At 39.0% G+C, this 144,179-nt stretch overlaps 1 protein-coding gene across 1 annotated transcript; it reads right to left on the minus strand.

Moving 5' to 3' along the window:
* Positions 1-4,074: 4,074 nt before the first annotated feature.
* Positions 4,075-96,445, minus strand: LOC113993463 (prolyl endopeptidase). Its single transcript, XM_027731660.2, has 15 exons — positions 96,309-96,445; positions 94,937-95,011; positions 86,734-86,867; positions 83,821-83,951; positions 80,748-80,957; positions 79,420-79,541; positions 69,620-69,725; positions 50,936-51,127; positions 45,624-45,821; positions 42,546-42,649; positions 22,247-22,383; positions 16,909-17,003; positions 13,724-13,855; positions 9,064-9,220; positions 4,075-7,221 (listed from the first exon to the last, which is right to left on the minus strand). Exons 1-15 carry the CDS (start codon positions 96,351-96,353, stop codon positions 6,927-6,929), a joined length of 2,133 nt encoding a protein of 710 aa, XP_027587461.1. The 5' UTR covers positions 96,354-96,445; the 3' UTR covers positions 4,075-6,926.
* Between the last annotated feature and the right edge of the window lie 47,734 nt (positions 96,446-144,179).

The raw sequence follows: 144,179 nt of genomic DNA on the forward strand, positions 1-144,179 counted from the left end.
ACGTATCGCTATCAGTAGATACAAAGAATACAGCATTTAGGGGCCACAAGGACATCTGGCAGAACTTTCAAGATAAGGAAAAAACTAATAAAACTAACTCAACAACTGTGCTGAAATCAGGTCTGACTGAGTAAAAGATAATTCCGGCAGGGGCAGATGGCAACCACTGACTCATGGCCACTGACTCAAAAGAAGAGAGAGACTGAGCATGCAGACTAATCAGCATCAGAAGCAAGAGAATCGTTTAACCAATAGAAGATAGAATACTAATTAATATGAGAACTATGTAACTTGTAGCCAATAAGCATTAATTCCTTTGTTTGCTAAAATGTATCAACAGTGAAAAGATTTGATAGTTGGCAGTGGGCTTTGTGGACTTGCTACCGAGCACCCTTTTCTGTGCATAATTACAAACAGGGCCCCCCTCCCTACCACTGAGAAGCCTAGGGTGAAGAAGGGCCACTGGGATGCCGCTGGAGCCACGGGTGATGACTATCTCTCTCTCTCTCTCCCCCCGCTTCCATCTGCAATTTTCTACTTATTTCTATCTCCCTACATCACATTTATTGTTAAATAAAATCCGTATTGTTGACTTCGATATATGGTCTCGTGAGCCCCTCGATTCGGGCAGAGCCATCTCTCACTAATAAGATCTTAACAGGGAACAAGCACCAAAAACAATGAAAGCAGTCCAAAATCTAATGAAATGGTCACAACAACTGTAGAATTCATTAGATGGAAGCGATTTTGTAACTTTGATACCCCTCCCCCTCAATCGACTTCCTCTGGCAAGAGCAACTGCCCTGGGAGGCTCCAGCAGGCAGGAAGAATGGGCAGCAGGCCCACAGCAGCAAACTGTTTAATGACTGGGTTGTTGTGCAAGTGACTGTCATCTGTGAGAGGAGGATGTTTTCCAATTTGTCCTTGGCAGCTAAAGCTTTGCTGGAGGATAACCACATTGCAAATATGAGGAATTTCAAGAATTTCTGCTTTTGCTTTTACGCATTTTGAGTAACGGGCGCTCTTGTGAAGATCAGATTTGGATCTGCATTTCCTTGAAGCTCAAGGAGGGCTAAGCATCTCTAATCAGGAAAAGTAATCTCTTTAATTTAAAAATACAGCTGGAGGTTTGTTTACATAGAGTCAAAAATAGAGGTTTCCCAAGCTCTTCAATTTATAGGCAGTGATTATAAATGGTCATTTTTACTGTAATGCAAAGTTTTCCTAGTCTACCTGGTGAAACACAAAATGAAACACAAAATTCAAGAGCTGAAGCTTGGGTCCTTGTGAATGGTCTTAGGTCTCAGCTTTATGCCATTCATGATGAAAACGCAGTTCTCATACTAAGAAGCTTTCAACTAAACCAAGAAGCAGTTTCAGCAGAATGTTAATTATCAACACTAAATATATGAACTAGGAATTAACAGTATTTAACAGCTTGGCCCAGCTACTGAAAGAGATACCTGCACATACCTACATTAAAAAGCTTGTTCTACTACAGCAGAGCTTCCTCTGAAATACAGCACTACCAAAACCAGCATATTCTGTTGAGCAGTGACACTGTTTCATTTGAAACAATCAGAAGACAATAAGTTTGAAACAATCAGAAGACAATGGTTTATCTGCTCCTGTTACTGCTCCAAAGGATTCTAAATAGTGAAATGCCTGAGCCCTTTATTCAGTTTCTTTCTCAGGAAGGAAACAATAGTCCATGTTACAGCACTCCATCACTTGCTGTCACAATGACATGCTGTTGTTGCACACCAGAAATGGCCTGAAAGCATAAAGCAGCACAGAGAACAGTTTTTCACCAGCTAAGCATTCTCACCCAAACTTCTAAAAATTTGCAATAACTGATGTATAACTAACTAATGAATAAATTCCTCTGTTATTTAGTATGTTCATGGTTGTTCAATGACTGCTAGGTGGCAAAGCAAACATTAATTTTTTTTCTCTTGTTCTTGTCTTCTGACACTCTTGAAGTCCCACAGGAGAAGAGAATATATTATTGATGGCATCATGGAAATGCAATGAATCTTCATGTTTATCTGTTCTTCTGCTGAGGAGACATCAGAGGTTAAGCACAGCTCTTAGCAGGGAAAGAAAAGCAGCATGAAAATTATGGTGCTAAGAACTAAATGGAATTGCCACCTATGAGTTCAGGTGACCCGCTGAATTAAGGCATTTCATGCAGCTCAACCTACAGCTGGTCTGTAGCTTCACTGTGTGCAATCTTACATTGTAATACAATCTTGTTTCCTAAACCCAGGAAATTCCACTCCCCTCCATGTCTGGGAGAATGCTTATTTTGGAGCCCACACAGCGAACATTCACATAGTCTCCTGAAGTACTGAAAGGAGTCAATACAAATGCTACAAACTCAAGACCTTTCTATTGCTTTTATTCTGATTATTTCCCTAGTATTTTGACAGTGAGGGTAAGATGAAAATTATAGATAATATTTTGGACCTAATAATGCCCTGTGTAGATTATAGACAAATATCTAATTTACTGCTTAGTTAGTCCTATCAGATACCTGTGTAATATGTGTGTTGTTTACAACCGCATGCGTTTCCATACTTTAGGAGCTTCAAGAATGAGATCTCCTTCCTTTTTTGCACATAGAAGGCATGAGAGGCATTGAAAGTAGTGCATACACACAAATTGTAGTCTTCTGAACAGCACATGGCAGGCTAGTAATGTCACAATGGCAGGGACATCATTGATACATTGACTCCAGCTGTGGAAGCTGGAAATGTTTAGGGATATCACCACATATGACTCTTGCTATTCAGACTTTCAGCATTAAGCTTACCCTGCATTGGTTTAAGGGCATGAGCACCAAGTTTGTTCCTTGTCCCTGCTACTCTTGCTAGAAAGCCAGAGGGATGTCTACAGAACAGAGATTCTCACTGACATGTTACTGCTTAGCTTTGGTTTTAAATGTTGAATTTTCAGTTGCTGTTACAGAAAATTAGGAGAAACAGCCAAATTACAGTCCTCCTAGTACAGAATTTCAGTTCATTTCTGTGGATGACAGTAGCTAGTCTAGCTTCCACTAAGGGACCCCACCACAAGGATTTCTCTGCCATGAATAAACTGAATACACAAGCTGATTCAGAAATGCCTAGTCAGAAATGTTATCTTGAGGACACACTGTAGTTATCTTCAGGGACATGAGAACTGGAAGGCTACCTCACCTCCCCCTCCTGCCAGGGCAAGGCCAAAAAAACGCCCGAGGAATGCTTTTTCTTTTCCTGGCATGCAGTATAGAAAGGTAGAAGTAATTAAAAGAACATATGGAGAAATGTACAAAGTTGCCAAACCTGGCTGTTTAAACAGCATGGCCTATCCAAATCCTGAAAGGTCTGCACAGGGAGACAATTGCACAAAAGCTGTCTACTGAAGATTTTCAAAATAGAAGAGCTTGGCAGAAATTGGGTGCTTGCTATTAGCTTGACTTCCAAGTCCCTCCCTTGGCCCTTCCCCCTAAATCCTACTCAGCTTGGAAAACCCCTTTCACGGGAGAGGCTGTCAGGAAGAGTCTATAAGCAGACCTTTAGGCAATCCTGAGGGGCAACCTCAGGCTAAAAATAAATAAATGACCTGACAACACAGATGTCTGAAAGCTGCTGCTTGCCATAGCAAATCCAAAACTACTGCTGCTCATGTTACTGCCTTCCTACAAACAGATGGTAAAGTAGAGCCAAGTCAAGAAAATCCTGGTGAAAGAGGAGAAACCCTAGGTGTCAGGAACAGGTGCCTCCAAACTCTGTCTTGAGCGTCCTTTATACTTACATACCCACAGATCAGCTGCCCTTCTTCCACCGCTAGACAAAAAACGCAGCACCCAGCTGAAGTCTGTATATATATTTTTTTTTGCAGCTACCAAAATGTAAATTAACTCTGTTGCAAAGGAATTCAAATATCTCTCTCCGTGAAGAAGACTCAGGTTTTAAAAATACTTCTGACCTTTTTCACATAAATCAACTCAGATGCAAATATATACTCACGGGAGCAAAGACAACTAAGATATCTTTACATCAGTTCTGAAGAGTATCAGAAGGAGCAATATGTAAAAAGTTCATTTATTTCCACTTAAAAACAGACTTTACTTCATGTAGCATGAGCCTCTTACAGGATTTTTTTCTTGATCTTGGTGCAAAACATTAGTATCTATTTTCTAAGAAACATGATTTTGAAAAAGCAGATGTAAGGAGGTTACTTTGCCCAGCTAGTGAATTTTGCTTCAGGTACTGGAAATAAAAGCCACAAAATACAGAGCATCTTCATAAGATAGCATTTCCACTACAGAGAAAAGAACTTAACCTTGAAACTAGACTAACAGAAATTTCATTAAGTTTTATACAGCAGGAACAGTTTGGCTCCAGGTCTATTTAATCCAAGCCCTGAAGGTTTAAATCCCACTATATTACAAGAGCATTACTAGCTCAGACTTAATTACAGATTCCAGTTGGAGCATGACCCTTTCTGCCCCAAAAGCAGCAACTTAGCTAATAAGACAGCTCTGCAACATCACTCTTTTGGCACCTTAATCTTGAACTTGGCACACCTGATTAATATAAAATAAATGCCAACATTAATACCCTGTTACGGAAATGCCTTCCCGGTACTGATACCAGCATTCTACAAGGGATACTCTTGAACACCTATTTTGTGAGTGGTTCTCCAGAAAGCCAGCTCCACCTTCAATATTACTGATTGTCACTCAACGAGAAATTTTGGTTCCAAACTCCCCAGATTATGTGTCATCTGTCCTGACACTGAGTCATTCAGTGCAGAAGGCTTCAGAAGGAAAAGGAGTTATTTTAAACTTGTGCCAGAAGTTTTGTGTTTGAACAACTGGAGAACAAGGAAAAGCATTTTTAGGAACAAAGACACGGACAGATGACTGAGGTGGCTGTGCCCAAACCACCCACCGACACAGTTGTGTGTCTATTTCTTGAACGTCAATTCTTGAATGACCATTTTTTCCACACACCCTATCCTGCAAAGCTCTGTGTCAGACGTGAAGTTCTGCCCTCTTGATGATAACTATAAATTTAATAGAAGGCCACATGCCACAACTGTCAGGTGTTACAAGTGGACATGGCACTGCTTCATGGGCTGTTCTTGCCACGTGGTTAAGCTGTTGAAAATTTTCAGACGACCACAGAGAGCAGTTCACATACCTCTGGGAAAAGGAGGGTGCTGAACCTGAACCCTGTTTTCAGAGCCTGGAGGGGAAAAAGCCACCCCTCCCCCAACTCCCTATTCTGATTATTTTAATGCAATGCTGTGATCAGAATACATCAGTCCACAGAGAATCTTGTAAACAACTGTAACCCCAACGGATCACAAATAAACCCCAGATCACATACAGGTTTTAGTGTGGTATTTCACAGGAAAGCAGAAAGCCTCTATTATTTTCCTCCTAAAATCAAATTACGTATAATAAGGGCCTGAAGGGGGTGATCCTTCCTGGATTGCAGAGGGAATCAAAAGAAGTCCAGATCATGAGGGAAACACAGAGTGAATCTGATATAAATTTATTTTTAGTTTTGATGATGTTTAGAGCACCCCCTCCTCTTTTAAATACCACTCCCTCCTCCTTTTGCACTGAGACACTGTTTGCTTAGAGATGAAACTCCTGAGAGATGAGCCTGGAGTTAAAATACAGGCCTTAGACCCTAAGTGTGAATACAACGACAATCATGATTCTGGAAGAAAATATCGGTTCATCCAAAACTGAGAAGCAGTGATGTCTTCTGGAAGGGCAACAATAATAATAATAATAATAATAATCGGTAGAATACTTTTTTCTCTGCAACATCAAACTCTAATTGCTGCAGTGCATCAGAGTTTAGACAGTTAGTAGGCAAATACTCACATCTACTTTATAGCTCTACAGCCTGGATGGGAATAATGGCAGTTCAAATACTGTATCTGTGTCAAATCATTAGGGAGTCTGACTACAAGCTCTTCTCGTTTTGCAGGTAAAACTTGGCTATATATATATGTTCAGATTTTGGTTTGTTAGAGAACCTTCTGACAGAGGCATCGGGAAAAAGTGAACTTGAAAAATCCAGACAAAGTTGTGGGTTTGAGGTGTTTTTTTTTGGTTATGTTTTGTGTTTGTTTTTGTTTATTTGTTTAAATCAGTGTTTGGTCTACTCTTCAGAAACAATTAAAGAGATAACTTTTGATGGGTTGTTGAAGAGTATCTATATAGCTTGACTGAGATTACAATGAGAATCTAAGAATTCTTCAAGTTTTCCAGCCTCTATAATGGCCTCTTCTGCCATTTATTCCCACACAGAAGAGAAAACTGGTGACATTTTGATGTCTCTTTGGAAAGAAAGAACAATTTAGCAACATCGTTATTATAGATTGTAACATGTCTATGAACAGCATGTAACAGAAGGTTTTTAATAATATTTTACTTAACCAGATTACTGTCTCTTCAGTACTTCACGGTTATCACTGAACATCTTCAATTTACATTCTAAAATAAATTACTGTGTAAATAAAGTATGCTCACAGTTCTTGTATGTGGACAGTACTTACATTTAATTACAAATGATCTGGATACGTTTATAGGTGTGAAATACATTAAAATTGTTTACAGAAAATAAGCTCAACTAGCACTAACTTTGGAATCTAATTTTCACAACAGTACCAAGATTAGCTCAGTAATTTATTTGAACATGCTTTTCAAAATGTATTTTGGAATGCAGTAAAAAAGAAATTCAAAGAAATGCCAAAAAAAGGGAAGCACAGAAGATCAAAACTCCATAGCAGGTCAGATCAATAAAATATTAAACTGCACTTCTTAAATGTAAGTACTACACCAAGTAGTAGTGTGGCTGTTCTTAAATGGTGTTAAAGCCCTTGTTTTCTAAAGGAGACAGTAATATGCATTTTGCCTATTCAATCCAATCAAGATTTAGACATCGTGCTATAAAAGCAAACATATCTGACACTTCTTCTATAACTTTAGCAGTTGGCTTTCCTGCTCCATGCCCAGCCTTGGTGTCAACATGGATGAGAAGTGGATTGGTTTGTTTACGGCTTCGGCCCACAATATATTGCAGAGTAGCGATAAACTTCAGTGAATGCAGAGGGACCACACGATCATCATGATCCGCTGTGAGCAGCAGCATAGAGGGGTACTGGATGCCATCTTCTTCTGGTAGCTTGACATTGTGGAGTGGAGAGTACCTGAGAAAAGCACACAAATGTTTACATATTTTTTTCCTTAAGACCCAACAAGAAGGATCTCTGGCTCTCAAATGTGAAGCAAGTGTGTTTCTTTAATTTCAGAAGACATGTGTGTACATCTCACAGAAATGTCCAAAATATCAGGAAGGATAAGAGGGAAACTGCAGCTGAAGCTATCAAGTCCATAGCAGGATCCATCCTGCTGGAAACAGGGAAGTTGAGACTTTTCCCCAGCATACATATCCCCAGCAGTCTATGTCTGCATGTGGATGGCTTCATCCCATGCAAATCTGGAAACAGCCTCTGATGGTAAGCCACAAGTGCTGTACAGTTACTAAATTTGCTCTCTCCCTCCAATATTTAGGCCACCTTTGAACATGCACATATGCTGAGGAAATGCCATGCAGGAAATGGAAAGAACTGTAAGTTTTTCTGCTTTCAATAGGTGACTTTGATTCCTAGTTTTTGAGCAATGAATAATCTAACTTTCAAAATCTGCCTTCTTTTCAGGAGAATTTGCATCTCTCAGTCACTGTAACATACCATAAAAGGTGTCTCTACATATGTCAACACAAAGTGGTCTCTAACATTAGAAATTAAACGTAATAATAAGTTACAAAAAATTCCATCTAACCATTTCATTCTTTATTTAGACAAAGTTACACCTAAGAAGAATGTTACATTTCTTAAATCATGAGTAGGATACTGTTTTCCCCCCTATTTCATAACTGGAAATACAGAAGGAAATTTTGCTTTATTTTTGAATGAACTTTGCCCTTGGAGGAGTACCCATTAAGTAAGTTCAAATTATTTTTAAGAATACATGACAATATTTGAGCGTCTAACCTAACAGATTCTTTGTTTCCTCACTTTCATCTAAGGAACAACGTAAGTATATGTAAAGGCACCATCTAAGCAACATTACATATATATCTTAACTGACAAGAAATTGCCAGCACTTGAAAAGGAGACAAAGGTATATTTCAGGTATTGCCATATGAGATGTTTCTAAAATTGTGCATTTAGATTTTGTGAGCAAGTATGTGAGTAAATAGGTATGGAGTGTTCATGCGGCACATGTTCTTTTTAATATCTAAACATCTATTTTATATCTTTATATTTAGATATATTTAATATATAAATATCTATTTAATATCTAAAGACCAGTCAAATTGTTTAGTATGTATGAAGCATTTTTCTGGAATGTCAATCTTCATTATTGAAGAGACACAAATGCAGTAACTGAAGATGAGGTTCCACAAAAAATATTTTAAAATGATGGCACTTACTCTAACACACCATGTTAGCCATAGCCAATATGTAGATAATTTCTGTTCCCGCACAGCTGCCTGTCCCATATATTTTTAATTTTTCTTAAAATAATCTTTCTAGACCTCTCAGCAAGGAGTTAAGAAATTAATTAATATCCTGCTATGGTCTACCGTCATTCAATTCCTACAAATACATCCCATCCATATTGTATAACACAATTCACAGTGGTGACTCTCTCTCTCTTATCATAAAAAGTACAATTTATGTCCTGGTTCACTTGAGAATATTCTGTTGTAATAGCCTAAAGGAGTCATTATCCAGAAAGAAAACCTTATGAGTTGCTAAAAGCTGCTAGGAGAACAAGGTCTTTGAAAATATGACCAGTTGACTCAACAGGACTTCAAAGATAGTCTTTAATTCAAAACCAACTTGTAAGGAAATACAGAACTCCCCAAATTCAGTGGAGGACAGGATGATATAATTACTCGAATAGATATTGATCATGACAACCTGAAACTCTTGAGCAGACTATGCTTTTTAACAACCACAGGAGTATTTAAAGGCACTTACTTGCACAGCCATTCAAACTGCTCTTTACAGTCGGAGCAACCGTAGTCACTGGTCCAAGCATGGCCAATGGTGTACTTGTGGAACTTGAGCATGTCCATCACTCCCACTTGGGCAATAACACAACCAAATAGGTCAGGGCGCTGATTGGCACAGGCAGCTTCAACAGAAAAACAATTGTATTAGTATTCATATCTTAAAGAATTAAGGTCAGCAGTGAAAGGTCCACTGCCAAGTTTGTGAAAAGACCAACTTCCAAAAAGCTTTCATAAACTCAAAGTTTATTAAAAAAAAAGAAAGTAAAACTGTTAAAATAATGTGAAAAAAATAAGATTACCATATAATACCTGGAGCCAAAAAACCTTAAATATAAAACATCTCATATAAACCAAATCACACTGGGAGAAGAATGCCAGTGAATATGAATTCAAATAGGACTTTCAAGCAAAACTGGAAGCGAATACACGAATGGATAAAAAATGTAACTTCCAAAGATGCTATGTTCAAAAGAGCTTAAGAGCTATTTCTCTGTTCTTCAGGCACCAAACATGCTGTTCTTTGAAAACTGCCTTTCAAACTAGCAAACTGGGTTTGAAGAAGTGAAATTTGAAAATATGTGAGATTTTCAGCTATGGAACTGAAGGTTCCTAAACCATTCCCTGTCTAAGCTTTTAATATTAGCATCAAGAAACAAAAGGATCAAAAGTCCTCCATTTACTGAAGAAAGTTTTCTTCCATAATTATTATTATAAACCCTTATGGAAAGAGTTTTGATAAAAGCAGACTGCTACAAAATCAGAGGAATAACCTCAACTTAACTTGTATTTTCTTCTTTTTTGATTTCCATCTTCTTACAAATGGAAGGGACAAGTTCTTTAAGAATAACGCTTGCCTCCGATATTTTAAAAATAACTGCAGTAGGCCCTTCTAGCTCAGTGTTCAGTTTATAAGAGTGGCAACTGGCAGATGCTCTGGGAGAAGGCATTAAACAAGTACTGGAAGATCTCTCCTGTAAATTATCAGCTTATAAACTAGTTGTTTAAGCTTTCTCTCAGTTGGAGTTCTCTTTATCCACCCTGTTAAACAGTCATCAAAATACTCATCCTCTGTAAGCACATCTATTTCCTTTCTTAATGTTTATTCATCTAGTGTTCATCATATCCTGTAGCAGTAAGTTCTTCAATTCCAATTTCTGTTGCTTGATTTAAACCTGTTTTTTCACGATTTTACAAATTCCCTTGCTTTTTTTGAATTTTAAGAAATAAGAGCACTGAAATTTGCACATAACTACTACAATGGATCACAGAATCCGTTTTGCAATTTAGAATTATTCACTGTGCATCCACATGTAGGTATACTCTTTCCCAAATTCTTGTATCTCCTAATTTTTGTCCATTCTGAAAATGGATTGTTTATTCCCATTCTTTGCCTCCTGCAAACCAGGATATTGCTATCCCATGACCTTGCTTCCAGCTCAGCAAGAACTTTCCTTCATAGCCTTATGTGAGGGCCCTTGTCAAAAGCATTTCAAAATCCAAGAATAATTCTTCACCTAGATCACTGTTACAAGCACCATATGCAGCCTGGCTCCTTCGAAATAGCTCAAATAGATTTGAAAGATGCAACTTCAGCCTGCAAAATTCTTCCTTTTATGTCAGCTATTATTTATTGGTTCCAACTAGTTTGCCCGTTAGAGAAGTCAGATTTACTCATCTGCAGCTTGCGGATCACCATGAACCATTTTAAAACTTGGCATTACACTTGCCCCCTTCTGTTCCTCAGATATTTAGGCTTAGTAGCATGCAATTTCATACTGGAGTTCACTTAGGATCTTGCATGTGCACCATCTGGTCCTGGCAACATGCTACTTTTCATTGGATTGATTAATTCCAAAACCTCTTCTGTTGATGCTCCAGCTGGAGTCAGCTCCCCAGAATATTCCTCATGAAAACACACTTGTGCAGGGAACCCCCCACACTCCTCAGGAGGGAACATCAATACAAGCAGACCATTTAGTTGTTTTGCTTTGCCATTATACTTCTTTAATGCTCCTTTTACACCTCCTTAAACCTGCAAGTCCCACAGATTCTCTAGCCAGTTTCCTGCCTCTGATGTGCATAGAAAGATTTCACTGCTAATTTTACATTAGAGGCAATTTGCTCATCAGTCTCCTTTGGTCTGTCAGTCCCTGCCAAGAGTTTATACTTTACCCTATTTTCTTTATTTGAACATGAATTCTGTTTTCTGAAAGATGCGATTTTACTTCTGGTCATCTCTGATATGTAACCATGCTAACTCTTCCTGGTTTGTTCCCAAGACATTTTTGTAAGGTATATATAGTGCCTTAAACAGATGCTATGTAAAAGAGCTTGATGTTTTTAACTGAAGCTTTTGATCAGATCCCTCCCCCTCATGTTATTTCCTTTTATGAACATAAATTATATTCTGGTAGGAAAAAAAGCCAAAACAACTATCACAACATTTCATTTTAATACTCTTTATTTTAGAGTGTCTCTTGAAGCACTGTCTGTTGCTCAGGATTTTGTAAGAAATGGCTGCTTCCTACTTCCTTAAGTAGTTACTTCAGTAAGAAATCACTTATGGAGATATTCACTCATTCCCACTGCATCCCTCTAATTAGCCACAATACTTAATTATATGCATTAATAAAGTGTAATCCAGATAAACAATTTAGTCATTAATTTTACCCCTCTACATATATGTTGAGCTTTAAAATTCAGTATGAAAGTAAGCTTTCAAAACATCAGAACTGGTTTTGACTAAGCAAACATGAGGGATCAAACATGGCATTTGCATAAAGGAGGTTTTCAGCTTACAGCTGTGCTGCTTTGCTCAGCTTGGGGATCACATTGCAGGACAAAAAAGTCTTGTTTTGCGATTGAATGAGGCAAGAGCTCAGGGCTCTGTAGTCCTTAGAGTCACCTCCTGTTAGTCTGACTGAAAGGAAACAGTATTTTGGAAGAGTGACAATACTCTTCCTTGTCAGCTTTTTCTTCTATAAATAAGAACTGAGAAAGTCTGGCAGTGGGTCCTTGCACCTAAAGGATGAGTTATGATCTCTAGTGTTGCATGAACAACTATTGCAAAATTTATTCTTGCTTTGGTGAAAAAGCACTTACAAGAATTTTCTAAATTGACCTAATTGCACCCAGTAAAAAAAAAATCCCTATCTGGCTCATCAAGAGCATGGAAATCCAGCTGGAAAGCTGGATTGTAAGTGCCAAGGAAGGTTTCTAACAAGATTTTTCAGAGCAGGGAGGTCTAGATTCCTAATACCTGTCTCCTGCCAGAATAATGTACGCCCTGCAGATGTGACTTGCTTCTCCTTATCAAAACAAGGAGCCCAGTTGACTTGTTCGGTCATAAAAACAGGGTATTTTATTACTAAAGCTAGGTAGGATGAATCTCATCCTAACTGAAACTGAAGTCCATATAACCACATATATATATAACAGTATTTTCGGAAGGTATGTAATATGTTGAAAGTTTAACTGCATTTCCAAATATATATCTACGCTCACATAAAACTGACTTGTGCAATGCATGCACTCTCAAATGGAGTGTAAACCCTTTAATCCTTTATCATATTCATCCATTTCTATTTTCAATGCACAAATACCTCCTGCCACCTGTTATTGAGAAGAATAAGCAGAAAGCAAAAATACAACTTTAGATGTACTTGTTACTTTATCTTTAAAACAACTGCTTTTTAAAAATAATAATAACGCAGGAATAGCCAAGATGGCTTAGACAAAAGACCTATATAATGTCAAATTCTGTTTTCTTATGCTGGATGCTAATACACTGAAAAATAGAATAAAATCAATAGGGCCAGTATTCAGAAGCAGATAAACAGAAAGGAGTACAAAAAGAAGAGCAAGTAAAGAGTGGGTCTAGTAAATCTGCTCATTTTCTATATATCTATGCATTCTATATATCTATGGTTTATGCATTTGTAGTGTCTTTTTTCCCCTTCTCACATAAGTAACTCAAGCTACTGTCACATGCCTTTCATGCTGTTTAAAAAAAAGGCAGATAAACCCCAATTTCTCATCAGAGACATTCATGATTTTATTTGTGGTCATATTTTAACTACACAATGAAAGCTGAGTCAACTTGTAATACTCTTCTGTACAAAGGCTTTATTTGCAGAACTGCTATGTTCTCACTCGTTCTCTAAGAACAAGAATGCATGACTACAGAAGGAGTGAATGAGAAACTCAAGATGGAGGATTGCAGGACATGGGCTCCTGGCTTACATTACAGACCACATACAGTTTCCCCAATATGCTACATAATGGAATTCTGGTTCAATAGTTACTTTGTAGTGATTGGCCTTGAGAAAGAAAAATAAAAAAATGCAAATGTTTCTTAAACCATTTTTACTTACTGTGTGATTCTACCACAAGATTAGCTCTTACCACACAAGACTCTAAGTATGGCTTTCATCCTTTGCTAGAGACTGCAGAATCCCAATGTTCCATGCAAACAGCAAATTAAGTACAATTGTATACATTTAACAGCTGTATATATTAATGCATTGACATTCTGGCAACTTTGGACAAGCAGATTTCATAAATTTTTGTCTGGTTACTTTAATAAACCCAGAAGCAAACCCGGGAAATATGCGAGCAGTTCTTACCAACTAAGAGGCCCCCATTTGAGCCTCCGTTAATAGTCAATTTCTTTGGGGATGTGTAGCCTTCCTTGATGAGGTATTTGGCAGCACACTGGAAGTCATCAAAGCAATTTTGTTTGTTGGCCAAGATACCACCTAGCACAGAAACAAAACAAATCAGCTGATGCCATAAAATCCATTTGATACCATCTCTTCAGAAAAACACGTGTGTAAAAATACCTGGGAACAATTCCAGTTTCATGAACATTTTAATAATTGATGGAGCTCAGAAAGACAGCAAAAATAAAAGATTCTTTCAACACAGAGAGGGTATAAGATGGTTCTGTCAATAACCCTGATGCTTTAAGAAATTCTGAATAATATATACCTATACTGGGGAGTGAGAGCCAGGTAATGTTCCTAATCACTAAAATGAAAGCTAAAAGCTTTGCATAGCAAAATATATACAAAATGACCACAGACAATCCACTTGAGGCTTGATCGAATGGGACTTTGACATCATTAAACTCAGTTACAGTTTCTTAAGGCAATAAAGCTTCAGCTTATAAAATAAGCTATATAAAAATAAGCACTTCTAATTTCCTGGACATATAATATGTGGCTGGTAATCTATTTTTTTTCCTATTAGTTTTTTTCAAATCAGATGATATATAGCTATGGTGAAAAAGGAACTTCAGAGTTGCATTCTTGGTTTGAAATTTTATTAATTAATTTTCAATATGGAAATGCTTAAGATACCGCCATCCTGTCGAACAGAATTCCAAATGTCCTCAGATGTATGAGGGAATAAATCATGACTGAAAATACAGGTCCAGATGACATCACTGATGAGACTTCCAGTTCAGAAAATAAAAAATTTTGCAGGGTGGGATAGGGAAAGAAAAGCATAGTTTTCCCTACAATTTTCAATCATTTTAGTAGAAGAATATCAATCTTGAGAACTCAAAGTTGCCCAAATCTCATAATCTTCCTACTTGTTTGGCGACAGACTAAAACTAGCTCTTTTTCAAAGGTTACCCTACCTTAAGACCATGGTAATCTCAGACAATTAAATGCTAGTAAGAAATGGGAACTAGGAAGAAAATCCTTGTATTTGTGTAGCAAAGGCTGTGACCCAGCCAGGTAAAAGGGACTCAAAGGATACAGAAATCTAACTCCAGTTCCTTTTACTTTGTTTAAAGGGTGGATGTTTATTCTAAGCGGATTGCCTAAGGTTCCCACTATGGTCTAGGAACCTCCAGGACAATTAATTTTACCCTAAAATAAGTGAGATGAGCTACATTTCTTTAACTGGAGGTGTCTCTTTAACTCCACTGCCCATCCAGTGATCCTGGACACCCAGTTTACAATGGTTGCTTTATTTCTGTGTTGCAGAAGTTTGGCAAGATAACTCTGACATTTAGTCATACAGATCTTGTAGAACTGGAATCATTACACTTTTATTTTTTTGTATTTTTTTTTTTAACAAATACACATCATTATCACATTAACAACATCATTGCAGAGAGATATACTGGGACAACAGAAAAGTCTTCAAATATGTGGCAATAAAGGAGAAATAAATCTTACTCGTTGCTCAGAATCCTGGGCTGGTCTAAGGTCAGAATCCTATCTATATAATTAAACCTAAGTAAAAAGACTTTCGTAATTGGTTCTGGAAGCAACAAAGAAGAGATACATATCTTTTTTGCAACTGCAATAAAAGACTCGGGTCAAAATCAAGCAGGAAATAGGTGGACCAAAGAAGCATTATCATATTAAGATAAATTTTATTAAAATCTATTACAAATCAATCAGCAAATTAAAATTAATGAAGGATACTTCATCTTTAGCAATAATATCCTGTATCTGCAAGCACATACAGCTTCTATTTATGAAGCTATTACATAATTAACTCAATTGTGAGGAAATGACCCAGACAAATAGTTACCACAGACGAAACAGTAAAATCAAGATGCAATGATCTGGAAATACCATTTTGTTTGATAAAAAGTTATTATGGATTACTGCCATGGCAAATTGCTACATCATAAACACCACTGTTTTGGTACATTTGCCTTGCTGACAACATCTCCAGCAACTTATCTTCCAGATTCTTGGATATGAGTAAAGCATCACTATTAAATAATGATGGGTATGTTACAGAAATAAGTAGGACTTTTCCAAGCTTTTTTCTCTGGTGAAGGGATGCAGACAATTGTCAGCAATAAGGCAAGTGGACAAAGACAATCAAAGGACTAAGACAAAGACTGGATGGGAAAAACATGGACAGAAATAAAGCAAAAATATTAAGAAAAGGGGCAAGGAGATTTATAGAGCTTTGCAGTGAGTGACTTGGTTTCCCTGTAGCACAAAAGTCAGCTTAAAAAAACCTGAAGGATCCCCTATGAGCGTGCAGGGGATCACATGTCACTGTACTTCCAGAGCTGACTGTTTTCATATGAACTTCACTCACAGAATCATAGAATCATTTAGATTGGAAAAGATCTTCAAGCTCAACTGTTAACCCAGCACTGCCATGTCCCTAATGACACACCTACATGTCTTTTAAATGTCTCCTGGGATGGTGACTCAACCACTTCCCTGGGTAGCCGGTTCCAGTGCTTGACAGCCCTTTTGGTGAAGAAGTTTTTCCTATCACATTCATGAAATATAAAAAAAAGGTCTATTCATAAATTATGCAAAAACAGTCTGGAAGAGTTACATTCTGAACTCAAGCATTCACACCTTCTGTAAGGTTCTGCAAATGATTTTTTTTTTGGTATGATACCAAGAGAGTCCAAATAGTCAGTGTTGTTGTCTTGGGGATTTAGAATTGTAGGGCCATGCGCACTTGCAAATTGTGACAGAGGTTTCTGAAATCCAGACAGGTCTTCTGCAATACAGAAAATTTTCTGAAAGTCTAGGGAACTTGATCTTGCTTAAAAAAAAATATTTTCTTGGAAAATAATGTCTTTGTGCAAAGTTATTTTTAAGAAGTTGCAAAAATTAAAAGAATCTACGAAAACTATCAGATTAATGCTGGACAATGTACAGATCTAACATGTAAGTAAGGAAAAAAAATTACTTTTTTACAGAATAAGTAAAATGAAAAAGGAGATCTGAACATGAAAGAAGGAATGAAGAGAAAATGTTGCAATTTTCACTGCTAAGCCTGCAGTTTTGTTTCCCTGCTTTGACTGACTTACCTTTGTGCCAGGTCTCTCCATATTCACCACCTCCCCTAATGTTTGCCACTGCTAGAACACCTCCTAGGTGTCGCACAAATATAAGTCTTGACACACTGAAAAAGCAAATTGACAGAGGATTATTTTTAATTTCCAATTTTTATACACCTACCACTTCTGTAAAAATACTTTGAGGGAAAGATCTCTCCCAAAATCAATTATGAAATTGTGAATGAAGTCCCCCCTTGATAGTAAACCTGAGTAATCTGTAGAGGCAGTAGCCTAACTTAGCAGAAGCTGCAGAAGACCAATCGCACATATGCCAAGGAGATAGGTAAAATATTAAAATTTAACAAGTCTTTTTTTTTTCCCCCTCTGGTAGGTTTAAATTGCTTATTTAGTTGAAATCTTTACTCATGCAAGAAACCACTGTTTGCAGAAATTAATTTTGTTCAACCACAAGAAAAAAGATTGGGTCTTGTTACCTTTAAGTCCTACTACTGCTTATCAGAAATGGCTTGAAAGATGGTAGTCCTACAGTGTGTCTCATGTGGACGTAGTATCAAAACAGGTAAAATCTTCCTACCTCCCAAAGCAATTACCTATGTAGTAGCACATGTTCTTAAAAGTATATACCAAGGATTAAGGAAAAAAAAAGAAAAGCAGAAGGATAACTGATAAGAGATTTCTGTATTTTCATAATCCATCAAAGGAAAAACTTTCTACCTAGGCTGGTTATCTGGCCACCAGATTGCTCAGAATGCATGAATTATCTCTGCTTCTGCAAAATCAATACTTAAGTCTGTCACTGTGAATTGCATTTTCCTTAGATTGCTGTGACATGCTGATGAGATGCAAGATTGATATTCTATAATTGTGCAAACATCAGAGGGAATTATTCTGTCAAACTCCAGGATGCCTAATTTCAACAGGTTGCTGCACAGCTAATGTGGAGTAGCCTGACAGCAGGTTTCCTCATTAGATTGTAGTTTCTTAATTTTTGGTATGTTAGAGTCATGAAACCTCTCAGAATATTCTGCACTTTTTTTCTCTGTCTCTGTCTCAAACTTTGGGCCTCTTGGTCCAAAGTTATTTGATTCTCAATAATTAAAGGTAGCAAGTATAAGAAAGTATTACAGGTAAGGCAAGAGCTTGCTACCCAAATTTATTGCCTGAAAATATTTTAAAAATAAAAAATTCTGGAACAGAGTCTGTCTTCTTCCATCTGCTGAAATAAACTGTGCCCACTGAGGGATCACCATATTTAACAAGTGAAGTACCCATGAGCAATGCAAAACCAAAGTGTATCCTATCCTGCCTGTGGACTCCTCTAACAGAGATAGTACTTTGATGATGATGATTTTTGGAGGGGTCTAAGTAACTTGGGATCTCATAGGATATGAAGTACTCTTGTTATAGGTAGCTAGTCCCCATTTCCACAAGCAAACAATTTTCCTGATGCACAGACCCTCAACAGGATAAAGTTCAGAGTTTGGTAACAGCCATTATACTGCCCAAATCATAAGCAAGGTTTAGTCTATGTGTGCTCACTCTCAGTAATACTACTGGGATTTAGGCACTTCAGAACACATTACCCCGTATACCTCAACATAAACAACTAGTCATGTCACTGCCAGTGGTGATTAATTAATACCCACCCCTGTATGGTCAGTAGTAAGTTGAGTCAGGACCCTTACTTGACCAATTCTTTGAGGCAAATGTGTCTCAAGCTTAAAACAAGCTTTCCTAAAGGGACTTTAAAGTTCAAGGAACCAGGTTTTATAAGTAGAGAATCAGAATTTATTAACTTTTTTAAAAAGTGAAAATTCCAAGTGATCAGCCAGCACAAAACTCAACTTTCACACACAGCCCTGCTACTGCCTTTTATGTCCTTCCAGGTGTATTCTTGCTTCCAGATTTGATTTCCAGTCAACCTGGTGTCTGAGTCACAGCAAACTGCCCAGTCACCCTGGATGGCAACGAAATGTCTCATTCTGCAGAGGGAAGTCTGGCTTCCTGCTCTTCCCAACAGTCTCTGTAGCTTTTTGCTCATTATCCCTGTTTTTCCTTCCCTCCTGGGAGCAGGGTAAATGAAAGGGCAAAAGGGTCAGGAAGGAGACAGTAGAGAGAGCAGAAAATCTGCTGTCAAGTATTACAGCTGACAGAGAAATGCAGGCTAGTGCACTGGTGGTGGGAAAAAAGTCCTGAGTCACTGGACTTCGTTGCTTTCTTGGCTTTTGTGCAGCAGAAGGGAGCAGTAATAGAGTAACCGAAAAGAGTAATCTTCCACTCCGCACCCAGGGCTGCTGTGTTGCTTGACCTTTCTCTGGGCTTACAGTCTCTCCCTGCACCACCTCTTTGCTTAAAAGGCTGGGTACAAACTGCCAGTGAAATGCAATTTCACAGTCTGCTGCACAACCAGCTATATTTCAGGATGCATTAGAAATTGCTTCTCCTGTACCCACACAGGCACATATGGAACAGTGAAGAGAAACATGTTGGTTCCTATAGGGTAATTAGCCAAATCTGAGGCATTAGTGGTAGGTTTGTGATGGCATTTTCCCAGCGGCTCTCTGGGTATTGGTTCCATCAGCCTTCACTTGCACTCGCTATGCCAGCTGTATAATTAATGATAATGCTCTGGCAAACACCGTCTTGAAATGTAGCTCTCCAGTCCATAGAAGCATATGAAAGATGCATGTTTGCATTCAGAAATAAATCCCTACTGTAACTGACTTCATGACTTCAGGTTATCGTTCTTGTAGTTATTTCTGGACCCTGTAACCTGTTGGTTTGTTTCTACTGCTTTCAGTGAAAAAAAATTTATTTTAATTTTTGGTGTTGGAGAAAAAAGAAAGAGGAACGCTAGTTTCTGATTTAAGCAGAAATAAGATCCCCAAGTCAGGGAGTTGGGTCATGTTAATGGGAGTGAAATACCAATGAGAAAACATTGTACCGTCTGGAAGAAATACAGGACAGAACTGAACCACTGGAAAGGAGAAAATTAAATGCTTTGTGAAAAGTTATAAGAGCCTTAAGCTTAAATAAAAAAAACCTCAGAAATATTTATCCAGTAGTTTTTTGTTTTGTTTTGTTTTTGTTTTTTTTTTTGTTTGTTTTGTTTTAAAGGTAATCTGGCTACTACTTGGTTGCATTTCCATAGCTATGTTTCAGCTCAGCATCAGGTGAATGATGTGGCAAGCCTCAGCCTTGACCATCCTGTGGTTGCTTTCTAGCACTCCTGCCTGTGGTCATCTAAAAAAAAAAAAAAAGATCAAATCATGGTGTTGGGCTGTGTTTGGAACAGCACTTGGACTGGGGAAGTCCTTGTGGAGTATTGCAGTATATAGTAACAAGGACGTAGTAAAACATTACTGGAATTTACCAGGTAAAGGGTGAACTGGATATTCTGCTTTCCTGGCAAAAATTCCCTCTTACAATTACCTTTCCTTGATCTTGCTTGCCTACTTTCGGAACATAGTTCCTCGCCAAGTACTCAATTCTCAAATTATTAACCATAAAGATGCATTTGAAGGCTTCTGCTATCCTTATTTTTCTTTTAGAAAGAGAAAGCTGAGAAAGGATATGTTGAGAATACAGGGATAGAATTAGGAGGGAGGTATGGGCAACCATGTTTCATTTATATTGTCAGTGGGATAATGTATTTTGAATTGGAGGTCACTGGTAGTTCTCTGTGCACTTAATTTTAAGGGATTGTTACAAATTCATATTCTTATTTTATGAGCTGTATAAAAAAGGTTTCATAGGGTTCAGGAAAACATAGGTCACTGCTCACACCTCCCATCTTCATCTCTTCTGACTGTCAGCTGCATCCTCTTGCTGCTGTTTGCTGGACTCCTACGAGAATCAATTTTTAACTTGCCAAAATGGCAGAAAACCACCCACTCCATTTTGCTGGGATAGTTTTATGTCATTCTTGCAATATAAATCAGCTTAGCAAAGGTTCCAGCAAGCACCAGGGCCAATGGATGGGAAGTGGAAGTAGGCACTGTGAAATACCTTCTCCTTTTGCTAACAGCTCGCTCGTGTCAGCTCTGCAGAATGTGAAATTTTACCTTAAATCAACAGATACATGATATTTATTTTACATTCTTTAAAAAAGAAAACCTGGTAAGTTCTATCACAGTTTTCAGCATCTACAATAAACTGTAATAAATCTGTGTTTGAACCTGACTAAAAAGGAATTTAAAAACTATTTGGATTATATAATTGTGTCTCTCAAAAACCATAGGAAATTAAAAATGTAGCTTTATGAGGCAGATAAAAAGCTTATAAATAATCACAGAACAAAAGATGGGAGGTCCATTGTTTGAAAAAGTATTTGCTAGAAAGGACGAGAAACTGTAAATGCTATTCAGAAATACAATCGCTGCGACCTGGAAAAGTGAGCACTGCAAAGGATTTCTTGAAATGTGCTGCTTCTAAAGCAAGACTAGTAGTACCTTAGCTTAATAGGATTGTTTCATAGTAGATTATTTTTCTGTTGGTGAGCTCTCTTCTGCTATCTGAAAAACTGCTCTCTGTTCAATCCTTTCCCTTTCTGTTTTCCTCTGCCTCACCTAGGAGCCTGTCTTAGGTATTCAGAAAATCGCTGCCTCTCAGCAAGTCTATTCAAATTCCCTTGCTGAAGAAATAAGCCTTTTCTCTAAAAAGATCATCTATTCAATAAAGCTTATGGCTTTTGAGGGCTACAAATCCTGTTTTGCACACAGCATTTTCGATTTACAGTGTGTTGCTTTGCATTTGCAGAGATCACATCATTTACTTCTCAAGACAGAATCATCTTTCGTCTTTCCCAATCCTTTGGGATACAGTAGGATTTTGCTTCTGATGTAATCTCCTCTAAAGTATTATATGAAAATGCTGTGAAATTTTAATTATTTACATTAATTTAGACAAACATTTGATCTTCTATAATATGTAGACATAGGTAATTAACTTGGAAAAAAGAAAACTTCCAATGACATTAGTTCAGCAAAGGGTTCAAATATTTGCTTAATATATGTCCATATGCTTTTCTGTCGAGCTCAGTGACAGAGCAGGAAGAAGCCGAGGTATAATCCTAAGGGCAGGGTGCCTGTTGTAAACCTTAGAAGAGCAGAGCACTTCTCTACTCTGACATAAATTTCTTTTGTGAGCCTGGGCAAAACCCTTGAATTCAGAACTAACAAAGCAGACAAATGGCGCCTGGGCACTGATGTGCAGTCCTTATGGCCCTCACCTTGCGTCTCAAGGACCTGAAATGCATCCTGTCAGATCCATCATCCACCCTGCTCTCAGTCTGTGACAGCTGTTAATACCAGATACTTCAGAAGAAGGTATGAAATACCCCACTTACCTGTAGCTTGGTGTAATTGATATGTTGAAGCCTCCATATCCATACAAAAAGGCAGGATGAGAACCATCTAATTTAATTCCTTTCTTGTGAATAATAAACATAGGGATCTTAGTACCATCTTTGCTAGGGTAGAAAACCTAAGACGAGAGAAAAAGAAATCCGTAATGATCTTAAGTGCCGTAACTCTCCACAACTGCTGCTGACAAGAATCAGAGGTGATCCCTTCTAAGGTGTCCTAGGGGTGAAACTTTCCAGGCAATCTGTGCCAATGGCCCAGGTCAGGTTCAGTAATGGCCATCACCTAATTGGTTGCTTAACAGCTCTGGAAAATGTATCAAAATGAGACAGTACAAAGGGTATGACAGTATCATGTTTATGTACCTTATACATTAATTATACATACAAGAGGGTTAAAGATAATGTTACAAAAAGAATACAATTCCCTGCAAGGGAAGATTGGCATTGTGAAAACACAAGGGCTGCATGGTCCATCATAGTGAAAGCAGCAAAGACTTGAGCTGGCACAGAGAACAAACAGAACTAAAATCAGATTTCCAATCTAAATTTATAATTTCTAAAATTTCTCCTCTTTAAAAATTCAAACTTCAGACACTAGAGAACAGCAGACAGAGAAGAAACTCATGCATTGCACTGTTTCAGACATGAGAGAGCTGTTAGTACAAATAAATAGGTAAAACTCTCTGAAGATCTGGTCTTCTGCTTCTGAAATCACCGAAAATTCCTTCATATCAGTTGATGCAGCAGTCTTTGCTTGTAAAACCATAAATTTCACCACAAGTTTAAGGCCACAGATTTTAAAAAGTCAGAGTATTTTGGTTTTCTTATTAATACATTAGCATTAATATATTAACATTAACATTTCTCAGTGGAGACACTTCACACACTGAATTCAAGTGCAAAGATAAAAAACTTTGAATAGCTGAAGACACTGTTTTTTCAGCCTTGTGAAAACAGCAAAAAGCTGACTACTCAACTCTTGCACATGCAGCATGAATTCACCAAAGCAAGTCTGTATCCAGCAAAAGTGGACTCAGCACTGCCCAGTCTTTCAAGGTTGTCTGAACGACCAGTTCACCTCATCACGGTGGTAACATAAGTCATATGACAGAAACTTTTGTAGCACTTGGTGCATTCCAGACACTACCAGGCAACTAGAACCAGGAGCCCCAGTGTTGCAGAATCTCCAATCCACCCAGCAAGACTTCTGAACTGCCCACTGGCTTTCAGGAAACCAAAACACCAAGTATCCACATAGCACGTGCTTTCAGATGTCTTTCTATTACTGCCACAGCACTGTGTGAAGTTAAAAGCTGAACTCCACATACACAAACATAGATTGTAGTTGCTTAACACAGTTCTCACATCTCGTTGTTTCGATGTATGTATCTGCCTGCATACTCTAATTTAGAATCCAGCCTGTCATATTTTACCAGTCAAGCAAAACACGTGGGTGTGAATGGAGTTTGTGGCATGTCCTAAAGTTCTGGTTGATTAGTTTTCATTGCTTTGTTTTAGCAACATTAGTTGCAGCTTCAACTCTAATTAGAACAAAAACGTAGTAAATGAAAAATGACACATTCTTATAATTTTGTTGTGTGTTTATAATTTCTGTGCTTTTAAAGGAAATAGTCCTAGCATGCTTTATAAAGCACACAATCAACAGGATCTATTTTTACAACACACGAACCTCAACAGTAATATGAACCCGCACAACACATTTATTCTGAGCATTGCCTGTAATGTGAAACATGTAAATCCACACGGCACGTTGAAAACAAAATAATCACATTTAATTTTAATCATTGCTAATGAAATGCGAGAAATCTCAAACAAAACCACATCTACCTCTGAAGGCTTCACTAAAACCTGTAGACATATTACAGATAAAAATTCAGTATTTCAGTATCCAGCAGATGGGAAAAAAAAATCAAAACGAAAGCCTAAGGGCATTTTTACACAGATTAAATCACTGTTTCCAACTACTGCCATAACTGTATCTTTGCTGACAAAGTGCTTGCAGAACAGTAGAATACAAAGAATTTTCACTTTAAGTAATTCGTTGAACACTATAAACAAATAAAGTAAACGAGAAACAGGAGAACCACTGAGGCTGGTAATGAGGAGTTCCAGAGACTCTTCCCTAAAATGCCATCCATCAACTCCAGTTGTTGCTGGCAACTCACATGAAGTGAGCACCTGGCCTTCCTACATTTCCGGAAACTTACTGCCATTGGCCAGTCCTTTCCTGATGATTAAAGGATGCCACTAATTTTACTTCTTCTTTCTGAAAAAGGGCCTTTTTTTTTTTTTTAAATAGCTCTCTAAAAACTGACTTCAGTAGGGATTTTATTGTCATCAGTTTAGATAAAATAACATAGCATTAAATGAAAACTCAAAAAAAATAAAAGATGTATGTCAAGATGACATTTGCAATTTAAGAGTTTTCACTCCTATCTTTGTTAAAATAATGATTACCTCTCCCACCAAGATGAACACACAAAAGTGGGATGGAAATCAATTCAGTGAGACACTAAGATAAGTGAAGGTATTTAAGCTTCTCCAAATAGACTATTTTCAGCAACTGATTCAATCTCATCTCTAAATTAGGTGTTATTTTTGAAGCAAGTCCAATGGTTTATTCATATAACTGATAAATGGATGTGCTTCTATCTCAAAGATTAAGGTAAACCAAATGGATGTGCTTCTATCTCAAAGATTAAGGTAAACCACAAAGGGCAAGCCCTAAAAAGAAGAATTTCCCAAGATGGTGTTTCAGCCTAATTTTAGAAGCCCTCAGCTTTTACAGTGGTAAATGATCATGAAAGGGTACTCCTGTTTTCTGTTTTATCACAGATAGGAGTGATCCACTTGTGCCAGTCACATTATATTACTTCTTGCTCATATATTTTCAAATAAGGACTCATGTCACTATAGTCAGCATATATAAGAGGAAAAGTTAGCAAAGTGATTTTGGAGGGAAAAGGATGGAGAAAAACACTTCAGAAACATTATTATGAATGCTGGAACTCACCATTCAAGGGGGGAGATGCCAAAAATAAGTATCTTCAGCCTTTAGGAATGCACCAGCAATGCTGTGTGGTTGACAGGGCACTCCTGCTGCATTCAACCCTTGGTGCTATTCTAGGAGCTGGAGCAGTACAACAGCCCCGAAATAGTTGCAGCTCACTTTGTCTCACTCTGAAGTCCCTATCTGTCACATGCCAGAGGGGTCTCAGTGCCAGAAAGAATCACTTTCGATTAAGATGTTGGAACCTGAGGCATAAATTTACAGCCTCTAGTGTACTTATTGTGACTCAGGCAGAAAGCAACACTGTTTGCACAGTTAGTCATTACTACAAACTACATGAAGATTAAGCTATATAAGCTAATCAAAAACGAATCTCAGTCGTTCTTCCTTCATGCATACATATATATTTATAGAGTGGTGTGTTATTTTGTTTTTTAAACTTAGCATTTGAAAGCAATTTACATTCCATTTTCATGGACTAAAAAAGTCAATGGAAGTTTACCTCTAAGAGACTTTACAGAGTAAATTTTACATGTAAATACAGTTAATGGCTGTGTGATTGGGCTTGTAAATTTACTTAGGAGTTAAACAGGATTAAAAGGTTCTACACATTCATTCCTGGAAAGGTCTTCATCCTCTTAATTATTATTTGTCTTAAATGTGCAGTATTTATGTTAGGTGAATCTTTACTTAAGGAAGATAGGAACAATCAGCTGGCATTGTAGACAGAGACCTAAATTCAGAAAGACTACGTTTATCCACCTCTGCCTCTGCAGTGACAAGAAGCATCCTCTCCATCTCAGGTCACAAGGAGGCAAAACTAAGTATTTTAAAAAAGCTAAGAGAATTTCGAAGTAAGAGGTTGAAGACAAAGTTTTTCTTTCATTTGTCTATAGAGATAATACAGACATTTATACTTAAACACAGAACTAAAAATAATTTTGGCAATCATCCATTATGCATTTCTTTTGTGAGTAAATATGAAACCAGTATCTATGAATATTAAATGAAATGATGCAATCATCACAACAGATAAATAAACCTAATCTGCCTGAATACTCATATTGTGTCCGATAATTAAAAATACCGAAGACTACTGACATTGAATAGAAACTTCCATTTTTAAAAAACTCAGCCACTTGTGAGTATTTAGCTTCACTTTTTCTCGCTTTCAGAAATATTTTCTCTGTTTATATAATGGCCAGATTAAAGGATGTAATTATAGTTGTTTGGTGAAGAAAACTGAATGTACACGTGAAATCATCTTGCTTTTACAAAACCTAAAATCCTTCTATGCAAAAACCAACTCCAAAATTGCACACATTTAAAATTAACCTTTTAAGGTGAGATTCAACACAGGTTTTGAAATACTGCTGTAAAACACAAATTCAAGATAATATTATCCATATGGGTCTAATGCATATATTTTTAAACTGTGAATAATATCTGAATGTTTAGAAACATTTTATCATTTTTCTGACTTGCTCATTAATGGCAGAGAATTAAAATCCAGTTAAAAAGTGTTAGTTTGGTTTTTCAGAAAGGATTATTTCCTGTAGATAAAACATGAAATTTACACATGAAAAGAAACTTTGATTTCTGGGACTCGAAAACATCCCCTAAGCCACAGTTGGCTAATTATTCTTAGAAAGCCAGTAGTGATTCTAATAATGTCTCTCCCAAACCCTCTTTCAAGATTAGATATTACATATCAGAAATAGCAATTCTTTCCATGTCTTTGTGTGCTTGATCAAAACCAGGTAAGAGTTACACTTTTCATTAGATTGACATTCATTGTGTAAAATGCCAAAGAATTATACAAAGAACAACTAAAAAGGCATATAAATCAAGCCTGAATACTCCTTATTAAAAATGCTTGTTCGATAATTTAGGTTTAATAACGCCACAACAATGCCTTTAAAATTAGTTTTGTTCCAAAGTTCCCTATATACTTTTCCTGAGAGAACTTCTTTTCATGTGAAACAAACACAGGATTTAGCAGTCTTGGTGAAATGTAGCAATTGTTTTCTGCTTCTAGATAAGTGTGGCTGCCCCCACACTGCCGTGGCCACCACAAGGTCAGAGACAGTGCTGGGGAAGCAAAACACCCTGTTCAGTCTCAGCAGCCACAGGCACGGCTGTGCTGAGCAGCCGACTATAGGGAATGCCTACTTCAGTTTTTACTCCTTGGAACTGCATTTCAAGCATCCAGTTTCACACAAAGCATTTCCTTCATTAAGTGAGAGATGAAGACTTCTCATCACACTTTGGTTTTTGTATTCCTATATATAGCAAGAATCAGAAGTCAGGAGAAATAATAGAGAACTATTACCACTACAGAGCAAATCCACAGGATCTGTGGCTTCCCTTCTTCAGAGGGGAATCTTCATCAGTCTTAAAGCCTATTCAATTAGCTTCAAAGCAATTCTGTGTGGGTTGCAAAGCTTGCTTAACATAGAGCTGGACATGGGCCAAGGTAACTCAGCACAGTAAAAATTCATGCAGGTAAAACTCAGAAATAAGAACACCCCCTACAGATGTTTGCAAAGGCACTATGAAAATAATCAAGGAACCTTTTAGAAGAAATTGTTTCACCACCTACCCACTAGCACAAAAAGCAGACTCATGCTGACAGAGGTGAAGTGCCAGGAGATGGTTAGAAGAAATGCCTTGCTAATAAGTTCAGCTGCTGAGATGCAATTGATTGCAGGGAGGTATCTAACAGGATGGGGGGAGGATGTAGGGGAAGACGAGAAAAATACAAGTGAAAAATCAGAAATCCTGTAAGATTGGCATAGCAGATACTTCTTTTAAACCCCACTTTTCTAGATTAGTTAAAAGGCAACATTCCCCTTCACATAAAGTCTTAGTGGTAAATGGGATCCAATGAGACCCCCCCACATTCACTTGAAAGACTTCTTGCCTCTTTTCTAAATGTTTATCCTTTCAGTGGGATCTCCAAGCTTCCTGAAATAGAATAATTAGCATCTGCCACACAATTATTCCTTGGCTTTCATCAATTTGCCTTGAAGATGACTTGGTGTACAGTGTAGATGCAGGCATATACCAGATAAATAATATTTACCTTTTCATTAAAATGTACGTTGTAGTCATGTTGAACAGAAAAACATCCCAGGAGCCTTTGTAAGTTACAGTCTATTTTCTGAATTACCTCTGTGCTTATGTATTCAAGAAATCTAGTACTATGAAGTAGTATAGCATGAGATAAACAAAGGGATGTCTTGATGGAAGTAGCACACCTTTTTGAATAAAAACATAAATAACAGCTGCCGGCTAGTCCAATTTCTGCCATTAAATCAAGCTTTACTTCATTGAGTAAACTGCCCTGACAGGAGACAGACAACTCACTGTAACAGTATGTAGGCATTAGAAAGTAAACACTACTTATATTTTTACCATGCTGGAAATCAGTTCAAGTTGTAATGAGAAACACTGTAAGAATAAAAATGTAGAGGCAACTTACATAAGGTAGAGCAAGGGAGAGAACTTACCTTCTCCAAACTACTGCACAATAACTATTCTTATTTATTACGCTGTGGTAGGGGCACACATGTAATCCAATGTGCTGAGAAAGACACATTCACTCAAACAGTAATTAGCTAATTCAGCTTTTGTGTTTCTGACCCCATCTTGCTCAAAACTTGCTTGGTTATCTCCACACGGCCCCACTTCTGAGTGTTTACAAGCTTCGAAAAGATGACACAACCACTGTTGGATTTTTCTCCCTAACACAGAGGCATCTACAGAGTTCAGGGTGCTCAAATATCAGGTGTAAACCTGTATTCAAAAATTCCTGCACAGAAAAAACTCAGTTTTGACACTGGTGATGTCAAGTACCCAGCTTCTGTGAAAAGCCCCAAGAAGACCAATGTATTCCCCTTATATTGCCAAGAAGTTTTGTTTGTGACTTTCAACAGCCAGGCAATTTCAGAGGGCTCTACTCTCTCTTCCTTAGAGAATCATGTTTATAGATGTCAAGTTGGTTACCCAAAATCAGAGGTGCTATAAATCACTAAACATCTACAAAAATTCTGCATGTGGCTAGTATAATAACAGAAAAAATAGTTGATACTCTTCGTTCCTGCTTTTTGGTTTGAGAGGAAACAGAGATCATCTGCACTGGGCAGTGCATGTTTCAAAATCAGTTCCAAATCACTTATCCTGTGCATATTTTTTCTGAAGTACTTACTGACATAAACAGGTCAATACAAGTATTGTGAAGCACTTCCATGTGTGTTTTCTTGCTCAATTTATAGCTACATAAATTTACTTTCTAAAGCTTAAGCCTGAATTTAAAGTTACCCATTTGTGCCCCTACATGATTAAAAAAACACCAAAATGGTAGCAAAGGGAAAAAAGCCCTTGAGAATGGTCAAGGTAAAACTAAAGCCATAGAAAATATCTGTGGTGCTATCTTCGAAAAAATAATTCTAAGGATCAGATGCTATCGATTTCAACAGTTCTGTCTTGGTGACCACTTCCTTGCCTTGGAGACAGTATTATTGTTTCCAGATTTGCAGTACTCATTTGTACAATGAAGGAAAAATCACTCAGTGAGTAGCAAGAAGCAGAAGAGAATTATGCGGATGTGTTTTCATTCACTGTTGTAACAATACTTCGGGAAAAAAATTAAACCAAATCCAGTATAAAGCAAGCCAGCAAAAAGTTCAATTGCTGGTGTAATTTTCAGACATGCCAAAACAAAAACTTTGAAGATAATTCATAACAGAAACACCAAGGAATGTGCTGATGCACCCTTGTAATACTGTTAGAACAGGGCAGAGATAAACAAGTAACAAAAAAGGAATGCTTTTTGTTTTTTTTTTAAGCTAAGGACAGTTTGCAGCAATCTTTTCTTTCTTGGGCAAAATGTGAACAAGACAGCAAAATTCAACAAACTCGTTTCATACATAAGGAAATCCACAACTAATAATCAACTACTAATAAGATCAAGTATCTAATGAAGTCAAATCAACTCGAGTGAGTGCTAACAGTTCAAAAACCACCAGTAAGCAGAAAGAAAATGTCACGGATGTTATTGTTAATAAAAGATTTCCTGATTGCAGGCATTCTACAATTACGCTTTGAAGCTTTTCTGCATCTTGTCTATTTTTAGCTGTTAGCAGGGATAACTGTGCACTATTACTTTCAAAAATAATTGACAAATTGGCTGAAAAGCAAGCAGTTCAGGGAGTTGTCAAGGAGAATTTATGTATCAATTTTTCCCTGTCTGTGAGAATGGAAGCCAGAATTAAGGAAATCATCTATTTCTTTATATCATTCATCTACACAGTTGAAAAATTAGTTACTGTGAATAGCAATGATAGTTCTTAGAGGCTTCCCTTGTCCCATAAATCTCCTGGGAGATGTCTCAAGGACAGAGCAGAAATTATTAATCTAAGGAAAGATAATATTCTATCAGTACTTCTGAGCAGTGTTGATAAAATTAAATCAACAGCTAAATGAAGATGCAAACAAGATTACCCTTAATAAAACTGCACACTGATGAATTTGTGCTGCATCATAAGCAGAAAAAAGCCAAGAGAAAAAAGCTCACATAATTAGTGATTGAACTGCTTCTCAGTAGAAAGTGAAGTGCTATCTTCCTTTCTTTTCCTTTGAAAAAATGTTCTTTCAGAATGCTCCAAGATTTTGTGATTTCTAAGTTTTTACTACTTCAGTTTTATACTGAGGATGAACAGAGAGGTCTCCTGAACAATCCCACTCACATATGTTCCATTTACACAAGTCTACAACTGCATCTCTGGATACTTATCAAAGCACTTTGCATTTAACTAGTCCTCTCTCTTCAGCAGTGAATGCCAATTAAGAAAAACAACCCACAAAATCTGTTGACACAACTATTAACAAAGAATATTTTTTAGCTCTTCCTTACCTGTTATTAGTGCAATTTTTTTGTTTGGTACAAACAGTGACTACGTCCTTGAAAGTGGCCAGCAACACCAATGTATTATTAAGAGGTGTGATTGTGCCATAGAAAACTGGTAGGAGAGGTTCTCCAAAACCTCCTCATTACTACTTATTAAAATTATTTTCTCAGTACAAACTGAACTGCTCATAACTATTATATGTTCATCTTGATTAATATGTATCCTTTTCTATGGTAATCATGTTCACACTGAATGCAAGAGTCATAACTTAAGGTTATAAGATATGCTACAATTTGCTTCCCTTTTTCCCTCTCAACAGCAGAGTCTGCTCCCAGGACTGGCCACACAGACTCATTTACTTTGCAGAGGCTCTCATCTTACATACGTCTATGTAAAATCTCACCAACATTTGAAATGGCTGTTTTCCACTCTCAAGTCTATTCATCTGTTTTTCACCATGATGATGAATGTTAATTAACAACAACAGAAATCCTAATCCACCAAGTAGTTTTGACCCTGGGTGAAGACAGTAAGTATAATTTTATTGGGCTGCAGTGATTACGAGTATAATTATAACTCAGAATATCTCTGAGATATACATATCTCAGAAGTTTATCTGCATTTTTAATTAGCTTTAAATATTAGCAATTCTAATTTGTTTTTATCTCCTTTATATAGTTAATGCATAACAATCTTTATTAATCTTCCAAACATAATATATCTCTCTGTTCTGCTTCAAGCCGTGGTTGAAGAGCCTTGTGACGGTCTTCATTTCTATGCCATCCAGCACACTGTTGAATGTGGTCTGCAACTAAGACTCCAAAGAGTTGCAATAAAGCAAGTAAATAAAGGAGAAACAACCTTCTAATTTGTTCTCTGCAGGCTGCTCTACTACCTTAAACCTCTTGGTAACAGTTGTATGCAAAGCATAATAAATAACTGCATAAAATAGTTATCAACTTGTGTGTGTTTGGAGGCTTGGAGCTCTGAAACACAAACCTCCCAGCTCTGCCAGAGCCATGTCTATTCTGAAAGCACTCCAGTCCCCTGGTAGCCTACAGGGACACCATTCAGAACAAGAGATGCATTCACTGTAAAGTATTTAAATGGAGTATGGAGCTGCGGTGAAGCTTAATTGCTAACAGGAAACATTGAGACACTGCAGAAAAGAGGGAGTGCTTTTTTGAAAGAGTAACAAACAGAAGACAAAACTACCTGAAAAGGTAAAACTCAATCCAGCAAGGCCAGAAATGTAACATACTGTACTCTGACAGGTGCAATCACATACACGATAGCAAACAACTGACTAAAAAGTAATTTAGAAAAGTATTTTGGAATTGCAGTGCACGCCAAACTGAACTTGAACAAACAGTGAATTGTTAGAGAAAAGGCAAACTCTACATGGAGACATATAAAGCAGTCTCAGCCACAAGACATGAAATAACCCCTTCTGCTGCATTCAACATTGCAAAGCCTCCGACAGAATGTCGTGTTTAGTTGAAACCATGGCACACCATATGTGTGTATGAGCATCTAAACAGACTCCAGGGAGGAGAAAGAAGTGTGACAGAGGCCCAGGAAGTAGAATCCACTAGAAAAACCCAACAGAGTGCAGATTTTTCTTTTGTTTGGTTTGGTATTAGTCTAAAGGAAAATAAAATTGAGGGACACATGGTGACAGTCTCTAAATATGCAGAAGCTTGCTGTAACTAGAAGAGAACTACTTGTCTTCCATGTCAGCGAGGGACACAAAGCAGTGCATTTCAGCTGCAACAAGGGAGTTTAGGTGAGACCTTGTGGCATATACCCTGCTCCCTCCAAAAGCTTTTTAACAGTAAATTCAGTGAGAACCTGGGACAGATTGCCTAGGGAGTCTGAAGGCTTTTAAGAATAAGGCAGACAAAGAACCAGTCATGAATGGTACAGGCAGAAGTGGCCTGTCACAATGCCCAGGACAGATCAGCATGCTCCAATTGAGCTTTGAGATTGTTTTTATACAGGTTTTATATGATATCAAGAAGAGAAGCTTCAAAACCAGAAGTGGAGAAGACAGACTCTGAAAGAGAACAAATGCCTCCATTCTCACTGCCTTTTGCCTTTCACAAAACCACGACTATTCGAGGAACACGAAGGCCATCCAGGGAGTTCACATATGTAATAAAAACTACAGGAGCAGCTGGTGAGAACAGAGATACATTCAAAAATTCAGCACTTGAATTATGAATCTGTATTAGTTAAATTTCAGAAAATGGTTTAAATATTTATATATTAAACATTTACATGTTAAAATGAAAGAAAATATTTTTAAAACTTGCCCATATATATTACAGAATGGGTAAATACTTATTAACAGAGTGCACAATATTTTATTCTCAAGTAATATAAGCTTCACTAAGAAATAAATGACTATAATTACTATTATTCTGGAAATCTGTTTGAATTTAAAAACCATTCTCTGGCAGAGACAGATACATACCTGTGTAATTAACTCTTACTAAATGTAAATTCCCTTCTTCAGAAACCCAATGACTATTAAACAGACTTACATGACACTGCTAGCACAGTACTGAAAAATATAACCAGAAAAGTGGTTATCTTGGTGACCCAGTAAAGGAATTCAATGCGTCTCCCTGCTAGATCAGTGGCTGAAATGCTGGCCCACAGTAGTGATGACTGACAACTGCAATCATCTAATGACCTCTTGCCAGCTGTGTGAATAAAACCAACAATTTTTGTCCCAGAGCAATCTGTCCTCAATGAAGCATTATCAGCACAATTTAACAACCCCCCAGCCAGGCTCCATGAAGCAAAGTTACGGGTAGGCAGATGGATAGAAAAATTCCCACACTGAAAAGGAGCACTCTCATTCTGAACAATGCTGGCATGCCAAAATTTGACATTTAGTCTCAAAAAAGTGATCAAGAAAAGAAAAGGAGCAGCTACCACTTCTTACTTTCAGCAGAGGACTATGCAGGCAGTCCTTAGTCTGCCAAAATTTCCCATTTTTATGACTACTTAGTCTGAGTAAGAATTAAACAGCCACAAAGAAGCTTCAGAGCAGTTTTTCTGTAGAAGCATTCTGTATGTTTGATCCTCCACCAGTGATGGTATTGGCCATTCAATCTGCACTACACAAGACACACAAACACCATAGCGATCAAAAGACAGTGTTTTGTCAGCATTTATTACTATTAGAGATATCAAGATGGTGGCTTTTTATTGATGCTGAAGTTGTATGAACTGTCATTTGTGTAAGATTTTAATAACTGTCTTGATTAAGTTTTCAAACCACACCTGAAGACTCAACTCTGAGGATTAGCAAACCAGTGCTATCAGAACAGCAAAGAATATCCCCTGTGCAACACCTCATCAGTGTGCAGCCACGGACAAATTTCATTCTGAATGAAGTTAATAATACTCACTACCTTTGAGAAATAACATTGATAAGCCTATACAAATGGGAGAAGAAAAGTTGAAAGTAGATTCCTACTGAGAAACAATAAATAGAATTTTTATTTATCTTGTGAGTAAGAAAGTTAATTAAAACAGTAATGTGTTCATGCTTAATTATTGGAGGTGCATTCAATCACAGGAGTGAATATGAAAGCTGGAGGAAAAATAGAAGGGAAGAAAATCTTCACTGACTTATTCAGAAAAAGGACAAAACCTAAGCATTTTCACTACAACAACATTATCATTTTAGTATCTCTATATTGGCAAAGAATCTACCTACTGAGATTCCTGAAGGCTCAATAACACATGCTCATTTCAGGTGTCTAAGTGAACAAGTTTTTAAATAATTTTCCTGATGGCGAAAATATATTTTGCAATTTATTGTAAAAATCAAAACTATTTATTTATAATTAATAATGCAATTATTTAAGACACGGGAGGCAATTCTTTTAGCTCTACTACAACTGCTTAAGCTCTTGTTTGAAACTCCTGTGTTTAAAAAGGGATTCTCTACACTGTGTTCAATAGTTACACATCTGTTTTAGGTCATGCTATTTTGCCTTGTGTTTTAAGCAATTCTGACAAGGAAATGGAGCATGGAATGCAGCTTGGGTTAAGTAAATCAAGTAACATCTCTATTCACTAGAAAAGTGAAAAACAAAACACTGCAAGTTCAAACAAGAGTTCTACTGAGCAAGGTACAGGAATAATATTTCATAATGAGTTTTAGTTAAACTACTAAGCAATTGCTTCTCTCAAAGGTTTAAAACGAATGCTTTTACAAAGTCTAGAGCATGAAGGTTCTACAGAATCTTACATTTTAAGAAGCTCTCCCATTCCTTGCACACTTAGCAGAAAAAATAAACAATGTACTATTACAAGTTTGGAACTAGTGAATCAAAAAGTCTATATGATGATCCAAATGAACACAGAGAATATTATTTTAGTGTTTTAGCATTACTCTCCACATTGTGTGGACTAGCATTGTGTTAATTCTTCCTAAAAGCAGTTTTGTACTCCTCCATCCCAAACCACATTTCCATTGTGCATACTGCTAAACAAAAGCTCCCAACTTCCTAAACCATGCATCAATCCCCTGTGGTATATAAGAAGGGGACAAAGCAAATCCAGACATTTAGACCTTAAACCAGGATTTGAACTGGACTGGTGAAGAAAGCAATGCAAAGTCTATCCCTTCACCCTCTTACTTGAAATAGAGAGATCTTGTTCCTATTCCAGATACTTAAGGAATATCTGAACTGCATTCAATGGAGTTGCTCAAATATGAGTATAGAATCAACTTAAGTGGGTATAGAGACAACTGCTACTCTGCTGCTCCAGCATATGGATTTCAAAGTTCAAGGACATGTAAGGTCATCATAAGAAATCTTTTACTTGATACTCTTCCTAAACATAAACTCCTTGATTCTGACAATTTCGACCCTTAAAAGGAGTGTACTGTGGCTGCAAATCCATAACATATTTAATATACAATCTCTTGGCTTTCAAGAACTATGGGGCCTTAAAACTAGAGCACTACATTTTCAGTTAGTGTTTCTTCACTCACCTCCAATTAGAAGAGGTAATGGCAGATTAAAGTGGTGTTTGTAACAACCATATGCCAAGGGTGTAAGATGCTAAATTCACATAGGCAAACTGCCAATGCTGTCACAGTTGTCAATATCATTTTGTTGATGTCCTCCAGAGCCAGACTGGTGCCTTGGTGCCAAAACCACAGTCACTGCCAAAACACTAGGTGAGATCAGAGCTGAAGACTTCATCCCTCTTCTTGGGAGCTCTGAAAGAAGTGGCTCAAAGTTTATTTTCTCCCTGCAAGAGGGCAGGTGTCTACCACACTGTGGTGAGCACTAAAACTGTGGTGTTTGTCACATTCCTTCCTCCCCCCAATATTTCTTCATTTTCTTCCTTACTGCAACATAAAATCCCAAAGAAAATAAAAGGAATAAACCAGAAACAAATAACAATATGCAACTTGTTTTCCTCAAGTATTGATTCTACCCTCCCATCCCATGAGACCAGGGAAGGATTCAAACCTTAAATACTGTTAGAAGAAAGAAAGTCTAACTCTTCAAAAATCAATCCCTTTTTGCTTGTGATGGACTCTTAGGAGAGGGATGAAAATGATGCCAAAATAACTTACTCTTCTGAAGAAAAGGGGAGAATTATTTGTCTCTGCTGAGAATCCATGTAAAAAGTACATGCCTTTATTCTCTGGTATGAGAGTGCTTTCTCTCAACAGAGAGATTCAAAGCTACTGAATGTTTCTCCAACTTCCAGTGACTATCCATATAGATAGTCACACTCAGAGTTATGGTCAACAGCTTGATGTCCAAGTGGAGAGCAGTGATGAGTGGAGTTTCTCAGGTGTTGGCATTTGGGCCGGCGCTGCATAACATCTTTGTCAGCAACACAGTCAGTGGGATTGAGTGCACTCTCAGCAAGTTTGCCTATGACACCAAGCTGTGTGGTGCAGTTGAAGCGCTGGAGGGAAGGGATGCCGCTCAGTGGGACCATGACAGGAAGTTCAACATGGCCAAGTGCAAGGTCCTGCACATAGGTCAGGAAAACGCCAAGCACAAATATGGGCTGGGTGGAGAATGAACTGAGAGCAGCCCTGAGGAGAAAGACTTGAGGGTCTTGGTTGACAAGAAGGTCAACATGACCCAGCAATATGCACTCGCAGCTCAGAAAGCCAATTGTGTCCTGGGCTGCATCAAAAGAAGCATGGCCAGCAGGTCACCACTGGTGACGCCCCACCTGGAGTGCTGCACTCAGCTCTGGGGCTCCCACCATATGCAGGACACAGACCTCTTGCAGTGGGTCCAGAGGAGAGACATGAAGATGATCAGAGGGCTGGAGTTCCTCTTCTATGAAGACAGGCAAAGAGAGCTGGGATTGTTCAGCCTGGAGAAGAGAAGGCTCTGGGGTGACCTAATTGTGGCCTTCCAGTAGCTAAAGAGGGTCTGTAAGAGAGCTGCAGAGGTACCTTTTACAAGGGCATGTTGTAATAGAACAAGGTGAAATGGCTTTAAACTGAAAGAGGGCAGGTTTAAATTAGATATTAGGAAGAAATTCTTTACTGTGAGGGTGGTGAGGCACTGCAACAGGTTGCCCCAGAGAAGCTGTGGATGTGCCATCCCTGGAACTGTTCAAGGCCAGGCTGGATGGGGCTTTAAGTAACTTGGTCTAGTGGAAGATGTCTCTGCCCATGGCAGCAGGGTTGCAACTAGGTGATCTTTGAAAGTCCCTTCCAACTCAAACCATTCTTTAATTCTATGAGATATTTGTGCATAAGGGAAAGAAATGACATTAAGACCATCTCTATAACCATACCAAAAAAATGAGAGCTGATTATATCATCAGCTCTTGCATTGCTTAGCAGGTTGAGCTTACTACAGTTTTCAGAGGACACTGCTTTCCTCTGCTTCTCTCTGTTATTTTTTATACTAATGAGGGAATCTAATGCTCATGGAATGACACCACTGGCAATGGTAAGATCCAGGAATAGCATGGGCAGGTGCTGTACACAAGTTTCTCCCACAGCTCTGCCAATCAACCCCAAGCCTGACTCATCTTCTCTCAGTATTGTATTTTCCTGAAGCAGATAATAATCACTGTGCCAAACTGTATAGTGTAAAGTTCCGCTTGGAATGAGAATGACTGTAGACAAATTTTCCCTATCAATGCCTCATAACTTGAAATCAGTGCTGTAAGGGCTTGAAGATGGGAGTGAAAGACTGAAAAAGAAAACAAACTCAGGAAAATTACTTCACCTAGAAAACTTCCTGCAAAAGAAATCGGAAGAAATTCATCCCAGCCCCAAGATGAGAAATATCCTTTTAAAGACTTGTCCTTCTTTCATTTCTGCAACAATATCTAAATGGTAGCTGCTTTTAAATCAAACTAAGTCGTAAAAGCAAGTTGCATTATTAAATTCCACCTTTCTTCTGCAAGAGCTAATCCAAAGTGTATCTGTCAATAGCAACATCTATTTTTGGTTCATCTCAAACTATTTTAAGGACAGTACTAGAAGGTATTCAAAGAATGGCAAAAGGAGCCAAACAACAATTTTGTTGTTGCAATTTTAACACTTATAAGCCTACATATCAGCCTAGAAGTAGGTGAGCTGTGAGCCAGACCAGAAGACTCTTTATCCATGATTAAGTGTCACTGTGAGGCGCTAATACGGAGAGGCATATAAGAACTTAGTTGGCAACTTTGTAAGGATAAAATAAAGGCTTTTTATTTAAAACAACAGTTGAGTTATTAATGCAGTAAACACCTTAGAGCAAGTGCTGTTTTTAAGTCTTTGCAAAAAGTATTTCTTCCTTCTGTAAACCCACCCCAGGCTATTTCCTGAAAAAGTCTGTCATTGTGATAGATGGAAGTAAGCAGGGAAGCAAAAACAAATTTCAAGAAGTGCTTGGCAGCAGAAAAGTTATTAATGCAACTTAATGTATCATTCAACAAGACTAGCCAGGATAAATTTTTGATGTGTGGCAAGCATTTTAATCAGTTTGACTTTTTCATGAAGGTCTCAGAGTCTTTCAAGGTAAGGGCATATGTACAAGCTACAGCACAGTAAGTTAGACTATGTACTTGCAGGGAGTCATATAGAGCCAACAACTTACAGGCATGCTCTTACCCTGGTGTGTCAAGTATATTGAAACAGCTCTCCCTTCAGTGTAAGGTAAGGTGGGTAATTTGTTCTTCCTTTGGGCTGTCAAAGTGTAAGATCTTAAACTTAGGTACAACACTGCAGCTGCTCTACCACAAATTTTCTTAGTGTAGTAATCTTTATCACCGGTCCACCCCTGCACTGCACAACATCTGTGTAATAAATCTTTGAAAGAGCAAAAGACAGGCATTGTGGCATTTTCCAATTGCCATTAATTCAGGTTTCATATACATGACACCTTACATTTCAGTTCAAATCTTGACTCAGTTATATTCAAAGACTGCTAAAGAACAACAACTCATTAAAGTTCCGAGTATGTTACATAGCATAGTATTAGTAGGTATTTCTTCAGGTATATGAGAATAAAGGAAGAACCTTGGCAGGAGACATGCCTTTCGTTAAGGACACGGATCAGGACAGATTCAGCAACATTTTTCTTTACTACTTAGTAATTCTGACAGAAATTAAAACTATTCAATAAATTCTGCAGCACTGTTCATTCTCCTATAGTCATCAGTTTTTGCCTACTCTCAGTATACTTCTTGCATTCTTAATTTTGAGGTTTTGTCACAATTCCCTGCAATGTTGCCCAGGTTTTGGAATGGTCGTGCAAAGGTTTCATCTAGGTTGATAGCCATTTATACACTGCTTTGATAAGCTTCCATCTCCCCTTCCCTCCTCCAAGCAGAAGTACCATCAAGGCTCTAAGTGGGACTCCACAAATGGAAATGAGGACTGGAGTCTGGCTGAAGTGTGTAGCACTGACAGGCTGAGTTACCAGAACAGTGACCATGCAGTCTCAGTCCTGGCTCTTACAAATAGTCTTTTTCACAGTTCAGCTGAGATTTTTCCATGTATTTGAATGAAAGCTATCAGAAACTAACTTCCAAGATGTTGCCATATCGAGATAATTTGTTGGTAAAAGGCAAAACTGGATGATTGGTGAGCCAAGAGTACTCCTTAGAAGCACTGATCCCAGTGTAACTACACAGGTCACATTTCCCTAGAGCTGGAACTGAGCAGAAGTAAGTAAGGAGAAAACCAGAATCAGTGATACTGACTTCCACGCTATTACAGCCTAGCATTGAAGCTCTGCCAGTGCTTTGCAAACTGAAGGTTTACAAGGCCATAGCAACAGCATGCTTCCTCCTTGAATTATTTGTACTACTGCTCTACTTTACCTTAATTTAGCATGTAATTGATTTAAATATAAAATGAGATTTTGTTTTTCCGGACATTTATTTTATAAAATTATATTTACTAGAAAAATACATTATTTCTAATTCACAGCAACATCTTCTATACCCTTTCTAATTACATGGGTATTTGTGTTCCATTATTATACTTCTGGGTTTGATGGCAGTATTATAATTGCAGCAAGTTCTTTCCTAAAGAGAATGCAGTTTTCTTTCTTTTATTCAGCTTACTATGCCCTGAAGTTATCCTGCAAAGTCCATTAATGAATTTAAGTGAAGCAGTAAAAACACATTTTCTGTAAGAACACTTCCAGCAAACTGTCCTCTACCACACTGTTATTTCTGTCTGGAGATGCAGAGACAAACAGATGGGGTTGTTTACAACCACCTCATGCACACACACTACTGCCTTTATGTTTTTCGAGAACCTGCCCTGTGCATGTGCCAGAGGTAAAATTAAAAATAAGATATTAAGAAAAATATCTAATCTCCTTTCAAAGACTCCAAGTCATGCTGTCACACTGTTGCTCATCTTCTACATAATTTCACTTTTTTCCAGGCTAAGTTTATAAATTCCACTTTTGGCATTAGATCCTGTTATACCTTTGTCTATAGAAGAAAAAGCTTCTATTCTACTCTTACTCTTCAGATGAAAAATCCTACATAGAAAATAATGAATCCACCTTCCAATATTTTTTCTATAAATTGTAGATATTAAATATGCTAAGCATCACAATATAATGACTGTTTTTCTAGATCCCTCATTATTTTGGTTAAGTCACCATCCCTGGAGGCTTTGAAAAGACATGCAGATGTGGCACTTAGGGGCACGATTTAGTGATGGAGTTGGCAATATTAGGTTTACGGTTGGACTCCGTGATCTTAAAAGGTCATCAAGTCCAGCCTTTGACTGATCATCACCTTGTCAATTAGACCATAGCACTAACTGCCACATCCAGTCGTTTCTTGCACACTTCCAGGAATGCTGAACTCTATCACCTCCCTGGGCAGCCTGTTCCAATGCTTGACAATCCTTTCCATGAAGAAATTCTTCCTGAATAACACTAAAAATTCTTAGACCTTTATAATAACTGCTTCATGGAGTTTTATATTAGAAATTATAATTACATATATGTATGTATTTTAAACTCCTTTCATCTTTTGCTCCTTCTTCTAGTCCTCCCAGCACTGTAAACAAAGGGTCTAATCCTGTTCTTAGGATAACCAAAGTGAGTTGCTCCACGTCTAACTGCACTGATGCATTAATGAACACAATGCTATGGCACTCCTTGGTAAGGTGAACAGAATGGAAAATTCTTACATAACATGAATGAATATGATTTTTGTTCACATCACTAGATATTTTCCTACTTTCTGTCCTAGTAAGACCTTTCATAGTTCTGTGGCAGATTTTATATTTGATACAAGTTAAAAATGAATCAATGTATTTCCTTCTTTCTTCTCAGTTTCTTCCTGAGGTCTTAATAGCGATCCACAGCATGAACTTGTGGCAAAAAATATCACTATTTTTATACAAGAGTGGTGAAGACTGAAGTGTTTTATCTATTGTTGTCACTTCCCACGATGGGCCACAGAATACTGTGGAAGTGCTGGGAAGACAACAGGATATTCCAAGTTTCCTCTATTTTTTCCACTACTTTTTAAATCTTGTCCTATCACCTGCCTATGGGAGCCATATCAAGTTGTCCTGATGGAAGAGCTACATAAACATGAAAAGAATACCGTAACACGCAAAAAAAAATTAAAGAACATATTGCCTCCTAATATAAGATGATGGGAGTACTGACTCTGCCCTGGTTACTTGCAGTGGCATCTTTCAGTTTCTCTATCAAGACTTGGTGGGATTCCTTCAGCATGCACATAGACCTGAATTCAGGAGCTAATCAAAGCCCTCTCACTCACAGCCAAGCACAAATTTAAACTCTTGCATAAGTGATTAGAGCAAGACAGCAGGGTTCATGTTTATTACCTGAACTGTCTGATAAACCGAAGGATCAAATCCTTTCACTGTCACCTCTCGGAAAACTTTTGGCTCCAGTTCCTCTTTGGTCAGATCACAGTGATATATAATACCTAAAATACAAAATACAGTGCAAGTTTATCAATTTAGTATATATCCACCATTAAAAGGATGCCAGTTTACACACTGTGATGCAGTAATGAATGAATGGTAAAGGTAACTTGGCAGGGTGAAAAACAGTAGCTTCTGACATTTTTTCATTTATTATATAATTTAACACATTTCAGTACATGCCATACAGTGCGACTATCATGTCTACACACGGGCTAACATACTACAAAACCCTAATATTCATGGCTACACTAGAGATACATATGATCCATAAACAAACTTGATTGTTAATTATTCTATGTTTTTCTCCTTTACAGCAAGCTGGTCCCTGCAAAATCAGAAACATATATTAGGGAAAATAACACTAAAAGTTAAGGCAACAAGTATTCTACTAGGATCCTCAAGGTAATAAAACTAACCAATGTGGACAGGACTTGACTGAAATAATGCCATATTGTATTGTGTACATTTCAGATACTTTCAGGAAACCAGATGTAATTAATACAGAGGTTACAGTTATAAAAATTTATACTGAAACATGAAATGATGAGGAAACATATCTAATACAAGGGAATTGCCTCATTAAATCGCTTTTATAGACTGTGGAAGATCAGGAAGTTACAGATTGGCAAAGAATACAGATATAAATCAACATTTCTAATAACTGATAAAGGCTTTTTCCATAATGGTGAATTAATAGGGGACTAAAAGTAGGACTACCCTAATCTGCTGGGATTTTTTTTTTTCTTCATTTATCACAAAATGACTAGCAAACCTAATCAGGGTGACAGATGCAAACAAGTATTAAAGCAGTGTTTCCCTTAAAGATTAGGATCCAGAAAATGATGTGAAAGAGCAATGTAAAGCACTGGAGGCAGTAACAGGCAGAGCAGCCAACTGACATAAATGCAGCTGCCCAAGCTGGATAATGTACTGGCAAATATTACACACAGAGCAGGTAGAATAGCTGCATCTTAGTAAACCACATGATGAAGTATAAGCACAGTCACAGACTGCATTTCAGGAGCCAATCAGCCTAATGTTACAGTAACATGCAATTCAGCCCCTGGTACTGAATCTTTTCTTCTATTTTTAGTGTCACAGCAGTTATATCAAGAAACATTGTAATATTGGGGCCTGCATTCTTTTTCGGTGTTCTAAATAAATAAAAATACCAGAGTGGTCACCTAAATGTCTGATTGGAGTGGACAGCAGGGATAACCATATTTTTCAGGGAATAACGAAAATTATTTTTATGGTATCAACATCTACGGTTTTAGAACTGCTTTATTCATTATTTCATATATATGTTTACTATTACTTTTGCCGTAAGTATTAAACACAAGTATGTTAATTTGTTTCTCATTAGAAAAAAAAAAATAGTACAAGTGCAAATTGTATTGATTTCTAACAGTAAAGTAGAAAGATCTAGGTTAATCAAGGATCAGCCCCATACCCTTTGTCAGACTATTCCAATGATTGGGTGAATGGAGGTTGCATGCAAATTAAAAAATATCTATACACCTTCCTAAAAATTACCTCTCTGCTCTGCTTTCCTCACCCGTTCCTTATTCCCATACAGTCTGCCTCCATTTCTTACCTTCCATTTTAATTCTAGGTTCCAGGTCACTCTGCCCCAGTTAACAGAGCTATGCCATGGCGAATTCTTTGTAGATGCTAAGCAAATGAATCAAAAGGAGAAAAAAATTCTGCCTAAGCAACCAGCAGGCAGTGAGAGCAGCCATTGCTGACTGGTTGGCAAGCCATGGGCTCAAACAGATCTCCGGGCTCTTCCCCTATGCGTTTAGCAGCCACAGAGACTCTATTGACTCAGCTGAAATGAACAGTGGAGGCTTGTAAGACTGGCCCACAAGGCAGGACATGAGCAAGTGAACTATCTGCACCATCAAGCTGGATGAAGACAGAAGTAAATGCAAGAGTGTCAAAAGCTACTATCCAGCTGCAATGATCTGAATGTTGTTTTAAAAGACGAACTGAAAACATAAGGTATCTTATTCCTGGTTATGTAAACAGTAAGATAACAGGAAATTAATCACACTTCTTATCTGCTAAGAAAGATAATTTTGATAATTTCACATGATCCTTTCTAGCAAAACCAGCAAACCTATCAAAACTGCAATATGGCCATTTTGAAATGTAATGTTGCTGTGCTCTAACTGAAACAGAGCAAAAATATATGTCAGATACTATAAGAACATTTTTGATCATCTTATGATTCCCAACCTTGGAAGAAGATAAAGATCCTGAAGCCTATCTCCCCCTCCATATTTGAATCCTGTCTTTTATTAGCTATTGAAGAAGAGGAATTACATAGAGTGAACAGCAAACACATTTTCTTGTCATACTAGCTAGACTATAGCGTAGAAACTCCCTTCCTAAGCAGAATTCTAGAATATTTATTGGTGTGCCACATATGCATTACATAATGCTTTGGACATCTCCGGCTTTGCAGGACTGTAGAAGAAAGATTTCTACAGCAATCCAACAACAGCAAGTGCTGTAAGGACACATAGTAAGGTTGCTCTAATGAGCTATGCATAAATGAATCACTAAACTTTCAGAGGAAGAATTTCTGTGACTTTTATTAATGTTCTTTAAAATTTTGATAAAAATCACATTAAATACATTAACAATAGTCTTCAACAGCATTTGTCAACTTATATTTTGCTGTATGAAGCAAGAGTTGTGAGAATGCTACAATTTCATCTCCACTACAAGTCTGTCTTGACTAATTTCTTAACGCAGGCCTCTAAAATACTAGTAGGCATATTATTTAGGCTTGATGGATGAAGGACTGGTACGTTTTGAAACGCACAACCACTGCTTACTACATGGGGAAGGGTGAAGCAGTTTTATCTGCATCTTAAACATACCAAATAACAACTAAACAACAGAAAAAGAGACAAATGTTGTTCACAGGAAAAAGAACAACAATATGAAAGAAAAAAGTCTTACCTGGAGACAAAAAGGAAGTAAACTGATAGAATATTTCAGTGTCCTTCTTTCGGCCACTATATCCCACAATACTGCCAACCTCTAGGGGGAAAGTCTTGAGATGTGCACCAGTGGCGAGGTCATGAAGTTGCAGGATATTCTTCACGTCGTGCAGATAGCACAAAACTAGGAAATTGGACCTCACACAATCAACCCATTCTGCACAATTAAAAAATGTAAGAAAGCAAACAATCAGAACTCTGAAATCTTTGTAAGTCACCTGCCTTCTGAGACAAAAAAGTGAACCCAAAATCAAGTCTGACATTCTCTAGAAATGTACTAACCATGCCACTTTAAGCTAATTTATGCAGACATAGGAATAAAGAATTGTCTAATCAATATGCTTATGCATTTGGGATGTTTATAGATCAATACTGCTCTTAAATATCACATATTTCAATGCAAAACCCAAGCAAAACATTTATCTTTTCCAACAATACTTACAGAAATTCATGAAAATCAAAACAATCATTATGATTTATACTCAAACTAAACTAATGAAAAAAGACGTGATCCTATATTGCATTGAAGTATAGAACCTAAAGGTTACTATTTGTCTTGGTTTTACTGCTTAAGTAATCAGGAGGCTATTCTTGTAAGTAAGCTCTACTGGGTGTAAGAAAAGGGCTACTCTGGAGTGATATTCTCAACAGGCCATTGAAAATACCCCACATGCTTATTCAAGGAGCTAATGTTGCTAAACATCATTCTTGAGACTGTAAAATAGGAGGAGGAGGATGCAGCACAGTGAACACAATCCACCAAAAGGACCCAGAAACAAATAACTCTGCAGAGGTTCATTGCCTTTATGCCTCTCCTGGCAGTCCTGGGCCCCTGCAGACCTGCCCACTTTGTCTGTGCAGCTGTGCAGGAATGAGAGCTTCTGCTTCACAGAAGACAGCAGAACTGTCACATTCTGAGTTTGTTCCTCAGAACAGTTACTAGAGATACATGAACTTTTTCTTCAAGGCATGCTAATTTTTTTAATTACAATAAAAAATCTGGGCTGGTAATTTCTAAAAAAAATCTCTGTAGTCCTACTGACCATCTCACTTCAATCTCCATCTTTGTATCCTTCAGAGCTCCAGCTCACCCAGAATATATCATGTAACATAGTCACTCCTGTCTCCTGTGCCGCTGGCTTTACTCTTTAGTGACAAATCTGTTTACTCATGCAAGCAAGAAAAAGACTGAAACCTCTCAATCTCACTCAGTATTTCTGTCATACAAGAAACTACTTTGCAACAAAAGTATTTCAACTTCTCCTTAACTCACAAATCAAATACAAACAAGAAAAAAGACAAACAAGGTTAAAAGTTAAGAAAAAGCATCCTGAAGAAGGTAATGAGGGCATTTTTTTTTGTTTGTAGGACTAGGTAAGGAGGTAATTCTTATTCTCTTTCAACTATGTATGTGCAACTTCTTCCCTGACAAGTCAGACTGGAACTCTAAATCATGGGCAAGGTACCAGCACTGGACAATGTCTTTTCTTATCTGCTGGAAGCAAAAAATGAGGACATGGAACCAAATGAGAAAACTCCCAAGCGTGTAAGCCTATGAGTACTCTGAAAAACACCATAGGGTTAACTGAGCACACAAGCTTCCTGATGGCTGAGCGTGAAAGATTACTAACATCCATGCATTCTTGTCATTCAGGATCAACGATCTCATGGTGCTCATTCTGACTTTCCCTCCTGTCTTCACTACAGTGCCAAAAGATAAACTTCAGTTGCAGTAACTCCCCTCCCTATCTCTTAACCATTTATGAATTAGCTAGCAGGTATGAAGGTTAAAGGTATGAAGAAAAATACCATTTTTCACTTGGGAGTGCACATTCTAGCTGAGGGAAGGGAAGCATTTTACATGCACTGAGTTTAGGTGTGCAGATGTGTAGGTACAGTGAGGTACAGGGAGCAATTGCTAGCTTTGCCTCTGCTTGTTAAATGGTGAATTGAGATTCAAGGAACTGCTCAAGATCACACTCACATCTATGACACGTTCATGAACTTGTTTTATTTCTCAGCTCTTCTTACTCAGGAGATCTATGCTGCTTTTCTTTACATTGTCACAAGTAAAGGGCTGGATACTAACTGCTACTCTCAAGTTGCCCTGCTCTACCAGTATTGGGCATTTTGCAGGGGCAGGGAGATGGGGGCTGTCACAGTTCTCAAAATTAATCCTTTAACCTTCTAAAACCAGCAGGTTTATCCTACGTCTTAGGTTGCAGTGTCTATAATGATCAGTCTGCATTTACAGTTTCAAAGCTGCCTTTCAACCAATTCAGCACACCTACTTGTAGCTATGTGGTCACTTAAAGCATAAGTTCAGTGCTAGATGAATGTCTCTTATGGTTTTATTTTAGACTCCCTGAAAATGAGAAATAACTCTTTATAAACAAACTCCAAAGGGGAGGAAATGAGTCTCATCACACTACAATATGTTCCGAGATGCCCTCTTCAATTTCATTTTAAAATAGCTGTCATTCTTTCTTCCCCTCAGCTTACAGAGTAGAGATCTAAATTTACCTCAACTCTGTGTGAAATTCATGCTGACAGTTGTAAAATGAGGTGTGTGTACAACCCCTTTGCAGTAATGTGCTTGGTTTTTTCCCAGTATTTCCCAAATTATCTCATTTATAAACAGTTCTTGAAAAAAAAAGGTCAAAGATAACAAAAAGTCTATCTTAATATGTTGAAGAAACTAAATGACATTCACACCACCTTGTAGGCATGTGTATTTCTTGGTTAAATTATATTAGCTATAGAATCTTCCTAAGAATGCATTATGATACTTTGTAGAACATTTCTTTATGCCATTGATGGACACTGGCAGGGATTCATAATTCTTAATCCTGAATTTATTATTTGTAGATAAACCTATTTCTATATGTGCAAGTGCAGCTTTTATGAAATTTAATTTAAGTTAACACATAGAAATGAAGCAGGTTACGGCTTCCAGGTAGATCACAACAGAGCAGGAAACTTAAACCAAGGATCAATATATCCAAGTAAAACATATTTGTGAGCTATGGTATCACTAACTATAATGTTTATAAAGAAATACTGATACAGCTAAACTACATCTTGTTAAGGAGTCACTCCCACACATACGTACAACTGGATAAGTAGCAATACTCATTTACCCTTTGAATCACTGCTGTCCTAGCTTTTGCAGAAGGTGTTCATCACATTGTCATCTCTGGATCACGCAAAATCAAATTCCCTTGACTACAAGGTTTTCAAGACAATGAATTATTAACTGTCTTTGCTATAATTATGTCTTCCTTAACAAATCTTAGAATGATTTGAAAAGGATGACATGGAGACTGGCTTGCTTACTGGCTTCATCAAGTGAAGGAGTGTTTTTTTTTTATTTATTCAGGACTACAGCTTCCTGAAGGTGAGAAAACTCCCATACCTTGGTGCTAAGGATACAGTAATTCTTTGTCCGCCACAAAGAAGCAACCGAACAATTCAAACTTACTTTCCTGTAAGATCTACTACAAATCTACTAAGATCTACTTAAAACTCATCTGCTTATGGAGACACTTTCATTTGTTAGTTAATCCAATTCCTTTATATACCACTCCAAAAAGCTAGAGAGAGAAGTGGACGTTTGACTACCTCCTCTGGCTTCACATTCAAATACAGTAGAAGACTAATGACACACAACAGACTTCTGAAAGTCACTCTGATGGTTTTATATGATAGATTATGTTTGCTTTCAAGTGTTTAAGAGCTGAATGCCTGTTGGTTTGTTTTAGTGAGGAAAGACAGATGTTACTGTAAATATGCATATCAAATCATATACACAAAGAGAATTCTACTCATTCTACAAAGCAACTCTTCACTAGAAAAGTAGCAAACATGAAGGAGTTTGTACAAAAAATTATTAATAAAAAAGGAGTGTATTTTTGAATAACTAATATTGGTCAGATAAATCGAATTGTACCTTGTACTGTATGGAGAACAAACTACATAAATGTACACTAAGCATCTGTCAAAAAACAGCTCAGAAGATGTTTTTCTGCATTATCTGAAACTAATTCTAGCTTTCATAGAACTTTCTGCAAAATGATGGCATTAAAAAAATACACCTTTTTTAATTGTATCAAAACCAAAGATTTATGCTTCGAACTTGCTTTTACACTTAAGAGACCTCCATGCCCTTCAACTTTCCTGAGGCTTTTTTTTGAAGTATTGTTTACTCCTTTTATTCCAGGAACAACAAAAAATCCTGTCTCAAATTCTGATCAATTCTGTTCAAAGTGTGCTACACTACTGCCAGATTTACTCTTTTCCTTCTTTCTGCTTACAAAGTCCCTCTTGTTGTAATCCCTGACTGTCTAGTAAACATTTATTACACTGACATAAAGCAGGAAAATACTTTCCCCTCATTTCCTACAAACACAGAATTAAACCAAGGACAGATGAAAACAACTTCACTATGGCCACACAGGATGTAAGAGAGAGAGAAGGAGAGAGAGATTGATTCTGGCAGCCAGAAGGGCCAACTGTGTCTTGGGGGGCATCAGGCAAAGCATCACCAGCCGGTTGAGGGAGGGGATTGTCCCGCTGTGCTCTGCACTGCTGCAGCCTCACCTTTAATACTGTGTGCAATTTTGGGCACCACGATATAAAAAAGATATTAAGCTGTTAGAGAGTGCCCAAAGGCGGGCAATGAAGATGATGAAGGGCCTTGAGGGGAAGCTGTATGAGGAGTGGCTGAGATCACTTGGTCTGTTCAGCCTAGAGAAGAGGAGACTGAGGGGAGACCTCATTGCAGTTACAACTTCCTCGTGAGGGGAAGAGGAGGAGCAGGCACTGATCTCTTCTCTGTGGTGACCAGTGACAGGACCCAAGGGAATGGCCTGAAGTTGTGTCAGGGGATTAGGCTGGATATTAGAAAAAGGTTCTTCTCCCAGAGAGTGGCTGGGTACTTGAACAGGCTCCCCAGGGAAGTGGTTACCAAGCCTGACAGAGTTCAAGAAGCATTTGGATAATACTCTTGGGGTCATGGTGTGACTCTTGGGAATGCTCCTGTGCAGGGCTAAGGATTGGACTCAATGATCCCTGTGGGTCCCTTCCAACTCATCATATTCTGTGATTCTAAATGTCTTGTATCTCAGGAAACCTTTTAATTGCAAATCCTATAAAAAGTTTAAACATAGGAAAAAATTAAGAAGGTCTGTAAAAGATCATTCAATAGACTAATTACTGAATTAATTTGAAAAAAGCAGAATAGGAATTCTTTAACTTGACTTGAACTCTTACCTAGAACATCTTTTTCATGTTCAGGGACGAGAACTTTCCATTTGGATTCCTCTGGATCACTGAAGTCAATGTTGATTAACTGGTAATTTGGAGAATGGCGGTTTGTCTTGAAAGTGAACACTGTTCCTTCATTGGTGACATACTCATACTCAGCCTCAAAGTTGTCTATCAGTTTCACCCAGTGAAGAATTCCTGAAAGATAAAACATAGAATATAAATTCTTCATCTCCTGAAACAAAACGTTTTAACACCGGAGGGCAAGGCCTTCCTGACAATTGTTGTAGGCTCTTTCTTGAACAACAGCAGTGACCAAAAGCAGTATAGCAATGGAAAGGCCAAAATGTCTACTAAGTATTAAGAACTTCCCAAGAATTCTCCAGATTGATAGGCTGCAGTGGAAAAATGCCAGTTCATGGACATGTTAACATAACTGGTTTTGAGGAATTTCTAGGGAAATACATGCAGAATACTGACAGGATTATGGCTAGTGTTTTACCAGCTTTCCTAAGGGGCTGTTGGAAAGCTCAGATGTTTGCTACAGAAGTGCTTCTACCACACTGACTGCCGTGAAGCCAACGCCTTTGAGCACATCGGGTTCTTGTCAATGGAGCTCACAAGTACCCACTTCTACAGACTTCTTAGAATGAAGAGTCACAGCTGAGTCAAAAGGCTGCACTAAGCTTTCAAGCTCCATTTTATTTCAAATAGCTTTTCTAAAATTATTATATAATTATAAAGAAATGTTGCTGGGTTGTTTTTTCTTTCTGGAAAAAAACCAACTTTGAATGGAAAATTTTCCATTCTTCTTAAAAGCCCAGAACTTCCCACAGAATAGAAATTATGCTATTTGAATGAGTACAATAAACTTCAACATAAGGAATTTCCCTTTCAACTCAAGAAACAACATTCCTGAAATGTTGTTCGGCAGAAGCTTGTCACCACCTATAAGGACAAGTGTTAACATCTGGGTTGTTCAAGAATGAAACTGCATTCTCCTTATCAACCTTCTAGAATATCACACTCAGGAACAGAAGTGGAGTTCTCTCAAACATGAATTTCCTCAGTTTCAGACTGTGATACAGAGTGAATAGTATTGACTCAACCGGTAGTTGGGATTTTAAGACTTCACTACTTTTTATTCACACTTTATTGTTTTGTAATAGGTCAAAAGGCTAGCAGAAAGGAAAAGCAGCAGGACTGGATAAGATATGCAATATACTTGTTATATCCACAACACAGCCTATCATCCAAACTTTCTATTATAAGTATCAAAAATTAGCTGTGCTGAAAAATCAAAACCCTTACTGATATATGATATCTTAAATTGATCAACTCCTGTTGATATGTACTTATATCTTAAAATAACATTTGGTGCACTCTCTGCCTCTTTCCCAAAACTAAAGGTTGGGTCTTAGCTTTTAAGTATAAACAAATAAACTGTTTATAAATCTGTTTGTAAAACTCTATAACGCAATGTTTGCATCAATAAAAAGCATTTCAGCTTATTTTATAATATTAAAAGCTGAGCAGAATAATGGAAGTAGATCACAGCTGAGCTGTAACTACTGGAAGTTTAAAAAAAGGAAAGAATAATTGAGGAAGCAGTGAGATGACTAAGGTCATTTTAAACTCATTAGATGTAATAACAGAGTATAATTAGGCCCGGTACATTCATAAAGTTCTTAATTGCCATTTTGGTTTAAGAAAAACTTCCCTGTCCCTTCATGCAAAGTGATAGATTAGCCAATTAAATTCTACTTTGTATACTGCTGTAATATAAACTTAGTATCCTGTCTCTGAATGAATACATTGCCTGTTAAACCTTGATTTTTGCTGTGAGGTCCAAAGTTTTGATTTGATCTTGAAGAAAAATCCTGCTAAGTCACTCCAGTTCCTGTGAGTTCTACAGAGAAAACCTGCTTTGATGCCTAGTAAAACAAAGAAAATCCAACCTACAGTGAACTCTAATAAACACCAGTGAAACTGTTTTAAGATCCCAAGTCGCACGCACAAACATTTTAGTAAATAAAAACACTAACTGCAGTGTAACACCATAACAATATTGGAACATTTGTATTTTAGTATCTAACAGAATGAAACCGTCCTACTAAAGAACAAGACTTCATAAAAAGGAATCACCAGACTGTTGAAAAAATGCACTTTTTTAATGCTAAATGTTCACAATAATTGTAGCCTCCCTAAGTGCAACAGGACTTGGATTCCATGAAGAAAAAGGACAATAATGTGATATTAGGGATTTACATTGCTGCCTTGCAAGTCATTCATCCACTCTCAAATGAACAGCTAGTAAAAAAGCAAGAGGGTCGATGTTCTACAGGGGTACACTTAGTTGTTATCATACAAAAATAAAAGCATTCATCTTATTAAAGTGGATGTGATATAGTCCTTAGAAGACAAATATTGCAGATGAATTACCTCTAAACCACTCTCACTGAAGTGGTTAAATAAGCCAGTACCTAATCTAAGATCAGAGGCAGTAAAGAGGCAACTACAGGGAGCTGAAAGAGACAATTACATCAGGTACAATACTGTACAGAGTATGTGCTGTAGTTTTCCAGTGAGAGGAAGAAACCCTTTGCAATGACACAGATATCAGACGTAAGAGGATGCTTCTTTATGGCCAGTTCCAGGTGACCTAGTTGCGGCTGTGACTGAAAGGGATATTCTAGCATTGCCTCAGATTCTCTTGCTTAGCTCTCTCTTTTGGGCTAGGAATAACAACCTGGTGACAAACACAGCCAGTTCACTGGTCACTAATATGGCTGAAAACTGATGGGGACACACACATCATTTATCCCCAGGTTATTCCAGTGGCAGCATAAGGAAGGGGCAGGCCCATGCAGCTCACTACTATGGCCCTGCCCCCCTGTCAAGCACTCTCAGTAACAAAAAGAACAGTATATCTATAACTTATGACTTCAAGAAGTACTCAAAAAAAAAGGTGAAGGATGGGCACTCAGTTAATTCTTTGTTAAAAGAAAGGAGGGGAGGGAGGAATTGAAGAACTAGATCTTGATAAGACATTTACAGGTTTAACCAGTAGCCCATGAGAACATGAATCTTTGAGGAGAGTCACTGAGAAGTGGCATTTGTAGTCCAGGCTGTTCTTAACACCTGAACCACTGAAGTTTAATCCACATAAGGTTACAATGAGACAGATTTATTATATATAAGAAAAGCATGACAGTTTACTGTATGCTGCCCCTATAACCTAATCCCTTCCCCTGCCAGCCCTTACATTAAAACACATTGCTGAAAACATACAGATATACAGATGGTTTTGCCTCTATACCTTATACCAGCCAGTTATCCATCATCAAATAATTGCAGTAGAAGAGGAACTGCAGGTAGAAGACCTATAATCTTTATTCAGTGGACAATAACAGAAAATCATAATCTTACAGAGCTAGCCCTTCTGCAAAGGACAAAAGAAACATTCAGTGAACAGAATTTTTTTTTTAAAAAATTTGGGTCCACAGAAGATCAAAAGGGAAATTGTATCAGTAAGCATCACAGAATAAGCCCTCAATCTTGTACTGGTCTCTGAACACAGTAAAAGATTCACCGGTTTGCTGAGAGCTCTGCGTGATGAAGCAGGTCTGTAAGTGAATGATGACAGCTACAGGAGAAGAAGAAGCTAATGTGAACAAACTGATAACAGCATGAATGATCACAGAGTCTGTTACCAACGGTCTTTAGACAGAAAGGATAAAGCAGCTGAGAGTCACTGATCATCAGTTCACAAAATGTTCTCAATACTTCCTTCCATATTTCATGTTTCATGGAAAGGCCAAACAATCAATTCATGGCAAATAACCTCTTGACTGTGCTTGCTGGAGAGACAGGGCTTAGTAATCAAGTAGGGCTATCTGATGTTGTGAAAAAGTTTTGAAAAGGCAAACATTGGCATTTGGCTTTTTTCATATACTCTAGCAGTCAAAATTATCAGGTGAAGATATAAATGTTCATCTCCATAAATTTATATTCCATTCTGACTTGTCATTTTTATTTTTTGCAAGACAGTTTTTCTGGAAATCAGTCCGTGCTGAGAATGCTCAGAAAATGAATGAAGAGGTTTGGCTCATAACAATAGGAAGGCTTTCTAACTAAAAAAGTCATACCACATTTCATTGCGGTACCTGCATTAAGCAGATAAACTTCTACTCAAGGAAAGATCCTGATTTTTCAACTCTTAGATTTTCATAGAATCATAAAGTGATTTGGGTTGGAAGGGATCTTAAAGGTTGTCTAGTTCCAATGTTCCTACCATGGACAGGGACACCTACCAGATCAAGTTGGCTCAAAGCCCCATCCAACCTGGACTTGAACACCTCCAGGGATGGGGCATCCACAAGCTCTCTAGGCAACCTATTATAGTGTTTCACCACCCTTACAGTAAGGAATTTCTACCTAATATCTAATTTAAACCTCTTCTCTTTCAGTTTAAGGCCATTCCCCCTTGTCCCATCACACGTGCTCCTGTAAAAAGTCCCTCTCCATCTCTCTTGCAGGCCCCCTTTAGGTACTGGAAGGTTGCAACTAGGTCACCCTGGGTCCAGACTGAACAGCCCCAGTTCTACTCCAGTTGTGCAAGTCATCCCTGCTAGTGGATTATTATTTTTTCTCAGTCTCAGGAAAGTGGATTAAAGCCACTCTTTTTCTCTAATTTCTACTTTTTATGTTTCTCACTAAAGAAACAGCTCTTAAACACCAAATTTTATTTTCTTAAAGAATCCTCTGCATCCTTTAGAGATTCCATTTTCCAATATTAACTAATCTACATAGCCTATAGTATACTTAAAAAGGCTTAAAATTTATAATTATAATACACATGTGAGTATATATATAAACACGTTAAGTTTGCTATAGCAGAGAGATATCTTTTGCACTTGAGCTGTCAATTACTAACTGAAAAATTCTTTCAGTTGCTAGAGGTCTATTCCATCTCTGCAAACCTTAATCATAGGATACATAAAACCTTCCATCACAGGGGAAAAAATCCCCAGCACAAATCTCATGGCGTAATTTAAATTTTGTCTAGTAGTAACATCTCCTTTTAGTATTCTCCCATTTGCATTTTCTCTTTTCCTGACCTAGATTTATCCTATACAGCTTAACAGGCAATGTTCAACTGCTGCATGTCACCGGGCCACAATTCACTCTCACTGTATTTCTCATCACATAGAGAGCTGCATATTTTCATTGCCGAATACTGGTTCACGAAAGCAAGTTAGATCTATCAGACTTATTTAAGATATGTACACTCAAAGGCTTCCAAATTTCACGTATTCTCTACAAGAGGTGATTTTGAAAACTGGGCATTTACTTTGGAGTTTGTCACAGTACTAATCCAAACTAGTTTTTACGTTCGATAGAAGACAGATAATCTCATGGTACACAGCATGCTTCAAATTGAAAGAGACTGTTTCAGGGCCCTCATGGTACATTCATAACATATTCTGGGAACTGAATGGCAAAGCAAAGCCCTTCACTCCAACATCTACTTCCACATCAGAATCTAACTTCTTTTTAAATCATGCAATACTCAGCTTGCTCTCAAGCTTTTGGTCTGAGCCAGGCAACTGTGTGAAAGAACTCAGGGTTTTTTTTCCCCTCTTTCTTCTTCAGAGCCACAAATGTTTAATTAAGTGTCTCACTCTGGTCTCCAAAGGGCAAGAGAGATTTTCAAACAATTTGGACTCTCTTTGAAAGCCAGATCTCTTTATCTCTTGGGACCTGACTTCACTTACGAAGGTCTGAAGGGAGGAAGACTGGAGAGGAGATATTAAGATGTCTCTGAAAGGAACGCAAGTTCATTGGGTTTGTATTGAAAGGGCTCTCAGTACCACTCAAGTTGCAGATAATGGATGACAGCTACTCAATGAGCATGCAAAGTTAATGTATTTGCCATCTAAAAATAAATAAATGGAAACAGGCATTATTTATTCCTTTGAGTTAAATAAGTTCAGACATGTCAACCAAAGATTAATCCAGAAAAAACAAATCAAGCACTTTTATGGGCAGACATTTCTCGATCAGTTTCAAGGCTTCTACTTTACCTCCATTGGGATAATCACTCAAAAGACAGGACAAGAGAATATGCTTTGTTTTGAGAGAGTTATAGCTTATGTCCTCAGGTAGAAGAACATAGCAACAAAAGAACAGGCATCAAAGGTAATCTCTCTCTCACACCACACTTCTCTAATATACACAAACAAAAGCACAAATACCTGATCTAAAAAATAACTTCATTATGAATACTATTTATAAATGTAATGTCCAGTTAGACAGTGGCAGCATGAAGATCTCCTTGCTCAAATTAATAGCAAGCTATTTAATTTCATAGAATCATAGAATAGTTTGGGTTGAAAGGACCTTTGAAGGTCACCCAGTCTGACTTCCTTGCAATGAGCAGGGACATCTTCAACTAGATGAAAAGCCCCATGCAACCTGAACTTGAATGTTTCCAGGGATAGGGCATCTATTACCTCTCTGGGCAACCTTAGTGTTTTATCACACTCATTGTAAAAAACTTCTTCCTTATATCTAATCTAAACCTACTCTTTTTTAGTTTAAAACCATTACCGCTGGCAACTGGCTCTGCTAAAAAGTTTGTCCCCATCTTTCTTATAGGCTTCCTTTAAGTACTGAGAGTCAGCAGTCTCCCTGAAGCCTACTCTTCTCCAGGCATGTCTAGTTCTGGGCTCCTCAGTACAAGAGACACAAGGAGCTACTGGAGAGGGTCCAGCAGAGGGCCACAAAGATGATGAGGGGTCTGAAGCCAATTCCTTAACCAATGAACAGTCCACTCATGAAATCCATATCTGTCCAATTTAGAGAGAAGGATGTTGTAGGGGACCATGTCAAAGGCCTTACAGAAATTCAGACAGATGACATATGCAGCTCTTTTTTTGTTGCTAATTTTATTTATTTTTATTACTAATAATTTGGTTCCAATTAAAAAAAATACACTGAAAGCAAAACTCTTTGGAATTGCCATTTAAAGGAAATGAAACATTTTTCTTAAAGTAAACACTATTGTTGAGGCTTCCACATATGTTTCAAGACAACTGATTTTTTTCTCCCCATTTGTTAGGGACTAGGATATAATGGCCTTGTTTTGATGTTGACTTTTGAAACGTTTTTTTTTTAAAGTTACTTCAATCACAAAAAGTCTTTCAAAAAAGGGAAGAGTTTTCTCCCACCACATTCCACTTTATAGCTGATGTCTACTGTCTCCTCAGTATCTCTTGTTTATTTTCATTACAAAGGTTTTGATCCATTTTTTCAGGCTACCCAGCACATAGTGACTCAGCCCTTTGATGTAACTGTATATAGCACTGTTCGTTGCTTATTTATTTATTTTTAAGAGAGCCTGATAAATTGCAAGGCTAAACTCAAGACACAAAAGGCCAAAGAATCCTATTTTCAACAGGAACTGGACAAACATTACCTTTTCTTTTCCACCTGCCCTCAAGTCACGTACATGCTTTCTTCAGTGAGGGGGAAAAAAAGAACAACCTTCTAAACAAAGAAGCAAAATAAAAATTCTTGAGGCTGACAGTCCTGCTCTCAAATTCCTTCTTGCAACCTCTCTCTACCAGTCTAGTACAAAGCAGTTGCAACTGACAATGACTAAGCAACCAGCAAGCTGTGAACTTCTGTGTTTGCTCAATTTTTATCTCATCTTTCCAAGGCAGTGGTTCTCATCTATTTTACACTAGCTTCTATGTGTCCTCCTACTACCTCACACTGTTCCCATCACACACAAACTACCAATCTCCAAGCAGCCCAGCACCCAAGCATAAAAGCCCCTACCACTGTCCTCTCTCCACAAAGCCCTTGTACCTCCTGCTTAGACGAACCTGCCTTTAGTCTCCCTTCCAGGTCAACAACTCAGGCTGTGCTTTCCAATTAGCCAACCCTTTCAACTTTTTGCATTCCAGAGTCACAGCAGCCTTTCACAGTTTCTATGTTTCCAGAGGTTATAACAAGAGCTACCTCTTTTGCTCCTCGCACTGCCTTATATCCCTTCTTTTCCCCCTCTATTCTCATGCTTCAGCTCCCCCCAAGAGAGTAAAGTGGGGCTCTGCGTCAGTGACTCATAAAACAGTTCTGTGGGGCTCACAAGAGGATCCCGATTTCTTTATTAGGCTTCATAGTGGCTACCATAACACAAAATAAAGAAAAAGGTCAATATTAAGGACAACTTCAGCAAGACCAACAGGCTATGTTATGCTGGTTTAAGTTCATAGCCAAGGGTGATTAAACAGCTTTCATTTGTCTCTTGTTCCACACCAACAGATTGGTGCTAAATTCTTTCTTCGCTGCACCAAACCACATATTCAAAAGAATAAACAGTAAAGCCTGACAATCTAATAGAAAAGAAACAAACTCATTTCTCAAGAAAAGGGAAGAACAAAATTATTATCAGGCACAGAAACAGGAAGAGACATGCTACAGAAAAAAACCACTGGTTTTGTTTTTTTTTGAAGTCATTGTTTGGTTGGGGGGTTTTGTGGGATTTTTTTGGCAAGGTGCACAACAAGGTTGCTTTTATATAATCGCTTGATTACTGTGTATCCAGCTGCTTGGCTACTATGAGACATTTTCAGATATCCCAAAAACAGTTAAGCAAAGTGATTAATGAGAGAATTTTCTTGTTTGACTGGTTCAACATACAAGCAAACCTGAGTGCTGTCTGTGTTCTAGAAGGCAAGTTTGGTAAAATAGTTACTAAAAATCGTGCCTTATAATGCTCAGCTACTGGGTAAATATGTGTGTTTTTTTAAAGAAATACTTAGTATTTGATCACTTTTAAATGTTTGTTAGAAGAGTCAAGGGTTGAAAAGCCTACCAGCAGTTTGGCAAGATAAGTAGGGAAATCTGGAGCCCTGAATGAGGGATAACCTTCTGTACACGAACCTACAGTGCTGTCCTTCCTGACCCAACACACAGCTGTTGCACTCCTGCTACTGAAATTTCATAAAGCGAAATTAAACTGTGTGAGTTGGTTCAGTGGCTGACAAAGAGTGGTCAAATCCCAACAAGAATCCCATAATTTTAATTTTGCCTGATCTTTCTAAAGCTCACCCCACAAGCAACCAAAGCAGTAAGCATGAAGGGAAGAGCTCCCATATCCACAGCTACCTGAAGCAGAGTACAGCAAGGGAGTTACCCCAAGAGCAGCCCTCTTGTTTTCTCCCAGTGATGCCTCCTCACTATTGCCTTGCCACAACACTGTGAATTATGACCACAGATATCCAGTCTTGAGAAATGGAATATTTGTAAAGCACCAATATCAGATAATAAAAGCTTTTTTTAAAAAGTGGGTTTAGTTAAGTTAGCTGTAAACACAAAACTCCTATCGGTAAATCTAGTCATTTCTAACACAAAGAGTTTTGTCTTAAAAACTACACCACAAACTGGCTTTACCTGGTGGGATTCACGAGAGGCCTGGGGTAGTAGAAAAGCAGGGGAAAATTATCCCCCAAACCTCTTACCTTTTCAGACTAATTTAAAATTCCCATTTAAAAAAAAAAAGCTATTATGTATTTGTCATAGGTTACTTATCATGGTGATTTTCTATTCTAAAAAGGACCATTTTTGGCACAAATAGCTCACAATGGCTCACTTGAAAACCTAGCAAACAACCTGAACATTTGAAGAGGAAAATGACTCAGTCTGTATACAGCAGAAACATTGTGAAAGGGGGAAGGGAAGCACTCTGGGAAGCAGAAAAGATGTTCAGATGCTCCCTGTGCTATTCATGGAAAGAAACAGAAACAGTAGTGTAGATTACCTTCTGAGGAATACAATTTGACAAGAATTATTACAGAAGATTGCATTGCAAGTTCAATTAATCTATAGCTCTTGACAAAAATATCATGAGTAATCATATACAGTAAAGGGGGAAGTCCTATCCGACACACTTAATTTTTCAAATGTAGAAATAATCCGACACACTTAATTTTTCAAATGTAGAAATAAAAAAGTTGAACTCTTTTAAGTTTCCTAAACATTTAGAAATAGTCTACTCTCATTTATTAGATGTGATTTCCATTCAGAGACAAAGTAATTTCCTGCTAAACACAGGGCAAGTTAACTACCATTAGTCCATAGCCTGAGAAATACATCAAGAATCAATAAATGCACAGAACACAACTGCCCTCTGTACAGCAGATCTAGTCAAATGTCATGCTTGCATAGAGTCTTTAATGATATCATTATCACCTCACTTATTTAAAGGGAGTATGCAAAAAGAAGCAACAACTCATGCTGTGAGAGAAGTTAATGAAATGCATTTACTCATCATTACTAAAGCAACAATGAAATGGCAAATTGGGTAAACCATGTTTCATAACAAGATAACTTGTGGGAAAGTTAAGTCAGAGGTTTCCTCCACATCAAAGCAATTTACTTTGGATTGGTTGGCACCTAGAATATTCTCCTGAAATGCACAGAAGTGACTGAGGTACCAGTAGATGATTTTCACAAAGAACAGATTTTCTGCAAATACTTAGGTAATATCCAAGCTAAGAAGCTCATCTTAGGGCAAAGTATGGAGTGAATACAGTGTCTCATCCCAAGAGACAACATCCATAGTCAAAGCAAAGACACAGTATGTGTTCTCCATGCGATGCCATTACAGGAAAAACACCAACTCGTATATTTTGTGATACCTCAGAAAGGTAGTTACCTATTAAACATGGAGTATCTACATCCCATGTAGTTTGAACTTTGCCCCTCACCCCTCAACACTGCCTATTTCCCCATTTCAACAGCTCCATAGGTAGGTTTTCCTGCATCCTTTTCTGTGGTCCCTATCTCTTTGAATTTTATAGAATGGAAATGTAGCTCAGGACTGCATGAACCATGGAGTAGCAGAGAATCTGAAAGATAAATATTGAAATATTTCAGTGTTGCAATGTCCAGATCATGTCACAGATCTATCCAATATGGGACAAACCAGGAAAATATACTTTATGTTCCTTATTTGTAAGGCCCATTATTCTTTCTTCACTAGCAAGACTGAAGATGTCTCCTGTCTTCTTGCAGGAGAAAGCAACACATTCTGTGAAAAAATGAAAATTATTTAGAACAACAAAAATAACTAATGGTAACTCAATTAAAACCTACGCCAGGGACCTCAAAACAACAAGACATTTTGATTTAGCACCACTGCCTAACTCTCAGTCAGAAAACAAGACCAATGTGGTAAAGAAAAGCTTAAAGGAACTGCAAAAAACCCCAACAACATCTGGGATGAGAAACAGAGGAAGAACTACAATATTATTCTGTCGCTTTGGAAAGAAAGGTATTACTCTGACTACTTATAGATTGTTAGCAAAATCATTCTGTTCCATTTCTTGCTCATTCTTGTGGAACAATCTGGATCTTCCTTTTCAGCCTCTCAGATCGAAAATTTACTGCAAATTTACTTTTTTATTTGTACTGTCTAGACAGCCAGTAAAAATGGGACAGGCATGTAACTGAACATAAACACTGGAAAAGTTCACAATTTAAGAAGGTAAAAAAAGGTTTTACAGCTTAATTTTTTCAACTGGATCTGCTTATTCTATTGGATTAATCTTTTCAAAGCAGCCAGAAATTGTTGAGTTTAATTTGAAATTTAAAAAGGAAATAATTTTCTTGCTATAAAATCATGCCATATATAAATAAGAGTAAAAAGCAAAGACTACACGTTCCTTTCACCTGCTGGGGAGAGAAATCTCTGAGCTCCCGTAAGCCTGTTATGGGCTATATTGTGTTGCTTAATGATTCCCACAGTAGCTGACTCATCCCTGAATTCACAGCCATCTTCTGAGTTCTACAAGGCAGATATTTGTTAAGTGTTTTCCATTTCCACGCATGAAATATATTGTTTCATTTTGCACTCCTGTTTCTTCTCTCTCTTTTCCCAAGATGGATCCCCCCTTTTCACCCCACTTCTCCATTCCAGCCTGCAAAATAGTTCAATCAGATACTGTGCTCTTTGACGGAAAACAATTTTTTTCCGTCTTTCAGACAAACAAAATAAAACTTTACTCTGAGCAAGCGGGTCTTTTAATATATAGGTAAAAATGTTCCAAAAAATTGTACCATGTCATTAATCTACAGTAAGTTAGAAACAAAGCCCAAAATGAGCTAGTCAACCTCAATTCTTACGACCCCTAAGTACAGCATATTTACTCTATTGGCATTTATCTTTCTAAACTGACTTTACAAAACAAGTCATTTCAGAACTATGAGAAATTTGTTGACACCAGACTTGAAATATTTCATAACAGTATAACCCACTTCCATATGGCCATCTGTGTGCTGAAGTTCACTAGTTCAGCTAAATCAAAAAAGCCCCCAAAGATGAATATAATGAAAAACTGTATCAACAATCTCTATACATGACAGAGAAAACTTAAGAGTTGTATGAGATCATATGAAATCTGCCACCTCCCCACCTCTGTATAACCAGTGCAATATTGCCAGATTGCACGAATTGCCAGAGAGAAGGAGAGATGGAGACCACCTTTTCAGTTTACTTTTACCTTAAGACAACTTCATTATTACAGTCATTACCATCATAGCAATTACTATCATTCTCATTCTGCGACCACTGCTTCCTAAAGGAACATAACTTTCACGCAGGCAAATTGCAACTGTGTTGCTTCCTTTCCTCACTTACATCCATCATCTCAGCTCTTGAATAGTTGGAAACAGATCATGACCGGGAGTCTTTAATCAAGGCCAGGTAATTCATGTCTCACTGCACAAGAAATTAACACAAACCAGGCTGCCATGTGAAATCAACCTGGTTTTACATATATATATATATATATATGTATATATAGGTGAGACACAGGCTCCAACTTCTGCACTGTTTAATGACTACCACATCCCCCCTCACATTTTTAGTCTCTGCCAATTAACAGACAACATGCAATCACAGTTTGGGGGACAGTATTTGCCAAAATCATTCCCAACAGGCAACTTGGATATAGTTACAATATCTTGGAGAAAGAGAGCTTTGACACATGGAGGTGAGGTGTCACTGTATGGATATAGTCTCTAAGTTACATAGGCAGTGTATGCCATCCCTACAATGAAGCAGTGGGAAGCCTGAATCATAGAATCGACTGGGTTGGAAAAGACCTCTGAGATTATCAAGTCCAACCCTTGATCCAACACTGCTGTGGTTCCTAGACCGTGGCACTAAGTGCTACATCCAGTCTCATCTTAAAAACCTCCAGGGACGGTGAATCCATCACCTCCCTGGGCAGCCCGTTCCAATATCTGATTACTCTCTCTGTAAAAAAATTTTCTCCTAATATTCAACCTAAACCTCCCCTGGCACAGCTTAAGACCATGCTCTCTTGTCCTATCCTGGTTGCCTGGGAGAAGAGACCAATGTCCATCTGGCTATAACCTCCTTTCAGGTAGCTGCAGAGAGTGATGAGGTCTCCCCTGAGCTTGCTCCAGGCTAAACAACCCCAGCTCCCTCAGCCTCTCCTCATAGGACCTGTGCTCGAGTCCCTTCACCAGCCTTGTTGCTCTTCTCTGGACCTGCTCCAGCACCTCAACATCTTTCCTGAACTGAGGGGCCCAGAACTGGACACAGTACTCCAGGTGTGGCCTCACCAATGCCAAGTACAGGGGAAGAATCACTTCCCTGGTCCTGCTGGCCACACTGTTCCTGATCCAGGCCAGGATGCCATTGGCCTTCTTGGCCACCTGGGCACACTGCTGGCTCATGTTCAGCTTCCTGTCAGCCCAGACTCCCAGGTCTCTTTCTGCCTGGCTGCTCTCCAGCCACTCTGTCCCCAGCCTGTAGCGCTGCAGGGGGTTGTTGTGGCCAAAGTGCAGGACCCAGCACTTGGTCTTGTAGAACCTCATCCTGCTGGAATCAGACCATCTCTCCAGCTTTTCCAGGTCCCTCTGAAGAGCCCTCCTGCTTTCCAGCAGATCAACACGCCCCCCAACTTGGTGTCATCTGTAAATTTGCTAATGGTACACTCAATCCCCTCATCCAGATCATCAGTAAAGATATTAAACAGAACTGGGCCCAACGCTGATCCCTGGGGGACACCACTAGTGACCGGCTGCCAACTGGATGCAGCACCGTTCACCACCACTCTCTGAGCCCGGCTCTCCAACCAGTTCCTAACCCAGCACAGGGTGCCCCTCTCCAAGTTGTGGGCTGCCAGCTTTTTCAGGAGAGTGCCATGGGAGATAGTGTCAAAGGCTTTGCTGAAGTCCAGATAGACCACATCCACAGCCTTCCCTTCCTCCACCAGGCGGGTCACCTGATCACAAAAGAAGATCAGGTTGGTCAGACAGGACCTGCCCCTCCTAAACCATGCTGGCTGAACACATGCTTAAAACTGCCATCATCTGAAAGGCTTGGGAATTCCAGCACAAGGACAGTATTGAGAACATCACAAATACACCTATGGCTACATTGCTCCATCCAAACTTCTGTTTGCAAATTCTGTGCCAGGTCTCTGTTTCAGCAATAGCAATACAGAGTAGAGACTATGTTGACAGGGACCTTCACAGAGGGGAGCCAAGTATCTCAGACTTATCTTCTCCTTTCAGAAAATACAATATAAAAGGTCCAAATTATAAACTGATGTAAGATGGGAGTTGACTTTTTGCTGCCTTCAGTTCATTTTTTAACCTATAAGGACAGCAATAATTAATTATGTTGCTTGTTCATAAGACTTTATCAAGATAATCAGTTCATTAATTGCATTTTTAAGTGTTCTCAGGATAAGTGGAACCTACTGGCCCTAGAAACTCGATTTTTGTCAGATTTGGAGATCACTACTGATTAAGAGGCACACTATGAAAATATTCCACACCATTCTTTGAAGAGGCCAAATATATTTTCCTCTGTTCTCTTACAGTTCCCTAGTGTCGTGGGTTTCAGTTTTTATTTTCATTCTCCACAAAACAAGAATGAAGACACTGCAATTAGAAAAGATCAAATAATTTAGACAAATTATTCCCAATTACTTTTCTTAAGTCACGAAATATGGATATATTTCCAGCAAAAATACAAGTTTATCTTGGAAATAAACTATTGATCTATATCCATAAGGAATTGTATTTCGATAGACATTCCTGCAGTTTTCCTGCAGATGACCACCTGGCATTTTGGCAGTCAGCACTAATGCTGCCACACTGAACTTCTTGAGTTCTTCACAGTCATTTGTTTGCAAAGTGGCCAAATAAGAAGCTTTTATCATTGCAACCATCATCTCTAAGAAACAGTAACAGAACTGCAGTTAATTCCACAAGGCCTCAGTGTATTAGAAGGAAAACAAATTCACTTTTGAGTGGATCGTTTTGTTGACTATGAGAACATGGTCTTTTTAACAAAAATTCTTTAAATGATGAAGATATTTGATTTCCTCCTGTCAAAGGAAAACAAATCACAACTAGCAATCAAAAATCAAGAAAGGTGTCCCTGAGGTAGTTAACATAACACTTTGAAACAGGTTTTTTAGTTAATAAGTCACAGATGAGAATCCGTTCTTTGCATTTTTGTGCAAGTCTAAGTAACCGAAGATTTCTTCACTCCTGGTTTTATATGTAGCATTTCAAACTACACAGTGATATGTTTACCTTGGGACACAAAATATTTTAAAAAAGATAAATCCATGATTACATGATTGAAACATTATTTTATAAACCATATATGCTACAGAGGAGCACTGAAAACAATCTGTTGAAGCATGTCATTCTATAATTAGGGTTTTGCCACAAACTTCATAAGAATTTGAATCTCACCCATTAGCTTTTGCTTAGCAGTTGCTTTTACTTCCTTACAAAGAAACATGTGGTATAACTAATGGATTCTATGTAAAATATAACTGTTACCTTTCGAAAAGGCCTCATTGCTTTTTGTGTTTGATTGTCTCTGTATAAGTCTAAAGAGGTTTGAGACCTAAAAGATCTATAGCATAAAGAGAAAATTTTCTAAAGAACTAGAGTATTCTTGGACAACCTGGATTAAAAGAGCAAGTAGGGGAAAAAAAAAAGTGCTTGAAAATCTAATTATTTATCAAGTACCTCCAAGGAGACTGGAAAAGCACTAGGTATCCTACTTTTTTCTTCCTTTGTATTTTTTTTTTCAAAACTAAGATGTGGTATTCTGAACACTAGAATGGCTTCTTGAACAAATATATAATTGTAAACAATTCAAGTAAAAAGTCATAGATTAAACATTCAATAGTTCTGAAGGCAAGAACCATCTTAGATGTCACCAAAGGTATGAGACCTACTCATAAATAAAGTCTGTTCCAAAAGACAGAAGGATCATGTAACATGTTTTAAAAGTAGAGATACTTTTCAAAGTCATTTGATTCTCCTAAAATTTCATAACGAGGTATAGTTTGATACTTACGCAGATCCTTGTACTAACACTGCATTCCAAAGATAGAGTAGCAAGAGCCAGTATTTTTGTATCTCATGGTTTTGTTAAGAATATGCTTCTGTTATACATAATTCTCTAAGCATCACTTAACCCATCTGAACATATCTTGATATATTACTGAGCAGCCTGTACCACCAGCAGTTAAATGCAAGTCTTAAGAAACAGATTTGCCATTTAACTCCACTGCTCCAGAGCTGCTCATTTACTTGTCTAGAACAGCTTAACTGAAATTTGGCATTAATTTCTCCTAACTTCACAAGCAACCTGTTCTACACTTGCTGTCTCAGAAAATTAAAAGTTGAACTGAAATTACACCTCTTGTGGGCTAGATTGATAGATCCAAAAATTTAAGCTTACATATATTACTGCTTGCTCAACTTATTGCCTTTGGTCACCAAAAGCTGAAGGTTCAGCATATTTACAGTTCCACAGAAGATCAACTTTAGGAAGTATCCCAGACATTTACTTTTAAGCCTGTGCTCACTAACATGGAGGTAAAAAGACATGGGTAAAGAAGAGTCTTTGTACTGAAAGTGCACTTGGTAACTTAGTGAGACAGATCTGGAGAGTTCCTAACTTTATAGAATAGGGAATTTGTGCAAGGAAATGGTTACAGCTAGATCTTTCCTTTTATAGGCAAAAAAGGGAGAATTTTGAAGGATTGCATAACTCCTACCCAACAACAAACAAGTAGCAAGGCAAATCAAAGACTGGTTCAGAGAAAACACTTTTTTAAAGAAGCATTTTCAAGCCTGGAAAAGGTTAAACTGTAGGTTTACCTTATACCAGGTAGTACTGGTATGCTTCGTTATCTCATCCATGGTCATTTCAAGGCTTGATGATAGTATTCTCTTCAAAGTTGTCCTGTGTCTCTATAAATGGGAGGGTGAATATGGGAGGAGAGCTATGCTTTTCATGTATTTGGTCTCCAGCTAGAGAGTGTCAACTTGAATGACAATGCAATTTATCATTTACAAAAATGCTTCACTATACTAAAGAGTTTATCTACACAATTTTATGTTTGAAATATAATTGCATAGAAAGCACGTAATGACTTTGATTAGGCCTGCAACTTCCTGCATTCAAGAGGGCATTAAACAACTACAGCTGTTCAAGACAAGTTTAGAAATAATTAAGAAATATCCTTTATAAAATGAGTGTGTGACATGCCTCAAAAAATTACTCCCAGAAAGGAGTATAAAACTGTTAACTATCATCAATAACACCAAACTCACCAAAATGCAAAACATTGTACTAAGACTTGTTGATGAACTAAGGGAAGAACACAACCACCATTTAGCGCAATAAAGGCAGGGTGAAACAGAACTATACACTCCATATTACAAAGCTGCTATCAGTCCTAATCACACTCCTAAGCCTAGAATATTCTGTTAATAAACAAAAAAGAAGTTTCTTGAGATCCAGTATTTAACAAAAACAAAGTTGCAAAGAATCGAAAAAAGCTGAGTTGTGTTGTACGCAAAGCACATATCGAAGATGACATTTCAATAATCCAATACTCTGGAAATACAAAACCACCAATCAATAAAACAGCTAACTATGCCAACCATCAACAACAGCCATGTGGAGCAAAGTGCCATACTTTCATCCCATACCATTGAGGCTAAAAAGCCAAATACAATAAAGCCAAACACTAATCCAACTAGAAAGCAAGGAAGGAACAGTCCATGAAAGTGTATTCGAAGTATGAGCAGATACTTCTACTGTAATAACACTGTTGCTACAAAACAAAATCAGAAGATTTTTGTTCATTTCCTAGTACTATATGAAGAAAAAAATGTTATCTATAAAGCAGCTATGTTTTTTTGAAAAAAGGCTATTAGTGCTCGAAGGGAGACATGAATTATTTTAAATTATTAAATTAAATTAAATTATTTTAAAATACAGAAAAGAAATTAAACATGGAAAAGTACTAGTGGGGTAGAATGAAATGACACCTACACTGGGTAAGGCTGCCTATATTACATCGATTTTTCATTGAGACCTTTTAAACAAACCACAGAACTATGAACAGAGTTTTCCATCTACTGATATATAACAGAAAATGGAATGCTAGCAGAAGGAAGCAGTGCTTATTTTTTCTCATAATCTCTGCATTAAGGAGGTCAAGCAATACGCATATTGAAATACATATATTTAAACAAAGTAATTCAAGTCATACATTACCTTAAAATGAAGCAAAACTTAGAAAGCAAGAAAACACATACCGGATATACCCTGAGATTCTCTTTGTAGATCACAGTACCACAGTCTGTTCACTGGATCACAGCCTTCTCTAATAGACAGCAAGACATATCGACCATCATCCGACACCTATAAGAAGTTACAGAAAAATCAAAGACAATTCATCCTCTGGAGAAAAAAAAAGTCTAACTTGAGAAGTTACTACCTAAACCCCGAGGAAAAAATGAATTGTTTCTACAGTTAGTTGAGTTAACAGACACGTATGGAATATGAGAACTCACCAAGAACCCACATTTATCACTTACATCAATAAATAAAGTAAGTACAGTCTGCTAACCTTTCAGGAGATCAAAACCAAACAGCATTATCTGTTTATTTTCACCATGAATTAAAACAAAGAAAGTTTATTATTATTAAATGTATTCCAGCTAAACAGGTGTCTAAATAAGCCACAGCAGATATCTCCTCCACTGTGGACCTCCATAGGCTGCAGGGGCACAGCCTGCTTCACCATGGTCTTCAGCACAGTCTGCAGGGCAATCTCTACTCCAGCACCTGGAGCACCTCCTCGCCCTTGCTTTGCCTACTGTGGCAAACTAAATGACACTCAGAATTTTGAATTTTGACCTTTTCATTATGTTTACACAAACAAAAATCTAGCGTTGCTGTTAAATGAGCATTAAGTTATAAATTTGCTGAAGCTTCTGGTTCATTTTTGCACATGCATAACACACGATAAAATTTTCAAAATGAATCCTTCTTGCTACTTGGGCTTTACTTTGTTTCCTGGCAAAGCTTTTGAAAGTGCAAGCCCAACAAGGAAAGGCAGAAAGTAACAAGAAATCATCAACTTAAAAGTTTCCCTCTCCTGATTGAGCTGTTTTGAGCATATTCCATAAGTACCATAGATGTTTAATGAACTGAGCTGACACAGGCCATGTCCTGTCCATGTCCTTACATGGAAATTTAAACCCCTAATCAAAAATATGAATCTGTTTTTTTTTTTTCCACTTGGCCCTAAACACATCTTCAAAGGATTCTTATTCATACATTGTCACTACTTAGACATATTTTGGTTAACATTTGTAACATTAGTTGTGCAAAATATCTGTAGAATGAGTTAAGGAAAATAAATTTCTGAAGAATTAGCTTCTAACGATACTGCTATTCAAACAAATCCACAGTTCTGAAGACACAAGAAGGGGACCTAGTAGAATAGAGGCAAAAAGTCAGTGTATGAAAGCTGACAAAAAAGCCCCAACAACCAAAGACTCCTCAAAACAAAAACAAAACCAAAACCCCAAATGAGTATTTCCAAGTTGTATTTTTTACAGGCATTTTGTTAACAACTAATTATATGACTAAAAAATGTCTACAGAGCTGAAATCTCACAACACAAATAGAAAAGAACACCTATGATTCCTACTGGACCAAAAAAAAAGCCCCATTATATGAAACAGCAAAGATAGTTTTAATAGGGCAATCTGCAAAATTGAGACACTGTTTCCTCCTTCCTAGAAGGGAGTCTATCCAGAAAAAGAAGCCAAGATTAGGTGATCTTTCTTGAAAGAAGCATCATAAGTGTTTTATTAGAGAAACAATAACTGAAGGTGTCAGTTGTAATTAAGAAAATTACTGCAATACACTGCTTAAACATCCATCCATACCTGTAAAAGCACCAAGTTTCCTCCTCCTCCTCCCAAACTCAAAAAACATATCTAGTAATTTAAGTGGTATATAGAAATATAAATTTCAGTTAAACTTCAGAGTATGACACACAAAATTCTTTCAGTCACAGTCAGAACCTGTGTAAATCTGTTCTTTGATACTGTGAATTACACAGTTAAGAGAAGACCGATTGCTTTCCCCAAGAAAGAACACTGACTTGCAAATTTCTGATGTTGTTACAAAGGCAATTCAGAACCTCTGATGACAGCAAATCTGAGTACATCTAATGAGTTTTTCCTTCATTATTCCCAGCTGGACTGGTTAAGAGTTGATAGCAGTTTATGTTTAATTTGAAGTAGGAACTCCCAATGCATCTTGCTGGTGGGATACCAATTATGTCTGTCTAAAGCTATTCTTACATCAGTACGTTCTATAACCCAAAGGAATTTGACAGAAACAGGACAAGATACAGTTGACTGCAGCACGCTAAAATGTTTAGCATTATACCGCAGATTTAGACATTCACGTTGCAAAGTTACAGTTTGGTGAGCAAATCTTGGCAGCAGTATCAGCTTAGGAGGTCTCCACCTCCAGCTCTTTCTACTGCTATACTTGCTTGTATCCATGCAAGTTCATTCCCCATGTCATGTCAGTACAAGTATCTGCCATTTGTGAAGTAAACCAGTCTGGGGAACTGATCCAGCTGAAAAAATAGCATGTTAAACAAAAAAAAAATAAAAAAAGAAATTCAAAATAAACAAAACAAAGAATCCAGGAGGGGAAGGAGGAAATAAAAGACTAAACACAATAAAAAAAGAAAAATAATAAAAGAAGTCCCTCTGCCATATTACTACCTTGGTCCATTCATTGTGCAGTTGCACGAATGGCCAAGCTAACACACGGCACCAAGCAGCTGGAAACATGAATAATAAATAGGGACAGAGATTGCTTAAGGCAGCTCAGATTGCAGCACTGACGAATGTGGAATCACAGCCTGAATGCCACTGACTCTATACTGTAAACAGACAGTATCCTGGGTTTCAGGATGGCAAAAGGAAATAGGATTTACCAACTATCATTTGGGTTATTCTTATACTGCTACATCATCTTCATGAGCTGAACTGCAATCCTTGTTCTTGGCTCACAAATTTATGAACTGAAATTTCACACTAGCAACTCAGTCAAATCTTAGAATGCATTCATGGTTCAGCATAAGGGAGACAGCTGTAATGTCAGACCTGGTTTCCTCCATCTAAACTGAAAAGGAAACACATTTCAATAATTTCTGAAGGAGCTCTGGAATGCCACTCAGTGCACATTTCTCTCATTAAAATAATTACTATCATTTCGAACAACACCCACTGGTAAAAGTAAGGAAGTTATAAAGCAATTGCAACTCTCAAAACAACATTTAGGATCTGTCAAAGCAGGACAGAAAAGATCCTGTAGCCTTTCAATTAGAGCTTTGAAAAACCTTCAGCATAACAAAGATTTTATCAGCATAACACAGCATAACACATAATCCCTAACTCGGCACTAGTAAAGGAAGGATTATTTCAAAGAGCTGACAATGGTACATAGCTTTTAGTTTCACTACTGCCATTCAGTCACTTGGCAATTTTGAATTTGTTATATCTATTATTTCTTAAACATTTGTTATGACCATCATTACACCATACCAACATGCACAGCAGTATCATTAAGATAGCTGTGCTCCCAAGTACTATTTTATTTAATCTTTCAAGCATCAAACTCTTTAAAGCAAAACCTTTATAGAGGAGTTTTAGTTTCTAGTGGAATATTTTCTGTGAATTGTTTTTTTTCCCTTAGCAATTTTGTTTCAATGCTACCTGTTTTTCTTCAGTTTGATGAAAAGTAAGCACAGTTTAGGTAAGCATTAAGAGATGAAGTGATTTACCTGCAATTTCAATAAATCAATGATTATTAAAATAAGAAAAATTATTTAAAGCCCAATTAGTAAAAGGAATCTTGTAATCACTTAAATATTTTCTTTCATTACAAAATCCAATTGATTCATCATACAAGCCATATAAGGAACGCCAAAGCTTTATTAGGATCCACAGCAAAAGCAAAGTTAAATATTTTGTCTAGTAGCAGCACATTTCAGACCAAAAATTCATACATAATTAAACAAACAACAACAACAAAAAGAATGAACAGGAGAAGGCAGGTGGTTTTCAGACTTCCTGGCTTTATGTATTACCCCTCAACTAAAATGTCAATAGGACAGACATCAGAGTGCTCTACTTCCAAGTAATGTGCATGCCAGCAATCCCAGTGACTATTAACGCAAGTTCTTTAAACACTACCTGGAAAATCACCACTGCCAGATTTAGGACAAGGAAGAGTTCTTTATATTTAGTTCACAAATAGGGGCCCTTTGAGTACATAGTATCATACTAAGGCATTCCTTTTTAAGATGATAAATTACAAGTTTTACTGCCTTTCCCCTTTTTATTTTCAAGGTGGGAAAAAACTCTAATTACTGCATAATTTGTTTCTGCATAACAATGTACTAAAAATTAAAAAAGTAAAATTCAGTTATTAGATAATATGCCTGTATATAGGAAAAGATAAACTCTCTTCTTTAACTGCAGACATTAACACCATGATAATCTACAGCCTGATCTTTATCCGTGGTTATTTGACAAACTACTGTTCTTCATGCACTAGTGCCCTTTGCATTGCTATCTAACGCATTTCCAATGAAATACATCAAATCAATCTCATAGAAAAAAATAAACATTGAAGTTCACAAAAATCACAAACGGAATCAAAACTTTCAAACAGAGCCAAAAGGTCAAATTACTAACTGGACTCCATGTATCCAGCCACGGAAGATGAAAGCATCCAGAGAAAGAAAGATGGGTGGCAAGAGAGATGTAACTGTGCAATGCATGGCTTTAATAACTAGGAACTAAAAACTCATTGCATCAATAAGCTGCATTTTAACATTGCCACAATTTTCACTATATGTTATGGATGTAACAGCTTAAAAACACAGTGACCGACTAGATTTTTTTTTTTAATCTACATTTAGGGATGTACCTAGTCACCACAATAAAACAGTCATAACATCAGTTACTTCCTTAACTTTACATATATACTGCACTTTTGCATAACACTGACCCTGAATATGACTCAACTAAGAAGATTTCACATACAAGAAAAATTTCACTTGATGCAGAAATTACCTATCTGTTGTTATTTAAGGAAAAAACCAAAAAGCACACGGTTTCTACAAGAAAAAAGAAAAAATTTCTGTACCATTTGCTGAAACATTGATCAGTAAAGAGCAATTATGCTGTCTGAACAGCCTCAAGTGTTCTAATATCACAGATGTGCACATGTTCCCATGCCACAAAGATCTGCCTGCATGATCACAAAGAACCCCCACTGTAATCTCCCAGCCTTTCAAACTCCACTTTTATTATCTAAATTTTTTCATTAGATAAAATGATTGTGAAGGGTTGGAGTTTTTTTGGTTGTTTTTTTTTTTTTTTTTTTTCTTGGGGAGGGAAGAGGTGTAGTTTGTTTTTTTTTTAATGAAAGGAACATAAAGCTATGTTTTGATATTATCTTTGCAGTGGTTCCAGTAAGTCACTGAAGTTTGCTCATACCTCCTGTCACATTTTATGTTCTAGCAGTTTTTTGAGACTTTGAGGACTGGGGCAAGAACTCCCTTTCAAATAGCGACCTCTTGGGACCATCTGAACAATCCAAGCCACCCAAAGCTGGTACTCTCAGGCTGCAAAGGCTTTGTTTTGTTTTCTATTTGCAGAGTACTGGCTTAATCGACTAGATTTCAGAAGCCATCATGATGGGTGATCACAGGATTGCATAATTTCAGGATCAGGTCCAACAGAAACTACTTACTACATTCTGAGAGCAGACCCAACATACCTTATGCAGGACACGGATACGGTCATATGTAAATGACAGTCTGATATGTTTTATCCACCCACTTCCCTGGTTAGAAAACTTGCCCTGGGTATTAATTTAAATTCCTTATTCCAGCTGGATTTTTCTTCTGGGATTTTAGATATCATGTGCTGGTATAAAGAGCCTTTTTATTCTGACCATATTCTTCTGAGCCTCTGCTAAGTTTGAGGCTGAAGGAGCCCTACCAGAGCCACAGAAGTGGGATTTTGACCCTAGATCATTGGGCTGACAACTGTTTCAATTCCAACAGGACACCAGGCAGCCCTGTTCAGAAGAGGACCCCAGCAATATGTACATGCATATTTACATCCATTCTCTTTCTTAAGTCTAGCCAGAATAAAATCAGTAATCTTCTGATGTCAGAAACATCACACACAACTTTTACCATGGCCTTCAGCTTATAGTAAAATAAATAAATAATAAAACTACTACCTGGCTGTTTCTTGATAGTAAAATTCTCGAGACCTATTGCCAGGGCTGCAGGAAGATAGTCATAGTAGGCTTCTATTCCAGATCCTTGCTTAACAAAGATAGTGTAAGGCTTTAGAAAAATTCCCACAGCCCTGTTTTAACCATCAGTATGTCTCACCTGAGCAAGCTGACAATGTTTTCAGCCCTTCCCCTCCATGCTACTCACTCTTCCCCTGAGCATGCTGCACGTCAATGTTCCTGCAGTGAAAACACACCACCGCCAGCACACTTTCTCCTAGCACAGCTTACCCCTCTGTGCTCTGAATTTCATTTGCAAGATCACCTCCCTAGTTAAGAGCCACTGATGTTAAGTGACAACTCTAAATATAAAATAAAAAATTAAAAAAAAAAAGCCAATTCAGAGGCAGTGCTTGTTAAACAACAACATGAAAAATTGTACTTGTTTTACTGCTGGCAGAATTGGGCTAGGAGAGTTCCCCTCGCCCCCTCCTTTCTCTCCTGTTTACTTTCCTGCCAGTACCATAGGGACTTTTAACACTACCAGCCATGAAAGACTCTTATATAACTTATTGTTTAACTTTGAGAATAACAGCCTGTCTGCGAAAGAGAGATATGCTCAGTCAGTCTGGAGAAGAAGCAAGAACATGCCACTTAAACAGAGAAACATGGGATGTTCCTTTTTCCAGAGTAGCTAAGACATTGCAAAGGTTTTAAAAATCTTCATAGCAGACTGCCCTCTACTGGGATGTTTATTCAATTAAACTCCATCCCTGCTCTTCCCAACTCCCCCATCATCCTAGAATCTGTACCAGAAATGCACATGCTTTCTCTAAACTAAAAAAAGGTTTCATAGGCTCTTTTTCAAAACTTATGACTAAAAATAAACAGATAAACATGCAATCCCTTCAAGTGAAGAACTGGAAATATATATATATTTCTCCGCCAATACCATTTTCAGCACCACAGATTTTGTTTAAATCAAGCATACTTTGGGCTGGTGCTGAACGCGTAATGAGGAAAAAAACTCCAAAGATATTTTCTTGCATATTGTCTTGTACATATATTAAGTTGACAGAATTTTATACAAGCCTCTTTTGTCCTCATCAGCGACCTAGTTTCTTTTCTCCATTAAGAATACACACCACTCTGACTTCCTACAGTACCTGAGATTACTCATTTTTTCTGAAGTATTGTGGTAACATTATTACTGCTGCAGTCTCTGAAGGATCTCCTTCTCAGTGCTTTTCACTTGCAAGCTTGGAATTTCTATTTCTCTTTCTTGGTCCAGTGGTTACGAGACCTGCAAATTCTGCTCTGAGTTTGAAAGTTTCAACTCTACCCCCACCATAGAGAAAGGTTTGGTAGTTGAGATTAGAACTCCTACACCATAATCCAACTGTTTTCATTGAAGCTTGTGTAAAACATAAAAAAGAAGCCAATTTATAGAGGGCTCTACCTATTTGGACCAGTAAGGCTGCTAAAATTAAAACATTTATTTATTTATCTGATAGGAATGCATGAAAGCATTCATTTCACAGCATGTTGAGCTGTGTATTTTAAAATCTATGGCAGCATATCGGCACCAAGGAAGCACCAAAAAGCGATATAATTTGATTTTTACTAACAATATTTTAACTTTTCCCCCATTACTTTGTGGTCTTCCATGTTCTCAAACACTTTAAAAAATTCACCAGAAAACTTGTTGGAATGGCCTGAAAAGAAGATTTTTTGACCTACTGCACAAGGATGAAACCACATTTTGCAACTACACTGTTTAATTTGGTTTTGGGTTTTTTTATTGCAGAATATTTTTTCTCCTGGCCATTAAAATCCATTTTTTCATTAGTATCACTATAACAGAGCCATATTTTACAGCTGGAGCTCACAGCACAACCTCAGAATATCAGCTGTTTCAAAGTATTCTCACTTAGATAAGTTCATGATTATTTTCTGAGGTGGATCTCTGTTTTACCACTCCTTAAAATAGCATTTATGGAACATCTCTGGACATTTATGCCTCCTAGAGGTCAAGAAAACAGTCATAAGCAGCCATACCATTCTATGATATAAACTTATTAAACAAGAACCCACAGGAGGGAGGTGTTTTCTCTATTCACCACCCTCCCCACCTTCCCAAGAGTTATGGGGCTGTTTCAACTCCAGTGGTTTCAGAACTCATAGCTGCACCATATTCTTTCATCTTCCCCTTCTACAGCAAGAGCCTAATGAATCAGACTGCAACAGTCCTCCCCCATGGAAAATGAATTTGCCTTCACAACAACATGTGGAGTTTAGCTCATGATACTGGAAAGAAATAATAATAATAATGAACATCACTCATGTGAATCAGTGGATACATCACTACAAGACATCTGTCACCAACAGAAAGTCCATTTATTTATGGAACTAGGGGAAAATAAGGATAATGATTTCTAAATTCCATTTTATTGCCAGTTAAACTCAACAGAACTGACTAGTTTTTGAAAATTGAAAAAAAAAAAAAAAAATCCAAAGCCCTGTTTGCAAGTTTACACTGATATTCAGGTCAGTTGTTAAATGTACGTTTCATGAATACATCAGATTGTGTAAAAAAGGTTCTTGTTATTCACAGAACCTACAGATAAATCTGATTTGTATAGAGAAAGCTCAGTGTCATCACTTTGCTGGGAAGCCCTTCATGTTCTCACTCACTGTCTTATTTTAAATCTCACTGTTCAAATTCTCTGAAAGGATCTGTTTTCTTGCAGCCCACAGAAAAGACCCCCACCAACATTTTCATGGGTTAATGTGTTGAAAAGTGACACAGACTGGTGATCAAATTTTTTAAGAGGGACACTCTCAGGGAAAAGTAGTCTAGGACCCAAATCAGAGTAAAAACACTTCATATTTATCAAAAGCATCAGACCAAAAAAGACCCTATACAGAAACAAAATGTATTGATTAAACATAATAGCTAGGAGAATGCAAGGTATTACAATGGGTATTCATCCACTGGAAAAACATCAGTTCCTTGATAAACAGAATGACCAACACTCCATTCCAACAGCACTTAGTACACTGAATTGAGCACTGTTAAACCTAATATGAAGAATGAACCACATATTAATTACAAAACCTTTGCACTATATAGTAGTAGTTCAACAAAATAAGCTTAAGAAATCAATTCCAGCAGCAGTCACTGGTTCCATTTCCAACAACACAGTCTGTACTCTGTGTTGATAAAACTTTTTGCAGGGAAATCTAGAATTCTCCAGTTGTGCACACAGTATTAACAGATTTTGACCTGTATGTCTCCATTCTTTAATTAAGCAGAATAGACATATTTATTTTTCAGGAAAGACACGACAAAAATAAACAAAATAAATATATGGCAGGGAATATCCAGATATGCTGATTATTGGAACAAGCTTTTTGCTAAACATCGGGCTAAACATCAACGAAGAAGAACCAAGAACAGTGACAAGAACAGTGATCTCTCAAAAGATCCTTCTCTGTCTTGGAATGTGTATCAGGCAGAATGACCTCAATGAAGAAAAAGCATATGAGATTGTGTCATTACAGGCTGGAGGATTGATTTAAAGCAAACTAGGCAGTCTTATTTTTGGGAATTCTTAATCAACGACTCTTAGTTCAACTGTCACCTCTACAACACTAATAAAACATGTTCTTTTAATAAAATGTTTTCCATTTAACACCTACTATCAGTTAGAATCTGAAACACAGAACATGACAATGACAAGCTGCAGGATGTTTACCATACCTCAGCTCCACCCATCCATTTTGGTTCATCAGGAAATTCAGCACATAGGATATCTTCTGACTGGTTAGTTCCTAATACGTGATAATACAACTTTTGGTGCAAATTAGTAGAGGTCTCAGTGCCTAGTGAAATGCAGATATTTAAACCAATTAGTTCTCAAAGAAATCCAACAATAACCATATGCAACCCTTAGAAACATCTGTATCCCTTTGCATATGAAAGAGAAATTCAGCAGAGAGAACTAGGAATGGTTCCAAACTATAGCCATTCCCCTCCAAACAAACACCCTCCTCCAAAACAAAATAAAACTTCACACTGCAAACCTCTTCAAACAGTTACCCTTTCCTTTTATTGCTGATAATATGTTCTTCACATTTAATATTTATCATTTCAAGCTTTGTTTTCTAGAAATACAAGCAAGCAAAGCAAGGAAAAACAACCCCTCTAATGATGTTTTCACTCCCATTTTACCCTGAGCAACTAAGGGGAGATTTACTGCTAATTAACATTTCTAAAAACCTTCATATTTCCATTTGTTGAAAATATAAAAGTGGTGTATTTTAAAGCACTGAGGAGTTACAACTTTTTTGTAATTTTCTTCTTGCAATGTTTTCCAACACTCCAGCTTCTGAACTACAAATATGAGGTAAAAAAACCCCAACAAAAAAAAGGTGGGTATCTACCTTGCAAGTTTGGCAAAATGATAGGCTTCAAGAGCAAATACAGAGGCAAAATTCAGGTTCTCTCCAGTTTAACAAAGAGCACAGCTCCAGAAAACTTTTCAGTAGTTCTGCCTTACAGTAAGAGCTGCTAAATTCCTTTCCTGCTGACGCTTCTCAGCACTTTATTCCACTTTGTGTGCTGCTCCTCGACTTTTGCTAGCATAAACATTTTGTGTTGTTGTACTGTGAACCACAGATGAATTAATCTGGTCGAATAACAAAAGCCTTATGCGTCAGATTGCCATTCATCAGGTCAGCATCCCAAACCAGCTCATCTATGCCCACACAAATACATAAGGGGAAAGATCTAAGTAAGCTGTCACCAGACATCTAATTCTACCCAATAGAACCCTGTATGAAAGCTAAGTAAATCATTCCAGAAAAAAAAAAGGAATATCAAACTTTTAAAAGAAAAACAGGAGCAGACAAGAAGATACTCACAGTAACTGAGCAAAGGCTTTGGCCATACAAGGCATAGTTTGATCTCTAACTGTATAAACTAGTACAGCTAATTATTTCAGTATAAACTGAAACATTTGTTCCACCAATGTAGTGCAAAGGTCATTTTGCTTCCACATAGCATGCAATTAGCACACTCATACTTACCATCACTTTTCCCATCTTGTTTTGGATAGCAGTTGTAGAATATGCCTCTTCCATCATGGGTCCATACCATGCAACTGAATTTAACTCTCTCCAGTGTATCTGGAAGATCCTCAGGACCTTCTACTTTCATAAACTTGATAGTAACCCAATCAGAGCCACTAGAACTCAGGCCATATGCGAAGTATTCACCGTCTTCACTGAATGCATAACCTAGGAAATTGGAAAGAAACAAGATGAAGTGAAAAGCAGCACAAGGAAACAGTATTTTCAAAAAAGTGCTTGTTACTTTGCCACACATCTTTTTATCATCTACTACATGCTAGACAAATCCCAATGGAAAACAGATGAAATTGGGATACTAGTTAAAAGAACTGTGTTCACCAAACACTGAGAGAAGACGGTTTATTTTCTAAAAGACAGTGCAAGCAACTACATCTGCTATGACTTGGGATTCACAGCACTTTTATCAATTTGTTCACAGATCCAAGTTTAGGCAAGGATATTCAGTAAGTATTCATGTTCAGTAGCATAACTTATGCTCAACATCTGAATTATGATTTGAGTCATATTTCTTCTCCTTTCCTGAGTCTGGGGGGAAGAGTTGGAAAATGAAAATGGACACAAGTAGAGAACTTAAAAGTGGTATTTTCAGAGAGAAACAGTACCAAAGGAGCCCACAGAAACTGCGATGCAAGCAACGTATCCTCAAATAATGTAAATACCACTTAAAAATGGAGTCCCTGAAAACTAGATGCTGCAAAACCATGAAAACTGAAGTAACTGGAAAGCTCTGCCACTAGTACGCAAATGTATTAATCACCAGTATTCTCAGATAAGACCTCTGATATTTCCTCACTTTATCCAAACTGTGAGGAAAGCACTATTCTGAAAAAAATTCAGAAGAGCTTCTGTCATAGTTGATAAGGATGGAATTCACTACTTGCAAACCAATTCAAGTCAAGAGACTGAATTATCATAGGCCTGTATGGACCTGAAAGTATTCACCAAAAAATGACCAAAAAAAAGTCATATTTCAAAGACATCATAGGTTTGAGAGGTACTACTGTGCACTCACTATTCTCCCTATAAGAACATAGGAGTGGCCACTGATTCAGAGTAAAATTCCACTTAGCTGTCCTCAAGAGTAACCACAATGTGATGCCTACATGAAAAAGAACAATCTTATAATCATAGAATGGTTTGGGTTGGAAGGGACCTTCAAGATAATCTAGTTTCTAGTCCCATGCTGTAGACAGGGGCACCTTCCACAAGAAAAAGGTTACTCAAAGCCCTGTAGAGTTTGGTCTTGAACACTCCCAGGGATGGGGCATCCACAACTTTTCTGGGCAATCTGTTGCAATGCCTCACCACCCTCACAGTAAAGAACTTCTTTCTAATATCCAATCTAAACCTACTCTCAGTTTAAAGTCATTTTCTTCTGTTTGCTTTGGACTCAACTCCCATTGCCCATTTGATATCCCCTCATTCTTGTAACAGAAAAACCAACTAATCAACTCCTATTTCCTCTGTCCGTGCTCCATGCCACAAATGATTCTGTAGACTTCTATTATATCCTTGCTAAATTGTCCCTTTTCCAAGCTGATTGATCCAGGCACACTCAGTTTTTTCTGACCTTTGCTCCATACCCTTGATCGTTCCTACTGCTCTCCTCCAAATAGTATTTCAGAGCCCATTTTGAGCTGAGGAGACTGGAACAATATTTAGTATCCCACGCTACGGTATAAACTCCTGGGTTGCTCATGAAATGATGTCTTCTGTTCTGTACTCTATTTCATAGAATCATAGCATCATTAAGGTTGGAAAAGACTTCCAAGATCACCAAGTTGTACTGAACACCATCTTGTCAACTAAAGCATAGCACTAAGTGCCACATCCAGTCGTTCCTTGAACACTTCCAGGGATTAATTTCTCCCTGACAAATAAATTGGTATTTGATGTGCTTGTTTGGCTTCTACCGAGAAGCAGGCTGACATTTTCATGGAACTATGTCTTACAGTCTAAGCATTGGCGATCACGTGATCATAGCAGCTCGAGAGTTCATTCTATCCATTCCTCTACAAATGAGATTAGGACTGTTTGCCCCCTGTGCATCACTTAATTATCTGCACACAGACCTCTACCTGACAATTTATTGCCCGCTCACTATTATTAAGGTTTTCCTGTAGCTCTTCAGCCATTCCTCAGCCTTTACCTGGAATAACTTTGTATTGTCACCAAACTCTGCAACCTCAAGGCTCACTCCTTTTTCTAATATGTACTGAACACTGCAAGTCCTAGCATAGTCCTTAACAGAACTTTACTGATGATTTCCACTTTGACAGCCCATCAGTAATTCCTTTCCCTGCCCTTAAATCAATCATTTATCCACACCATGAGTTTTCCCTCTGGTTACACGGCTGTTGGTTTTCTAAACGCATTTGGAAGAAGACTTTGCCATAAGACTTTTAAAAACGTATGAACCCAATTCCTTACATCTATAGTTCAAGGCAGGACTGCTCACTAAAAAAAGCCACATTGATTCTTTTCAACTAGGTCACACTTAGAGACGCATTCACTATTTCCGTCTTCTGTTTTTATTAACTGGCCTTGAACAGACTTATAGGACTTCTAGATACAAGAATCTTGCTTTTACATTAAGCCACTAGCAAGTGGGAAAGGGGACAGCTAACAAAAATTACATCCCTAGTGAAAACAAGAAATTTTGTGATTCTCATAAAACTTAATGCCACATTCCTTCACAGTCTCTTATTTTTTTAACTTGGTGGCTTGTGTTAAAGATGTAAAATACAATTTTAAGACAACTTGTCAATAAAAATACATAAAGTTTTTGTCCTTTCTATGGACAGCCTCAAGACCTGTTCATATTTCAGTGGAAGGTTGCTACAGAGTTGCAAAAAAAAGCACAATGAAACTGAACCAAGCTAATTGTTGATACAGTGTAGACTTAGAAGTGTTCTTCTGAAACACTATATAAATCCCCATATGGTTACTGTGATTATTTTGATTAAATTTCCAATGTCTGCTGAAGACTGAGAATTGTGGTCTCACTAACCTCGTAAAGCCACAGTGCCATCATCAGAAAGCTTATTTGGATCAAGAAAAACTTTGGCATCAGCATCCAAGGAGTCCTGTACATATAAAACTCGCTGGTTCTGCAGTCCTGTATTGTAAAAGTGAAAATACCTAAAAGAACACAAGAGGGGAAAATGAGCAGGAAAACTCTTGATTTTCAGTTAGGCAAGCACAAAAAAACTTGTATGAGATTGTCATGAAGAAAATAAAAGCAGAAAAATATATAAGGGAAACACAAGCTCCGCAGCAGAGTAGGAATCATGGCTAGAGACCGTAGGATGCATCCAAACCATTTTTTAAAAATAAAAAGCTGCATTTGCCACAATGCATTTCAAAGAATGCCTAGTATACTATAAACTTGAAATAACTGTCTGTGTTAAACATCTCTGGCAGCAACAGCATTTCCCTGTTACAAGAACTGGCACATGTTCCCATTCCTTAAGTTCTCAACTTTGTCATTCATATAGCTGCTTTCAATCCATATTGGGTGGTAGACTTATGTTCAAATGAAACAGAACCAAAACTATTTAATCTGTATTTACCAATGTCCCTAAAACAGTGTTTGAAAGAGTCGTAGGAACTACAGAATTGTCTTTAGCGAGCGATACTCTTCACATCACAAAACACTACAGACCTCAAAGAAATTAATACCCATATTCTACACAAGACAGAGGTATTACACTTTTCTTCCTTCTCAGAACTTTACTACACAAACCTGTGACTTAGTAAACCAAATAGCAGCCTCACCTGGGGGAACAGGGGAATTTATGGGGCAATATTCAAATCTAAAAATAAGTTCAACTATCCCCTAAGACCAACCAGTACTTGGATACAAGCATGGGAACCTGGTAAAGCCAAGAAGGGGAAACTGTATTCACAAAGGCCTGGCTAACAGTCTGAGCTAGTAATATGCTCAAGTAGTAACAGTAATGTTCCGCAAGTGCAAAACTGAAAGATTCAAAAAAATAGAAGGAAAAGAAAAGGAATTTTCAGTTTGACCAGGCATTTTCTTGTCTATTTCACCTCTGCAATGCTGGGCAACAAGATAGGAAGCAAACCTCAAACAATGTGACAGGCACAGCACCTCCCAGTACTCCTGTATGCAGATTCTGCAGAACTCTTGAGACACTGTCCTTTATCAGCTGTTCTTCAGCACTAAACTGGAGTAATTAAATTTCAGAATTTTTAAGCGTCATGGGAAGTTTGGATGGTTCTTCAAACAGAACAGTTCCTTCCCTCACCCCTTAGTGTTACTTAACTTGGCAAAGCCCTCTTGATTGCCTCAAACACCATAATATAGGGGGGTTTTGTATTATTTTTAAATTGTTCTGATTAAACTTCAGCACATGCCAAGAAATAGAGTATCACTCAGAAAGACCAAAGAGACATCTATTACAATCAGAGTAAAGTGTCGTAAATCATATGCACATTAAGCTCCTGGCATAAGTGTTCTTCCTGGAGGACAGTCAGCTGCATCAAATTAAGACTTTGTATCTTGTAGTGAAGACTACTGCCATGAGCACTTCTGCAACATCAAGCCTTAACAGCATTGAAGGTAACCACATCCAGACATGTTTGCACTGCAGAGAATCTAGAGCAGTCATTGCTCTAGGCCTGCTCTAGAATCTGCTTCAGCATAGCTACAGCTGGATGCATCACATACAAACTAATAAGCTTTGCCTGACTCTCTCAATAAGGCATACTTCCCTGGATGCAGCATTGTCCTAAAAATCTCCACTGATTCTGGGCTTAAACCTGACACCTCTATACACTGACATGCTGAGCCACATCTGTGACAATTGAAATCAACATCAACTTGGGTTCACTGCCCACATTATTCTTTCACAAAACCCCATATAGTACAGAATTTCTCTCTCTCTCTATATCTACACCTTCCCCACAGCACAGATAACTAAAGCAAATTTCCCTCAATATCTGTGCAGAAATCTTAAGACAATGAGACATCCTCTGCTCTTTCTCATGATCCATGGATGATGGTGAAAACATACCTGGCATACCACTCAACCAGGATCAAACAAATCGAAAATATTGAAAAACCTTATTTGTGTTTCCCACAATTAAGAATGGCTGCTTGTTCCCTCTACCTTTCTCAATTGCTAAAACAATCTTCAGATGTTACTAAGTTAACAAGCGTTTCATCCCTTTACTCCCTTTCTTTAGAAGCCTGATAGTGTTTCTAACAGAAGTCACACAAAATTCAGTAGCAGCTGCAGTCTCGTAATCTTCGGTAAGCCACAGAAGCACCATCTCTCTCTACCTAAGAGTTAGGTACATTCTAGCCACAGAATTAAAACAGGGATACAAACAGACTAGACATTGGAACACAGCAGGATTTGTTTGTTTCTTAAAAAACAGATCTTTTTGCATCAGTACTCTTAAATCCTCCAAATTATTTTTCCCTTATCATCATGCAAATAAAGAAGCAGTTTTTCACAAGGGAATTCCCACTGCTTTTCACTGGCTATGACTAAACAAAAGAAACCTACCAGCTGCTAAAAGAATGACCAACATAAGAGCAGTATCTTAGCAAATATTTGGAACAACATGACAGATTTATGCTGTTTCCAGGATGACCAGGCCCGAAAGGAACTCCTCAAAGCCTTACTTTTACTACAATTATTCTACAAAGTTGTCTGAGTTCTGATAAACTCACAATTCTTCCTACAGAAAGAAAAGACAACAAAAGAACAAGAAGAGGACAGTCAAGCATCTTGTGCTCAGCATCATGCAACCGCACTTGTTAACATTGGCTTACTTTTCCTACTTCTGAACTATAAAAGAATAAATACAAATATAATTTATAATTTGTTTTCCCAATTAGTAGTTGCTTCTGACTTGCTTCACATTCATCACCAAGACATTCCTCACATACCTTTTTCCTCTCTTGAAGTGGCAACCGTACTTCGGATAATCGTAAAGTTCAGTCATTCGTTCTTTGAACAGTCCTCTGACAGGACACTTTTCGAGAAAGGGTACTGTAAGCTTGTTCTGAGCATCCACAAATGCCTGAAAGAAAACAATCCCCCCCAAAAAAATATGAACTCAAGTAGAAATGCACATTTTCTACAGGAAATGTTTTCAGAAGCAATGCATCAGATATCTTTCTGCACACATAGGTTGTGCAGTATCATACCTGAACAATCTTACATTCTTATTTGCATTATACCACAATTCTGTAATAAGACTGAACTTATATCTTGACTAATGTCTCTCCAGGGCATGCACAGGGGTAACCAGCCAAAAGACGACATTCCTGCCATTCTCCTTAAAAACAAAAAACCCAAATCCCAACTACCAAAGAAACCCCAAATAAAAAACAATCAAGCAAAACAAAAACAGACAAACAAAACAAAAATCCAAAAAAACAACCCAAAAAAACACCCCATGCTTTTCAAAACTCTCTTTATATTTGCCTAAATGGTTAATATTGCCCACAGACTGCACTATCATTTCAGGAGCTGGGAAGATGATACAAAATCTCACATGCATCATCTGTTCATATTATTAACATAACATACAGAATTAGTCCCAGCCACTATTTCCTGAGAAGGCCAAAGTGCTGTACACAGATCAATTCTTAGTTACAAAAGGCAAAAATATGCAATTTCTGAAAGCTTTGAGAAGTCTGGTTTCTTTAAAACATTCCAACTCCCTGTCACAAACACTTAAGGACAGTGGTCAAAACCATTACCACACCAGCTGTTTGCTAGAGGTTGCCACTCCCATGGTATGCATGGAAAATGGGGTACTGTACTGGTGTTTTGCCATCCCTATTTATAGCATGGTACATTAACATAAAATTAATAGCTAAGCATCTTAAGGCCAATCACAGCTGCTAATAAGCAGGCCTTTCTGAATCTAACATGAAGTAGGTAGGACAGGACACTGCGTGGCTGTAATACACAGCCAAATGTCGCAGTGACAGCAGCAGTATCGCTCTTGGACTCCAGCCTCTTGCCTAGAGCATGAAACCCTGTCTATTCATCTCCTGCATACACAGGTCTCTTTCTCAGTTGCTTTGAAAGAGGCTACTGTTTCTACCTGTCCCAAATCTGTCACACAGCAATCAGATCAATGCATTGTAACATCTGAGTTACACTTCATCGCAGGACAGGAACTACAGGACAGTAGGGCTACAAATGTGTTTTGCAGTTCTTCAGAAAAGCCAGCTGCTGTCAGAGAGAGTACCTGGCACACATATACCAATTGCTATCAATGTTTAGTCATTTATTAATTCTTCAGGTGAAGAATTAATATGTGCACAGCACATCCCAGTGGTAAGTCAAAACAGCGTGCAGCCTCCACATTGCAGTGCTATAACTGTTCTCCCCATCAGATGATGAAAGAATTTAACCAAATCTACCTAAGAATTATGTGTCTCTGAATTTGTTTTCTCTAAATGGAAACACATGAATTTCAAAGACTACATACACAAAAATCTAGACAGCGGATCCTACACAAATAAACTAACTTCTCCAAGGGCTGTGACATTTTCAGAGAAAAAATGGCTTATAAAAACATGTATACAACCATCCATTGTACTGGATGGGCAAAAGCACTTTTCATTTGCATTCAGTGGACAGAAACTGGCACACATACTTTTTTCATCTATCAATAACACAACCGAAATTATAACACCACTGCAAGGGTATACTGGAACTGTGCATTACTCACTTTTAACTGCAGACGCACCTTACCACATTTGCTTTCATTACTGGTATTCAAGGAGGAGACACAAACTTTTTCTTACAAGCCTTCATTGCATAAGAGCATGGTTACATACTAATTATTGCACTCACAACTGAATCATTAGTAATTTTGCTTTTACAGGAACTTGATATATTTTTCTCATTTCCTCTTAATATGCACCAAATATTCCAAGATTATATGAAAAAGGGAGTGCCACTGCTGTCTGAAAAAGGAGGAAGGAATTACAGGTTTTTGAAAGAGTTCCACTGAGAAGAATCTGGTCCAGTTTGGCAACTTTCTGTTCTTGCACCTTTGAGCATGAGGTTGCATTCATGTTCAAAAAGCAATACCTAATTGAAATATTGCTCTAGGTGAGGTACAGGAACATATGTCACCAGAAACTCTCACAGTAAGCAACTCCATCCACCACGGTGAGCAAAACATGTGCCACTCATGCTACAGGGCTAACAGTAACTGTACATCTTCATGAACCTAAAGAGAAAGATTTTTATTATACCTGCATCTGACAATCTGACAGAATTTGCTAGCAGAAGAAAGAACAGAGTAAGGGTCTAAAGCACTGTACTAAGAGCAGAGATGCTCTACTTGAGGCTGAAGTGTTTGGCCATTACTCGAGCAGGCCAATTGTTGTTTTTGTTTTTTTTAAAAAGTATAATTAAATTTCATCTAAGAAACTGTCATGGTTTGAGATAGCCCCCAAATCCAATCCCCTAGTCTAAGCCCCCTCCCACATCTCAACCTAATGTGAGATGGGTTTTTTCCAGACAAAACACGCCAGACTCCAAATGGGGAAAGGGAATATATTACAATGACTGTACAAATAAATATTATAACACATTATACACACGATCACACACTATCTCTACCATGACATACAGTATTTACAATGGATCAGATCTCTTCTCCCCTCCAAATAAAAGTCCAGGAGGGAAAAAAGGACAGATCCCTTCCAGTCTCAAAGCAGGAGAATCTTCTAAGGCAGCAGGTTTTCCTCATCTCATCTCATGCATGCAGCAGTAACTAGATTGTTGTAGCTGGATCTCTTTTCAATACACACAAGGGGATCTCCAAGCCCCTCGGCTCTCCTTCAGTCCAAGCGAAGGCCTCACCTGTGGACTGCCAGCAGGGACAAGACTCGCGTCACCACAGGTATATCACGAAATGCAGGGGCATCTTTGTGAAAGTCCCTTCCTCAGGGGATTCACCCCTGAGTCAGAACATCTTGGGCAGCATTCAGTTGCAAGCCTTTGCCTCAAGAGTTCTACCAGAGCTCCTGTGCTCTGTCTCAGGCTGCTAGGCTTGTCAGCAGCGGGGGGGGCCAAGGTCAACTCCCCTTGCATTCCATCTGGCCATCCCGGTCCAGCTCCGGGACGTCTTTTGACCTTCTTAGCTCCTCTCTCTCTCCAGTGCTGCATGTCCAAAACTACTCTCCAAAATAGGAGTCCATCTTCCTCTTTTCTCAGAGGGATCTCAAAGGAGTTTTGGGGGGTCTGGTATCAGTTCTTACCCCCAGAACTCTGTCTCTCAGCTGCTGACTCTCCTTCTCGGCTCTCCGACACAACTCGGTGTCTTCCTTATTCAGTTGCATCTCTTCTGCTTCTCCGGTTCAGTTCTTATCTGTCCTGGTTCTCTGCCAGAGTCTCTGGACGCTGCGTCTGCCGCTGCTGTCTCTGCTCACCCACAGTAGAGAAAACATCTCCCGGCATACTACAGACACTTAGCCCAGTCTAACACTGTTCCAAGTCTCTGCAGTCTTCCCCCAGCCAGGGGCTGGGAGGCCCCAGAGGCCCCAAGGGGCTCAGAGCCCCTTCCTCGTGGCTCTACAACATGGTCACCTCTCCCCAACAACAACCAAACTACAACTCATCTCTTCCGGTGCTTGTGATATGTTTACATTTTTGCAGGAGTGCCCATTGGACAGAACTTCAAAACTTCCAGGGGTTACCACCCCTTGGGGTCTACCACTTTTCTTAGCCTCTGGGGAAAACAAGATTCAAACCACTACAGAAACAAAAGCTTTTTTTGACTATGCCATTTTAAAACCTATCAGCTTTCTACATTCCACTAAGACACTCTCTCAAGACAATGATTTCCACTCACAGCATACTTTCCATGGAGAAGTCTCAGAATACAAACTGGTTTAACACTACTAGTCTTTGTTATTTGTCTGCAAAATATTTACAGTTCATATATACATTCTCAGTAAAAGGTAGTTCAGTGCAACTCCTACAAGAGGGCACATACCTTTGTTAAGTATTACAAATTAAAACTAATCAGACTTCTTGTGGCTTGCCTCTTGGAATTTACTTTTTTGGTATTTACAAAGAAAAATTAAGTGCATTTATAAATGTATCAAAATGTGAACTAAACACTGGTCTATAGTAACTAAAAATCCACTTAACTGTATTTTTGAGAGTTTTGATTCTAGTCTTAATCCAAGCATACACGTGTTCATAATAGTACAACCTGACCTTACATGATCCCTGCTTTCTCATCCCTTGTCCATCCCTTATCTCTGGAACTAGCTGCTACACCATCAGTGAGTTAGGGTGCTATATATGACTGACATAGCAGCAAAAGACTTTGCTGCAGTCTAAAAAAGATCTTATCTCCCAGCTTATTTCCCACAAAGTGTTGAAACAAACCAAGAAGTTGAAAAGTCCAGCCAAGCCAAACCTAAAACAACAGTGGTTTTGCAGTTGTGGCCTACGTCATTACCAGAAGCATTTTACCAGTGTAGCAGGGATGTTTCCTCATTTTGTCTTAAAAGTCAGTGGCTAACAGTAGCAGAGTATGAACCCACATTCTACACTTCCTTTCTCCAAAGTCTAATAGGAACTTCCCCATCTGCCCAGGGGTTAATTTTCATTTGTGAATCTGGAGAAGGGAGTTTTGCTTGCTTATAGCTGCCCTTGGTTGCTCCAACCAAGCACACACAGGGGAAAAAAAAGGGATGTAGTAAAGAACATAGACTGTTAATATGAAAGTCCATACTTCTTGAATAACAGCTTTTGCACAAAAGACTGAGGATGTGACTTGATGACTGGCTTAATCGACTCTTAAGACTGTGCATTTGACAAGAAACAGTCCTGCTTAGCCACCTGTAGATTTCAATAACCTCCTTTTTGTAGCAGATAAATGCACCGCATACAGAATAAGATCATCCTGGTAACCTGGCTGAAAAATTTCTAGATCTATTTGACTTTCACCTAATTAAAAGTAGAGTGTGGGTGGCTAGAAAAGGAAAGATCCCCTTCTTGAAACATCTTAGATCCAACTATCATGTGGCCTTGGGGTGACCTATATGAACCACGTATGTCAATAGAAAACTAATCCATTAAAGTCTTCCCTCCCAAAATATCACCTTGTGATGTCTGTACCCATGCAATGGAGGGACAGAAGCATTCATGTCAGCACAAGAATGAGAGGGAGGGCAACTACACAACCACTTGGCTTAATGGAAACATTCAAACTACAATTGAACAGGTACAGCACAATCTGCAGTCTACTCTTACTGCAAAAATACCTGATTAAGCCAATTACAAAAAAATTCTACCCTTCTGTGTTCACTTGTTTGTAAACTGCTAACTATCAAGGTCCACAAGATAATTTGGACTAGCTGAAGCAAAAGCCAAATATGACTTTTTTATACTCATAACTGTTCTAATTTCCTTCAGTCTTAGCTACAGTGAACATCAGGTGAAACTACCATGAACATTTCAGAGCTAAAACCAATCTCACCTGCTTATTTCCCCATGCTTCAGGGAATAGCAAACTTTATGTTTCACTGACTCAAAACAGAAACTAAGTGAAGCCTATTCATTTATTTTCTGTGAGCACACCAATAGTTGACACAACTATTTCTGCTACACGTAGAAAAGTAGAATTCCAACATACTTTTGTATGTATTTGACAGCACGCATTCAAATAATTTTGATTGTTCGCATATGAGAAAAGATTCTAACTTAATAAATGAATGATGTTCATTCTTCCCTCTTGGCATAAATCAAGTTACACCTACTCAAATCAAGCAAGCGTGTTGTAAACGGAAACTGAATAGGGGTTCTTTCACTACAGATGAGCATAAATGTCCAAGGAATTCTTCTTCTAGTTCAGTACTTAATATGTAGAAAATTAAAGGTAGCATTATGTTGGAGGTGTACACAGGGTATATTTGCTTTTCCAAAAAACGAATGCAGATTTGGGATATAAAGGACTATATAAGGACAGAGAGAGTGACTTGGAAGAAGAATGGGAAGGACAAATGTCTCAAGGTCAGTGACATGAAGGTCTGAAAAGCCTACGAAGCACGCTCCATATTCTCTCTGAAGCCCATTGGTCATTCAACTGTCTCTATAGCAGTGTCTGGTTATTTTTTGATCTGGTAGGTTCAGAACGGCTGTTCTGCAGGAGTCCTGCAAACCATCTCAAGAACTTGGAGATAAAACTATTAAAAGCTAGCAAGAGAGAGAGGTCATCAGCAACCTCTGCTGCAGAGCACGAAGAAGTGAATGATAAAGGAGACCCAAGGAGTTTAGCACTTCAAGACCATTGTTTTCTGACCTCTTTTAAGAAAGAAGTAAAACAGCAAAGTACTTTTACTCCCTTTTGTTCTGTAACTCCTGAAACTTTGGAATAAGATGATATCCTTGCATACTTACACATACAGGAACTCTCTCCACTCTGTGTCATACTACTACTGCACTGCCAAGGCATGCGTTTTTTTAGTGTAGGCAAGTAAGATATAACAAGATCTTCATTCCACCAATACGACATCTTGTGTCTGGGCTGCTGCACTGTTATGAGGATGTTCCAATCCCTCATTCCTTACTTTGCCTCCTATATAAACTACAGCCTCTGGAGAATGCGGTTCACTGTCCTCCAGCTGTTCTCACCCAACCTGTTCACAGCATGTGGCTACAGTATTGAATACAGGGACACAAAAACCATGTCTTGCCATTTTCACAATTGCAGCTCTTTCACAGCATCCCAAAAACCACTTTAATAGGTATCGGTAAGGCCTCCATGAAAAAAAAGATGTAACCATACCTCCCACACATATATCCCCCTCAATGTAGCACAAGACTATCCCATGTTCACTGTTTCTAAAAGATACCAGAATTAAAAAATCAAAATTCTCCCAACTTCCTAAATATATAATTTTCAGTATTAACATCCATGGCAGAGTTTTTCACTAAAACCAGAACCCAAACCAAGCTTTTTAATCCCATGAGTCTTTAAATACGCGAACAGATTTATAAGTAGGGAATGAGTTCCTAACTGTACACATTTTATTTTTTCTTGTCAGTTACAATAAGTTCAATTTGACCAACCTCAGGCTCATCAAGGTGTATTAAGTAAGCACATACATGACAGAACCTAGAAGGAATCTCACTAATGGAAAGCTACACTGTGGGATATTTTTGAAGGGAGATCCTGCCCTCCATCATCTTCCTGACAAAATCATGCATACTGGATAGACACCAGTGTTTTAGATCTGGAACTACAATTATCACAAAGTTACTAGCCATTACAGAGGAAACCTCTTCCACAAGGTCACCACCTCTGTAAGTCCCTATGCCATTAATATCAGAGGACCTAGCTCACAGTCATTCCTATCACTTTTCAGGATTCTCTCTCAGCGAAAGACCAATTCCAACAGCACAGTCCAGCTATACCAGACTGCAGGCTGAAAACACCGCAACGCCTGCAATCTGTAATAGCAGACACTAAAAAAGCCTAACTTCAGGAAGGAAAATGTTTTTGGTTTTATTTTGCTTTTTAAAAGGATTAAACAAAAAAATATACTCACACACTCGATCACTGTATAAAAAGCAAGCCAAAGAAGTTTTCTTTCTACCCTTCCTTAACTATTTTATTACGGCAATTTTAGATGTACTTAGGACAGTGGAAAAAGTACTCTAAAATCTGAGTGTTTCTCTTCAGTGTGACAACACCACTTTGAGCATTCAAATTGTCTAAGAAAAATGGGTGCAAGATAAACAAGGCCTTAATTTTGCAAATTCTGATCTAGGTTATACAAAGTGTTCCAGTCTTTCATAGAACCACAGAATGGTTTGGGTTAGAATGGACCCTAAAAATCATCTAGTTCCAAGCCCCCTGCCAGTGCAGGGACACTTGCCAGTAGCCCAGGTTGCTCCAAGCCCCATCTGACCTTTCTCCCACTAAAATACAGGGACAAAATGACAGCATTGCTCTTGGCGCCATGAGTATCACATGAACTACACTTCCATTCACTATGATTCACTATGTAACTTTTCAGAAAGTACTGGTAGGTTCTTCAAAACAGAGCCTATAAAGGAGAATCATGTGAAAACAGTTATTCTCATACAAAGAAAGGTTACCTTTGTCTGTTCGCTATCGGGATCTTCAAGCCAGCAGTATGGGTCGCTTATTTTACATCCATGGTAATCCTGCACCTGAATTCATAAAAGACAATAATTTTTAAAGAGACATACTCGCAAGCAAACTCGGTCCATCAAGGAATGACAGTCATCACGATGAAGGGTATTCGGAATTTCACGAAAACATGCAGTGCTAAGGAGCAAAGAAAGAGAAAAGCAACACATTGCTCCCAGGTGAGTTGCTAATATAACCATTCTTTGGTGATGGCACTAAGGCAGCAGAGTAGTCCTCAGAAAAAACACAGAGCACCAGAAAAAGGGTGAAATGAACATTCAGTCCTACCACAAGATAGATTAGTAAGTAAAAAATATACCCCACTAAACCAATATCCCTAAAAAAATCAAACAACCTAAAGCTTCCTCCAAATCCAGGTGTTGGAGCCAAATTATCAAACCTGATTACTGGATGTACCCCAAATGTGGTTCCTGGTTACACGAACTGTCTCTAGTTTAGCCCTCCCTACTATTGTTGCCCACAAACATGTGCATAATGTACATATATAAATAATAATTAAAAAAACCTCCAACCAAAAACCCACCCCCAAAACAACAAGCAAGCAAAAAAACCCACAAAAGACTAATCCACGTGGTTGAATTAACCTGCTTCCTTCCTTCAGTATACAAAACAGGACTAGATACCTCCTGTTAGGACTTGCACAGTTCAGCCTTTTAGCCAACTACGAAAATAAATACTTTAGTTTTTACAGCTTTGGCTCATGCCGGCAAACATTTTGGTTTAAATGCGATGTTAGTTCTGTAAATAATTACCGGGCCGGTGCCCAAAGCACAGCGCTTTGCAGAAGGGAAAAAAAAACCGAACCCATTTTACTCAAACTAACACCGTAATCCTTGTATATCCAGTTACGGTCGGAACATGAGGAGATAGGACTATGTTACAGATGTGCCATCCTATATAAATAGGCTATTTGTTCCTCTGCTGACGCTACTCCAGCCCCGGCGGAGGCCTGGGCTTTCCCTGCCACATGCAGCGGTGCCGAAGCCCCGGGATCCGCCGTGGGCTCGGCTGCTCCTGCGGCCCCGGCCGGCCCCGCACACGCGGGACGTGCCCGGGGGCACCGGCGCCAGGCCCCGAATCCCGCCCCAACCAGCCCCCGGCAGCCGCCGCGGCCCGCAGGCGTGACAAGCCCGAGACCTCCGCACGGAGCAGGCTGGAGCCGAACAAAGCCCCGAAAGCCGGGGCAGCAACACCCGGCCCCAGGCGACCCGGGGCGGGCCGGCCAGCGGAGAGCCCCGCGTCCAGGCCCGGCGGCCGCCGCACGCCGGGGGCTGCCCCGGCCAGTGCCGTACTCACGGCGGTCTCGTCGCGGTACACCTCGGGGTACTGGAAGGCCTGCATGGCGGGCGGCGGCGGAGAGCGGCGAGAAGAAGAGGAAGAGGAGGAGGAGGAGGAAGAGAAGGAGGATGAGAAGGAGGCTGAGGTGGAGGAGGAGGCGGAGAGGCGCGGAGGCGGCGGCGGGGCCGGGGCCGTGGCTCGGGCCGTGGCGGCAGCAGCCGGCAGCAGGCACGCAGCGCGGCACAGGCGGAGCGCCGCCGCCATACGTCGCGCCCCCTGCCGGGCACGCGCCGCACCGGCGGCACAGGAGGGGCCGGGCCGAGGGTCCGTCCCGCCCGTCGCTGCTGCCCCTGGTCTCGGCTAAGCCCTCCTGCTCACCCAGCTCCCGCGGAGCTGTGTGTCGGGCACCACTCGGGTCTCATCCTCCTTGTAATAAACGTTTCCAAAATAATAATAATAATAATAATAATAATAATAAAAATTTAAATCTTAGATTTTCATTCTTTTTCCTTTCGGTTCCTGAGCGTTGGCAGAGGGTCTGACCTGCAGAGCTGCCTCGAAAACAGCAGCTGATTCCTGGGTAGGGGCTCGGCAGCTCGAAGCCGAGGCACAGAATCACAGAATCGACTATGTTGGAAAAGACCTCTGAGATCATCGAGTCTAACTTATGACCGAATACCACCATGTCAACTAGACCACTGCACTAAGTGCCACGTCCAGTCTTTCCTTGAACACCTCCAGGGACAGTGACTCCACCACCAACCGGGCCAGCCCATTCCAATGTCTAATCACCCTTTCTGTGAAGAAATTCTTCCTAATGTTCAATCTAAATCTCTCCTGGCTCAGCTTAAGACTATGTTCTCTTTTCCTATTGCTGGTGGAAGAGCCCAACTCCCACCTGGTTACAACCTCCTTTCATCTGAAAGTGAGTTGTAGAGGGTGGTAAGGTCACCCCTGAGCCTCCTCGAGGCTAAACCTGGCTTGGTCCACCCAAACCTTTAGAGCATTTCCATCCAACACACTTCTACAAGTTGCCAGAGAATCCCCTTCACCCTAAAAACAAAGGACAAGTTGGCCACCCAGTCCCAGTGAAGATGGCCACTCCAAGTGCACAGCCCTGGTGGCTGGTGCTCATCCCCCTCACTCCCGCTGTCAGGGGCTACAGTCTGGCACCACTGCAGGCTCTGGCCTGTGCAGCAGGTCTGGATGAACGTGCATCCGGTAAAGGTGTTGCAAGTGGGTGACCTCAGGCTCATCCACATGGTGGTTATTCTACAATAGGGTTTCCTGGGTCAGAAAACTTGCAAACATTTTACATCCAAGGAAGAGACCCAGTGCACTCCTCCCATACACCAGAAACATGCAGGGGGCAGATGATGGTTTGGCTAGTAAGATGGATGAACTGCTTTTCCTCCAAATGAAGTTGCTGCCAGGAGCCCTTGCCATGCTGTCCTGTCAGCCTGGGGAGGACTTTACCCCAGCTTCTCATTCAGGGTAAACTCGTGTGTATATATGGTGCATGGCACCAGCTGGAGACATGGAGGTTTGCGTGTGGTGGTGTTTAAAGTCTGATCAGCCCCCAAAATGCTCATGGTTGCAAATAAAGTAACTGCCTGAAATGACAATGATCTAAAGCATTTCCAAAATGGCATGAAACCTTTATAATTACCAGCTCAGAACTGTGCCTCGATTGCCTACTCTTAATGGAAAGAGTTACTGTCTCTAATTGGACATCCTGTGGGGAGGCTGAGGGTTGTGTAAATATGAGGAAATATGCCAGGAAATAATGATAACTCTTACTAAGTGACATAACTGCGTTCATCAGCTCTGCTTACACACTAAACAACACCTACATGTCTTCTTGTCTCTCATCCCTTCTCTTTTGGCCACTTCTCCTTCTGAACTTTTTTCTCTGCTCATCTTCTCCCTTTGCAAGGCAGCAGGACAGCTGCCAACTACACCTTTTGTTCCAGAGCTCAAGAACATGCCACCAGCAAGGTGGTTAGTGGCAATGCCTTGATGTGCCCAATGCTCATAAAAGCTTGTTAATTGTCTAAGCAACTTGCTCAGGTAAATACTGGCAGGCAAAGGCTGTTTCTGACTAAAGCTTCCCAGACAGAACTATATATGCACAGAAATTTGCATCATATGGAGAATTATTAGTTCAGTACCTCTGTCAAGCATTCAGCTTGCCTGTGGGCTACACAAACAAGCTGTATGTGCACAGTACATCTGGGAGTTTTGAGCAGTCTTGACTGCAACTTCACAGGCAGCGAAGACCTTGCATCTGCTTCAGAGCTGCAGTTTGTCTGATGAAAATGTCTTTTTCAGCCTCAAGGTGTTGTCCTAGATGAATGTATTTTATGTTTGTCCGGAATATCTGGATGTTTAGCAGCTCGGTCAAGGCTTGTGAGTAGCTCTGACTGAGCAGCTGTACGTCCCAATATCTTGGGCATTCCTGCAACATCAGCGCAGATGAGCTTTATGCTGTAAAAGCAGCCAGTCTGAGGTGTATTGGAAGTTTTGGGCAGCTGTGCTTCACACAGCTGCAGAGTCCTGAGCTGGCGGGAGAGGGCAGTCTGGTTGCACGCTGCTGCACAGCTGGCAGCTGGCACATGGCAGTGCCCGTGGTTTTTCAGGCTTCAGCAACCCTTTCAATGCAGAGCAGGGTAATTCCTGAATGGGCTGGCAAGCATCCAGGAAGCACAGCAATCATCCATTATGATACCTTCCAATTCACCCTGGATACAGAGAAGGAGGGAATGTACAAAGAAACCCAAGTACACAGTTGTCCAAGATAAGATCTTTGGACCTGTATTTTACAAGCAGTAATTTTCTTCTAAAGGTGAGCACCAGGGACAGAAAGTGAATTTTCTCTTTACTGTAAATTTCTCCTTTGTTTCTTGTGGGGAGAGGAGGGGGGATGAAGTGGGGCTTGAGAAGGAAAGAAGGATCACACATGAACAACAGTAAAAGGAGCAAATCTACATTGTCTGATCTTTTCTTATCAGAAAAGTAGTTAATACAGATTTATATAGTGTCTAAAACACTGCCCCAAACATGTTTTTCTTACCTGACACCATGCACTCCCTATTCAGATAAAAGGGAGTGTACTTTGCAGTCTAGTAACAAAAATTCTTATAATGAAAGCTCTAGCAATCTCCCTTTTACAGTGTGTTTGCTTAACACAAAGTTAAAATTGATTCATGTTAAGACTGTGCTGTAACTGAAAATTTGAAGTCTATCTTAATTGTTTAGTATTGTAGCGAAAAGTTTCTACTAAAATTTTCCCTTTTCTTGGGCCTAACCAAAACCAGCAGAGTTCAGATATGATATTTACTGAGTTTTGAGGATAAGCTGCTGAGTAAGCCAAAAACAATCTTCCTATATTTAAAACAGAAAGTTTGAAAATCTCTCAGTAGTCTATGTCATCACACTCCCATGTTAGCATGATTCTGATAATTTGAAAAACAGATACTGGTCTCTGCTGATATTAATTATACTTCTGCTGATCATCCAGTCATTAGCAAATCTCTTTCAGCTTAGTCAGCCTCTCCACAATGACTAACTGCAAGTAGTATATTGACTCAGTAGGAAGTGACTTCATCATCCTGTCAGATCTGACAGAAAATCTAGCAGCAAATTTTGGTTTTACCTTTCCTTTTTGTCCTTTCCCCAACCTCACTCCCATTATAACTTAGCAATGACTGGAAACTTTTCTGTTATAGAATGAAGACAGGTCTGTACCTTCACTCCTGTTTTCTTACATGTTTTTTATTTCATTTACCTAATTGTAAGACAGCAGTTCTGCTGTTCAGACATTTATCAACAGGTGTCAGCAGAACCTCAGTCTTATGCTACTATGAGCATGTGCTGAGGTGTGCAAATAACTCGAGTTTCAGAGGAATGTGACTCTCAAATTGTCTGCCCTGATGAGTTGCTATTTTGGAAGCACTGACTTAAGAGCCTAAATCTTGTTGATTTTCACTGAATCTTTGATTCCTAAATTATGTTAATCTACTGCACACATTAATTACGATCATTGTATATTGTTTATGGATAATTAAAGGGTTGCTTGTTTTTTGAGCTGAATTACGAAGTGGCTTACGTGACAAAATATGGTTTTATTATCTCAGTTACAGAAACTACTACATGACATAGGTCTGGCCAATATTTGAATGTATGACCAAGCATAGCAATATTTCATTGTGGTAAACTGCTCTGCACACCGCGGAATAGGAGGGGTGCACTAAAGTCAGTGTCATGCTACAGAATCATACTCTAGCATGCCCTGGGGCTGTGCCTTGGTGTGCTTACACTGCAGGTCCTGTGAAGTCAGTTAAGTGATGTAGTGATGTCTGTGAAGCATTAGTATGGAATAGCAATTGCAAAGTAGTATTAAATAGTATTTCATCAGCTAGGCAATCTAAACCATATTTATGGTATGATAAACTTACCTAAATTGGTGTATGAGGATGAACACAGAGATCAGTATCAGTACACCCAATTAAAAATAACTTTTCTTTAAAGGAATTTTTCATTCTGCAGTGACCTTTCTTGTGAGGTGAAGAATGAACAAAATTGTAATCCTAGAAGAGACTGATGACCAAATTTTTTTAGTTACACCTTTTTTTTAATTCTTAAATTTGTATCAGATCATTTGCCATTAAAATAAGGATTTACCAAAAACTAGAGATCACATAGTAAAATGTGCGCTCTTGTGTCGCTGGGTAGATACCCAGTCTCAACTCTTACTGAATTTGGTGAGCTTGTGTCATTTAATAAGTTATCACAGAGATCTCCAGTGTTTGTGAGGTTTGTAGGTCTGGTGCCTACTTATGCACCAAATCACTGTGTATTCTTGACACCTATGTTATACTTACTTAAGTATTTCTGGAAATTTATCCTAATCTTATACAATTCAGATGGGACTCCATGGCTCATGCATTTTGCTGTCCTTCTTAAGAAGGCTCTTGCAGAAAAGTTAGAAGGATTTGAACTTTTTATTCCTGCACAGTATTTAACAGGGGAGAAGAGTGTGACATAAAGTCCAACAAAGTCAGTAGAAGTTTTCATGTCTACTTTTTTCCCCCATTTCACTGATCCTTGAATCAGCCCTTCCTCCTGACAAAACCTCCTCCCACCAAACATCGCTCCGCAAAAAGAACTATCTTTATAAGTATAATTTTCTATATAAAGAAATTATATTAATTCTTTTATGTAGAAAGGTAGCAAATCCATATTAATAAAATGGAAAGATAGGAGTTTACTTTTCTGCATTTGCTTTTGCCTTTGTGAAGAATCTTTTATTGTTGTTGCATGCTGTAAAACACTTCATAACCTGATTCCCATCTTCAGGCATTAAAATCAACTAAGATAAACTTTCTATTGAAAATGATGACGGTATAATTAATTCTTGCATGGCAGTATCTGAAAATGGAGATAAGTACGAATTGGAAGGAGACTTTTAATTCTTTTCAGTTCTGAAAACTTAAGGATAATAATTTTCTTGCTTTGGATGAAATCTTTTGCCTATTGAAGTCAAAGGAGGTTTTGTCACTGATTTCAAGAGGGTAGAAATGTCATCCCTAATCTTGGCAGTGAGAAGAACAGAAGGCAACTTCCTGTTACCAGCTTATAACTTGTTGACAGAATTTGAAATATACTAAACATAGGGAAACTGATATATTTTTCTTGGAAAGAAAAACAATTTTAGCTCCTTTTAAGACTCCACATCTAGAAATATTTTCTTCTGCAGTCATCATCTACTCATATTTAATACTTTTTGAATATATGTGTTCAAATAGCTTAGAAATAGAGCTTTCTATTATGCCTCAGAAAATATTTGGTTTGGATTATAACACTATAGCAACTATAGATCCCTGCAGAAATGTGCTTCCAAGAGAGACTTGCACATGTCTTTGAGAAGAACATCTCAATACATGGGAATAGAAAAATACAGAAAAGTCTATGCAATTCAGTGACCACCAAATTTGAAATTCAAACTGCATTGGAGAGTGTGCAAGGTTATCACATACAGTAGTGCTCTAGTCACCCTGGATAATCACTCATTTAAAGTATTGCTACAATTCTACAATGAAGGCAAAACTAAGAAGAATTAAAGAAAATTCAATTTCAGAAGTGCCTTTAAGAAAGGTGTCTGATTTTGGTAGACACTAAATAATTATATTTGTAAATAATTCATGGGGGCTTTTTAACATTTAGCCTCTTTTTTAACTTTAGCCTCTTCTCTAAAGGAGAATGACTCAAACCTAGTCCTGAAAATGAATAATGCATTCCAAAGATCTGTATAGCTGAATATGAAATCTTTGTATTTCTAGTACTGCAGAGTCTGTGTAATTCAGACGTAGACCAGGGCCATTGTACTGTGCCATTTTCCACACAGGCCCAAGTGGTAGCGAAACTCCATGCATTTATGATCTAATGCTTTCAATCAAAAAAACAAAATGCAAAACAACAGGTGGCTACATTCAGAGACGTGGAGGAAAATAATATGATGTTACTGGTCACTGTGCATGTAATACTTGCAGATTGCCAACCACCCATTTTTTGCAGACTGTGAAAAAGGAAAGCTCACGGGGAAATGTTGAAGGTGCGTAGCGGCAGAGTGCTGTATATTTTTACAGAGAGCTTCTCCCTGATTGGCAGAGCAGTGTAGGAAGAGGACATTACTGATGTGATGAGGTTTACAACTGTGTGATGACAACTGGTGCCATGGGTTGTCCGAGATGGCAGTGGGACTGCAATCTACATAGACGAGAATTATGTTGTGCTTGATGACAGGGGAGCTGATGGAAAGATGGGATAAGACAGAAAATCTGCTTACATCTTTGGGCATGGAGGAACAAGCAGGAAATAGACTCTGTCAAAACCAGGGAGAAGCATCTTGTGGTGGAAGGGTGAAAGGTGGACTGGTAATTTTAGGTGTGTGTAAGTATGAGGAAGGTCAAAGGTTTAAATTTTTGTGTGTCAAAATTTACACAGAGCCTTCATACGAGAAACTGAGGTGGAGAAAATCCTAGATTGAAGGTATTGGGCAAATTCAAGGCCCAGGCAACAGATGAGCCAATGATGTTAGCCACAGACTGGAAAAAGCAGTAGCAATGAGAGCTTAGAAGACAGATTAAGAGCTCTGGTGAGCTGTACTGAGCTTGAGCCGGTGGCGAGACATTCAGAAAGAAGCAGGCTGATCTTTGGGCTGGGACAGAAGGGAGCAGACAAGTGGATTTGAGTCCTCCGCAGTTGAGCTTGTGTTTACAGACAACCTTCCCCAGAGAGGAGGTGCCCTCTCCAAGGGGAGGAGGGAAGGTGGTCAAGGAGAGAGCCCTTTGGAGCTCACAGAAATCTGGAGAAAAATGAGAGCATGTTGTTCTCCTGTTCCAACATGTAATTTGTTGATAATAAATGCTTTTAATAACTAATTTTAAACTGTACTACAAAAACTTTTAGAGACATTCTAATGTTGTCTGGGGCTGGTACAGAAGCTCTACGTGGTTTACTCAGTATATAGTCACTTTTGTAGATGAATTTTAGGTTTGTCAAGTTACAAAAATATTATTGAAGAGGAATGCCTTTTATTCATTTTGTTATTTCCCTCTCCTGGAGGAGTGTGCAGGAATTTCAAAGATCTAATATATATTAGAACAAGTTTTACATTTTTCTTCATCTGGAAATTTTAATTGACTTTTTATAAACTTTTTTTTCATATTTTCTATCCATATGGTTTCAAATTCTGACAGAAAATGTGGGGAAGGAGAACTGGAGATAAATTTCATGAAAATAAATTCCTCTCCTGAATATTTTTATTAGATAGTCTCTCTTTGCCTTCAGTCTAGACAGAAAAAGGATCCTTTTCAGTGACCGGAACAGGTTCTTGAGTGCAGACAGGAAACATGGAGCAAGTCAGAGAAATTGCAGAAGTAAATATGACGCATTTGGGTGGAAGAAAATTCTTCCATGTAGAAAAAAAAATCCTCAAAAATGTCCCTCTAATTCATTGCATCTAATTAATCTACTTAATTTTTGCCTATTGGCAGGTTTCCTATTCTAAACTCTGCACATGCCTGAGAGTCATCAAAAGGCACAGGACTAGGCCAAGGTAGAACAAGGCCTCTGCCCTATAACTTCATAGACCAACCATTTCAAAGCACTGATGAAATTACCCAGGTCAGAAGGACCCTTTATGTACCTTGAGAAAAAAATTCAAACAAGCATATGTGCTAAATAACAGTGATGTTATTTAGCTCCCCCTTGCCCTGTTGCTCTCATATGAAGTGGGATTGTGAAGTCAGGATTCTTCAGCCATTTCTGATGTTTAGCTTCTGTAGAACCAACAGACAACTGCTGCATATTATTTGATCCCTTACAAAAATTATTTAATTATTTATGGTTAAATATTCTAGAGGAAATAAAAGTACTTGGGAAAAAAATTAAAGGAGAGAAAAGCAAGAATTAAAGACTAGGAGACCACATCTTCTTCTGCAAGAAGGGTCTTGCTTGCCTGGTAGAGTTTCTTTGATCTCTAATTATGTTAAATTTTTTGTTGGTGGTGTTAGTGCTGTAAATACTCCCTCTCTGAATTCACTAATTAAATCTTTTAATATTATCCATTCCCTCCTACCAAAACTTACTTCAGTAATTAAAAATATCATGGTAATTTATTCTGGCCATATGACTCTTTTGTCAGATATTTATTTAAATAATTGTATTTTACTACTACCTCAGAAGGATTCATCCTCATCACTTAATTAGAGATATACATGAAAAACCAAGAGGTATTTGGAGTTAAGCTGTGTTTGTTCACTTTATTTATGCGCTTACTCTTGTGAACTCTAGGGTATTTACAAAGATATAAAGGGTAACAGTTGTTACCACACCAAGTAAAACTTGCAAAATATCTCCGTTTGCCTCATGATAAGCATGTTATCTAAATCTTGTAAGCACTAAAGAGATCAGAGAAAGAAATGTACCTTTCTCTTGTGTAATGCTATCTGGATTTTCTTTTTGTCTTGTAGGAGACTGGCATGTTGCTGTAAACCAGCCTCCTTAATCACTTTTGCACTCACTGCCCTGAACTGATACCACTGCTGCGCTCACATGGAGATACACACAGCTCTCAGGATTTCTCTTTTACCAGAGCCAACTGAAGGTGGCTGTCCATGTAAGGTCTTTGCTCACGGTGGCAGGTCATGGTTCGACCTGGCAGATTTCAGCCAAAGACATACTGAGGCATCAGGGAATAACAGACTTGCTCCAAGGCTCAAACCTTTGGATAAAGCACAGTAAATTTAGTAACCATGTCCCTATACCTACTAAAGAAATTGAAATTGTCTTCTAGCTTAAGGACAATAAACCTAACAGCCTCATTTCCTGGAGGGTGCTGAAAATAAATTAAGCCATACCCCTTGTTCCAAGGAATGGAAAAGTTGGCAATCAGTCTTCTCTAAGAGAAATCAAACAGAATTAGTCCCTTGGTCCAAATCACAGGACAGTCTTCCCTTTTCTCTTTGCTGAACACAGAGTTGAAACCATGGTTGTGTGTTAAAATAACCCTTTTTTTCCTTCCCTTGTGTCTGCCTTATACGCAAGAAAGATGCTGTGCCAACCACCAGTCTGGAACAGGTAGTTTGCCTGCTGAGTCATCCACTTCCCACAGCCCACCACAGCCAGTTAACTCCTGTTAACTTCTCCTTTTCAGGACGTTTTGCTCACCAGTGGAGACAGGGACCCAGTGATCACAGGGTCTGAGCCTGAGCCTTCAGAGGTCACAAAAAGAGATTTATCTATGTCTTCCCCACTGTCATTCAACCACTCCAATCCCCCTCATAATCTATTCCTGGATGGGCAAGATCAGGTTTGGAAGGACAGTGAGGAAATGAGGAGAGCCTTAATTCCCCAGCTCCCTGGGAGTCTGCCTTAGAAACCAAACAGTCCATGACTCTCATGGCTGCACTAGTCTAACTGGTGGGCTCATGCCTTCTGTGGTACCTCATGGTTCAGTCCCTGCACCAGTTCCTCGCCTTTCCTCAAGTACATCAAAGGACATCTTCACCATACGTGACAAGAAACCTCATGTTACCTTATACCGTGTTGAGTAAACTACTGGAAGGTCCTTCTCCAGTGACTCAGGGAGGACCCCGCCTCATATGTGAAAACAGGGAATTCTGGAATGGCATCACTGGAGGGCCATGAGCCCATCTGTTACCCAGCCTACACCTACAAAGCAGGTGATGAGTTACTAGCAGGAGCGAACACATAACCAAGTTTCCAGCCATACACCTAAACCTTTTTGCCAACATCCAACTTAACTGTGCAGTGGAGACATCTTGCATTGTTTTACTACAAATCTTGCAGAATCTCATACTGTTCGAAATGCATGCTCTGAAAACTTATTTACCAGCACGTACTACGCTGTCTAGTAGGGTAAAAAATACCCAGTCCTGTGGACTCAGGTCCCCTCCTCCTTTCCCCTGCCCTTGCATACCTGCACACTCAGCACTTCCCTTACATAAAGCACGATCTTCCTCTAGGCTTGCTTATCATAGTCTCAAGAGTTAGTACTATGCAAAGTTAAAATCTGTTGAGCACAAGGGCATCTGACCATAACCTGCTGATCCTTTAACAAACAATTAAGACATTCCATGTGTGAGTAAATTTGAAAGCAAACCCAAGAATTAATCTGCTTGTTTTAAATAGGGATATAAATAAGAACGAGCCCAGCTATTGCCCAAGAGATAGGTCAATACTTTGAGGTTCAATAAAAGTTCAGTCACTTCCGTAAGTTGGGTCTTTAGGGAACAAGATCTTAATTTAGGGAAAAGGATTTTATTTAGGGTTTTTAGGGAACACAATGTCCCCCTGAAACTTGGAGTATATGTCTCATTTCTATTTGAGTAACAGTTTCCTCTGGGTATGGATGGTACTAAAGGAAAATAATGAAGCCAAATCCATTCTTACCTAGCACAAATATTTCTATGGAACTTCTAGTTCTAGTGTGCAGTAGCAACAAACAAAATAGCTATAAAGGTATCTGCATAGCTCTGCACTGTGTGTCTGTCCCATGGTTTGTGAGGAGAAGAAAATGTGGTAAAAAAACCTCTTAGCACTTAAATCAGGCTTAACATAGAAACTAGTTTGGTATAGTATAGATTAGCTTTTAAAAAGATACTAACAAAAAATCCCTCAAATTTTAAAGTTAGTGGCACCTTGCTTGATCGATTTTGTTAAATGGTAAGGATCTTCTATAGGATGGTGTATTAGGCCCTTGAATAAGCTAAGTAAAATACATCTTCTAGATGTTCATATTTTTATGTGTTACAGTTTTGGATCATATAATTTAGGAAAACATACAATAGTTTCAATGTCTATCTAGGTAAAAAATGCTATAACAAAACCATGTGTATCAGGAGAACTATTAAAGCATCTTTTTAGCATCAAAACTTTCTGTTTGGCAGGAAAAATAGATGTAAGGAGAACTTTTGTTCAGCTTAATAGCTTGAAGTCAACAAAATCAGTAATAAAGTTATGAGATCATGGAAAGTGACTATACCCTCATATTTTTGAGGCGATATGGAGTGCAGAGAGTTTGTTTTTCAGGGTTTGTAGGTTGAAGATTACATATTAACCAGTAACCTAACTGATAACTCTATGGACAGAGTCCGTTCTTCTATGTAATATGGCCTCACTTGTCCCATGCATAATGTTTTATGAGAGCTCTAAAATCTATGCTTGCAGTGTTTTCTTGCAAATTATTTTCCATGTAGGTCAATAGAACCTTTCCTAAAGGATTTAGCAAAATATCTAAGGGTTTTCATGTAGATAAAATGAAACCTTACATGAAAACTGCTCTAAAGAGGAGTTTTACTTCGGAATACCAATATGATCAATTATTCCTATTACTGTTGAATTGAATTTGGAAAAGCACTGCTGTTTGCCTAAGAATTTCACACTACAGCGTATCACTGCAGTGTAAAGCTTAAATGCTTCAAGGTATTTAAGTACCTAAGAAGTGTAATTTCAAAGAGATTGAGTGCATGAGCATCTTTGAAATCTTAGTACCCTCTACATAAAATCAAGGGCAGTAGCAAGGTCAAGGGGTTTTCATGATGTTTCTGACACTTCTGCTTTTTGTGAGAGACTTACTCTGAGCATCAGAGAAATTGTTAATTTATCTGAAGTTGCTAGTTTAATACTCTGTTTTATTAGGAGAGGAAGGTAAGAACACTGTTACAGCAATTCTTAAAATAGTAAGATTTTTTTTTTGTAAGGAAGGAAGTTTTCCCAAAATATTTTAAAGCGATGTTTCATGGTAATATCGGGGTTATCCAATGAAAGTCAGAAGATCCATTTGTTCTGTAAAACATAGGAAAAAATAAGCATACAATGGTATAATTTTCTTTCTAATTAAAATCTTTATTGTCTCATGCTACAAGTGACCTAAAATCATGTAGCCATTATAGTAAGTTAACACTCAAACGCAACACAGTGGTATCAATATTGAATTCTATTGCACTCTAGGTCCTTTGTGATAGTTCTTTTGCAACCTTACGTAAATCGAGTGAACACATAAGATTCACTAACAAGTATATAATTTTCTTTCTGCATTTGTAACATTAGCAAAACATTCATTTTCAACTTCATAATTTTTTATGTCTCTTTTTTCACAGACATGCTACAAAAGTGTTTCAAGAACCATGATGTTGAGTTTCTCTATTATTGGTAAAAAATAATTATAACTCTTTTGTTGAAATCAAAAGGATTCAGAGCATTTCAATGACTGTATTTGCAAGATAAATGTTATACTGAATCTTTTGACTTACGTATTTGTTCCCACTTCACCATCCTAATCAATTTTCATTACGTGACATATTTTATTAGCCATACACATTATATGTGCTTACCATTTAAAATCTACTAACTAATACTGTGATATTTCACCAGTATTTTAAAACAAATCAGTGCAAAGGTTTTGATTGCTTCCCTACAAATTTCTGTTTTTCCAAGAAATTTCAAATTGACAGCTTTTCCACAATAAAAAACAAATGTCAAAGTCTAAAAAAATTTGCCCAAAAAGAAGTGTTGCTTTATAACTAGCGAAGCTAATTTTCCTTTGGAGTCACTTAAAAAATACATCTCTGTAAGGTGTAATAAATTAAGTTTTCACTCAACCAAGGCAACAGTTGCTTTTTTGAAAGGCTTCAAACCTCAAAATATTTTAATATTTTTATGTTTTAATTAACTTCAGAGAAATCATATATTTTTTATTTCCTGAAGACTCACTTAAAAAGGCAGATAGTATTTTCTTGTTTGATTTTTGCCTCTTTTGGGGAGCTTCTTAAAGATCAGAAAGTTTAGAGGTCAACAAGATGATCTGACCCTTAGTAAGTGACCCCCTAATTATTCCAAGCAATTGAGGCACTGGGGATCTGGGATATCCATTATTCTCTGAAATGCAGTGTTTCTACTGAGCTCTGTTGAGAGATCCCTTTCCTCAAACAGCTCTTTGCCTGCCCAGCAATTTTATACTTTACATTCTTGTTTTACAGAAAACATAAAATCTGTGAAATTAAATATAAACTTGATCTTTGCTATCATTTTTTTTTACCACAAATGATGTAGTGCACGTTATACAATTTTAAAATAGCTCTAGAAACTATTATATTCTGCTTCCAAAAATGAGGCTGTCTGAAGCCCTCACACACTGGCAATGTCTTTCGAAAACCTTCAGGAGCTTGATCCAAAGCCAGCTCAAGCTAATGAGACATTTTCTACTGACTTAAGAACATGATTCCTCAGCGTGCAATACATGTTGCATGTTACGAAGAAATAGGTGCATTTCACTTTCAGACTTTTTAGAGGGTTGTGATGTGGAGTTTTTTTTAAACAATCAATTTAAAGGCTAACTCCAAAGTCCACTGGTCTCAGAAGGCTGAATTAAGCTGAAAACTCTGTTCCATGAGTGTTAAATATTTCACCAAGGTAAAATTCAGCTCGTAAATACACCCATCACTTACTCAGCTGACAAGTTTCTTCCTCATCCTGCTTTGCCCCTCTGTTGAATATAAACTGAGTGGTGCCCATGTTTGCAAAGAAAGACCCTTGTACTGAGACAAATTGTTTATAGTTAGATTTAAGGACTGTGATTTGACCTGTACTCCTAAACTGTAATGATTAATATTACGATTTCACAAAGGTTTCAGGCTCTAGACCTACTTTTCTTTGGGTCTTATATGAACAAAAGAACAAAATATTTTCTGACCCATATTCTGAGAGATGCCCATTATTTTAAGGTGTTTTATGAACACACATAAACCTTGTCAAAAATAGGTTAGAGCTGGGGAATTCATTCAGTAAAAATAGTGACTGACCAGGAGTGAGCTTTGGTCGGGAGCTCTACTTGAGTTAAGTATGGTATTATTTTACTTCTGCACTGCCATACATCTCAGTGAAATGGGTTAGCCTTATAAATAAACAGGTAGGTTTTTGTCTTTCACCCATTTTAATTGGAGGTTCCTGTCTTTTAACTTCAATTTGTATGGCTGCACTGTCTGCTGTGTGCTGGTGTCCCCACAGGACCCTTTGTTTCCTACCTTTGAAAACATTCAAAACAAACAAGACCCTTTCTCTTCCCATAGACAGTACACGTAATATTAATGGTTATCTACCTGTGATAAGCAGAGCAGTATCATTTTACATGACTTGAAAGGGTCATCCATATCGTCAAGCACAATTAACTTGTCTTACTCTCACAAAATGGGCTGGGGGAGGTAACTAAGAGGCCATACTTCTTCACATACCTCAGAAAAGAGTTCCAGGACAAGGGGACAACGAAAAGACACAAAAAGTTTCTAACGACAAGTACAACAGGATTTCTATTGAGAAATGAAGATGTACTGCACCTTCTTGATGTGATACCTTCTGCAGTGCCTCTGTATGTATTCACTGGAGATGATCAATTGCATACAAGTTTGAACAGGTCTAGCTGCAGAATTTAACTTCATATTTATCCCAGTTTTGAAGAAAACAAACTGTCTAAAACATTTCTGGAAAACAGTGAAAGTTTTTTTGAGGATATATCCAGACTTCAATAAAAAGTGTATTGAAATCTCACAGAGCTTGCACCATTTCTCTATTTTCGGTTTTGTTTTGCAGCCTACCTAGATCAGAAGAGCAAACTAAGAATGAAGAGTAACTTTAGTTCTCTGAAGGAGACTTTCACACTCTACATACTAACCTTTCTGTTTTCAAAACTAATAAGTTTAACAAGAATCCTACTTTGAGGAGGAAATGTCCAAGTAACCACTGTGTAGAGAACAATGTTTACAATTTAGCATGTTAGCATATCCCCTTTGAATCAGCACTGAATCTGTGTCCCAGCTGATGTTTAGGGTAGTGCTATACTGTTAAAGGCTATCATTCAAATAAAATGGTGCTGACCACTTGGGCTGTTTAGAATTGCATAGCATTTGTCACAATAACACAGCTATTAAATGTGTGAAGTGATCAAATGCCCTATCAAAGTACTGCTCTATCCACATACATTATTCCTGCAATTAAATGAAATATATTTCACTTCCTGTCTTAAATAACTGGGTAGTATTGTTGCCAAGAAGGGGCTGAGTTTCAACAGAAGAATGACTGACTATTAATAGCACATCCTTTCTCCTTCAGAGTTTTTTTCTAAAATGTTTTGGGATCCTATCAAAGGAAGTATCTTGGTTAACGTAAATTTTTTCATTATTAAGAAAATTACAACTTCGAATCTGCCATTTTCTTTTTATTACTAATGGAAAAATCTTTACAATGCCAATCATGTTGTGTCTTTTCCTGGTTTAATATGTATATATAGGGAGAGATGGCCAGAAGAAAGTTAAGCTTTGTTACTCAGATAAAATTTAAAATAGAGAAGCAATGGAGCAATGCCTGTTTTCCATAATTTAAAAAAAAAAAAAAGTATAAAATATGTGGACTTATTTTCTTCAGTCAAAAAAATGTCTTGAAAGGAAAGTGAAAGTCTTTCCAAATAATTTCTGTCCATTTTAAGTTATTTCTTGATGATAGAATCATTTCTATGTGCATTTTCACCTTGATAAGAAAAGGGAAGTTGGAAACGCTTCAGACTTTCATTTTTACTTCTTTGACAATGATTAAACTGGCATGTTTTGGTGAAGAAATCAAACCATCCTTTCCTCCTCTTATCCTGTGGTGTGAAATTTTTGCCAGCCCTATGCTGAGCGAACACAGCCTGCGTGAGTAATTGGGAGGTTCACAGAGGTTAAAAATAAAATAAGCTGTAGAGGGTGAATTTTGTCCTTAAGGGAGAGAGGAGTCAAGGCGAGGCAGTGAGGGGCTGTCTCAGGGTACCACTGAGGATGGACCAACTCTGTCGGTGCTTGCAGCCAATGGCTGGGTAACATGAAGCTCGTGAAAGGTCAGCGGCGGTGCTCTGTAGTCTGCTCTCTGCCTATCTGTGCCATCTCTTGAAATAACAGCGACTTCCATGACTCCTTCACCTTCTTCCCTCTCAGGCCCCGACATCCCCTCCCAGTTCTTCTCTGTCACACATCCTTCAGCACCACTCTCTTTTCTTCCTAGAGCTCTTCCTGTTGTCATCACAAAGACCTCTATGTCCTTTATTGTACTGTGTCCTCTCGTTGCCTGGCTCAAAGTCTATCTCTGGCTCCAGAGATAAAGTCTGTGCTAAGAAAAGGATGGAGATTTCATTTAGGAAAAAACCCAACACCATAAAGGGTTAAGAAAAAGCAATATGCTGGTGCCCTGTTTGGGGGACAAGTCCACTGCCTCTGTAACTCAGTCAGATAGGGAAATTCAGATTTTGCCTTTAATTATCTATTTTCTCATTATCATACCCAAACTTTGTGAATTTCCTGAACAATCTATTTATGACCTGTACCCTTGAAACTTGGAAGCAGTTCATTTGAAAGAAGCTTCCATATTACTCTGCCAAGAGAATTACCAAAATAGACCTTCAGCATTGTTATTTTTGAGGATTCGTGACCCTTCATTTGTTTGTTTATTTTAAAAGGATTTTTTTGTTTGAAGCCATTTTGCCTTCATGACAATGAAAGCTGAAAGGGGTGTTTTAGGTAATCATAAAGTAATTGTTTAATTTTGCAGTGCAAATTATTTCAGAGTGACCAGTGTATCTGATAGAATGAGATTGCTGCTATAACATGCCATATTATATGGTAGATCAGGTACTAAAAAATATGCTCTGTACTAAGAAACTTCATTAACCTGGAACTGGAACTTAGATCAGAAAAGTAATTTCTTACATGCTTTTAGGACATAAAGCCCTGCTTAAATTTTCTTCTGAAATGAGGAAAGCATCCCTACTGGAAGAGCTCTACCTGGGTCTGCAGGACCACATGCCTCTCTTCTTCCCAGGTGTTTGTCACAGATGTGCCAGCAGTGAGTCTTTTGCTGCTGGGAGTGTTTGTCACTAGCAGGGCCTCCTCAACACCTACTCAGGTAGGACATCAGCCTGGTAACTGGTAGTGGAGGGGGAGACAGCCTTTGCTGTTCACAGACATCAATTCTGTGCAAATTAAACATCTGTCTGCAGAGACATGCATTGGTGAGAACCTGAGTTCCCTTTGTCGATGTACATGTAGCATCCAAAGTGCCCTGTGCTCTGTCACACTGCTTTACTGGTGGTATTGAGGAGTAAGAGCAAATTCTTCTCTTCCTAGCCTTGCTAAATTGTTTTCCTGCTATACAGCACAAGAACAAGGAAAAACCTGTGTCATCCAAATCGTGTTCCTACCATAAGAATATTTCACATTTGAGAAAAACAAGCAAGCAAACCAGGCAAAGATTATTAACATAATAGAAATATCGTGAGCAGTGTGCAGAATTTTACAGTCTTTGTTATTAACTTTTCCCCAGTGTCTGCTGAAATACTTGACCAGGCTCTCAAAGGAAATTCAGTTGTGATTAAATAAAGAAGACAATAGGGCCTATTTAAAAGGAAGGTATTTGTAGTAATATACCTTGAAAATATTCCTAGGCCTGACAGATTATTTCTAAAAACTTCCATGCACTTTGCCACAATGCTGTTCATGGTTTCAAAAAGACATGTAAACTTACACAGACAGAGGAATCAAAATAAACTCTGATTGCTGAAACTACATTACAATTTAGGAGCATCCTTATACACACTCTACTGAAGATAAAAAATATCTTCCTCAATCATGAGTACCTACAGCCTATTTCAGGACCAATCATTTACAGAATGCTCTAAACACACATATAAGCATATTTCCAAAAAATACTGTCCACATACATGCTACCTTCTCAAACATTATGGTACTTATTAATCAGTGGTTCATTTGCATTGCTCGTTCTTTATTTTAGTTTTGTAACTCCTAACATCCGAGGCAAATCTCATCTCAGGACTTACAGACATGGTGGATCCTTCTTGATTTGTGAACAAAAGTTCCGTTGGGAGACCTCTGGTCTGAAATTCCCAATATTTCACTCAGAGAACAAGTATTCTTTGCCCTTAATAAATGCATAGACATCTGACTATACCACTGTCAAATACCATTAGATAAACACCCCACTCATACATCTGGTGGAATTATATGCCATTTACAAGAACATCTACTTAAAAGTAATATTTTAGATCCATTTTAAACTACTTTTTCAAATGGTAATTTGTTAAAATGATGAATTATTCCATAATTCCAATGAATAGGGATACCTAAAGGGGTATGCATGCATTACTGTCCCTCAAACCCTGTGTTTATCTTTTAGAAATGATGACCAAGACATTGTTATCTCCATTGAGATAGCAAGATTTCAGGTCAATGAATTAAAATTATATGCCACTGGAGGAAGTCCTAATCTTTACACCTCTTTTACCTTTCTTTCATACTATTGCTACCAAAATAGCCCATTTATTTGACAGATAAAATTATGGTAAAGAGTGACTGATCTGAAATAAAGTCATAACAGACATTGTGTGAGTGGATGGTAGTGTGTATTTGGTGACTTTGTAGCCATAGTGAATAGTTCTCTTGGCTTTGATAGGTTCATTTGGACTGCGATCTAGAAATATTGTTATAAGTCCCCCTCATCCTACATGACATCACAGCTGCCACTTTTCTGTCATCTCTGGCCAGTGAAGAGTTTTCGTCTAATCTCAGTAAATGATTACCTGGCTTTGCTCATTTATGTCCTTTCTCTGGGGTGCAGCAATGTGATATATACAGGCTTTTGAAGCTGAAGAAACTTCAAAAGGCACAGGACACTACACCATATAGGTGGTGTTTAGATAGGTTATCTAAAGCGGTTGAAAAGTTTTTCTTTTTCAGCTTCTACAAACCATTATGTGTACAAACCAAGAGCTCCTCAAGCTCTTGGGTGAAGACCATGGCCAGTAAAAACCTTCCTCTGATGTAATGAAACAGTGTAATAAGGATTATGATCTTTGCAGAAAACAAATAGTCTCATGATTTAACTATTTTCTAAAGAATATAATAAATTTCATCAAGTGCCTTGCACACTGGGATCCATTTCTTGGACCTTGCTTGCCTTACAGTAATAATATTTAGAACAGAAATTAGAAAACATTTTTCATTATTGAACCATGGGTTCTGAAATAGCTAAGAGAGTTGTGGGAGAGAGAATATGAAATTACTTCAAAGATAAATTTACAGGTGGGATTAAATGGCAAGATACGATGAACCCAGCATAAAGTTTAATGTTTGAACCATTGGCCTTTGGTAGTTTTATGTTTGGACCTTCTGATCAGCACTAAAAGTAGATGTGATCCCAGTTCATGAGATAAGTTGTGTCACATTAACAAAGGGCTGCATGTTTCTGCTAACCACTTGCAGAGATGAAAGATTTTTTTCTCTGTTCTTTGATATCAAACTTGACTCCCAATTTATTTTGTTGGGATTTTTTAGTTTTTTGTTTTGTTTTGTTTTGTTTTAAGATAATTTCTTCTTACTCCCTTCTGCAGCAATAAATTATCTACAGTAAGAACAAAGATATCACATAGGATTTGCTGGGACTACTCTCTGCCGTCTTGGGTGCATAAAGTAATCACCAGATTTGGGATCAGGAACACATTTTCTCTCATACCCCTTTTGCTGAGGCCCATGGCTGTCTAGAAGACAGTGAGGGCTTCTTTACAGAGGTGCAAATAAATAATTTCCTATGACCATGTGAACAAGCCAAATAGCAAATGTAAACAGTGTTTATTGCCAGTGATCTTGATTTCTCTTACTCCCTTCTTGTACCACTACACAATCCCACAAGAATCTTCACAAATCTTTTTTTCTGGTGGTATGCTGGGAATTATATGGCTTGTGGTAGATGGAGACGTGGAATACATGTGCTTAGTATCCTTTTAAGTATGTTCTCTGTATCCCAGTCTGTGTGATAGTCTTAGATTCCACAGTATATTATAAAGAAAAGAAAAGAATGCAGAGAAAAAAATCCAGAACTCTATACGAAACCCAAACAATTCACTGCATGCCTCTCCTCTTGGGAAGAAGACAAGAAAACAAACATTTTATGTGTATGTGATACTTAATTCGTTAATGACAATTACTTGCAAACTTCTGGTGATTGAGCTGTAAGACATTAATAGACTGGAATAACATAAGGGAAAGTAATGTGGGTAGGTAGAGATTTCAATGTGTAATACCATAAATATTTTTAGTATGCTAAGCATAAATTTTCTTCAATTATATAGATGGGGAACACAAAGGTAAATGTAATTGTTAATTTTCATAGTGTGTGTATCTAAAATATGTTATTATTGAATATTTATACTATGAGTAAATGTACTTGAAGACACTTTAGAGTAAAGTGTTACTGCCTGCTAAATATCTCTTCACTTAATGTTTGCAGAGTCCTGAGTGGTTTGCAAGTCAATTAAACCACTGATGGAACACAGACAAACACTTCCTATTGAGAAATGTCACATCAGTCTTTCTGCTTCATTTCATTGTGTCATTTAATGCACTGAATGGCATTCAAGTGACACAGCACCAGCTATGATATCATGGCGTAGGCTATAGAACGTGTTGAGCCACGTGCAGATTGGTAAACAGTATTGTAGTTGTACCTACTGGCACAGAGAGTAGAGAGAAGCTGTTGTATTTACTTTTAGGGCACATTAACCTGCAATGGGAGTCTTGATAAATTAATTTTCTCCCATGCATTACTCTCTAAGCAACATCATGTAAGCATATGCAATTTAGAACCACTAGCTCTCCCTTCCTTGAAAATTAAGAAGTGTGGCAACCAGTGTTGTCAGGATTTTTTTAGGATTGGGTTTCCACTTGCTTTCTACAAATGGGAATGTCAGCAAACACTATCACTCTGGTTTACTTGCTACATCACTCACACTGTTCAGGGTAGTAGATAAAGCACCGGAGTTTCAGGAGTGCTAATGAGTTGCACTTCAGTTAGTGCTTGCAATTTTTCAAACGAACGAAATATCTACCTATTATAAACTGTCTTTATGAAGAACTTAAGAGGCCTTGATTTCTTAAGAGTTGTATGGTTACGATGAAGGTAAAAGCATGCCTGGTGAGCATAGAAACCATATGTCCCTATTTTAATATGGCGTCCTATGAATTTGGTTTTAAAATACTTGAAAGTTTCCAGACTTTTATTTCATTGTTGAGATTCTCTACTACTGTTTCTATCACATTGTTTACTAACAGCAAAATATATGTTCAGAGTTGACTTAGAATTCATTGCTATATGGAGCATTACATTTCATTCAAGTCTAAATAGTGGAAAAAATATTAAGTAGTACTTAGAAGTATTTTGTGAATACAGAAAAAAAAAGAGAAGATAGATCAATGCACTTGGAAATTAGATTTGGTCTTGTGCTTCAAGTTAATATTGGTGATGCTTGATGATAAATTAATGCAGCACCCTGAAATAGAAACAAATAAATCTCCAGTTCTCAGAAACATGCTTGCATTACTGTTGAATCAGAGCTTGGCATCAATACCAATGGAACACATGAAGGAAGTGTCCTTTTTTCTTCTACAGGAATATTTTTGAAACTGTGTTTTGAAAATACTGTAGAGCTTGTAGCTGCAGCAAACCAAAGAGTACTAGATAGCCAATATAGCCATGAATGAAACTTGCTGCGTTTCGTAGTCAAAGCAGTGGCACAATATTTTCTCTGTTCCTCTTGACAACTAGTGGTGCTCAGCCTCCTTCCTACTGCCAATGAACCATGATTCCAGCAGTGGGTGTGTCAGATGGAAGAGAGACATAGATGTTCCTCTTTTCCATCCATGCCTTTGCTCACAAAGAGCATCTCAATTTGACCTTGATTATTTTTATATATTCATGGCGCTTTTTTGTGATGCCTTTTAAAAACAAAATGAGAAATTAAATTGGAATCAGGAAAATGTGGTTGAAAAGAACTGCAGATTTCAGTGCACTTTTTGGTTTTGGGAAAGCAACAAGACAGGAAACTATAAAAAGAGAAATATGTATAGAAAACCAAAGTCAGGGGTTTATGTATATTTCTTGTTACCCTACTGTATACAAAGGAAAGCCATTAAGGTTACAAGTCATGACAGTTCTTCTTGATGATAAAATTGCTTTGTCAACAAAAGGACTAAGTATATAAATATATAATATATCATCTCCTGCTCTTTCTGTCTATATATTATATGCTTGCTCATTTGAGTATAATAAACCCCTAAAATTTACAGCTTTTTCTACAATTTTTATGTAAGGTTAACTGAACAGAGATTTTACTTGGAAAAGAAAACAAAACCCACTACAGTGTTTACAACTGAAATGCATCTGCTTTGGAGTCAGTTCTCTGAACAGAAACGGAAGGTTCTCAGTGAACCCTGCTGCTGTGAGTCTATGCTATGGGACCGTGTACCTAAGACTCTTTGGCAGATGGGAACACCCCATCTCCTCTGCTGTATGTCCTCCTCAGGAGAGCACAGTATCAGGTATTTAGTTATTTACTCTCCTTTTGGACTTTTGGCTTGACCTGTCATAGCTCACCCTGACTCATTGCCAGCAGGAAGGGTGCAGGCTTATCTCTCCCAGAAGAACCGACCTGGTGTAGGGTTCTTCTGTGTTGTGACACGCAGCACAAATGATGAGCTGCCCTTTCATACCTTAAATTTTGTCCGTCTTAACCTTCTAAATTGTGACAGTGGTCCTATGACAGCCTAAAATATATCTTTCCCAGTTGCTTATGAGTGTTGCTCTGAGAGTTACTCTTAATGCTAGTGGAAAGCAGGAAGTTAGGTGCTGTTATTTTTTTCCATGTGTATGTAAAGCTTAATAGACTAAACTAGAAGGATCAACAATAGACAAAGTTAAAACAGTTCTAAAAATGAACTAGACAAGAGGAAACAATTATAGGGCTGTTATTTGGAGGAAACAAGCGCTGGGTGGTTCAGTCGCTAACACAATGAAGGAGACAGCCCATGATGGTGCTTCTAAACCCTTCCTGGTCTGATATTCCCAAACTGTCCAGTGTTGTTTACTTGCCTGGAATGCTGCCACAGACACATCCTGATAGGTCAGGAGTGATCCTCAGCAATTGCTGTGAGAAATAGGAAGCGGGCAAAGAGGGCAGCAGTAAGTGACGTGTGCTCCTTTGAGGAGCAGAGAGCACTTTCCTCTCCCTGAGTTATCTGAGGCAACGCCTTTGGTCAAAAAAATAACTCCAGGAGGTATCATGGGCTGCAGAAAGCATCTTCAGATAATTTTCATGTTTGCTTAGGTCTGCTTTTAGGACGTCAAAATGTTTGGTAGAATTCTTACTGCCATCCCTCAAATCATTAAAGCGATATTAATAGGTGGGGAACGAAAAAAACATGACCTTAAGCCAAATGCACTGACTGGGAACTTAGAGGCCTTGTCCTGGCCTTTCTGTTGACACAGACTTACATTGCATCCTTGGATGTCTCAGCTTTCCACCTGTGACTGGTGTTGCTTTTTTTTCCTTGTCCTTTCAATGATACATTCAGCTGCGCAGGTTTTGTGGCAGGTACTGTCTCATGTTGGGTGTAGGTACTGTGTGTGGCACAGCGATGGAAGGTTTCAGGCTGCCATAATAATAAGAGAGAGAGACTCCTGAGTCCATTTGCCTTACTGATAATTAATGAATTTATCTGTCAAGCTATAGATCTGTAGAATAATCAGTTTCTTTTTTGGTGATGGACATTTGCCAGCCTCACTGATTTCTAGATGAAAGTCAATGATTAAAACAAAAGGCCTTAGTTGAAGGCACAGAAATGTCAGAAATGGAAAGCACCGAGAGCCCAATAGATATACTATGCAAATATCCATTGATCAAGCAGGACAAAGATAAGAGAGAGTTTCTCTGCAGTGTCATTTTTTTACATCCCTCCTAAAATGCTTCTAGTAAGTGAAGGTAATTTAAAAACTTTTATTCAAGAGGCTAAATAGAAAAAAAAAATGAAGTGCTTTCAAACCTCTGCTCTGGAGAATTTGTGGAAGGCATTGTATATAGATGCTCTTGTCTGTCAGGTTTTACAACGTGATATGAGCGTGGTGGGTTTTTTTAATCCAGAAAGAAACGCAGACCACAACTATATCATCAGAAACTTACCATATAGTTATTCCTTTTTTTCTGCAAACGTTTTAATTGCATCTGCAAGAGACTTGAAAAATCCTGCCTGATAAGTGTGCTTTACTGCTTTAAAAATACAATGGAAAGCTAGTAAGCATACACAAAATTAAATGCTAGGGATTATCTCTAAAGGTAAGTGAATATAAAAGGCAGGTGGATATAATGAAAGTAGGACATTATCCCATTAAGATTTGTTCTGTTACTGCATCCACTTTGCTGTAGGTTCTCATTAGTATCCTACCAGAAAGCTACAGACTAGCTGATAACCCCAGCACCTCTATGTAGCCAGCCACTCCTTCAGAATGAAGGAAGGTGCCAACGGCTCCATGTCAGTCAGGGCAGTCATAGGCCAAGGAAAAGTGCAAGCTGCAGGTGAGGCTGCAGATAGGTGGCCGATCCGCCCTCCTCAACAAAGCCAAATGCTGTCAGGTCCTGCCAAAAAAGTATACGTTCTTCCCATGTTTCATTACCTCACACCACCTGATCAGCTGCTAATGATAGTCCTATTGAAAAGTGATTTAGCACAATGCCCGTGTCCCAGAGCACACACAACACATCCAGACCTTTCTTTAATAGCTAGGAACTCAATGCACTCTCTAAATACAGGCTGACGTCAAGGGTGGTGTAGAATGCCATTGGCCTTGAGGTAGCTCAGGGAAGGGAGACAGGAGAGGTGAGGATCCTCCCACAAATCCCGGGCTACAGGAGGGGCTAAGGGTGACCCAGTGGGGGCTGCAGCTCTGTCCTTTCACTCCAGCTGCACTGGTCTTCCCAAGCAGAAAAGTCAAAGGGGAAGATGACAATAGGAAGACTCTACCATCTCCCTGGCTCTGTTCTCCCGAGTCTCCCAGGAACAGGAGAAAGATATTTGGCTGCTCTTTGAGGTTTTTTTCTGGAGAATCCAGGTCATGGTGGAGGGAGAACAAGAGCCACTGGGAGCTAGTTCTTGGGGCTTTTTTCAAGAAACCGAGTTAGACCTCTCCTTTTCTAGAATTTGAAACCACGTTCCCGCAAGCTTTGATTGACCTTGTTTGTTCATCTGGTTAAGCACAAACTTTCATTCCCCCTGCAGAAGATGAGGAAGAAGATCTAGAGGAAAAAAGTTTCCACAGAAAAGTCCTTAGGATGTCCCCAAGATGGCAACACTTATTACATGACAGTAGAATTTGCAGGAGAAATTGGGACACTGTAATTGACTGGCAGACAATTCACTGCAGCTTCTTCCAGCCAATGCCCTCACTACTTTTGTCTCCTTCCCTACTTCTCTTTCCCTTGCCGTTGGAGTTTCTCCTCTGATTCCTCTCCCTTCCTTGTCTTTCCATGTAACTTATCTCCTCCTAATTAAACTCTGTCCCAAGAACTAAACTCCTAAATCAATTAATCACTACTCTCCCTGCTTTTATATTTTAATTTTCCTTTACCTCATCTCTAGTTTGTTTACATACATAAAAAACCCCACTTAACTGTTGAGGTGGGGAAAGCCCATTATTCCCTGTTTCTGCGAAGTCTCTTCCACCTCTTTTCTTTCCTTCTCTCATCCCCTAACTGCCCCCAAGGCCCTGAGTCCTATAAATACAATTGCATTTGACTTCGAAGTACATGTCAGCCCCCAAAAATAAGATGACCTACAGACCATGCTTCATTTTTTAAACTATTTTCCTTCCTCTTTTCTGCTCCTGTTTTCATTGTCTCTCTGTTTTTGTTTGTCTCCTCTGTCCCATTTTTAATCCCAGACCTCCCTCTTCTTCACCCCACCCTCACAGCCTCACCTTGGAGGAATGCAAACCAAATAACCATTCAAGACTGGTGAACTTTAAAACCCATTACATTCAAGGGGGTTGGAAATTAGACAAAACAATTTCGCCCATCCCTTATTTAGGACCCTGATTAACAGCTTGCTGTAGCTCCTTGGTTAGTGTGCAGAAGGATGTGCTGCTGCATGTCTCCCTTTCATAAGGGAAACACTGGAATGTGGTCGGGTACCAAAAAGCCTGTTGTAACACGGTTTGTTAGAAGGACACCCTGGATTCCCCACACACATCTCATATTCAGGGTTTTTCAGCTCACCTTCTTTGATAGTGAGCACATGGAAATGGCAGGATGAGTCTTGTTGATTGCTTAAGTGGAGTAATTTTTTACGGTAGAGAATAGACTAGTTGGCAAATCTGCTTAGTCCCAGTTGAAAATGTATCCCAAACAACCGAATAGGGCTTTGTTTTCTTGATGGAGAAAACAAAATTAAAAAGAGTCCCCAGTTTTTATTTTCTTGCTTTTTACAAATTATTTCTCAATGTTGCCTAAGAAAGGTGCGCACAATCCCTTTATTGTCTCCAAATATTACTTCCAAGCTGGGTCAAAAATGTATTTGATTTACTTAGTAAGTCATTTAAATATGTAAGTGTAGGTAAGAGCAAAGTCAGCGTGCTGGGGTCTGAGACATCAGGAGGAGGTACTTTCCCCTGTGCCCCCAGAGTGGCAGGGCTGTAGGCAGCAGTGCAAGACCCTCCACGTGGGGACCCCCATGCAGAGGGGAGCATCAGTGTGTTCACAGGCCGACAGGGTTCCTGTCCATGACACAGGGAGGGGACAGAGGTTCAGGCACAGGTGCCAGAAGGGTCAGTGCTATGCCACTGCATGCAAGAGCAGCAAAAGTCCACCCCTAATCCAAAAGCCTGATCCAAAATCTGCTAAAGCCAATGGAAAGACTCCCACTGTCTTTCAATGGGCTTTGAGTCAGGCCCTAATTAGTCTTGGGCAAACCAATAAACTCAAATATTCAAATTGTTGTATGTTGAGTCTCAAACCACACTTTGTTTTCATTCTAAGTTTACTAGAAAAGCTATGAATAACTTACATACCTTCATTTAGGAAAATTTAACTGAATTAGTTTATGTAAAAAGCCCCCAACAAGTTATAAACCTACCCTGGGAACACTATAGGTATATCCTCTTAAGAAAGAATAGGAAAAGCGTAAAATCTTTCCATAGACACAACGCACATTTCAAACATGGCAAAAAGCATACCCAGAATTCTTCCTTCAGCAGAGTTTTTGTATTCACTATGACAGTCTGCTGTATGTCTACCTGTACCACAGCAGCTGATATATGTATGATATATAAAAGTGTGTGTACACAAGGATGCATATTAAATATAGCTATAAGCAACTGTGAGTTTTATTAATGTAAATAAACTACACTTGCTAAAGGATATTTTTTTTGCTGACATATCTACATCGGGGTTCTTTTGGCATGACTATATGCTTCAGGTGAATTTTTCACACATCATAGCAAAGCTGGCAAGACTTTTTACAGTTATTAAGTTGCAGGTTAGATAAGATTTTAGTTGGCAAGGCATAGGTTTCTCGACTTGCTCTGCATTAATGTGATACAGTAGAATTTGCCTAATGAGCACCCTGGAGAAGGCACTTTGTTCAGATGGTTAAATCAAAATCCTGAATTCATAACAGATCCAGTGCCAATCACAAGATTTTATAAAGACTAAACAATGCAGAAAAGGTACACAAACAAGTGCAGACAGCTGGCTTTTCACTCTATAATTAGAGCAGAGAGTACACTACCTAGCCTTACTTTGCTCCAGAAGTCAGGTAGCCACTTTATTATTGCCACATACACTTCCAGCAATGTAGTTAATTAGTCTGGGCTTGCTGCCATGATAGCAGAGTCACATGATTCTCAAAGTAGACCTGGTGTTTGTCTGACTAGCTTGGAACAGAGTCATGTAGGAGTCTGCTGCCTCGCTATATTGGCTGGGACTTCTGGTCCAAAATTAGATGTCTACCAAGTACATGTCTATGTCTGAGTTAGTTCTCAAGGCTCTTTGTAGAAGCAGTGAAGAGAAATGGGCACATCTGGGGTTCAGTTCCTTTCATTTGGAGGTATGTGTCTAAAGTAAGCCAGAGCAACTATATGTCCAGGTGTGCAAACTTAGGTGGGGTGATTTCCAGCCACCTTCATAAGTGGAGATATGTGGAGATAAGAAGTGGAGATATGTGCCTACGGATAGTAAGACCTAGTATTTTCAAGGACATTACTACAAAATTCTGTTTTGGAGACAGATCAAATCATTATGTTGTTTAGTATTTGCTATATGCATCTCCTGCTCTAATTTATTGAGGGCTGCTGGAAGAACAACCAGGAAGATAGTGCAATGCTGTACCAGATAAGAGCATCTCCAAACAAACTTGAAAAATAATGAGGGAGATTAAGTGAACTAAGTGGCCTTTAAAAGACACTGTCTGTGAAACTGGAGAAGAAGATGAATTTTCAATTTAGAGAAGTGACCATGAGATGAGATTTACTAATCTGGGTAGGAAGACACAGTCCATGAAGACTATCATGAGGAAGGTGACTAGACAGCCAGTAAGCCTGAAGATAGTTGTCTGTTGTGGTTTAGGAATGGTACTCTCCAATTTAGTTCTTCCACTGAGACTCGCAAACTATGATGCAACTCGCTTACTCCCCTTCCTCCTTGCCCTGTGGGTGGCCGGAGAGGACAACTGGAGGCACAAAAGGCAGAGATTAGGGGTTTCAATACAAACAATTTACTGGAAACAGTAATGAGATAAGAAAGCAAACAGTAACAGAAACAGTATTAATAACAAAAATGTACAAAAGAGAGAGTGATTCACAGGCAAAATGCTCACCAAGCCTGACCCCACCTGACCTGAGCCATGCCACCCCACTGCTCCCTCCAGCTTGGAACCGGTGCCACCCAACCCCTCCCTCTGGCTCAGGACCAGCACTATGCTTACTCAAGCAGAAGGAACCCATTCTCCTTGGAAGAGACTCCCTTTCCTCCGCCTCTAGCAATGGTGTGAGGTCGTATAGAATAACCTTCTTGTCCTAGCCATGCCACCTCCTGACTACTGCAAAAATTAACCTTGTCCCGACAGGGACTAGGACACTGTCTAATTTTAATGTGGTGGGGTTTTCTTTTCCATATTACCTTTGTTCTAAATAAACTTTATTTTGGTGCTGCTGCCCTTGTGTCAGTACAGGAGTAACTAGAGTAGCAATGGTAGGGGCTGGTTTGATGACTGCTTTCACATGGTGAAACTGTATGCTTACAATCCTGTGTCAACCTACGGGCTCTCAAGCCATCTGCACGCAAACAGGTACTTCTGCAGATGGCAGGGCAGTACAGTGTCTTGCTTCTCAGTGGCACGGGATGAACCCAGCCACTGTGCTCTGAGCACAGCCCTCTGCTCCTAGAGAGGTTTCATGTATCACCAGCTCAGCAATTGTCACCTGGGAGCTGCAAATACAACTCCAGAGACTTTCAGCAGCCGGAAGGACAGATCCTGAAATTTGCTGGCCTAAGCACAATTGACGTCTGTTTGCCTTATGTTTATATGCTATAAGGGGACAGACTAAAGCAGCATACACAGGCATGGTATTAACAAGCCAGTGGTGTTCAGTTTCTCCTAAATCATAGAACTGCAGAATCATAGAATATGCTGAGTTGGAAGGGACCCATCAGGATCACGGAGTCCAACTCTTGACCTTGCACAGGACGCTCCAAGAATCACACCACGTGCCTGAGGGCATTGTCTAAATGATTCTTGAACTCAGACAGGCTTGGTGCTGTGACCACTTCCCCAGGGAGCCTGTTCCAGCACTCAACCACTCTCTGAGCTCTCTGGGTTTTTCACCCTCTGAGGGAAAAACTTTTTCCTGATATCTAAATTAAACCTCCCCTGACTCAGTTTTGTGCTGTTTCTTCGAGTCCTGTCACTGGTCACAAGAGTAATGAGTGAGAGTAATGGCAAAGGAAAATAATACTCTAAGTGATGAAGAGGTCCCAGATACTGAGGTCTCCTCCCTTCTTGGAGCTCCAATGAAATGGAGGATGGCTGTGTGAGCAGCCAATATGTCTTAATCAGATCATTTGCAGGAAAACGACCAGCACAACCTTAGGTTAGAAAATGTTTGCAGGCTTTCAGCAGCTATCTAGCATGAGATTTAAAGCTTCCAAATGAATAAACTGATTGTGGTGCGTCAGACACTTTCTCACTTCTCAAGTTTGAAAGAATAATATTTTAAAAACCTGTTCACGCTGCATAGTTCCATATGTCCCATCTAGTAATTAGCACATCTCTTCTGTGAAACACCCTGTTATGTAAATTCATTTGATCTACAGCACTTCTTGACAATGGTTCAGACAAGTTAACCCAGTGCATCTTTTTAAAGGACTAAATCTGCTGAAAGAGGGGTTTATTTTATTCTGAGGGAATACTTTTAGCAGATCTCAGCTGCATGGAAGTGAACCAATGGGTGGCCTTAGAAGGTGCCAGCACCAGTCATACAGCCTTTGGTCTCTATTTGATTTTTACACAAATCTTCATGTTGTAAAGGTACCTTCTATTTCCCTTTACATGGACAACAGGGTTCTCATGTAGAATCCGTCATGCTGACTGATGACCAGATAATCCTAATACCCAGCATATTTTAAAGTTGGTTTTTTTTATCTGTCAGTGTTAAAGTCTGCTTAACAAATCTCTCTCATTACAAATATAAAGGGTCAAAGAAGGTTATTCAAATACATTTGAAAGAGGTGTGTTACTCAATAGTCTCTCCTGTCTTCTTTGACTTCCTGGATAACCACCATCAGAGTATGTGCTCATAAAAGTAATCGAATCTGAACCACCAGCCTGCCTCCGTCTATGATTTATTTCATTCACCTGTGGAAGGACTTTTCAAAACTCTCACAATTCAGCCTTTTAATGGAAACAGCAGATTATTTTCCTGGTGAAGAGGGATAACACCTCAGGTTTTTCAGACTGGCAGTGCATAGCTAGAAGAACTCTAAGCACAAGATACAACATCTACACTTTCACCAGAGGCTTTTTATCAGAAACAATTTCCTCTTCTCTATAGGAGACATTTTTCCCCTTCATCGATTCTCCCTCCTAAGGCCACTTTATGTATGTCCCTGGATATACCCAACTTTTTCATATCAGTCCTGCAGTTTCTAAACAACCTTTCATCAGTGTAGCAAGTAAAAAAAAAGTAAATAAATCAAAGACTACAATTTCATGTCATTTAAGATGGTGTAACTCTCCATGATGTTCTTCTTCAGGCTCTCTGTAACCTCCCAGTTCAGATCCATACGGACAATTTCTTGCCTTCAGACATCTGTTCATCCTGCTCTGAAAGAACAGCTAGAAACTTAGCCCTGGGGGCAAAACTAACAAATTGTTGACCCAGCAACATATGAATAAGCTAGTGTTTACTCTTTGCTTGACAGCTTGGCAAGAAATTTCACCCCTGATTTCCCCAAATCCTTCAGAATAAGTTGCATTTATTTTGACAGCCCTTGTTTAGCTACATATAGTATGTCCTAGTAGATCAAACCAAAGCTTCTTCAGGTAAATGAATGCTGTGAGACACAGGTCAGGGGATGATTAAAGGCTGTATGTCTGCCCCTGGAATGCCAGGGTGTGAGTGTCACGCAGTGCCATGTTGTTCTCAGGGCAGCTCAATATCCAGGCACCCTGCCCTCCCCAGAGGACCTGACAGCCTACGACATGAGCCTTTCCATTGCGGAGCACGCTCTGTTTGGCTTTTCCAAGCAGGGCTGTTGGACAGTGCTGTAAGGCACTCTGGGACTGGAGGTAGAAACCCACGCTGAACCTGCTGGGCCTCTTCTGTGCTGCGAATGCAGTGGCTGTGAGGGGGGCACGTGGGGTGCACCCTCCTCTGCCTCCCAGAGCAGGTTTGCTCAGGGCTCTCACAGGATCCCCCTGTTGCCATCAAAATGCTTGGGCAACTGTTCAAAAGGCCTTATAAGGGCTCAAATCAGGGCAAGGTCAACATGAAGCATTATCAGCCAATTGTTTTGTGACTTTGGCCTTACACTTTTTTGTCTAGAATACTGGAAACCCTTTGCTCGACCTTTGGTCAAAGGCCAGGCTGGGCTCAGCTGTCACCAAGAGGGGTGGTGGGGAACTCCGATCAATGTACAGTGTCTTTCTTGACTTCAATATATCCACATGAAAATGAAACAGTGTTGTTACTGCTTGGATCTAGTATTTCCAGAATTTGATCTCAGTGGGCAATTAGTCACTGGAAAATGAAAAAAATACTTGCCTGGAAAAGGGACCTCGGGAGATGAGTCAGCACATCAGCCTCTGCTCTCTCCCCTAGCAGCCAAATCCTTACTCAAATGCTAGTCATCAGAGCAATTAGAGTATTCTATAAACTGGTAATCTAGGCAGAAGTTTTGTAATGGTGTGAAGAAGAAAGGATATTAAATGTTTTACCCATCCACTCATCACTAGTGTGAGGAGCTAAGTTCCAGCTCTCCAAGAGATGTATGCCAAAGTTCACATAATGTTGTGTTAGTGTTCATCAGTTGTATTCATAAAATAAACTTATGGCACATTTATTATTAGAATTTAAAAGAATGAGTGAAGCAATGTTTTCCCCGTGGAAATTTCTTGACACAAGTTCTTGGATACTTTCAAACATGATTTTTGAAATATCTTCCTAAAAAGCAGAAAGTCAATGCATGTTTACTTGGCCTCAGCTATAGATAGATTTTCATTCTCTGGCTGAAAACAAAAGAGCTTCTCCGTACGTGAAAGGAGATTTATTTGTTGTGAATTCATGGCCAAGATGCTATTGAGCTCATGTCTACCATTGTCTATTTTCGTCTGTACAGACTTTGTCCCTGTTGTTCTGTTACAGGGTCCCTGTCATTCCGTTACAGGGTCCCTATCAGCACCCCAGAAACCACTGGGGCCTGACAGGCCCCTTTATTTCTTGCACCCCCAGTTTCATCCCAGAGGCAATCTGTGTTTAGGGGTAGGGCTCTTCTCACCCTCACTGCCATTCAGCTGCACAGCTACAGAGACTACTTTTCTCCTGGACCCTGGTTTGCAAAGATACCCTGACACCCTACTGCAGCAGCCCCAGGCTTTCAATGTTTGATGAACCATTGGCCACATCAGGATGGAGATGAGGATGACCCTCTTGGGGCGCCTGTGCATTGGTGCAGCTACACTAGCATGGGCTGGTCAGGTACACTCCTCCATCCCCTGCTCACACCCAGCAGAAGCTGGTCCCATCAGCCCTGTGTTCTGAGTGGGCACTGTCTACAGCCACTGTGTGCAAGCAGGCAGACAGCAAACAAAAAGCATAAAAAGGTGCGGTCTTTCTTTGGATGCAAAATACGTGCGCTGAGGTATGGATTTTGGGACATGTGGTGTCCTGGCTTGCTAGTTGTCCTGACTTGCTGTTTCTCTACCCTCCAGCTCATCCCCAGAACAGCAGCAAGAATGGTAGAGAGAGAGATGAGACAACTTTTGTCCACACTTGTGTGCTCCAGACTGATTGTCCAGCTCCTGAGAGTCAACCATTTGTCATAAACACATGCCAGAGCACCCTGACCTGACACCATCACTCCTTGCCAGACAGCACAAGACCTCTTCACTCTTTTTCCCCCAGGTCTGACCAAACATGCCTAGGTAGCGGTTCCCCCTTTCTACCTCCTGCATTCTCAACCAGCCAGCCAAGACCAGCTGTATTGGATCAAATAGACTCTAGCACTTCTGCAAAAGCAAGCTGTGAAGCTGTCTGTGCTGCAGAGAGACAGAGAGCTGGTCAGGAGAACAACTTCCAGGGAGTGGGGCAGGGTGCTGCAGATGGCTCCTGGCTTACAATGCTTGCACCTGGGTAGTCATAGTGTAGACATCAGCCTTGCCAAGGATGGCAGGTAATGAAGTGGCAAAAGTGATGCTGATGTTTCTGGAAACATCTGGCTGAAGTAGGTTTGAGGCTCATCTCAAGAGAGGTGAACTACAAGACAACTGGCCTCCTGCCGCCAGTATGGGGGGGCTGGTCTCAGCTCCTCCTAAAACTCACAGCATGCTGGGGCACATATCTTGTGATCAGAGGGTAGGGAGGGTCTAAAAAGACCAAGAAGTATGCTCCAGAATTGCTGTAACCTTTGTAGGCAGTTAGTCTGGACCTATTTTTTGCTCCCTTACTGACCTTACCTTTCTCCCCACTTCTTCCACTTAAAATTACAACCAAAACACTCCCCAGACATCTTCATCTGAACTGCTCTTTCCCAGGGCCTCTAAGAGCCTCTAACCTGCTCAGGCTGTTGTGTTGGCAAGAGAAGGAGTAATGCTTCTGTTCTCTTCTGGTTTCTAGTAGACATCTCTTTGGAGACATACTGAGAGATGCCTTGGGAAGTTGTCTTAGAACAACCGTACCCAGGGAACACCCTGGGAATTTCATCCGTTCCACCACTGTTTCTCTTTGCAACAAATGTCACCCAGGGTGTCCTGGGAGTAATTTAAATGATTACTGATTTTGTTCTGCAGTGTGTCTGAGTTGTTCCCAGAGCTGCCTCAGACCACCTGCAAATTGAGTTTCTTTGTGCACCCAGTTCTTTGATAGGCTAGGAGCTTGAGCTAGTCAGGAGACCCAAGTTCAACAACATAAGCCATAGGGAGGACTCGGAGGTACTATTTTTTGAAGAAGGTTTTTGTATTCAAAGATGCATTGCCTAATGCCTTTTTTTCCAGGTGTGCTGGCTAAATTGCCAGTCCTGATTTGAAGACTGGCCTGAGCTAGTGCTGAACTAAATGCTATTGGTGCAGTTGGCACATTGCAGCATGGAAGAACAATTTCTCTTGCCTATCCTCTGCAGCACTCTCCTGTGAAGGTCCTGGAAGCTGAAGGCAATTTCCCCCTTTCTGAGTATTTTTGTATATCCCGGAGGACTGCAAAGGATCATTCACAAATGTCCTGACCCACGAGGACAGGCTACAAACCCAGCTCGTTGCTCCCAGCCTGCATTACTTGAGAAAACACGTGTTTTAACAGGTTTTACCTCTGAGTTATGAAGCTATGTCACGTTACTGACCTGCATCTCATCTCCCAGCTTGGTGAGGTGGGAAAGGATGAATCACAATTCCTCTCATGTCAAGGTGCGTGCGGTCCCAGTGAGGACTACCACCACCAATCAGTGATGACAAAAGGGAGCCCACGCTCATGCATTCTGGCTCTGAAGTCTGGAGGGAAGAAAACGGAGAAGCCTTCTCAGTGCATGTAGGCAACCAGACGGGCCAACTGTGTGTAGGTGGAATCTGGCTGCCATGTCCTCTGTGGGCTGCTGGGCAGAGGCACAGACAGCCCTGGGGAAAGGGCGCAAAGGCGGCTGGCCCAGAACTCTCTTGTCTGGACAGCATTTTTGCCTATCCCCTGCTTTTGCTAGAAGGTACTGGTGGATAATGTGGTGATTCAGGCAGTGCTTATGTGGTCTGTTGCATTTCTGCTGGGGACTATAGGTGTTTTGATTTTGTGGTTGGGGTTTTATTCTTTTCTTTTTTTTCCCCTCTGTCAGTAATTGAAATGAAAGGTCAGGAGGAATAACCAGTAAGAAGGGGAATAGGAATACTTCAAGAGTGAATAAGCCTCTAGCTGGGAATCTTGGCTGATGTATATGTTTTACACAAAATGCTGTGGTAGCCTTTACTCTCAGAGATGGTCAGGGCAGAGCAAGCTCCAGTAGAAGAGTCAGTTCTGACCCCAAGCTAGCCCACGGCGTAGGTGCAGACAGGGAACAATGACATGAGCAAAACTTACAGTAGCTACAGGTTCTCCTTGCAAATCTGTGACAAATGACTCAAACGTCAAAACCAAGGCATGGCTGAACTTCATTCAAGAGATTGAGAGCCAGGTTCTGGAGAGCATAATGATGACTGGTGATCTCCATGAGTGTTTTAGTAGACATAATCCAAGTCCACATACTGAATTCAGCATGCCCAATGAATGGTTTATTTGCACTTCAGCTTCACAGTTGAGGCTTAATTGAAATGGTACAGATCTCTCACTAACTAAAGAAGCTCACTAACTCAAGGCAGCATCAGTTTTAGCTGCTTCATGAGGCAGGCCAGCATTGGTTTTGCCTACTTCTCCATCAGCTTTCTAGCTCCCTGATAGCACGTGTGTCACTTCTCTTGCAATTCGAACAGGAACCAGTAATTTCCAGGTAGCATTAAGTAAACTTTTCACAGTCAGAAATTAGCTTTTCAATTACCCATTTGCTTTTTGATATGTCCTGTGGATGCATTTTGGATAATTTGAAATAGGCTAAGATGAATGTCTGGAAGATCCAAGAGGAGAGGCCTGTAGTAATTAGAGTGAAAAAGAGTCTGGTCTTGTGAACAATTTTCTCCATGAGCAAAATTAATAATAATTTACTTATAAAGAGGCTGTAGAGGTAAAATATATTTGGATTAGTAACTACACCTGTGGGGGAAAAGAAGACTTTAGTATATTAGAGAAGACTTTAATATAGACTCTAGTCTCTGAACTGAGTCCCTCTGAAGAAGAAAAGGACAACAACACTACAAATAAGTAATTCAACAGTTTTCTTCCCTTTCTAACTTTTCTTCTTTTTCAGTTCTCTGGGAAAAAAACATGAGATGGAAAGGAATAGAGGTGACAGGAAGAAAATATTAAACCAAGTCTTTCCCAAAATTTAATCTAAGGTAATCAAAAGCTCAGAAATTAGTCACTATGTCTTCCCCAAAATTATCATGAATTACTACCATTTTTTGACCAGTTCTTATGGATGAAACATTAAACATGATTTTTCAAGAATAGAGCCATAAGAAAGGACCAACACAAGTTTTGGCCATAGGGAACAGACACATTATTGAAATAATTCCTTTCTCTGCTAACCAAAACCACATACTGCAATAGGATTAAACTACAGGAAAAATTATGTGGAGTCTGAAAGGATTAATTTATGAGACAAAATTTAAATAAGAGGTGTTAAAAGTACTTTTAAAAGAGGACCATTTCTAATAATTGAGAACTTTATATAGCGCAGATCTGTATATCAAAAAAGGGGAAGAAATATGTAGGAAAATCTCTTTACAGTGGCATCCACAATTCCCTGTAGAATTGTCTCTCACAGTAGCCAGTGAAAAACAGTCATTTTTATTAGATCTGACCAAATGCCAGGCCCCAGGTCAACTCTGTATTTTCATAATATTGATCATTTATTTCTTTTGTGAATTTCTTCCCATAAAGAGCTCATATTGTTTTCAAAGTGAAACAAGGGAACTAGCACTGCAAATCTGACATAGATAGCTTAGAAATAGGTGAAAACAAAGGCAGGAGGTGCTATCAGGACCTTTCCTAAACTACTGGAGTGGCAACCTGACCAGTAGATTATCCATGCTGACATCTCTGCAGCAATTACTGTGTTTTATTACTCAAGAGCAGAAAACACTCCGATCACCTGGTTCATTTTTGCTCATTCGCTGCACAGAGGTTGGACTGCAGTGATCCACCAGATCTTACCATAGAGCAAAATTAAATGAGTAGGCCTGCGAACAGCAGAGCCAATGCAGCCTGATCTGTGAGGAATTGTGTCTTATGGTTGGGTTCCACGATGCCTAAAAAGGTGTGAGTTTTGCTTGAAGCTTTACACACAAGAGGAACGCTCATTCACCATTGCTGTCTCTCATGTGAATTCTCTGAACTTATGACACATTGATTTTTTGGAACTGGATTTCTTGGAAATAGGTTTTCTTTGATCTCTCCTCCCGACCATTTGAGACCTCTCTACAGCTAACAAATTTGGTTTAAATTGGTTGTGTGTATACCCCAATCATTCCTTCCCACCCCATACTTTCCGCTTCCTGGAGGCTTTCATGGGACCAGAGGAGAGACCTGAGTTGTCCAGAAAAAACTAGTTAAAAAGGCTAGGGGGTCAGGTCAACTGAGTGGGCCAGATCAACTGTGATGTGATCTGGGTCCCTGAACCAGGTCCTCAAAAATGCTCATGGTGACAGAAGGCAGGGGACAGCCCAGGGCATGAATGGTGCTCTGGGGCAGGATGGCAGCTCAACAGCTTCCTCCAGCAGCTGCCTTCTGGCAGCTGGTGATAAGCCTGCAGTATAAAAGCACGCACCTGGAAAAGTTAAACAGTAGTCCCCAAACAAAGTTCACTGTCTGAATCTAAACAGTGTGTGTTCACATGTACTCATGGGCAAGCCTGTGGGCAAGCCTGTCAGGTACAAGGATCGGGCTGGAGCAAGTCCCTGAGAGAAGGCACATCCTTGCCAGAGCTGGAATATCAGATAAAGGCACCTTTAAGCAAATGGAAACCTAAATGGCAAGAGTTGCAAAAAGGAGAGTAAGAGTTGAAAGGGACCTGTCAGGATTTGTACCAGCTGCTGGTCCCACTCCCCACTCAGTTCCATACCCTTTGTCCCCAGGGAAGGCTGCAAAGCCTGGCAGTTGCAACAAATGGATGGGAACTGGGAGAGTTCCAGGCCATAATCCCACCTAAAATACAGAGTTGCCTAAGTTGTTGAACTTCTTCGTGCTCAAGATCTGAGAAAGACAGGAAGGTGAAAAAGAAAAAGAAGCTCATTTCTGTCTGTCTGACTCTGTAAGGCAGAAATAGATATCTGTTGGTGAAGATTTGTTTTTAGGGATTAAATTTGGCTCCACAAGATGATCTGGCCAGAAATTATATGGCCACCACAGCAAAACTAAACAGAGTAAAATCCTGGCAAGCTAAGGAAACCCATAGTAAACCGTCTATTTAGATGAGTATCATTCTCATACATAGCAGCTGTTTCTGTTCACATGGCTTCTGGTAAACCCAAATACTGTTTATGGTAAATCCCATTGCTTTTCAATGTCTCATTTTCACTGCTGATTCCTATAGACATAGACATCTTATCAAGCATCATTTTAATCAATTCTATTATTTTGTCTTGGTAGAGTGAGTGCATTTTAGTTACTTTCTGTATTGATGCTCAATTTTAAAGCTCCTCCACTCTTCTTCCTTTGCTGTAGTAGATGTGGCAAGCACGCCCTGACTGATTTAGCTTTATCTGCCTGCCTAGTCAGTGAGTACTGGAAAATACACATTCACACAGAAACACTAAGTTAATAATGATGAGGTGCTGAAAAAGTTTTGGGCCACTTCCAAGTCTGTGTTTCCGAAAATGGGACACAATGAAAGAACTACAGACTCAGAAGTATATGAAATTCAGATTCACTTTTTAACCTTAGAGGAGGTTTTGTCTTTATTTCAAAGGAAATTCTATTCAGTTAGGCACATGAAACTTCAACAATTTGAGGATGTAATCCTGTAATTCTTTGTCAGGCAAGTCTCCCATTGACTCAGTGATTTCAAAGGCACTGGTGCCTATGTATGAATGGCAGGATATGGTGCAAATTTATGATCATGAAGAGCTCTACTCTGTACTTTCACATTATTTTTTAAAATTCACTTTATGGGAACATGATGGGAAAAAGATCCTGGTTTCAATTCATACAACTGGAGCTCCACCACCCACTTCCGTGAAGCCGGGCTTCCACCCAATCTGGTTTTTACTAGATAAGTTGTGGTACCTCTGAGAACAGCATCTCTGGAGTGAGCCTTGAAACAGCCTCAAAATATTACCAGAGAGCAGGTGATTGATTTTAAGCAAATATACAAATCATTTTTCTAAGGGAAGGTGAATAAAGAGTGTGTGGCACAATGAAAGAAAGTTCACTCTGCAGAAAAGATCTCACGGTGCAGTGACTGCAGCTTTCAACAGACAGCTTATGGCATACGTCCTAACTTCCTTATCTTCCCAACCTCCCTTCTTAATATGAACTGTCTTGATAAAAGGTAAAGGATAAGATGAATTAATAAAATGGCTTTTCTCCACACCTAAATCATGTATGGAGTATGATTTGTGGTGCAGTTGGTGTCATAAAATAGAGATGTGATATCATTGCCTTGACATTATCTCTCTTGCTACCCTTGAACTCCAGAGACTTAATGGCCTTCAAATAAATGGTATTTAAACAAACCACTTTTCAAATGATTTTGTGGGACCTATTTAATCATTACCAGGAATAAGTGGTCCTTGCTAAGAACTGGATTTTCCTGGCTGCACAAGCAATAGTCAGTGTGCTCAACCCCTAGGGAGCAAAAGTTGGTTTAACTACTTTTTTGAGTGCAACTGCATCATTTAACCAATTTGAAAAATGATACCACAGATTTAGCAGCCGCCAATCACAATTTTATTATCATGAGCATTCTGCAAACTGCCGATCTCAGAATATGAACTCCTACCAGTTAAATGTACATCTTCATATATCTTTCTTTATCTCCATGTAAAATATATGAATATATATTTTCTTAACCTTAAATTTCAGCATTTGTGCATACAGGCCAATAAGAGCATAAGAGCATAACTTAATGCAAGATTGGAACTTAATTCAATGAAGGCTAATCACCTTGCTTCATATGCTGGAAATAAGATTCCACATTCTTTATCCAAATATGCAATTAGTTATGGTAGTTATTGTAAAAACAGAGTGAATCTGAGAAGCTGCATCTGCTTAGAAAGAAAAAAAAAAAGTCCCAAGGAACTGTAAGTAGTTTTTTTCTCATGTAATTTCACTAGTGTAGCAACAAGGAAGTTCTCTGAGCATGAGTTTCTCTCTAACCATATCCATGCAATTCAGCAGTGTGTGAGTGCATGTGCTATATATCAATTCCTTGACTAATAGCATAATGGTAGTTTCCATCTATTCTCATTTTCCCACTGTTTCAGCCTATTTCAGGTTTATGTCTCACACCATGATTCCACCAGAGCTGTGGATCTTAAACACTGGCATTTATGTGTGAGATATTGCAAACTGGGAAGTTAGATGGATCATTGCAGAAAAAAAGAAAAAAGCTGTTATCTAACAAAATCCAGTGCTCCATATGTTGTCTTGCAGGTGTCCCTTTACGTTCTTGAGCTGAGTACTTAAGCGTTCTACTTTTTGCATAAGCACTATCAGATTTTCTTTACCTGTTTATATCGTCATGTCCAAAACTCCACAAAAGTATTTCCTGTGAGCAAAGTACTGCTCATACCAGTGAGAGGAGAGGTTTTTCAAAGCAAAGCCATAATTGTGAAGTATGAAATCCCCTTCCATCCTGAAATATTTTTCAAAAAGCTGAGAGAAAAGATATTAATCTTCACAGAATCATAGAATAGTTTGGGCTGGAAGGGATCTTTCAAGGTGATCCAGTCAAACCTCCCTGCAGTGAACAGGGACATCTTGTCCACCTGAACTTGAATATTCCCATGGATGGGGCATCCACCACCTCGTTGGGCAACCTGTTCCTGTGTTTTACCATCCTAATTGCAAAAAAACTTCTTCCTAATATCTAGTCTAAATCTCTGCTCTTATAGCTTAACCATTATCCCTTGCCCTATTGCTACAGAGCCTGCTAAAAAGTCTATCCCCATCTTTCTTATAAACCCCCTTTAGGTACTGGAAGGCTACTCTAAGATCTCCTCAGAATCTCTCCTCCAGGCTGAACAACCCCATCTCTCTCAACTCATCTTTATAGGGAGGTGCTTCAGCCCTCTGATCATCTTGTGTCTCTCCTCTGGACCCACTCCAGCAGGTCCACATCCTTCTTATGTTGGCGGTTCCCAGAGCTGGGCGCAGCACTCCAGGTGAGGTCTCACCAGAATGGAGTAGAGGGGCAGAATCACCTCCCTCGCTCTGCTGGCCACGCTGCTTCTGAGCAGCCCAGGACGCGATTGGGTCTCTGGGCTGCGAACGTACACTGGCAGGTAAGTTCAGTGTCACAGACATTTTCAGGCCGGTGGTCAAGGGGCCAAGACAAGATTTTCAAGCTTTTTCCCCACCCCAAGTGACCTCGCTGAAGACCGAGAGCGCTGACAGCTGCCGTTCCTCGGCCGGTCGCTAGTTGGGGCTCACGGCAAAGGGACGAGCCCGACTGCGGACGCCTCTCCCGGGAATGCGCTCGCCGTCCCGGCCCCTTCCCCGCTGGACAGCCGGGGGTGGCTGGTGCGGCACCTCCCGCCTCGGCAGCGGGGCCTGCCGCTCCTGGAAGGGCTTTCCCTTGGGAAGCTCCACGGCTCCATGCGCTTCCCACTAAAAAGCCCACACAGGAGGTAGCTACCCGCTGCCGTCCCGGCTTTGCAGGTAGGGAAAAGGAAAAATGCTCCTAAATTAAGCAGCTTTCCCAAAGGCAGGAAATAAGACTATTATGGTTTCCAGAACAGGATCTAGACAGGCCATCTGCCAATCGTTTGCTTCAGAAAGAAATAATTTGTCATCTTAAAAAGGTGCTAAAATCTGTGTGCGGTTTAAAGGACATAAGCGATACCAGTGACTTCCCTGGGATGGCTCATGCTGCGGCATCTTCCGAAATGTGCTGCCCTGATTTGGTTTTCTGAATGTCTTGGTTGTTTCACATCCAGGGAAATGGCTTTGCCATTCCTGAGGAGGAAACCTAAAATAGAATAAACTTCAGTATCTAAGGCTCTGGGCAAAGTTTCAGTTGTAATCCTAAATAGTCCTAAATCCACTCTTAGTAAGATGTGAATCATCATGTTTATAGTCAGAGCTAAAGAGATAAAACTCAGCACAGCCTGTAAAAACAATTCTGTTAAAATGTGAAACTGCAGTTCCCCTTCAAGCCCTAAAACCTGATAGCTGATACTAAAAAGCTATCACGCTCTTAACACAAGTGCCTGTTGTCTGTTCAGATAGAAAAACCTGCCACAAGGCTAGTGTCCATTTTCCAGTCTCTGCAAAAAGAAAAGCAATCAACCCCCCAAACTTTCATGGTCAAAAGCATTCAAGCTACAGACTAATAGAGGGTTTTTTTCTGGGTTTGTTTGTTCTGTCCCCTCCTCACAATCCATGTTCCTCTGGTACAACTGATAAACAATGTCTTTTATTGCTATAGGCAGACAGTCCTGCCTAATACAATAGCATGCAAGGCTTGGCAGTACTGCGACTTGCAGGTGTTTGGAGTATTGTGGTCATCCAAACCAGATGCTGAGAAGGAGCACCTGTTTCCCTTCTTTTCTGCACTGGAGAATACAGCACTATGTAGGTTACAGAAACAGCCTGACATTAATAGCTCTGCTGCTGCAGTTTTCCCTTGGCAGAGTAACAGAGATGTACCATCTACAGCTTTTGCATGCTCTCCTCTGAGTGCCCAGACGTACTGGATTTTATTTTTTTTTTTCCCAGACCAACAAAATGCAGCCAGAGGTGGATCTATAATTTAATTTCTTTCCAGATTATTTTATTTGTGATTAACCATGCCCTGGCATGAAAAAAAAGTTTTTATAGCTCTGACAGCAGTAAAATTAAACAAAAAAATTAATGTATATTTTATAACTATTTTTACAAGTTCTACAACTGTCTCTGTTGAATGCAGAAATGGATGTCCAGTGTGCTTAGGACAGTTGTCTCACGGCTATCGCCTCTGCAGGTGATGGAAAGCCCTGTACCAATGTGAAAGGAGTTGAGATGCTTCCTATACTGAAATGCAGTAGTAATCCTTCAAGAAACTGTCCCCAGAATGATAACCTTAAATAAATTCTCCTTTCTCCATTTGACAGTCCCTGTGGCTTGCATGGCTAGTAGTCAGGAGATCAGTTGGGAACTCTAGACTCCAGCATGCTGGCATGTAATGAGACCTCCCTGGCCTCAGCCTACCTTTATCTGCTCCTTCCCACCTCCCTCTTGCCAAAAGCAGAGAGGGAAGAAGAGCATATCTTCAGCTGCAGTTTTTTGGGGTTCAGGTGGGTGTCAAACCATACAGAAGGGACCAGCCTTTCACGGTCTGGAGGACTGTATCTGATACAGCAGCTGTAACTCCCATTTGTGCTGTGCTGTGGGCTGTAGTCAGCCTTTAAATGAAGAAATGAAAGAGGTTTAAAGCAATGGAGAACATAAAACATTAACCACCTTATAGACTTTTTTTTTAATTTAGGGAAATTTGAGTGAGTAGCAATATTTTCCTGTTTCTGGCAACAGAAATATTTGTGCTAAGAAAATCTAAGTATTTGGAAAAAACTGTCAGAAAAGTAAAATTTGAGAAACTTTGCAGAGTTTTATTTTAGGCCGTGTCACTTTTAAATGGAGCTCTAGCTTCTATCTCTAAAAAAATACATCTACCTGAAAAAAAGGAACCAAAATCAAACACTGTCGCTTCAGTTTTACCACCGTGTAAATCCCAATTAGGTCCAGCTTCTACAAGGAAAAGAGGCTAAAATATTACAGTAATATCACAGTAAAATGAATACACCTTGTTTTCACTGTGATTTTAGCTTATCAGGGCTCACAACCATTGGCTATCTCCGGGTAGAAGATGCAATCATTTTTATGAAGAAAAGATGATTGTGCAAATACTACCTTCCCTGTGTTTTCTCTCTGAAACAGTACATGTGCTCATTCATGAAACAAATAAATATGCGAGCAAGGCTCCTGATGGAAACAAGAGCTGCTCCAGGTCTTCAGCAATTCAAACAGCTCTTCCAGCATTTCCATTTCACAAGGATTTGACTGAGAGCATGCAAGCAACACGGAAGCAACAGCGCAGTTGCATCTTTCCATGTATCCACCTCAGAGCAGGGTTGAAGTTGTTACTGTGCTTAGCCAAAGCCACCCATAAGGCCCAGTTGGAGTGGATGGGGGTTTTTCCTTGACTCCTTGCAATTCATTGTGCTGACAGACTTTAAATGAGAGCTCATCACTACCACCACTTGACATTCATGAAACTCTTTTTCTCATGCCTCCATAGGTACACTGGTTTGGCCATTTAGGTCCTTCATTTTTATGGCTTCTGGTGTATCCTTCAGTTTAGCCCCCAACAGTCCCCATACTGCAGCACTGATGAGCCCCACCTAAAGTAAGAGCAACCGCGTTCAATCTCCTCTGTTCCTCCTGCTCTCCCTCCCTGCTCTAAAGAGACAGTGCTAATGAGCCAGAAACAGTTTTTAATCAGGAAAAAGGAAATTTTGGCAACCAGAATCCCATTTCTGTAAGGAATCAAAATCACAAGAGAGAGGGAAATTACCCATGATGGGAGACAGGTAAAAGAAGGGCAAGTTGAGAGACAGATACGCTGAGTAGACTTCAAGGTCTACAAAAGATTGGTTGTCTCTTCTGGGGTTTACACTCTCTTTGTCTAATTAGACTAATAGAGGTAGAATAGAACTGGGAGAGATTAAAATCTGTGATAAACAAGGCATCTTTTCTTTGATATTATTGGAACTGGTTTCACTTATCTTCAGAAATCTTTCTTTTTGTGCTCCTTAATTTGTCCTTGAAGTCCTGTATCTAATCATTAGTTCAGCAACCAATAATCCTTCTCCAGCCCCTCCACCCCTTTTTATGGCCAACTTTAATCTTTCAACTCAGTGAAAAACATGTTTCCCCTATCATAACTAGTTTAACAAAAATTCTCTTTCAAGTTTAGATTGTGCAGATACAATGGCTTTCCTGCAGCTTCATGCTGGAGAGAGGAATTTACATTAGAAAAAATAGAGATTTATGATAGCATTGTATTTCCATTTGAATATGGAGAGTTAATAACATGCATATGTTTTTTTTTATTATTATTATTTTAAGGTTTAAGCTATGCCATAAGCAAAAGGAAACCTGGAAACTGTGGGACTGGCAGGGCTCAATGAATAACCTAATCTGGATTTCATTCACAAACAGCAGCTCATACATAGGGAAAGAACTGGTGTGTTTTGCCAAATCGGAACTGGAGTAAGTGCCAGGATTTCCTGATTTGTTTACATTTCTCAAAAAAACTTTTTTTCCCCTGGTTGAGTCTAGAATTAGACTTCCTTTTCCACTTTTGGCCCTTTCCAAACTATTCTTGCTTGACATATTCTCTCCCTTTCCCTGTATTCTCCTTTGTTCCAGTCTCAGCTGGCTCTTTTGTCTTGGAAAACAGAAAAGGCAACGAAAGATGTCAGTCTATGATAATAGTAGTAAGGTAGCCAGGTTTGCATGACAGCAAAACAATGCCGCAGGCTTTTCCAACACCCTTGGATCCACTAGTCTTCTTACAATGGTTCAGGGAGCAATGAGTGGGATCTCTCTGGGGCTGCAGACTGGAGCAATAGTGTCATAATGTAAAAGAGATAAACAGATCAAAATGAAACAGGCTAGCCCAAACTCTCTTGACGAGGCATGTTGCTGAGTTAATCAGAAATCAGAGGGGCTTGATTACATATAACTAAGTCACCTTTGTATTAGCTGAGTGGCTTCTCTGAGTCTCTGAAAATGGTCGTTTTCCCTGCCAGTCCTTTTTCACTTTCACTGACTTTACTGTACTTTGCCCATTGCCTGTAACCTCGGTGCAATCACTGCAGAAACTTGTTTGAGAGACCTTTTCTGTGCCTTTGTTTAGAGCCCTTTGATCATCCCACAGAAAGAAAAACACTGTAGCTTGAACCTAAGCCATTGTTTTCTTAACATGACGAGACTGCCAGCCGGCAAGCAGTGTTTGATGCACATGCATAAAAAAGGGCTGCTAGGGACTTTAGAAACTATGGGAATACTAGCACCAATATTGAGAACTTGGGCATCTTGCTGAGCCTGAGCAGGGATTTAAGTACCTGATGTAGCCACTCTGCCGCTGCAGAATAGCAGCTTGAGTCATCATTATTCCTTAATAGCAGCGTTACAGCAACACAAAATTATTCTTGTGGGGATGTCAGGTCCTTCTTGCCCCAGCACCTTACATCTTGCCGTTAGATATCGCCCGGTGAATGGTTCAGGCTTTAATAGGATGAGGTGGCAAGGAGGGGCTCTGCCAGGCACAGACATTCAGCACAGAGCCGAAGCACTCACAGCAAGAGGCAGGGGTGCAAGACTGAATTTCTGCATTTCAAACAAGTACTGTCAGCCAAGTTTTTAGCTGAAATCACTCCCATTGACACAAATGCACCAATGTTGATTTACACCCACTGATGAATACGCCTCTGGAGGAAGAGGAGGATAGGGTAATGGTGCAGGAGAGTTAGATGAAAAAGGAAGTGAGGGGGAGAAGGAGATAAAAGGGGGAGGGAAGGAGAGGCACGATTGTGGGACTCAGGAAACACGAACTGTAATGTATGGCTGTGGGAAAATGATTAGAAGAGATTGCATCAGACTGGACAACAATTTTGCAACTTCTGCAGCACCTTTTTAAGATTCTGTACTGAGATACTGAGCAGAATGTGTGTGGCTGTGTGTCTGGAACAAGTCCAAGCAAAAGGCCAAATGCAATCAGTCATCTGCATTTGCTGGAGCTGTGTACTAATGTTTCCTGTGCAGTCATTGCAATATATGTCTACTTTGTATGTTTTGAATTTTGGTTTTCACCTTTAAGTATTTGTATCACATTTAGTTGCT

Source organism: Pipra filicauda, unplaced genomic scaffold, assembly GCF_003945595.2.
Source record: "Pipra filicauda isolate LSUMZ 115617 unplaced genomic scaffold, ASM394559v2 scaffold176_size3548034_pilon, whole genome shotgun sequence".
Classification (NCBI taxonomy): domain Eukaryota; kingdom Metazoa; phylum Chordata; class Aves; order Passeriformes; family Pipridae; genus Pipra; species Pipra filicauda.

Excerpts from the sequence above, each read along its gene's own strand:
- LOC113993463 (XM_027731660.2), bottom strand. The coding sequence starts at position 96,353 with ATGCAGGCCTTCCAGTACCCCGAGGTGTACCGCGACGAGACCGCC. Across the intron at positions 95,012-96,308 it reads TGTACCGCGACGAGACCGCC|GTGCAGGATTACCATGGATG; the intron begins GTGAGTACGGCA and ends TTATGAATTCAG. Across the intron at positions 80,958-83,820 it reads TGGCACTGTGGCTTTACGAG|GTTATGCATTCAGTGAAGAC; the intron begins GTTAGTGAGACC and ends CCAATTTCCTAG.